Source organism: Astatotilapia calliptera, chromosome 15, assembly GCF_900246225.1.
Source record: "Astatotilapia calliptera chromosome 15, fAstCal1.2, whole genome shotgun sequence".
Taxonomy (NCBI): Eukaryota; Metazoa; Chordata; class Actinopteri; order Cichliformes; family Cichlidae; genus Astatotilapia; species Astatotilapia calliptera.
In genome coordinates, this window is record NC_039316.1 from 35,515,290 (window position 1) to 35,659,468 (window position 144,179).

At 41.9% G+C, this 144,179-nt stretch overlaps 1 protein-coding gene across 9 annotated transcripts; it reads right to left on the reverse strand.

Moving 5' to 3' along the window:
* Positions 1-35,699: 35,699 nt before the first annotated feature.
* ephb3b (eph receptor B3b) lies at positions 35,700-89,244 on the reverse strand. Of its 9 annotated transcripts, none has more exons than XM_026193982.1 (16): positions 88,524-89,244; positions 61,895-61,959; positions 56,702-57,374; positions 53,360-53,515; positions 52,108-52,443; positions 49,157-49,281; positions 48,508-48,670; positions 48,029-48,137; positions 46,466-46,518; positions 46,188-46,310; positions 43,680-43,927; positions 42,879-43,094; positions 41,732-41,881; positions 41,229-41,428; positions 38,136-38,291; positions 35,700-36,006 (listed from the first exon to the last, which is right to left on the reverse strand). In XM_026193982.1, the coding sequence occupies exons 1-16, from the start codon at positions 88,585-88,587 to the stop codon at positions 35,898-35,900; spliced, it is 2,946 nt and encodes a 981-aa protein (XP_026049767.1). In that variant the 5' UTR covers positions 88,588-89,244; the 3' UTR covers positions 35,700-35,897. The 9 variants fall into 9 exon arrangements, with proteins under 9 accessions (XP_026049767.1, XP_026049765.1, XP_026049761.1 ...); XM_026193980.1 differs by having other exon boundaries at positions 41,732-41,917; XM_026193976.1 differs by having other exon boundaries at positions 41,732-41,917; positions 46,104-46,310.
* Between the last annotated feature and the right edge of the window lie 54,935 nt (positions 89,245-144,179).

The window sequence follows — 144,179 nt, forward strand, 5'->3', positions numbered from 1 at the left end:
ATACACCTTCGTCTTTGTTGCAGCTTGGGACCGAGTGTTCATGCTTAACTGAAGTAATTAATGACACTTTGGTCATGAAGGCCCAGGTGATACGATGATTCCCTGCAAGTTAATTTAAGAAACACCTCAGAAAACAATTTAAAGAATTGCTGCATGAATACATAACAGCACTCAACAGCACAGAAAGGGGGAAGAGAATAACATCGACTTCCTTGTTACGTCCTGACTGACTTTGCTAGAAGAGCATTTTCAAATCAGGTCTTTGTGTGGTGTCCCCCCGGTGGGCAGTGGTGCTTAGTAAAAGTGATTAAATGAAGGATAATCACTGAATCAGGGTTACTGAACCTGGGAAAAGAGTTTAGGGTGGTCTAGCCCATTCTCATTCACAAAGTCAGACCATATGGCCATACTGGCCTGATCATCCCTGATCAGCAGAGATGGAAAGTAGCAAAGTAGAAATACTTTGTTACTGTTTTTACTTGTACTCCCTATGTCTTTAAACAAATATCTGTACTTTCTACTCCTCACATTTTAAAAAACATGCTTATTACTTTTGGTTTAACACATTTGAGGGGAGTTATTATTTTGTTTCTGCAGGCCTTCAAATATCGAACCGACTTGAGCTTAATCAGTAATGCATGAAAGGCAGTCCTGTCTGCATGTTAATCACCAGCGGATGTCACATAAAAAGCGATAAAAGAGGTAAAACCGTGTGCTGTAGTCAGGTTCTAATTCATGAAACATCTTCGGACACAAAGAGCAGTAAACCTCAGAGCAGGAGATCAGCTGATCACAGCCTGTACATTAGGAAAATCTACCGGAGCTCTGAATAGAAATTATTGTGAGTTGTGACTCTTTCCTCCCATGCTGAGCCATTACAATTGATTTAAGGGTTCCGGCTATTGTTTCAAATTTTCCTTCTTTTTATCTGCTCATGTCCTACTTGCCCGATTCAAGCTGAATACCTTTATTAGAATTCAAATTTAGACTGAAAATTATATGGGAAATTCTTTTGTTACACCAATTAAAATGATGATGAAAATAACAATATAATAAGAAGAATATATTATGCATCTCTGTCAGACAAATATATTCTAAAGGATAATAACATGTGGTATGAAAGGTTTCCTGCTTCTGTATTTGTGGCACTGAAGTTGAATCACTCTGTTAGAGATGCTGCTCTTCTTCCTGTTCGGTAAGTGGTGCAGAGGGTGGTCAGGATTATCCAAGATGGATTATGGTTTGTTCTGTGACCCTCCTCTCCACCACAGCTTGACAAAGAGTCCAGTTTAAAGCCAGTCGTGTCATAGAGACATCCTCGTCATTACTTTATTCAGTCCTCTGGTATCACCCAGCAGACTAGAGCAGTGCACACTGCGCTCGCCATGACTGAGTGAGAGAAAACCTCCTTCATTTTGCTGCACAGACTAAAGGATGTCAGTTTCCTTAGGAAATCAGTCCCTGCTCTCCTCATAATGTACAGCCTGTGTTTTGGTCTTCCAGTTCAGCATATTATCAATGAATATATGCCCAAGAACATGGAACACCAAGAACACCACATCAACATCCTACACATGGGTCACGTAGCCATTCTCGTCCCTTTGAAGTCGATCACCATCTCACTGGTGTAATTCACATTTAGAAGCAGATGGTTCGTCTCAGAAAACACCATCAAATCATCCACTATCAATAAAACGACCAACCACTGCAGAGCGGTCAGAGTAGGAGTTGTGTTGAAGATCTGAGGTGTACTAAGTGCACAGAAATGCCTTTCTTTAGTTCTTTTAATTTTTTAATTTTTTTTAATTGATTTTTAGGATTACATTTGTCCATAATCCATTTTAGGAAAGTATATATCACGGACATTTCAGTGGAGCCTGGCAAACTTGGCTCTCCAATGTTTTTAACGTAGAGCAACAGAACAAAATGGAAGACTGTGGAAACATAACAGTGGCTGTAAGCTGGACTTGATCCCACAACAATACAAACCCACTCTATTCACTCCCACTCACTGAACTGCACTGCTGTAGAGTCTGTACCATTTAAACTGAAAGTCTATCTCTGAGGAATGGTAGACGCTGCATAAAATTAACCCTTTAAAGCCTGTACCATGAAATAACTGCAAAAAATTGTAATTTTTTGAAAATGCAGTTTATTGAACCATCGGACAAATATGTTAATTATGACTTTTCATTTTTATTTCCTACATCTGGCATTTTTTAAAATGTCTTTAAAATTTATTCTGCAACTTATTGAAGTTTTTCAAAAATCTCATCGATGATGCCAAAGTCTCCAAAACTCATTAAAAAAAACATTAAAGCATGTCATCTAAAGGTATTACTGTCCTCAAACAGCTGACTTTTCTTGACTTCCCCTTATAGTGAAAACAAATCTCACATGTGCCAAGCTGCCTGGAAGTTTTATGTGGACGTCTACTTCTAGACACTTTGCTCCCCACACCTGTATAACCACACTCTCCCCTTTCAGAAAAATAGTCGAGTATGAGTTTGAAATATCTGATGAAATTCCCATGTGCACTCTTTTTCTTTGAACACAGCTACAGCTTTTCATTCTCATTGTTTTTTACCCCATTTTGCAGTCTTAGCAGCCTAACTTTTTAATGAATTACAATGCCAAGTGAACCAGAAGGTACATTTACTCACGATGATGAATAACAATACTTTTTTCCTTGACAAAAGCACGCATGATAAAATTAACTGCATGTATGACCAACTTCCCAAGAGGCTCTGAACCAACAACACCAACAACTAATTACTGCACAATAGTAACTGTTTCAAACAGGTGGTTGCTTTGCACGGAGTTATATGCACGCAGACACATGAACTACACATGCACACATAATTACTTTGAGTAACATGTACCAGGGTAGTAGTCACACTTTAGACAAATAGACCAAAAGATCCAACCAATAAAAAGAAGCATATTGAGGTTACCGGGCTTTAGGATGAATAGAATAGCAGAGAGGAACAGACTTGAGTTGGAGAAGCTGCTTTAGCTTAACTATTAAAAACAGAGAACATAATTTACCAAGTACTGTACACAGTATTGTGCAAAAGTATTGAGCCACTCATTATTTATTTATATTTTTCTTGTATTTAGTATTCCTTGTATTTAGCATACATGAAAATATAGCATATAGGCACAGAAAAAGGCAAAAAACTTCCAATACTACCTTTTTTCTTCAACATAGCCTGAACTCTCTTAGACAAGCTTCTTGTAATTTCTTTAAGTAGACTCCAAGAAAAGTTCTTCGGGCCTCTGGAAGGACGTTCATAGTTTTGTTCCATTTGCTGTCCAGATGATCCCACACTGATTCAATAATGTTGAAGTCCAGGCTCTGGGGGGAGCAAATCCATGACTGATAGTGTTCAGTTGTTTGCTTTTTCTGCATTGACAGTGTGTTTGGGATCATTGTCAAGCTGAAAAATGAAGCTATTGCCAATCAGATGCTTTCCAGATGGTGTGGCATGATGGATCAAAATCTGATGGTACTTTTCTGTGTTCATAATTCAGTCAGTTTTGACAAGATCCCAACACCACTGCACTGAAAAAAAGGGATTGGCCAGCTCTTGGATTTACGTAAGCATCTTGCGTGTATTTAACACAATTGCCTCGTGCTTTAAAGTTAAGTGTAACTACATGGTGTAGAAACTACATGATATGCAGAGAGGCTAGATTAAATTGTTCATATCATGTTCAAGTGAAGTAAGTCAATAATATATCAATGTTAAATCCCGCGACACTGCACGGGTTTCAGACTCGCGCTCTTTAGATCGTGGTTTCAGGAAGGCATCCATCTCAGTCAAGTCGAGCAGCCACCTCTACTTTTTTTAGTATACCAAAAAAAGTAAATTGGGTGGTTGTTACATTAAAAAAGTCTAACTTGTAATTTGAACACAATAATTTCATGTTTCTATGAACGTAATTAAATCATGAAGAATCTGTACGAAATTCAACAACTTAATTTTGTTCTTGTTGAGACGATATGATACAATCTAGTAAGAGTGGTTAGTTGCTGAACTCATGAAATTCACAAGATCGCACAAGATTTCAAACTGCAGGAAAATCGCTGGAGTTATAAGAGGCAGACAACTACACACGCACCACGTGCATGCTATTGCTATTTATTGTGTATTATTACAAAAACAAAAAAAATTCTGCATCAAATACAGGAAATCATAACTTTCCTAGATTGTTGGTATGGTGGTTAGTGCTGTTGCTTCACAGTAAGAAGGTCCTGTGTTCAAATCCACATTCTGGCTAGTTTGCAGGTTTCTCTCTGGGTATTCTGGTTTCCTCCCGCAGTTAAAAGTCATGCAGTTATTAGAGTTAGGGTTAACTGGTGATTCTAAATTACCTGTGAATGTAAGTGTAAATGGTTGTTTGTTTCTATGTGATAGACTGGTCAGCTGTCCAGGGTGTACCCTGCCTTGTAACCTATCACTTCAGGATTATTTCCCAGCCCTCCTGCAACCAGGATAAAGATAGAAGGATGGTAGTTGTTGAAGACCCATTCAATTTTTATGGTAACCAGGATCTAGACTTTGTTGAACATTATGTAATATGAAGACAGTGTGTAGTATTTAAGTGACCAAGTAGTATTGGGGTAAAAGTTATTGAATAGTGTTGTAATAAAATGACAAAATTGTGAAGGATAAAAATATTTCAAGAGCTCAACTTACTTCATCTGAACATGTTCCAATCGCGTTTTATGAACACAAAATGCACAGGTTTACTGAATATGAAAAAGTTGTGTTGATTTAACTCAGTTGTTTAAGTTTCTGCTAAAGCAAAACATTTGTGTGCAACCAATATCCACTATTGAATCAAGTGAATCCAACATGGCCTTTTTTTCAGTGTGGCTGAAATGTGTCCTGAAACCATGTAAGAGCCTTCCCAAGGTGTCTGTTAAGTATAAACACAATAGTGGTTCATCCCGTGATGTAGGTGCCTTTGTGTGCATGAATGACTCATTGGTTATTGTTAAGTGGCTGAAAATGTCAGGTACAAAGTAGGGCTGCCACAAACGATTATTTTGATAGTCGACTAGTCACCGATTATTTTTGCGATTAGTCGACTAATCAGATCATGCATCCATTGGACGTAAAACTACAGCTTATTGCACCAGCAGCATCTGCTCTTATATAACTATCATTAGCTTACAGCTTTAAGTGTGTAAGGTCTGTGCTAACTAAAAATAAAGACAAGATGATAGTTTATTAAATTTTAATGAAATTTGCAGATTGTTTCGGTGAAGTTTAATAAACTCCTTGCTATCTAAAATATAACAGGACACTGGAGTATATTCTGGAGCATCTCACACTTCTGATAATCAGTTGTCTGCTTGACGTTTATTCAGCTGTGTAAAAACTATAACTTTAATCTCAGACAAACCGATTTACTCAGGAACAAATAAAATACAAAAAAAAAAAGCCAAACAATAACATTTTAAGTTATCTAAGTGACTCATATATATTTAACCTGAGTAGCGAAAGACGGCGGTGGGTTTGAAAACGATTTGCGGGGAGTCTGGTGTTCTCACGGCGCTAGTGAGCCTAGCCCCCGGCTCGCTAACGAGCTAGTGGGTAACAGATGTCTCCGAAAACGTCGGAGCGCTTTTGAAAATATGTGGTGTCCTGATAAACTGAGCAGATATTTGAGGTTTACACAGCTACATTCTCGCCTGAAAATATGTTAAACGTTTATTTTGTGACCCAGAAAGAATATTAAGAGTAACATTAAAACTAACTAGCTGCCGCCATTGTTGGAAACTGCGCTGGGCCGCGCTATCAATTCTGGGACACAGCTGCTCCTTCTTCTTCTTCTTCTTCTTCTTCGGGGTTTAGCGGTAGCTGACATCCTTGTACATGCAATGCTGCCATCTTCTGTTTCAGTCCGTTATTACACTCTTAAATCCTGCCACTTATTCCTGCGTCTTTTGTGATCTTACAAAGCTTCAAACGACGAGTCGACTATTAAATCAGTCGTCGACGATTTTGATAGTCGACGTAATCGTGACTAGTCGACAAATCGTGGCAGCCCTAGTACAAAGACTGGACTGAATGAGTAAAAAATGAAAAAACTTCAGAAAGTCTGTCAAAGTCAAAAATTTAAAAGGGTGGCTCAAGACTTGCACAGTACTGTAAAACTTGTGAGTGTTGTCTTTAGGAATCTAGTCTCTAAATTTCCCAGGAAACACAGCACTCAGTGCTGGACGGGAAAAAGACAAAATCCATTTATGTTTGCTGTAATTCTTTATATTTAATCAAACGTATGATTTGTGACTTGAAGCTGAGAAAATTAATTTGACAGTTGGACTTGGAGTGTTCGGACCACCTGGATACAGTCAGAGAAACTCACGAAGCCTCTGGATATGGTGAATACAAGCAATCAAAGAGCTCTGCCTGCTTTTGTGAGTGTGTATGGAAGTGTATTTGTGAATGTGCATTCCTTTGTGTGATACGGGACTCTGAACACACCTGTGTATACACACTTCTTTTTCTGTTTGTTTGATTGATTATCCAGGAGCCAGTCAACACTTTCCTATCTATCACTCTCTTTTTTCTCTCCACACACACACCCACACACACATATGTACACAAGCCATATAAGAGGTGAAGGCTCATGGCATATTAGCCACCTGTGGGTAAGCCAAGTACTGTGTAAATACCAAGAGGACTAAAGAGATGAGCCATGGCGCCCTGTCAGCCCTAATCTAGGAGGACACCTAATCTCCACAATCCCCAGAAAGCCTCTTCCATCACTGCTAGTTGGAAAGGAATACTACCTGAAGGAACTCCATGAGAATATTGCTGGAGAGAGAATTCCAAAAAACTGTTTTGCTTATTTCCAACTGCCTTTATTGAAGACTCCACCAGAGTAACTTTTTATAAATCACAGTTCAACATAATCCTCATTAATGTTATATTGAGTGCAGCCTGGTGCAACACCTCAGCTGATGCACAGTCAGCTGAGGTGAGCTGAGAAGCACAGTCAGCTGAGAAGCAAGCAGTTTTATCTCCCATCCCAACCTTTTAAGACAGCTTTCTTCTAATTGGCTGTCCCTTGCAAACAAACGATTTGGCAGATGGCTGGGGCTTTTATACTCACAGCTAGAATTGTGTGTCTGAGATTACCATTTCATTGTCATCCTCTCTCACTGGCATTCAATATATTCAAGAGTAGAAAAAATGTGTGTATAAACTACTCTGCACAAGTCTTGTTTCATATCTAACCCAAGGGATGAAAAAAGGGGTAAGATGAAACATAACACAACTTAGCAAACAAACAATTTTAAATTGCATCTTTAGACACTTTGTTAATAGCAGACATTTAGAAGAACACATATTCAAAAATGTTTTGGGGATCTTGTCAGAATTGATGGAAATATGAATTATGAAGTATCAACAGATTTTCATCCACCATGCAATACCATCTGGAAAGTGTTTGACTTGCAACAGCATCACAAAAACATGTAATAACCTTTTCGCTGTTTAACAAAATCAACAAATTGATGATTTTCACCACTTCATATATAACAAGACACTTAGTGGTTATAATAGCAAATAGCAAATATTCCATTAGCTGTAGAACGTGCCCATGCCGCAGTTTTGTTTGGTCTGTCCGTGCTGTTGGCAAACTGATAATATAATCACACTGAGAAATACAGATGTTGCTTATATAAATAAACAGAAGACAAATATGGGACCCATTGCGCGTTTATACGCAGAGAATGCTTTTACATCTATGTATGATTGGTAAACCACGCATTGTCTAAATAATAAGTACAGCACACTATCCACCCCCATAAAGGGTATAGTTAAAAATCATTATACAAGATTGTCTTCTAACTAAATGAGCACCCATATAGCCAAATATGATGTCATGACTTTCACGATGATTGCATATTTCCATGTGTTATGGTTTACCTATACATGTCAATAATATGTACCTGATAAAATTATTATGTTTTTTTTTTAAATAAATTTACATCACTTGAAATCCCTTGAAGTTGAGACCTTAGTGAAGATAATACGGGACAGTTTCTCGTCGGTGACATTCCTAAATATCCTTGATGCATATGCTTATACTTTAGCTTATACTCGGAAGAGTGTAGAAGAAAGTGTAATAGAAATAGACAGATGTAGTGGAAGACAAATGTCCAATAATTTTATTGGATTCTTCTGAGGAACATCTGAATACATTCATCTGAACTGAGTATCTGTTGAAATAAATTCCCAGAATCACGGAACGAAGAGCTCCTTTTTTTCCCCTTTCCTGTATTTATTTATTTTTTTCACCGGAATAAGCGCTTTTCTGTGGAAGTGGATTTGAGCTGAACCTTCACCCTAAACCAGTTACTCACACCCAAATGTTACTAATAGCCTATCTGCACTTCAAACAGCACTTGAAAGGTTATTGGGGGAGGGGAGAAAAAACAACAACCAATTTGCATTTTTCAAGCTCTGCTCTGGCAGGTGGAGTGCTAATGAACAATTGTATGATCCATTAATCGGGATCTCGTTTGCACATGGGCGTCATCATAAAGTGCCACTTGAGTTTGCGTGGCTCCATCAGGAAGTCTAATCGAGACAATGGTGCTAATCAGTCCAAAGCAAACAGATCCCCTCCAGTTTAAAATGAACAGAAGCAAATCATGTAGTTAATGGCCTACTGGGGGGGAGGGGGCTGGTTTCATGGAGCCTAAGTGTCAAAAGAATGGGCTCATGTGCGGCGCTTAAAATGCAGGAGGGGAATAACAGTATACATGATCTATGATAATGGACAAATACCAGTGACTTTAAATACATTTTTTATGTATGCCCTCAATATGATATGATAATGTAATATTAAAATGATTGTGATTATGTCTTGATGCATGCTCAATCATCCAGGTAAGCAAATCCCGAAAGGTTTGGGATCTTGTGATTATGGCCATGATCGACTACACCTATGTGTCCTAACCACAGCTGCTGTATGGTTTGCTTTGTTACAATGAATTTAACTAGTTACTAATAATAATCTATATAGACAAAACTCTATTGCATTCTTATTTGTATACATATTCCATTCTTTTGTATATTTTAATACCCTTTAGATTTAGATTGTGCAGTCCAGCGCGTGTATGCTCAGAGTGACAATAAAGTGGTTATTCTAGTCTATTCTAGTTAGCTTCTGTTATCATGGTGTGGGTGGTATTTGATAGATTTATAATTTAAGAACATACGAACAGTAACAAATTAAAGCAAAACAACACCCAACCATAATTTATCCCGCTCTCAGTGAATAAAAAGCATCAACACTTTCTTCTGACAGGCTTTGCTGACCATGTAAAACAAATCAACAAACCCCAAAACTAAAGATTTTTCTCTTTTTTTGTGTATTTTTTTTCCTTTTGTTTTGGAATTACAGAAATACAATTTCTGCCTTTTTTTTCCCTCAAAGGTTAGTTATTGTTTTTTATTTCATGCTTTTACTCATTTGGCTTTTCTTTAGTGTAGTTTTAGTAGCTATAACATCCTCCTGCAGTCTTACATAATCTGCCAGTTCCTGTGCTTCTGTTACAGTCACACCAAAAAAAATCGATTATCGGCCTGCTATTTAGGCCAACATTTTCTGCAATTGAGAATGAAGATGTCAGGGACGATTACAAGGTGAGCTGACAATGGCACTTACAAAGCAAGACACACATACACACCTAGTTATCTTGTTGCTAAGCATAAAGGGAGAGTTCCAGCCCAACCAGCCTTGAACCTATTAAGTAATCTTCAGCTATAAGTAATTTTCTTATTAAGTAAATCCGATTTATTGAATTGAATGAAAATTATTTAACATGGCATCTTGAACAGCTAACACGACTTGAAAGAAATCTTGATATCATCAAGGAAAAAGGCTCCATTGGTGCAGACTGCGTGCATAAAAAACCATGAGGATATTTGAATAACTGTAAAAGATGAGATTTCAATGATCACCTTAATCAGGTACAGTAGGTTCAAATAGATCAAGCTTTTACTTTCGTTTCCATGACATGATGACATGTTGCATAACAAGCATTTTAATGAACCCAATTCAGATTATCATTGCAATTGTGCCACTGTTATTTCACACCGCATGCATTCACACTCCATACAGTGAGCCATACGTTTATATTGGTGTAAACACTCAACGGGAGCTGGGGAGGGGGTTGCATGCCCTAATGAGTCTGCACAGAGCTGTTTCCTGTGCAGTGATGAATGATTTACAGTCACTGTGACAAGTTAACTTATTATTATATTATCAGTTTTTCATCTTATTCTCTCAAAGTGTTTCAATTTCCCACTGGTGTGATGTTGCAGTAAACCCATACACAATTAATCTAAAAAGACAGTGATAAAAAAAAACAATGAATCAAGCAGGAAACAGGGCTCAGTAATCAATAATTAAATGACAGTGACAGAGAACGCACAGTGCGAGCTGCAAGGAATGTTCAGCCCCACTTTTGGGAAAGCGAGTGCTCATCAGATTTGCTTATATAGCTATAAAAGCAACGTAAACACCATATATGAAGACACTAGATGTTGTGCTTCTCTATCTCTCCTCTCTGTTCTGTGGAAAAGATACTTGAAAAAGGTTCGGGTGATAGCCATGTGTGTCCTTCAACTGAACTGCAGTGATATGCAAATAGGCACCGATCTACTCAGGAGACAAAAAAAAAAGGAGACAAAGCAAATGTCAAACTCTGCTCCCCTGAACTGGGGACCAGGGGTGCAGGAATGGGTGGGTAGGGACTGGTTGGTGGGGTGCACTGGGCTTATGTATTCAAGCAAATGTGCAAAAACACACATTAGTGCACTTATTCATGTGTGGATGTGTGCATGCGTGTTTATATATGCAATTATGAGCTTCTTCAGACATCACCATGTCACAGCTAGCTCATTCTGTCACCCAGCCATCCCGACAAATGCACACACAAGGCTCACAAGCCTTGATGCTTAATGCATGGAGGGGAAGAGGGTGTCTGGTGTTACTGTGAGGCCCTAAGCCTGTTAATGACGCCGGGCACCAGAAGCCCCACAGATGGCTAATCTAACCATTGTCTTCGGCACCCAGCCCCATTCGAGCAAACTCCTACTGCCCCCCCATGCAGCATGCTACTGTTTACCTCTCTTCCAACTAAATCTAATCCTGTTTAGCAACATTCTCAGAACTCTGAATGGCCTCCCCCCCGTACCCTCTCCTACCTCCAGTCCCTCTACCCTCTTCTTTTGTCTTTTCAAATGATAAAATGGGACGGCTGGGTGAGAAAGGGTCACGGCTATCCTCCCTTCTGTAAAAGGAGAGATAGGACCACTGGGGAAGTGCTGGGGGGGGGGGGGGGGGGGGGGGGGAGGGGAGCATAAAAGCAAAAGAGAGGGTGGGAAGACCTTGGAATGTTCTGGGTTTCTTTCAAGGCTAGTTCATGCCCCAGCTAATTAACAATTATTCTCCATAGTTCTTGCATTCACTAATATGTTGGGATGATGGATATGGTGCTGACATTTGCAGCCTCCTCATGCTACTCCCAGAGCCCCCACCCTCTCCCTTTCCTCACATCATCTGTCACTCCAAGTTGACTGTGTCAATCTGGGGCCCAGTCTGCCTGATAGACACTCCAGAATTCCTTTCCCTATATGTGGTGGGAGGTGTCCGAGTGTGAAGAGCTGAACGTAAAAGTCTGCCAGACACACACTGGCTGCCTGTAACCTCTGCCGGTGCAGGAATGTCACAAAGCAGCCCAGCTAGGATCAGTGCATTGGGCCTGTGTGCTCACTCTGCCCTCTCTGCTAGTCTTTTTCACTTTTGTTTCCACACATATCAAAGCATTTTTCAGTTCTTTTTCTCAGCTTGCTAATATGACACACTGCCGTTTATACTGATTTGAATAAGTGGATAAGGGGCCCAAAGTCCCACAGAGAATAGGGAATGACTTGAAGCTCTTTCATCGCCCGCTGAAAAGGACATTGTTACTGTCCGAGCTCACCGCCGAGTTCCAGAGGCATTTCAACAGCGAGCAGAGATTACAGGCGATGAAGGAATCCACTTAACATGTTTTGTTTTGTATTTCTATCTTTTCTTCCCCTCCTATTTGCTCAGCGGTGGGGATATGAAAAGGAGGAATTATATACAAATGGGATTGCTTTCTATCTGTTGCACCTAGGCATTGGCACGCTATGACTTCAAAGGCGACTGGAGTGCTTTGAAGTGTAGCTTGAAGAGAGACACATGCTTCTTTCTTGTCGTAATAATTGCTCAGTACATGATACTTAACACCACACCGAATGACAAGCTTGGATTCTAAGAACATGACAACTGAGCTGGGTCACTGTCTCCTTTGACGCCCAGTGTTCTGACAGAATCAGGGTCGCAGGGCGTAGCATGAAGATTTTAAAGGTGCTTTTGCAGTTACTCGGCTCCGTTTGAGCTCAGAGTTCGCTACATTTGTCAAAGCGAAAGATACAGTATTCGTATGCATTTGGAAGAGGCTTATTGTAATTTTTTCCCAATCAGGCGTACTTGGGTATTCTACACATGGTGTGTACAGTATATGCTAAGCTGACCCGAGATGCGGAAATGTTCCAGTGATTAGTACAGGACATCGGCATCAAAAGTTGTTCTCTGTAGCCGTAGTCTACACACAAAGAATTTGACCTTTGCGTCCCTTTCTGTTGACTACAACTGAGTTTGCAAGCACGCAAAATTGTGCCAAATGTTGTCCTTGCCTGTACCCCTAAAGCAGAGCAACACCAGAGAATTAATGATGCATGTAGGCAGCATATTAGTTGTATTTGGCAGCTACATTTTTACTGTGTTACTAGCGCTGGATAGATTAAAATGTAGTTGAGGTCTGATGGCAATCCCAGTGGTTACGTTCTGTTATCAGGTACTACATTCCCTAAAAACCTTTAAAGGAGTTCAGGTAATTTGGGGAAAAAAAACCTATCCAGAGCTAAGTTTATTGTTAAAGGGAATCTTTAGACCTTGGGCAAGACAGCCCCTTTTTGTCGTCTCTCTCCTCTCAATTGAAAGTGTCACATTCCTTCTACCGTCACATCGCTTCATCTTATCATACGCTGAATGCTTCATGCAGCAAATAGTTCACTATGTTTCAAACTTTTTAAACAAATTATTTATTTTTTTAAACTACAAAACCTAGATTTGTGACAACATTTTCCCATAAAATAGATAATCTATGAAATCGACCTTGGACGCTGTAACTCTGTAAAGTTTCTTTTTTTTTCATGGCAAATGGGCAAAGCCAGCTTATTCTTGCTTTCACAGCCTGCAGATGAAAAGCAGAATTGCATACAATTGGTGTTTTGGTCACTCGATGTATTAATTTGAGAAGCATTCATTCCTGGTAGAATAAAAAATGTTTTTTGTGTCTATTTAGTCATCTTTTGCTTGTGTTGCTGCCATGTTAGGATTATCCCAAACATTTTCTCTTAAGGAGGATAACAACAATTAGTGTGTTAAATGAAAATAAAGAATAAGTGACAATGGATTAAATTCTCCTGAATATTTTGCTGTTCATTGTTCCTGCTAGAAGCAGAAACTTGGAATTATGTTGCTGCGCACAAGGCTGAAGGTTAAGAAGTCCATGTTCTTGCATTCAAGTAGTCACATCAATCACCCATCCTCACCTCTGTGATACATTTTCTTTAGCATTTATTCAGCTCAGACGGGGTACACCCTGAACCGATCGCCAGCACTGTGGCATGATACTTCAGTCTAAATATATTCCTAGTTCCCCACAATACAGTATGTATACATTTTATATTTTAAACAGTTTTTGTTGTTTATCATGAGACCAATCTGTCAAATCTCAGGTATCCCATGCTGAGACTGAAAAAGAAAAAAAAGAAAGAAAGAAAGACTGGCAGACCAGCAGCATCAGCAGTGTGATTCAACAATGTGGTTTCCATGCTGAGCAATGGGGAGCCTCCAGCACAAAGAGAAGTTCTGTTCCCCCTCTGATGAGCCAGCACAAACTGCCAGCCTCCTCACTGAATCACTCCCCTAGTAAATGTCCTTCACCATCAGCTTTTATGCAGCGCAGCTCTCTCACCCAGACTTCAGGCACTGTAAACGGCAAGCAGGGTCAGAGTAATTGAAATCATTAATCGTGTTTTATTCCACTTTGGGGCAAAGTAAGCTTGAATTGGAAAGAGGTTGGTAATGGCTTTGGATAATGTGCCAGTCTTTGAGGGGAAGCGAATGAAACAATATTGAGTTGCACATGGAATTGAGGTTTAAAGGTAGAATATTTGTAGATTATGTATTACGCTGTCGTTATGAAAATCATTGATTTATTCTTTTGAATTACTTTTGCACTGTATTGATTTATCACCTTAAATTGCAACCACAAAAGCATAAAAAGGAACAAACCCTCTCAGATTATCAAATAAACCTGCTCACATGTGAGAAACTAACTGAGATGAGGCCTTTGTGGCTTTGATATTTAACCTCGGGTCATTTCTTGGAGTAATGCAGTAAAGTACTATTATCTGGACCAGATAGGGCTACAGTTCCACATAGCAGAACACCCAAGGGTGAAAGGGCATAACCTGTCCCCCATTCAGTGCTGACTTCTAGCAGTATGTGATTTGGCTATGACGTTGGGATTTCACCACCACTACCCCCAGCCCTCACTGGTTCTGTCAAGACAACAATCTGAGATAGGATAATTATTATCCTATCTCATAATTTCTCACCTGCCACAACCTTGCAGGCACACTGGGTGAGGATTTCTAAATATGGTAGCCTGCTCCATCTAATATTGGGATTCAGCAGTTTAAAATGTTATCCATCACATCTGTAATCATCCATCCATCCATTTTCTACTGCTTATTGAGGGCAGCAGTCTAAGGAGAGAATTCTAGACTTCCTTCTCCTCTGCCTCCTTCTCCAGCTCTTTTGAAGGCCTTCCCAAGATAGTCGAAATATGTAACTCTCCAACATATCCTGGGTCTTCCCTGGGGGCCTTCTCAGGGAAATACCTCAGCCAGGACGCATCCTAGTCAGATGCTCCAGCCAACTTAGCTGGCTCCTTCCATTGTGGAGGAGTGTTGACTCTACTTAGTCCCTCTTAAATGGCCCAGCATCTCACCTTATCACTAAGGCAAAGCCCAGCAATTCTTTGAAAGAAGCTAATTTCAAACACTTGTATTCTTGATCTAATTCTTTCAGGTAAATGTCCCGCTTTGTTCATCTTTCACTCATGAACAACAAGACCATCTCTTCCTCTACATGTGTTCTGTTGACTTGGAGACAAACTTTGACTGCATCCCTCTGGGGATCCGGTGAAGGGTGCTTTGGGAACACCCCACCCTGTTTGTCTGTATTCCTGGTAATAAGTCTCACTCGGTCCTGGTGGGTTATGCTGTGTTATGCTATGGTGGGTTATGCTGTGTGTCCCAAAGTGGGAGGCTATTTGAATAGCTGTTAATGACTGTTATTTCTACATCTAAAGTGAAGCAGGTCAGCCTCCTTTTTTAAAAATTTTTATGTACAATACTAAATAATATTTACATCTTTTACATTAATTTATAATCTGTAATCACACAATGACTATGTATTTTAATATTTAATGCAATAAGGCTTTAAACAACTTGTGCTAAGTTTTACGCCACTACAGTCAATGACAGGAATTCAGGAGTACATAGAAAGCTTTTTTTTTAACCTTTTCTTTTCTAATCACAAGTAGAAAGCACTACATTAACATTGCTGTACATCGTTATATCATATCCACATAATGCCTGTAAACGCATACAATAAATTTTCAAACTTTAAGAAAAGCTTTAAATTTCAACGAAATGATAAAGTGTTAAGTAATACAGAAATCCTTTTGTCTAAGGGCAGGAAAAAGCATATCACAGTGCTGACTCTGTGTAGTATAGTTGGACATGCATTAAGTGCTGGCTGCAGAAGGAGTGGGATTGCTTCCCTTGCAGTCCACCAGCAAGCATACCTGTCCTTGTCAGGATAACCGGCTTTGGACTGGTTTAACAGTGCTTCTTCCATAGCATGAAATGGACACTTACAGCAATAGCAAGAGCGTGACAGTGAATTCTGCCGTTTAGTTCCTCTTATCAAATCATGTGTTTGCTTTGATTTTTTTCCGTTTGTTTATTCTTGTATATTTTGGACTTTCTGGCTGTTTGACCGAATTAAATCAGCATCATACACATGAGTGACAATGTGGTGCAAGACCAAGAAAACACAAACACATTCTTGTCTATCTGGTTCATGGTGATCCAAACATAACTATGACCACATAGCTTTGTTTATATGCAAAAGACACTCAGAGACATCAGGAAACCTGACAGCTATTATAAGGGTTGGGAATCGAGACTCAGACTCCCAACTGGAGTTGTTAGCCTGCTTGTCAATTGATCCCAATTATTAGTTCCACTTGCACTTGCATTACAATCTGCTAATTTCAGTTTGTTTTCAGGAGGAAGTTGTGCAGTCTACAGCATGGATATGGACATAAATTTCATTTTTATAGGACAAAAAGATGAGAGATAGCAAAGCGGAAACTGCATCCAGGACAGAAACAGCTGCATTGTTCTGCTAACACAACTCCAGCTCTTAGCAAGCATCTGCATGCTAATGCTAAGCTAGCCAAGAACCTAGAGTGACTAAAGCTGAGTGAATGCTGACCCAGATGCCGACCCAGACCATGAACTTCATCAGGTAACAAACTGATAAGCAGTCAGGCTGCAGCCTCTGCTTCTACCTGTTCATATTTCTAAAGTACAATCACCGTGGCGATCACTTTGAAATCTCTTTGTGCTGGTTTTCATCTTTGCTTTGTGCTGTTGGCGAGTGACATACTGCAATACTTTTAAGGAAAGCATTTTGTGTAATATGTGCTATAATTACTTTTTGAGTAACGACCCCAACACTGATCACAACAAAGAGTGGAAATACCTTCAACCATTTGACCCACAGCTTGCAATTAATTTGCATCAATTTAATGTCTTTGATATGTTGCTTAGCAATGCCAGTCACTTTCGGAGTCAATGAAAACCCAATAAGAACCGATAAGAGAATCAAACCAATAAGTGATGTCTGCGTGGCTTGTTACCAGAAATCACAATCGCTAAATTCTTATCCCTATCTTATTCTCACAGTTCCCATCCCTAGCTGTTACAGATGTGTAACCTGCTACACACGTTTTTAACTCGAGCAAAATGAAAATGATGAAAAGCTATAAGTTGTGTCACAGAGATACTTTGCAGATCTGTTGCTGTTACCTTCCTTTTTGTGGTACTTGGACATTATAGAGTGCAGTCACCCATAACAGTAAAAGATACAAATGACTGGTATGTGATTTAAAGCTAGCAAAACCATCAATGCATAATGTACCAGTAAACCACTAACGTTGATATCTTTCTAAACTGCTGCTTATTTAATCCACTGTTGTCTGGCTAGAAAATAACAATCAAGAGTAAATGCAGTGTGATGTAATAAAATAAATGCTGATATAACTTCAGTCGACCACTTTTAAATTCTACAAATTGATGGCATTTCACCAAAGTGCTCATTCACCTCAACAACTTTCAAACACAAATGAAATTTAACTTTCATCTCAGGTGAATACAAATTACCTCAAAGACATATTTCAAGTGCCATTCCATCTCATCAGTTTGTAATGAATTTTACAATCCAAATACCCTTTCTTCTGAACAAGCCCTATCTGACTAAACTCTTTTCAACAGGTGTGCGAACCCATTTTTTTGTCTGATTGAAAGCCATTCATCACAGCTGGCAGTCTCTTCACTGCCAGTGTGATATATATATATATATATATACATATATATGTGTGTGTGTGTGTGTGTGTGTGTGTGTGTGTGTGTGTGTGTGTGTGTGTGTGTGTGTGTGTGTGTATGTGTGCCTCATCTCAGCCCTTCAAAAAAATATCCATGTAATACAGATACAGTAGTTGTATGCCTGTACTCACTACCTTAAGGCTAATGTAAGGTCTTTTAGCTGGTATTTTCTTTGGTCGTTGGTCATTTATTGTTCACTGCAACTCAGATGGCAGACCTGATTGAACATATTTGATTAGGTACAGTGGGGCAAAAAAGTATTTAGTCAGCCACCGATTGTGCAAGTTTCCCCACTTAAAATGATGACAGAGGTCAGTAATTTGCACCAGAGGTACACTTCAACTGTGAGAGACAGAATGTGAAAAAAAAAATCCATGAATCCACATGGTAGGATTTGTAAAGAATTTATTCGTAAATCAGGGTGGAAAATAAGTATTTGGTCAATAACAAAAATACAACTCAATACTTTGTAACATAACCTTTGTTGGCAATAACAGAGGTCAAACGTTTACTATAGGTCTTTACCAGGTTTGCACACACAGTAGCTGGTATTTTGGCCCATTCCTCCATGCAGATCTTCTCGAGAGCAGTGATGTTTTGGGGCTGTCGCCGAGCAACACGGACTTTCAACTCCCGCCACAGATTTTCTATGGGGTTGAGGTCTGGAGACTGGCTAGGCCACTCCAGGACTTTCAAATGCTTCTTACGGAGCCACTCCTTTGTTGCCCGGGCGGTGTGTTTTGGATCATTGTCATGTTGGAAGACCCAGCCTCGTTTCATCTTCAAAGTTCTCACTGATGGAAGGAGGTTTTGGCTCAAAATCTCACGATACATGGCCCCATTCATTCTGTCCTTAACACGGATCAGTCGTCCTGTCCCCTTGGCAGAAAAACAGCCCCATAGCATGATGTTTCCACCCCCATGCTTCACAGTAGGTATGGTGTTCTTGGGATGCAACTCAGTATTCTTCTTCCTCCAAACACGACGAGTTGAGTTTATACCAAAAAGTTCTACTTTGGTTTCATCTGACCACATGACATTCTCCCAATCCTCTGCTGTATCATCCATGTGCTCTCTGGCAAACTTCAGACGGGCCTGGACATGCACTGGCTTCAGCAGCGGAACACGTCTGGCACTGCGGGATTTGATTCCCTGCCGTTGTAGTGTGTTACTGATGGTGACCTTTGTTACTTTGGTCCCAGCTCTCTGCAGGTCATTCACCAGGTCCCTCCGTGTGGTTCTGGGATCTTTGCTCACCGTTCTCATGATCATTTTGACCCCACGGGATGAGATCCTGCGTGGAGCCCCAGATCGAGGGAGATTATCAGTGGTCTTGTATGTCTTCCATTTTCTGATGATTGCTCCCACAGCTGATTTTTTCACACCAAGCTGCTTGCCTATTGTAGATTCACTCTTCCCAGTCTGGTGCAGGTCTACAATACTTTTCCTGGTGTCCTTCGAAAGCTCTTTGGTCTTGGCCATGGCAGAGTTTGGAGTCTGACTGTTTGAGGCTGTGGACAGGTGTCTTTTATACAGATGATGAGTTCAAACAGGTGCCATTCATACAGGTAACGAGTGGGGGACAGAAAAGCTTCTTACAGAAGACGTTACAGGTCTGTGAGAGCCAGAGATTTTCCTTGTTTGAGGTGACCAAATACTTATTTTCCACCCTGATTTACGAATAAATTCTTTACAAATCCTACCATGTGGATTCATGGATTTTTTTTTCACATTCTGTCTCTCACAGTTGAAGTGTACCTCTGGTGCAAATTACTGACCTCTGTCAACATTTTAAGTGGGGGAACTTGCACAATCGGTGGCTGACTAAATACTTTTTTGCCCCACTGTATGTTAGATGGACTATGTTGAAATAACCTTCTGTTTTGTGCTTCAGCAAACCATCTAAACGCAAAGAGGGACATACAGGATATTACTTGGTAAATGTAGGAATCATGCTGTCATACTGCATTGAAGCGGTGGGTGGAACGAGAAGCACAGACAGCAGCGGGAGTAACGTGGCCAATGTGCTTCCCACGGGCTGAACTGTTCGCTCACATTGTATTAAACCTACAGTAGGTTCATACTTTCTCACTAGAACTGAACCTGATTTCATGAACATGACCTCTCTTTGACACTCGGAGCAGGCGGGCAGATGGTGACGAGGATTAAAAAGGAGCGCATCAGATGGATGATGGGAGCGAAGGCGTAGGAGATCAAAGACGACGCAACAAAAGGGAACAGTAGAGAGAAATTAACACCCCTCTTACAGTCCAGCTGTATTGTTTTTTCTTTCTTTCTTCTTTTCAGTATGCCATAACAAAGACATATAACCATAATCGCAGTTACTCCACCATCATCAAATTCGATTCATTTCTCCTCCAGTGTTCTCCAGGTGCTCTGGGAGAAACCTCAGTATCTTTGTGTTTAAGGTGAGCGATGTGTAGAGGAATGCTTGACACTGCATGCATGTAACATTTGTGTGTGTGTGTGTGTGTGTGTGTGTGTGTGTGTGTGTGTGTGTGTGTGTGTGTGTGTGTGTGTGTGTGAGTGAGTGAGTGAGTGAGAGAGAGAGAGAGAGAGGAAGGAGAATATGGACAGTGCTTGTGTGTGTATAGAGAGAAATGTTCTCTGGCAGAGGAAATTAAGTCTGGCAATAATCACTAGTCCAGTGAGAGCGTGTATGTCCGGAGGAAAAAATCGTCTCAGTCAGTAACTACAGCCACATTATCTCAACCACACATGGCAGCAAGTTAACAGCGGGAGCTTTTGACCAGAGCTGGCAGTTCAAACCAATTTAGAAACTGTAACAAGAAGGTGTGCAACATGTCGTTTTGCCTCTAAAAGTCTGAATCGAGTTAGCATTTCATTACATTATCATTACAGTAGCACAAAAATAGGGTTATCTTTCATCAGTTAATGGATTATAGATAAAATGACATCAGTGACCCAGGACCTCAGTCAGACTGGTCAATAACCTCCTGGCAGCTGTGTTTTAGCTAGCAATGTTGTACTATCACTGTCCATACATTTTCTTTGGTCCCTAGCAGGTTGCCATAATTGCCAGTAGTGTGCTTGCAAGACGTTGACTGGTCTGTAAAAACCCGCCATCTACTCGCCAAGCAGTCGTGAAAGTGTGAGAAAAGCGACGCAAGCCAGAAACAAAGTAAAAGTTGCTTCGTTTGAAATTTGTCGGCTGCAGCCAGCAGGCCACAAATTGTACCTTCCAGTTTGCATCACGCATTTTCAAGTTTCACTACTTTGAAGGCGGATATTTACCAAGAGTCTACATATAAGTCATCATCTTCCATGCAAACTACAGGTGACTGTGACAATCTGCTGCTGACCAAAGCAGCCACAGGAGGTCTTTGCTACAGAACCTTCTTTGTGACAGATTTCATTCACAGACAGACAGCAATCTGCAGCAAACACACCAAACTGTAGGGGACTACACATGGAGGATGGCAGGGGTCATTGACCATTCTCAAGGCCTGTGTTTTGGAGTAAAAAAAGGTACTGTTGACACTTACGTTGATAATGTAGTGACAGGATTGTGTCTATGAGGTGGGAGTTCATTTTTCAAGTCGTAAAATACAGTAAAGAGAATATTTAGATCAAATTTTATTTTCTACCCATGTCTACGTGGGTTCTCTTTGGGTACTCCAGCTCCAAAGATGTGCGGTTAGTGGGTTTAGATTAATTTGTGATTCTAAATTGCCCATAGGTGTGAATGTGAGTATGAATGGTTATGTTAGCACTGGGACAGACTGTTAACCTGTCCAGGGTCGACTTTGCCTGTCGCCCTATGGCAGCTAAGATAAGCATAAGAAAAGATGGCGTGCAAACATTAACATTAACATTTGCAACATGCAAAACAAGTCTTATTTTTTGCAATTGAAATTAACCAATTGCACCTGTTTTTAGAAAACAGCACAGCTTTTTAAAAAACTAACGACACCTTGGAGCGCTCACACACTATTCTGGCCCGTTTAGAAAATCTACCCTTTAACATCAAGAGAATTTTGTTATCAACTGATTTTCAATGCCCAAGAACAGAAAAACTGAGCCACTGATTCACTATCTAAAGTGGCACACTAAGAATATACAACAGTTTAAAAAAAGGAAACGGGTGCTACATGTAAGTAATGTTAGTGTGTAGAGTGGATGTTTATTTTTACGCACGGTACTACAAAGACAACTCTGTAAATATGATACAGTCAAATGTTACATGTGAGTGTAAGGCAGAAAATCAAATCAAAGTAAGTCATTTAATGTTACACTTTCTTAGCCGCCTTCCTTGGAAATAAAACAGATCGAATAATGTGTCACGTTAAATTTGTGTTTGTCGCGTTGAAGCCATTTTGTAAGGTGCAGGTGCGGCCTCGTCTCAACTCAGTGGTGCATAGTGCGCCGAGACAAGTGATATCTATTGGATTGTGCTGTGTCTGTGCATGTCTCCCAACTGTCTGCCATGCCTCTCAGCCTATGTGATGGTTTTTATCACATCACACGGGACTAGTGGAGCATGTGTGGTAGGAGGTATGCTTGTATTGTTGTTGTCAAGCATGTCTAGATTTTTTTTTTTAAACCTGCTGCTAATCCTTTTTTCTGCTCCCGTCAGGCAGGGATGGCGTTCATATGTCAACAACATAGCAAAGCCGCACATAGTCTTTCAGCTCAGTATGAAAACATGAAAGCAGTAATGAACAGCAGGCAACGGCGCTCAGTTTCAGTCACAGATTGATATGTACAGTAGTCACGAGTCAAGCACAGGTAGAACCATGTGAAAACACTCACATTACAGCTGATAGACTTCAGCTAAAATGCTCACAGAAGGAACCAATCATTTTCAAAATGCCAAATTTAACATTTACAGTAACATTTTACCAACTGAACCCGTTTATGCTATCACACGACGCCGCTGCGAAAGCTGTAAATCACTAGCTTTGTACTTAAAGCATGCTCTGTAATTGTACACCGATATATTGAGAGAATCGAGCATAGGATTAAGGGGAGAAGGATTAAGGGTAGAACAGATGTGCAGAACAAACAGGATGTCACTGCTGTTAAAAGTGCATCTGAAAAATTCTTCCCCTTCTCAAACACTTGCAACACAGTGCTCTAAAATGCAGCTTCACAAATCAGTTCATTTTAATCTTATTATGGAAGCTGAGTTTATGGGATGTCTTTGATGTGTGGAGTATAGCTTTTATTTCACATTTTCCATGTGTTTAATATGACGGCTCTAATGATCTAGAATGTAATGAGAGGTAATTGCCAACGCTAACTACGCCGCTATCGAAAGCCTTTATTGTTCTTTATTGGGCACCATTTGCACCCTGATAGTGCACTCTGCTAAATTAGGCTTGATGCAAATCTTGGTTAATGAGCGATATGTGAGTACTGTGTGTTTAGGCTTGTCTCAATACGGCTATTAAACACAGCGCTCGCTGGTGTGGCACGACGGCAACAACTATCCTCAGAGCATTAATGTCTGATTAGTTTATTTAAATCTGTGTCTAGTTTAACAGAATGACGGCCTCTCTGTTTGCCAGCTGTCCTACATTTTTACTTCCACAACTGCTCCTCCTCCTTCGTGGAAAAAGAGGGCACGCTTTTACCCAACATGCATCACGATCTGGCCTTTCCGTGACCCCCCGTCCACCGCGGTGACAGCGTCTGGCTGCGGGCGGAATCGCGTAACGTTCGTTTTTGACCAATCGGAATTCTCTGCTGCGACTGACTGGTGTGTGGAGCGGTGTCACCAAGCAACACCAATAAATATAGCAGGAAAAAAGCGGCAAGTCTCTTAATCTGTGAAATCTGTCAGTGTTTCACTTTTCGCAAGTCATATTATTTTACCGAACAGAGAAAACTTCGTCCCGCTGCGCTTGCCTTACATTTTCTAAACCCTCGCCTTTGTTCCGTGACAACTCATTGTAACTCGTACTGTTTACAGGTCACTGGCGAGCCAGAAAGATGAATCCAAGTTCCTAATGAGTTGACACTTTGTTCCTCATAGAAACAACTCGCAGCTGCGAGAATTATCCAACACCCCCCATTGGCTCACCTTTGTGTCCCTGCCACCTGACATTAGACTGGTCCACGCCGGCCTTGTTAGAGGTCATTAGTGAGGTCAAGGAGTAGGACCGGACACCTGATGGCAGACACAGTTTGTGTGTGAACGAGAAATTAATTTTATTCTGCTTGTTTGCAGTTTATTCTACCAGGGACTTTTTCGACTGCTAAAATGCTTTATTTGAAAAAAGCATTTCTGTCTTTTACCTTGCGCTGTCCCTTTATGTTGAAGCCACCTGTTGCATGGAAGGACTATTCTTCCCTCCACCTGTGATGCATTTGTTTGCCTCTGTCTCGGGTGAAATCTTTCCCCTATGAACGCCAATTTGGTGACCTCCCCAGTACCCTTAATGTACATACACATGTATAAAATATGGTTTTACCATCATTAGATTAATTTCTGGGATTTCCCAAGGGTAGCTGCATGTGCAACCAGTCATTTTGTTCTATAAGCAGGCCTGAAACAAGACAGAAAGCACTCAGGTGTTCAAGGGGTTAAAAAACACATTGTGTGACCCGACAAAGTTATATATCTTGAATGAATAAAAAAGAATTACGTGAATTATAAAAGGCAGTGTCAACCCGAGGTTTTCAATTCACTCTGTTCTCTTATTTAATCATTTTCTGATTTATTAGTATTGCTGTTTTCAGGTAAGAACATTTTCCCAGCTCCACATTGGAAATCAAGATTAAATATTGGTTGTTTCTGCGCTCAAGTTTCATTTGAAAATGCGAGTGGATTCTATAGATAACGCAAGACATGAAAAACAAAAAGGAAATATCACATACAAAATAAATGATCTGATGGGCAAAATGGTTGTTAAAGTTATTCTGAAAATACCTGTAAAAGATGGGCATGGTTATGTATTCAGCACACTGTGAGATGTGAAATCTTGGCTGTTCTATAAATCGTGGTTATTTATGTTGCAGACGCGCAAACAACAGGTTTTTTTCCCCCCGTGAAATTTTAAGAAAGAAAAACAAATAGTCTGTCATGGCTGCCAAGCCTGGATTCTGATATATTCCATCTTGCGCGGTGTATTTGCAAATAGAAGCGATAAGGCAGGAGGTGGGAAATATGCTCTTTTTTTTCAACTGCATCTTCTCTTGACGTAGTCCTTTCAGACTTCCTCGACCATGCCGGGCTGTTTTTTCCCTCCATAAATCAAGGACAGTGGGGAGGACGAGGTGTGATTGCTTTCACACCCAGGAAGTAATCACACCGGACCTGCCACAGCTCTGATTAAGACTGATAAATATCCACGAGCAGTTAATGAGATGTCAGGCAGGAACAAGGCCCTTTCCTTCATGCCTATGGAGACACCAATGGAGAGGAAAAATGACCTCGACTTTGCAATGTCACGACCGTCTTTCATAAAAGCAGCGCAACATATTAGTTGGTGCCAGATCATCAATAAAGCGGCTGCACTGTTTTGATTGTAAGAAGCGGCTGGCAGTTGTCGCATTTCTTGACTTTGTCAGCTAAAAAGATAACAATTAATATAATTTGTTTTTTTCAAAGGAGTGATTTTTTTTTAGATAATAAGTAGAGAGAGACAACAAAAGGCTCATTCAGGCAGGTTGCAATTAGCTGATGAAAAGCACGTCTTAAATGTTTGTCGCCGGCGCCCGTCATAAAAGTTGACTCCAGTAACCGAGCATACAGTTCTTTACTTTAAAATTCAAATCAATAAAAACTGTTTTGAGGGTTTTGTAAACACTGCACATTGGAATCACTGGAATTAAGCTCCTCCAAAGGCACACGAGTGCAATGCTGCCTGATAAAACTGTGATGATGACACAATGTTAGCTGGATTCTAGTGTCCAGTCATCTCTCAGTCTAAGCTTGCACTGCGTGGGGCTAGTATCATGATCTGTTTACAGTAAATTCAGGCTTTGCAGCCATGAGGACATCTTATCTCCATGCAACGGCCTTTTCATGCGATAGCTCAGTGGCGCTGGTGTACCTGAAGGCTGCCGTACCTCTCACATGTGACACATTCCCACAACTGTCCAGTCCTGTGACTGTGAACTTCAGGTCACCCCCTGGTCCCTGGGCGCAGTCCTGTTGAATATTGTTTCCCTGGCAGACATACTCATCCCATCAGACAGAAAGCCCATGCAGCTGCACCCAAACACCCAACAATAGGATGCTTGTTCTAGGGGAGAAGAGGATGGGTCCCCCCTTTTTTTTTCTTTTGGGGAAGGGGGCGATGTGAACGGGTGGTCAGATATTTCAGGGGTTTTGCAATGGGATAATCCTTTGTGATGTCTCTTTGAAAGGAAGCAATGGTCTGAAGGTTTTGGGAGCATTAAATAAAGTGAGAAGCTTACGGTTTTCTTTGTACAGTCGAGACGATGCATTCCTACTTTTTATGCAAAACAGCATGACACAATTTTTCAGAAAATGATCTGTTTCATCTTCCCCTTTTGTTTATGCACGGTAATATATCGATTCACTGTCAGGACACATGAAAGGAACAAAAATCTTACAATTCTGGATTTATTAAAATATCAGACTGGGTTAGCAGAAAACATGGAAGTGAGTGCATTTGTTGGAATGTTAAAATGGACTGACCTAATCTAACCAAACAGCAACGCATGTAATTAGCACTGTCATAACAGACAACAAGATAATACAGCAGCAACAAGGCATGTAATGTATGACAAAACATAAGTGACACTTTAAGGATAATCGCTGCATGACTCTTCAGTGACGCATCATGCATACTGCTTTTTAGTTTTTTTGTGCAGTTCTTTCTCATTTTATTCTGTTTCAAAGGCCCTTAATTCAAGAGAGGAAATGCCGGCTGCAGACAAACGCGTGCACAGAGGCATACACATATTCTTTTGTTGGGAGTATTTGCCAATTAGCAAGTTGTGGGACTGGAGTGGTAATTGGGCTTTCCAGTCGGCTGGTGTCTGTGTACAGCTTAGTTGAGACAGGTCTGAAGCTAAACGCCTCGCTATTTGTCCAGCAATTATGTCAGGTCCCCATGTCATAGTACAGACGTGACCAATTAGCTGTGCCAAGCTGAAGTGAAAGAGAAGGATTATGGGAGAGGATGAAAAAAGTAGACAGAGAATGGGCTGTGCGGGTGTTAGTGGGGAGCCCATGGGGGGGGTGATGGGAGGTAGTCTGCAGGGACTAGGCGAGAATAAAGGGACAGACAGACTCTGAGGGGAAGAGGGAGCGGATTTCTCCTTTTTTCCCTGCCGCTGTATGATCCATGTTTTCCATTGATTCTCTTCCTGACCGACATGTGCCTAAGACATGTTAATGCATAGCAATATTTATGCTAATGCTGCCTTACTGACCGAGCTGGGATAAGAAATTAATCTTTATTGACGTCTTAATAATTCTCCCCTGCAAAATGTGTCCCCCGTGACACATTTTGATGAAACTAGACTGCCGACAATCGATATTCTCCAGCTTGGAGTAACGTGACACAATGTCAATAGGCGTAGGAAAGTATACAGTGCTCTAGTTCATCTTGGCATTTGTCCATATTTTCTTCAGACTGACAGATTATACTACAGATCGAGTACTGATAGAGCACTAGCTTCGAGGGCTAGCTCAAAATCTATGCTAGCAGCTAGTCAGGTTTTTAGAGTTCTCTGCTAAGGTGGTTAAGTGTGTTAAGAAAACAAATAAAAAGGAGCAATAGAATGATACAGTGGGGCAAAAAAGTATTTAGTCAGCCACCGATTGTGCAAGTTCCCCCACTTAAAATGATGACAGAGGTCAGTAATTTGCACCAGAGGTACACTTCAACTGTGAGAGACAGAATGTGAAAAAAAAATCCATGAATCCACATGGTAGGATTTGTAAAGAATTTATTCGTAAATCAGGGTGGAAAATAAGTATTTGGTCAATAACAAAAATACAACTCAATACGTTGTAACATAACCTTTGTTGGCAATAACAGAGGTCAAACGTTTACTATAGGTCTTTACCAGGTTTGCACACACAGTAGCTGGTATTTTGGCCCATTCCTCCATGCAGATCTTCTCGAGAGCAGTGATGTTTTGGGGCTGTCGCCGAGCAACATGGACTTTCAACTCCCGCCACAGATTTTCTATGGGGTTGAGGTCTGGAGACTGGCTAGGCCACTCCAGGACTTTCAAATGCTTCTTACGGAGCCACTCCTTTGTTGCCCGGGCGGTGTGTTTTGGATCATTGTCATGTTGGAAGACCCAGCCTCGTTTCATCTTCAAAGTTCTCACTGATGGAAGGAGGTTTTGGCTCAAAATCTCACGATACATGGCCCCATTCATTCTGTCCTTAACACGGATCAGTCGTCCTGTCCCCTTGGCAGAAAAACAGCCCCATAGCATGATGTTTCCACCCCCATGCTTCACAGTAGGTATGGTGTTCTTGGGATGCAACTCAGTATTCTTCTTCCTCCAAACATGACGAGTTGAGTTTATACCAAAAAGTTCTACTTTGGTTTCATCTGACCACATGACATTCTCCCAATCCTCAGCTGTATCATCCATGTGCTCTCTGGCAAACTTCAGACGGGCCTGGACATGCACTGGCTTCAGCAGCGGAACACGTCTGGCACTGCGGGATTTGATTCCCTGCCGTTGTAGTGTGTTACTGATGGTGACCTTTGTTACTTTGGTCCCAGCTCTCTGCAGGTCATTCACCAGGTCCCCCCGTGTGGTTCTGGGATCTTTGCTCACCATTCTCATGATCATTTTGACCCCACGGGATGAGATCCTGCGTGGAGCCCCAGATCGAGGGAGATTATCAGTGGTCTTGTATGTCTTCCATTTTCTGATGATTGCTCCCACAGTTGATTTTTTCACACCAAGCTGCTTGCCTATTGTAGATTCACTCTTCCCAGTCTGGTGCAGGTCTACAATACTTTTCCTGGTGTCCTTCGAAAGCTCTTTGGTCTTGGCCATGGCAGAGTTTGGAGTCTGACTGTTTGAGGCTGTGGACAGGTGTCTTTTATACAGATGATGAGTTCAAACAGGTGCCATTCATACAGGTAACGAGTGGGGGACAGAAAAGCTTCTTACAGAAGACGTTACAGGTCTGTGAGAGCCAGAGATTTTCCTTGTTTGAGGTGACCAAATACTTATTTTCCACCCTAATTTACGAATAAATTCTTTACAAATCCTACCATGTGGATTCATGGATTTTTTTTCACATTCTGTCTCTCACAGTTGAAGTGTACCTCTGGTGCAAATTACTGACCTCTGTCATCATTTTAAGTGGGGGAACTTGCACAATCGGTGGCTGACTAAATACTTTTTTGCCCCACTGTATGTGTCTGATTAAAAATATCAAGAATTGTCCTGTGAATCTTTTACTTTATTTACAATAACTGAAATCAATCTGTAAGAAGGCTAAAAACATAATTTCGCTTCAACGCATTTCAAATATTTCTATGTTCAAACTTCTCTGAGCACATCTACTACAGGTGGAGCATTTGGAAAATATCTGATTTACCCAGACACCGAGGAGGACTGATCCAAGGCTCTGCGTTTAATTGGAAGAAGAAATGAAGGAGAGGGGAGCCAAGGGACGAGGTGAGGGGCAAATGAGGTAGAATCTATGATCTGAGCGTCTTTGCCTTTCTGCTGGAAAACAAAATTGTTGCTCAGTGCCTGCAGAGAGGAGTTGAGCTCATATTAATTAGTGAGCTTGAAAGAAAATATGGGGAGCTTTAAAGTTGTCGGTTATTGACATAACTTTTTGATTTGATTGTGACCAAGCTTATTATGGTTCGTTACAACCGATCTAAAAGCTGAAACTGAAAAAAAAGAAATACCAACCCATCCTCTAAAAAGAAAACTTACATAACCAAAATAGTTTAATGTCATTATTTTGTATATTTGGATAATCTATGCATTTGTAGAATTTTAAAAGAAAAGAAAAAATATCTTTAGAGGATATTTTACGGCTTACATCCAGTTATATGTTAGGTAAATAAAATCTAGATAAAAACATAACATCCTGTACACCCATGTTTTATAGAAAGGATTTTAAAATTGATCTAATAAGGATTCTAGCTGCTCAACAGTCCCAGGTCTCTGCTATATTTTTCTGTTCGTGCACGGTCAGATGTTTTCAGCTGGTGAAAGGTCTGGACTCCAGGCAGACCAGTTTAACCGCCCTTCTACTGTGAAGCCATGCTACTGTAATAGATGCAGGATGTGGTTTAGCATTGTCTTGTTTAAATATGCAAGGCCCTCCCTGAGAAACACCGTCTAGATGGGAGCATATGTTGCTCCAAAACCTGCGTTTACCTTTCAGTGTCTTTCCAGATGTGCGAGCTGCCAGTTCAACAGGTGCTGATGCACTCTCACACCATCAGCCCTCAGCTGAAACGTAGACTTTGAACTGAGGGCTGATAACAAGCCGGATGGTCTCTCTTCTCTTTAATCTGGTGGAAATGGCGTCCATGTTTTTGACAAAGAATTTCAAATTTCAACTCCGCTGACCACAGAACAGTTTTCCAATTTGTCTCAGTCCATTTTAAATGAGCTTTGGCCCTGAAAAGACAGCAGCATTTCTCGATCATGTTCACATATGGCTGCTTTGCATGATTGAGCTTTCAGCAAGCGTTGTGGATAGCACAGTGAACTGTGTTCCCAGACAGTGATTTCTATGACAGAATCATTTGATTCACTTTGATGCAGCTGTGTCTGAGGGAGTCGAGATTAAGGGCATTCAGTATTGATTTCCTGTGCACAGAGGTTTCTCCAGATTCTGTATTTTTAGAAACAATATTATGAACTGTAGATGAGGAGATATTCCTTTTATTCATTGGGTAGGTGCAGTTTTTTGCAAGACTGGTGAACCTCTGCCCATCTTTATTTCTGGAATCTCTGCCTCTCTAAGATGTTCCTTTTTTATACTCAGGCACATTACGGACCAACTGGCTTTGTAAATGCCATCATGGAACTACAGGTGCAGCAGAAACAGATGAACTCCAGGTAACGTCTTCCATAGATCAGTTTCTATTTATTAGTGTCTTAAAGATTTTGTTATCTTCAGGTTTGGTTTGTTTTTTTTTTTCTGTGGGAAGAGCAGTAATGCAGCTTAAGCCTGTCTGAAACATCCTTAAGCCTTATTGCTTCAGTTGGAGTTAAGAAGGCAGCACGCGGTATGATGAGTTACCTTGTTGCCCCACAGCGTGAAGGTCTTGAGTTCAATTCCACCACTTGGCCAAGGACTTTCTGTGCACGGTTTGCATACTCTCCTCATGTTTGCATGGGTTCTCTCTGAGCACTCTGGCTTGTCCCGCAGTCCCAAGACATGGAATTAGTGGGGTTAAGTTAACTGGTTATTCTAAATTGCCCACAGAGTGGGATCTTAGCTCAGGGGCAGCTCCAGGCCTCGAGTGCCAGTGTCCTGCAGGTTTTAGATATCACCCTGGGTCAGCACACCTGAATCAAATGATTAGTTCATTCCCAGGCCTCTGGAGAACCTCATGACATGTTGAGGAGGGAATTTAGCCATCTGAATCAGCTGCAAGGATCAAGGGCACATCTAAAACCTGCAGGACACCAGAACTCGAGGCCTGGAGTTGCCTACCCCTGGTTAAGCTAAACCTGATTTGTCTTTTATTTTTGTAATTTTTATTTATTAATATGTTTTTCTTTCTGTCCTGATGAAGGCTTTGATGTTGCTTTACCCAAGAAGACATGCTATTGCCATTACTTTAAAGCCCTGGGTTTGTCACAGTAACATTAAATGTTTGTAACGGGCAATAATTTGACTGCAAAACAAGTGAGTGATTACGAACTGGCATGGCATAAAATAAGAACATGATACACGTCCAAGTCCACAGGCATAAATTATCAATTCAAAACACAACACAAAGGCTTCATTTCTTAAATAATTTAATGCAAAAGGGTCTTTTAAAAATATTTCTACAAGAATGCATCATCACCTTTTAGTAATTTCTTGTTTATGTCTGCATCATTAAATACATCTCAATCCTTTTCAAAGAGGAATCAACAATTGAGTCTATCAGTTCTTCATTCACCCCCACCTACCCCCATTTCACTAAACATGTACAGTACTCTCTGAAACATGTCGCTTACTTTTACGAGGGTGTTTAAAAGTGGCGAGAAGACATATGCGTAGTGAGAAGAGAAGACAGAAGAAAAGACAGTACTGTAAATATTTATTTAAAACACAACTGAAGAAAAAAAAGCTAAAGATATATAAGTGAGGGGCGGGGGTAGGGGCGGGGTTGGGAGAGGGCGGGTGAATGTGCTGTGGTGGATGATGTAAAATGTAAAGAAAGGCAGGAATGTCTGGATAGTTTAAATCCATGTGGCACACAAGGAGATAGCGGACAAAGCCCGATCTCTGATGATGAAAACGGCAATACTTTTCTAACATATGGTCTCACACACAAACACACACACACATGCTCACACAGACTAAATGTACCAGTTTATCTCAATTTCAGCATCATAAAGTCTGATAAATGAACAAAGAACACAGGAGAGAAAGCTATTTCCTCTCAGCGATGTTAAATACGAAACACTCTCCCAAATGTGTGAAAAATACACTTAAAGATTAATTGTTTGCGTTGATGTGGTGACGGTTTAATCTTTTAAAAATGTGCAACGCTGCCATTTGAGCTCATCACTCATGGCCGGTTAACTTTGGTGAACCCAGCTCCAGGGTCCGGAACACCATGTGCACCTCATCAAGAGTTCATGCGAGCTCCAAAACTGTCATTTTTCATGATTAGGCATGTCTGCCTTCTGATTTCGTTGAGCCCCTTTATTCCCTGTTTTCCAGCTTTTTTTGCCCGTCAGCTGTGTCTCGTTTGGCACCGCATCCAAGTTGACAACAGTGGGGTTAAGCTGAGTGACTGAGCCCAGTGAAGGAAGTGTATGGTAAGAAACTTTGACAAATGAAAAAAGTGAGACTACGAGTCTGTTATTTCTGCTTCTGTCATATCTCAATGTCTATCGCTCTTTTCCAACAAAACAGTGTTTTGCATCATAAGAGGAAACAATATACTTGTGGAAAAAAATTAAAGCCTGCCAACAGATTCTACTCATGTTAGCAAATGTTGTCGCCGGGACTGACACGCCTGGTTGTGAGCCATCATGTCAAATATGCCTTGGCGACCTCAATGAAGTCTGACTTAACTGCAGAATTCCTATTTGAGTTTCTCCTACAACTGTTACATGTTAGTAAGCCCTTAATAGAGTGTACTAGCAGTAGTGACAACACATGTATGTGGAATGAGAACACGCAAAGGTGGGAACGCATTGTGTGCTTTGCATAACGTCCTCTTCATTTGAAAGAACTTATGAGGGGTTGGCACGCTCCACAGTCACTAACATCATGCTGTCCTTACATATCTACGGAATAATATTGTCATAATGTGCTGATCACCTCTGGAAGGTGACACCGGTGATGTACCTTGCGGATCCCTATTCAGCTAACTTGAAATACCTCTCCGTGAGGAGTGCAGATGGTGCAGTCTCAGAATTGTGGCTTTCAGCTACGATGAAAGGAGCTGCAGATTTTGACTGCGTGTCTGGGCTGTTGATCCTGCACTGTACTAATCGTGCACTAGCGGCATGAGCTGAAACAGGATGATTACAGGCCACAGAGGGAATGAAGAGCTCTAATGATGGGTCATCTTGCCCTGGATGTCTGTGTCAGCCGCATGCTTATATCCTTGTGAGACCCGATGGGCCACCTGCATTATTTTAACCAACAGTGACCAGCAGGGTTCTCCTCTGATGTCTCTCACGTGAGTATCGTTTTGTAGGAAAGTGCAGGTCACATGATGGAGTTCCACCTCTTGGGGTGGAAATGACTAGTCTGACACAACAATGCCTCTGGACCTGCTCCCTAATAATAACAGTCCTTGGTAAGATGTGTTGGTCTGCATTTAAGTGACTTTCAGGAGTGAAAATAATGTGCCTGGAAGACGATTAAGTACAGCTTCACAAACGCTCTTCATGTTGCGAATGAGAATGGATTCAGGGAAGCTTAATATCGAGTTTAAATGGCACACAAAAACTTTAACACACCTACAGTGAGTTGACCATTCAGAGGAAACCCAGACAAATGGTGTTCAACTCTTCTACCCTACTTCCTGACTTTCCCCACTTCTTCCTTTGTCCTTTTCTTCGCTCAAAATCAAACATTTCACAACAGCACGTCCGTTTTGTCAAAACACCATTTTTTTCTCTTGTTATTTATCTTATTTTTTGTTACAAAACATGTACAGGCTGTTTAGAACAACAACAAAAATACAATATCCAATTATTATGCAATTTCTCTTGTTTTAATAATCATCAATTCAATAGGTGAATCCTCTTGGGAGTTTCTCTTCCTTCTGATTGTTCCAAGTCCCCAAACGGCCTAAAGTCCTTCTGGGTGTTGGGGAGGGGTGTGTGGGTTGGTGGGTGAGGTACAAATAAATACATAGGGCAGGACGCCAAGAAATTAAAACAAGGATTCTGATTATTTCTAAAACCCACACAATAGAAAGTAGAAATTAAAGTGTCCATCATGGTTTGTCTTCAGTTTCTGCATGATGCATATATATATATATATATATATAATTTCATATATATATATGTTTACGTCCAAAGTCCATTTTTTTGGATTCAATAAAAAAAAGAATGTTTTTAACAGTTGTCCACAGAATATAGCATAAGTGTTTCAGATATATTTGCTCCTTATCACAGTTCAGTTCATGCGTAAATTCTCCATGGTGGCAAATAGCGGAAGCCGTATTGTACAGTATATTTGTGTGCAACTCGCCACACCCGCACATCCAGTCGCACTTGATCACACATACAAACCCACATGCACGCACGCTCACATACAAAAATGCACACAAAAGGCCAAAAGGGTCTTTCTATTTTGTTGCCACAGTCCTCGTCTCCCCCTCAGTCGTCACCGCGTATCCAGCGGGGGTACTTCAGTCTGACCAGTCGTTTTGAAACCACAAATCTCCCAAAATATGATCAAGAAAGAAAAACATTAAAATAAAAAAATCTGACAAACAGAAAATATGGTGCAGACAAAGGAAAGTAGAAAAGCAAAATACCAGTTGTAAAATGCAGTTGATGAGCAGGTGTTCCCACACTGGGAAACTATCCTGAGTCACTTCAGGTCAGAGTGAAGAGGTCGTCTCTGAGCTACCGAGGATCCAGCAACCAAAACAGGTGTCCAGAAATATGGCTGCCTCCCTTTGACCTTTATTGACCTCCGTCACTCCTTCGACCTTTAGACCGCAGCCCATCGTATTGCCCTCCTCCACCACCCCACCCTTTTCCAGCAAGTGCCCTTTTAGATAACACACCTTCAATATGAAGATGGAGAACAACACACATGCACAATAAAACAACTTCTAGCAAGGAAAAAACAAAACAAGGAAACTGTCCTCTCGCTCTCTCGTGGTCTGAAACACTTTTTTTTTTGCGTTGATTTTCGTTATATGTAAAAACGTTTTCACTTTTTTTTATACAAGGGTCTTCCTTCTTTCCTACATAGATCATCCAGCAGAGCTGGGAACAGGAATCAAGGGGAGGGGCTCTTGTGTGAGGATAAGAGTGTGACATTTAAGTGACAGGACTAAGGCCAACTCCACTACAATGCACATGCATGCAAACATCAACTCACTCCAGAGCTGGTGAGGCACGCGTAAGGATATACGGGGGTTTACTATTTCTCCTCTTTCAAAAACACACAAGCTCCGATTGGATGGGGGGAGAAAAAACAGAAAACTAACAAAAAATGCAGAAACAGGAAATGTAAGTGGTAATGAAATAAAGAAAGAAAAAATATTCAGAGGCACTGCAAGCCAGTTTCGTAGTGTCTAATTGGCAGAGATGGGTCAGGCAGCTAGGGTTTTCCAGTGGCAATCTCTGGCACAGTTTCTCCCCCTTTTTCCGTCTGGCTGTCCTTCGACTGCATCGGTTTGCGTGTCTTCTCACTCACACCTGGACAGGAAGTGTTTGGTTCATCTGTAGTCTCATGTCCTGAATGCTACCAAGAATTTTCTTCTGATGGCCAGCCAATGTAACCCCTATCCGCAGCAGGTCCCTGTGAGCGAAGAACAAAAAGGAAACAAAAAAAAAAAAGGAAAAATGAGAACAGGTGGCTCAGTCGTGAAAACAAAAGAAAAGAAAAGAAAAGAAATAAAAGAAGGAAAACATCACATGAAGCTGAAGTGCAAATTTCACTGTTCACCACAAGTGAACACATACTCGACCAGGTGGGAACGCAACATAGGCCTCACCTTGGCGATGGACCATAAAATGGATTCTGAGAGTGAGGTAACAAAATGGGAGCACTCATCTGAGTGTTAGTCTTAATGCAGGATACCTTTGTTACCCAGCAGGTGGGCATGAGGATGTGAGGCGAGCAGCAGTAATGACAGTTAATGATTAAAGTGCAAACTTCGCTACTGTCTGGCAGGTGGCAGACTTCACAGAGTCTATACCCGTCTGTCACTTGGCGAGAAAAAAAACACGGGAACACGGAAGCAAAAGGTTTTCTTCATCAACAACAGCCTTTCTCTGTATAACTACATGCTACTTTCAGCAGGTAGGTCCATCTTTCAACCACCCAATCACGTGGCAGCAACTCAATGCATTTAGACGTGTGCATATGGTCGAGTCAACCTGCTGCAGTTCAAACAGAGCGTCTCCATTGCAAAGCTCGGTTGTCAAGTGACTTTGAACGTGGCAAAGTCAGACGGGCTGGAAACTGCTGATCTGCTGAGATTTTCCCCGTACAGCCATCTTTAGGGTTTACAGAGGATGGTTTAAAAAAGAGAATTTTTCCAGCGAGTGGCTGTTCTCTGAGTTAAAAATGCCTCCTGCGAGTGCATTGAGCTGATGGGAAGGCATCAGTTACTCAAATACCTACTTGTTACAACAAAAGTATGCAGAAGAGCATCTCCAAATGCACAACAAGTTGAACCTTGAAACAGAAGACCACACTGGGTGTCACCCCTAAGAACAGGAAACAGGGGCTACAGTACGCAGAGGTTAAGTAAAACTGGACCATAGCAGGTGCCTGGGTAATGAGTGTCAGTTTCTGCTGCGACATTTCGAAGGGTCAGAACTTAAAACAACATGAAAACATGGATCCATCCGGCCTTATGTCGATGATTCAGACTGGTTGTGGTGTAATGGTGTGAAGGATATTTTCAATGTCAGTAATTTCATACTAGTATAAATATGTCTATACATACACTTAGTTGACTTCTCCAGATAATAGCTGAGGAGAGAGCAGACCATCAGCTGACCAGCTGACCACGAGTGCTCTGCCTCTGTACGCGTCCTGTCCCTTCTGATCTAATATAACCTACAGACAACACGCTTTCTCACTTTATGAGTTTCTCTGCTTCAAAAACAAAGGTATACAGTGAAGTCTATCACTTAACCAGATATGTACATAATCGCAGGTACACAATTTCGCAGCGCACATCTGTCCTCTCGTCACATTCGAGTCGCCACAACTTCACACAAACAAATTCTCCCCCACCCCCCATATTTTGCCAACCCCATCAGCACAGTGACGGAGGATGAAATGATAATAAATGGGCACCATTAGAGGAATTACTGGCCATTAAGGGCAACAGAGAGCCACAGTACACCACACCTGTCAGCCTAGCCAAATTGAAACAAATTACTCCCACCTCCACTGTCTATTATGCACCTAATGAGAATGATTTATTTATCATTATAATCCTAATTCATTTATTTAATCATCACTGGCCTGCAATTTCCATGGTTTCCATTGCATCATTTCCTGTTTGTAAACATGATCAAAGCTGAACCAAATTGCAGTAAAGGAAACAGCCGCAGGAGTTAGCTTAAAAATTGTAGGCTGCGGTGCTGTGCAATCGTGTAACGGTGATTTGTTTGCTTCTAAAACGGGCGACAAAGTATCAGTTTCTGAGCAAGCAACTTCTGATCAACCAAATATAATCACTTTGTTATCTCTGACATCTTCAATTATTAAACTAGTGTTCAGCATATATCAAAGTATGTGAGCATACCTACTGGAAAACAAATATAAATGTATTCTTTTTCTTATTCTGTGATATCTGAGTTGGTTCAGAGACCTGTTTTCCGCATCTCATCATCATATTTAAGTGTTTTTAATTTGACTCTGAATCTCAGTCCCGCTCAGGCGTTGTAGACCTGAGTAGCTCCACTCACTCTGCTGTCATCTGGGCCACCAGGTCAAAGGAAGCAAATCCTGCGTTGACAAAGTTGTCACGGTAGCGGCTCATCTTGATGGCATCCAGCCAGTCCCCCACAGTGGTGAAAGTGGTATAGTCTGGCACACAGCGGTCAAGCAAGGGCTGAGAAACCCTACATTAGGGGACAGGGGGGAAGGGAGGGAGGAGAGAAAGAGAAACAGAGAGAGAGAGAGGGTTAAGGTCGTCACTCTGTGTGCCTCTACCGGCCAACCTCACCCCCAAACGCCCCCCGCTGAGCGCCACCTCTCCATTTCTCTCCTCCTCTGTTCTCCCCCCCCTCCTCCTCTCCTCTCCTCTGTACTGAGTTGTGTGCAGGGGCAAGTGGAGGGGCGGGGCGAGGACCCAGGGAATGTACAGGGTGGGTGAGGAGCAAGTTGTGACTGTGGAGAGACTGGCTGGAGGCTTGGGTGGTGGATGTTGGCGCAACAGCTGGTGAGGGGAGGTCACGTGTATTCACACACAGAGCTTCAAATCTAGCTTAAACCAGCAACAAGTGTTAAAGAAACCAAGTGGAGATCGTTTTAGTCAGGAATGCATCTGCCTGGCAGCATCGGTGATGGTGATAATGTTAATAACAATGCAGAAAAGTGCCTTCTTTATGAAAACCTCAAGAAATGAAAACCTGGAAATATCTGAAAAGCTCTGTCTTTGTGTTTTGCGTCTCGTTCTTTTTGTTGCAAAGAGATGTCGGTGTATTGTTTGGGGACTGATGAAAGGAGGAAAAAAACAAAAGATCAACAACAACTTGAAATTCAATCTGTGTGGTTGTACTGATTGCACTATTAAACCATCTACAAACGTGCTTTAAATCTGATCTGGAAAGATTGGACTCTTTGCGGTTTTGCAGGTCAGTTCAAATCAAATTTCGTCCGGCTGTGAGAACACGAGCTTAAACGACGGGCTGGGAGCCATATGCCTTTCAGTGCATAATTACCAATGCATAAAATGATACACTGTGTGCAACACGAGTCCGCAAAGGTGGAAATATTTTTTAAAAATTGCTTTCAGGAAAAGAGGGAAAAACACTGAAATGTAAACACAGATGTCACTCACATGTGTGCGCGGTTTCGCATTAGCGCCGACTTGCAATGTTGGGGACTCTGGAAGAAATGACTCACAAACTCATAGTTCATGTGTGTTTGACAGCGCATGAATGTGATTAGTTGCGCAACGCTTCCCTCAAACGTCTTGAAAACGTGTCGGAGGGCGCTCTGCGTGTTGCTGCGCACCTGTTGACAGCCCCAAAAGGGCTTCTTTAGGGGAAAAAAAGAACCTAACCTCCTGCGCTGATCAACGCTGCAGATAGAGAGGCCACCTTGGGAGTTTTAATAAAACGGCGCAACAACTCAGAGCGAAGCGCAGCAGATGAACGACAGAGGAGGTGGAGGTGGAGAGAATGTCCTGGGATGTGAAGGGAAAAAACAAGAAAGAGCACCACTGTCTCCACTCCTTTCTGCTCCGTTGATCCCTGTCATCCTTTTTGATGGCATTAGATTCATTAACAATTAAAAGGAATGGAGAGAGAACGAGAGGGGAAGGAGAAAGCACACGGAGGAGGAGGAGGGGAGTTAATAACAGTGATACAGAGGCTCCATTGAGTGGTGTAGATGGAGTGATTTTTAATAAGGCCTGTGCTTGGGCATCCAAGCCCTCGGGCTGTCGTTAACGCACGACTCTGGCTTCTCTTAATGGAGTATTGTTGGTCCTCCCATAAAATTGGCTTCAAAAGGGGTCCAGACTTATGCTGGCCACATGTTAGCCACAAGCACAATGCAGCAGGAAGGCTGGATAGTGCTGTGAGCTAGCTAGTGAGTCCACTACGAGCCGAACTTGATGTCATAAAAAAATGGCTGCTGCATTAGTCAGTGGTTTGGCCTTTTATGCAGTCATTGTTTTAAAAAGTTTGATGTTTCTTTCTTTGCTTGTTCTGACCGATTGAGCTGCAGCAAAGGATAGAAATCACAGAAGCTCACGCGGGCAAATATTCAGTCAGGTCAGGCATGTGCAACTCCCGCAGTCAAAGTCTTTAATGTCAGACAGCGTTAGCTAACCTCCAGCCACCCTTCAGTGCCGACCAGGACGACTGTAACATCTTTTACTCCTCCCTTGTTAGGTCTATCGGCAGGAGGCCACCTCTCTGCTGGCCCATTTAAAATCTCGTTAGTGGCTAATTAAAAGGCACTCTCATCTCTTTTTTGCATCGCCTTAATCGGGCTAATTAACCGCAAGCTTAATCTTCTAAGAGCGTCGCTCCTGTGGCCAACCGAGACCCTGGTTTCCCCCTTGAGCACAACCCAGGATTGTCTCTGTCCCTCCCTCAAGACAGAAAGACCCCGATGCAGAGACAGATAGGTAGGTCAGCCCCATCAGCTTTGTGCCAACTCGTTCCTCCAAATTCTTTCCAAGAAACCAATTGGACGGAAAGATAGTTCAGCTAAATGTAGATGTGACACGTCGTGCTCCCAGCTGGCGATAAAGCTGCTTTAAGGCTCGAATTGAGCAATGGTAATTTGGATTTGTATAACAGCTTACCCTGAGCTTGTGCAAACTAAAGAGTTGAATGAGATGATATCGGAACAATAAAAAAGAAGCCTGTTGCAGATTATTCAGGAACATTCATATCCACTATTTAAACTTAGCAATACTTGCAGAGTTCTCTTCCCTTGGTGCTAATGAAATTGCCTGACCAGCACTCTCTTTACTGACTGAGTTTCTTAAATCAATAAACTTAACTGACTGAAGGTTCTTGTTATTATATTACACCGCAAAAGCCAAGCAAGCCTAATCCGCCATATGACTCAGGAAAGGTAGTCATTACTAATATCCATTTATGCTATGACCATAATTATGCATTATTAATACACAGAGCATTACACTTAACAAGAGCCCTCAGGGGCATTTAGAAAAACACCCTCACATTTAAAGTCCCCTTCTATGATAACACGTTCCTCAGCATAAACAAGCATTTACTGCAAATCTCCACTTGACATGGCCTTCATACTAATTTTGACTTTAACGTGACCAATGTGCTTTTTATATTAAGGCTTACCCCGAGGACTGTGTGCTGTTGGTGACTACTTTGAGACTGGCAGCATTGCGAATAAGCTTATCCAACGTGGCCACGATCTGGGTGAATTTAGGTCGTAGGTTCCTTTCTTTCACCCAGCAGTCCAACATGAGCTGGTGCAGAGCCGTCGGGCAGTCCATGGGTGGGGGCAGTCGATAGTCCTGCTCCACGGCATTTATCACCTGGGGAAGGACAACAGAGAAATCCCAATCACTTCTAATCACAGAGTGTAGCGCAGAGGGAGGGCGGACAATGCGAGAGAGGCGGTCGATGGAAAACAGCACGGCAGAAGAGAGTAAATGGTGGGAATTATAAAAACCGGGGATAAAGAAGGAAAAAATGGCTTTGGTTATTCACAGAAACAAGGGCAAGCAAAAGTTGGAGCTGTGGGTGGATGTGTGGTGAGAAAAAGAATGGCTCTTCCACATAAATGGAAGAAGAAGGTGGTTTCTTATATATAAGCATAAATTCTCTTGTGATCTTACATCTTGATTGCTCATGTCCCAGTACGGCCGCTCGCCATACGACATAACTTCCCACATGACGATGCCGTAGCTCCAGACGTCGCTGGCAGAGGTGAACTTCCTGTAGGCGATTGCCTCTGGAGCGGTCCAGCGAATGGGGATCTTCCCTCCCTGTGGATATGCGAATGAGTAGGTGAGCATGAAATACTGGAGAGATGGAGCGCAAACACAGAGTCACACACATACAAGAGGGAAAGAGAGGGTGAGAAAAAAACTATCCAAGGGAAACGTTGATGCACAACAGATGGGTGCATGCCATAGAACCCAAACACCGCATTCACACAGGGTTAGTCAGACGTTTACAGACAAATGACACGTGCAGAGAGGTGAAACTTTAAGGATATGAAATGTGCAGCACAGTGCATTTTTCAGTGTCATTGTTAATCCTTTTCATTCAACTATGTACCCGATAGACAGTTGCTGACTCATACTAGGAGTGTCTCTTGGAGTAAAGAGCACAAAAATGAACACAACTGCTTCCTGCCATAAGGAGAATTGACCTTCTGCACGCCTCCTGACATTGTTCTGTGCTTTATCTCCTTCTTTGCTTTACTATACATGGATGTAAAAAATGGTCAGCGTCTTTCATATCGGGCCGAATCAGAGCTGAGAAGAAAAAAACAAAGCTGTCTTTATACCATCGTTCATATTCATAAGTCTATTATCCTCAGTATACCCTTTCAGACATAAATCCCAAACTGCTTTGCCAGTTGAAGAATATTAGAGACTCCAGCAATTTGTCAACAACCGATTTTGTAACGTTTCTGGGACTCTAAAACAAATCATGTGTAACACCTGCGTGCGATTGGAGGTACTCTTGTGATCTTTAAATTTCACGTATTCATTAATGTCATTAACTGGATCATTCCACACCCTTTAATATAGACTTCTATACCCTTAACTGTTCTTAATTTGTCCACGTGTCTGTGCCACAGTGACAAGAAAAACCTCTGATCTTGTGGGAACAGACCGGGCATTTATTGGACACGATGATTAAAAGAAAACAACAATAATGGGTTGATGTTGGAACAACATATGTAGCCTTTTTAAACACAGGAATACAGACAAACACAAAAAGCAGTCAAATGTAATATATCCACTAACTCACCAGTGAGCTGGTGTAGGTTGGATCTGTGGGGTCATCCTCAAGGAAACGAGACAGGCCGAAGTCAGATACCTTACACACCAGATTACTGTTAACCAAGATGTTACGGGCAGCCAAGTCTCTGTGCACGTAGTTCATGTCTGACAGGTACTTCATGCCTGCTGCGATCCCACGGAGCATGCCTACCAGCTGGATCACTGTGAACTGCCCATCATTGAGCTAGCAAAGGAGGAGAGAGTGACACGTATGAACTGCATTGCAGATCAAGGATCCATTTTCAAAGGAGAAAACAGCCTGTGTGCCTCTTCTTTCATGGTTTAGCTCATGGTTATTTCATGGTTTAGCTCTCTATATTCAGTGTCTTCTACACTTTTTTATGTCCTCTTACCTATATCTTTAATCTCTCATCATCTCACGCCGTAATCTCCTTCTCTTTTCTACATGCCCATTCTATATTCTTCCATTCTCCATTATCTCTGTATCAGCCCCCCCTCTTTTCTCTGGCAGACAGTGTATGATGTGACTTTGAGGCAGAGATTCATTGGAGACTGAGCTCTGTAAATGTCACCAACTGCCAGAATACAGGATTTGTAAGATATCCATAGTGAGCTCTGCAGCTGCACTTAAGAAGACCTTTTAAGGTTGCAAAGACAGTGAGATAACTGCAAACAAAAATCCAGCGGCTTTGGATGGGCTTATTTACCCAGTAGTGTTGCATCACTCATAAAATCACATTTTATACAGAGTAACTAATTTTAAGGCTATTCTGGTGTGTGCTTGTTTTTTTAATTAGTTTTTTCTCACCCTCAGAAAAGAGTCCAGTGCTCCATTCTCCATAAACTCGGTCACAATCATCACCGGACGACTTTTGGTGACCACACCTTCCAGGCGGATAATGTTGGGGTGGTCGAACTGGCCCATGATGGAAGCTTCAGATAGGAAGTCTCGCCTCTGCCTGTCGGTGTAGCCCACCTTGAGAGTCTTGATGGCTACGATGATCTCCCGGCGCCCGGGCAGCTTTAGGCGACCGCGACACACCTCCCCAAACTCTCCTGCGAGAGCCCAGGTGAGACAGCCAGAAAAACAGCAAAAGAGGAGAGATGGAAAGACAGACAGAGAGAGAGAGAGGGAGGGAAGAGAGGCATGACGGAAGAGTGGAGGAGAGTGGGGGGAAAGAGGGAAGAGGGGACAGTTAACTGGTTAGAACCAAGGAGCCAGGGAAGGGTAGCTGGGGGCAGAGTGGGACAAGGGGGTGTGGGACTGCAAGAGAAGCCAAGACTCTAGGCCAGTCTTAAGGGATTGTGATATAAGGGGAGGCATACAGTGACTTTATACTGTTAACTTACATACTAAAAGAAAAACAAATGGTGAGTGAAAGGCATAATGGCACAATGTGAAATGACACAGGACTGGGAAAAAAAAGCATAACATTTTTAGGGTAAAGTTGGGTGACATTATAGGCCAGACTTAGGGTGATTACGGGGAAAGGGGGGTCAAGGGTTTGGGGGGGGGGGGGGGCTAAGCTTCAGAGGGGCCGGAGAAGTGAGCACAGGAGGAAGAGATGGGTGGAGACAGAAGCTTGGGGGTTGTGGACGCTTTATGTTTACACTCTACACCAAGCGTGTGCAAGAAGCCAAGAAAAATCAGGTGATGAAAGTGATGCGTGTCAACACAGGTGCAAAGGTAACAAAGAGGGGGAGGTCAGGGAAGGCGGGGGCAAAGGGTTGAGGGGCATGGAGGGATGGATTGAGGAAGGGGGAGAGGAGAGGAAGGGGACAGGGAAGACAGGGGTTGAGGGTTTGTCACTTTAAAGGCGAATGCTGGGGAGCGAGGGTTTCAAGAAGTTGTCTCAGCAGTAGAAGAGCTGTCGTAGTAGTAGTAGTAGTAGTAGTAGTAGTAGTAATGGTAGTAGCAGAAGCAAGCGATTCCCATCTCTGCCATCACAACGTCTTCCTTTTTTGGCTCAGAAACATATGCTAAAATATCTGAACCTCACATGGCACAGTCCTGTAGCTTTTAGGCAGAGATATAACTGTCAAATATATCAAAGACATAAAATATTTCACTGTCTACAACATCATGTGAGGGAGGGTTTCTAAAACAAGGGGGTTACAACCACATAGTGGATAGGGTGTGAGTACCAGGGAAAAAAAGGTCAAACATAACGATCCAGTAAAAATCCTCTTTTTAATTAAGAGGTTCTCCGGATATAAAAAAGTGGGCAGGGTTACAGGCAGCCAATCCTGGACTTGGAGCAATTTAATATATTTTACACCCCAACCAGACAGATTTAAACCTCTAGAAGAGTACAACAGATAAATATTAGCCATGGCTCTTAGAGACAGGAATTCCCCAAGCTTACACACACAAAACCAGACACAGAGCCAAAGAGCTGGACTTTAAGTCCTCTAAAGTACATATCCATTACAATCACGCCCTCGCAGGTTCACACAGTGCTCATTAAGGCAATCGCTGGCCAGTAAATCTCTCGATATTTCACAACATACACAAGTTTGTGAGCTACAGCAACTACAGTACATTTTCACATTACCTTCAGTCTTCCTTCTTTTAAAATTTCAATTTCCTTTGCATCAGTTTTGAAGTGCAGAGTAGTGCAATGAGGTATGAAAGAAGTAGAAAACAAGCCCACTTTAAGAGGTAGATAAGGTATCCTACAGCATTCCTGCCAGTAGCCAGATATAATTACCACTAGAATTACAACATCCTGCATTATTTCAATGATGGCAGCTGCTGAAACTCAAAACCTTAACGCTCAGTGTTTATCTGTGCACACGAAAGTTCAATAAGTGTGCAAAAAAACAGGTTTGTAGCTTATACTGGAAAATACATGCAATCAGATGGGATTAAACTCTCCCCTAGAGAAATCAATCCTGTCTGTATGGGGTTGTGCTTTTACAAAAATTTAATCAGTTATCAATAACTCTTGTGCCATATTTATTGCATTGCTCCCATTGCAGGATTGGGGTAATTTTTGCCTTTTAGGACATGGGTGAAAAAATAATCTACCATACAATGGGTATTAAAACTAGTTTAAACGCACACGGCGTGGTAAACGTGGGGGGTGCTAGAACTGTGAGTCACACTAACACAGTGCTGGACATCTGGAAGGCTAAAAAAACAAAAAACACAAAAACGTTCCTAAGAGGTGACGGTATGCGGTAGGGAGGCGAGCAAGAAGAGGGCTAGCGATGAATTGAGTGAAAGTACCGCTTGGTGTGAAGTCCTCTAATGGTATGGCCTGGAGGTGACTAGCAGTCTTCCCCCTGTAGCTCAGGAGCTTTGGTGGGTTACCTGCGCCAATGACCTCCTCGATCTTCACGCAGGACACATCGATCTCCTTGGCAAACTCGCGCACTGCCTCATTGGGGTCCTCGTAGGTGAAGGGGTCAATGTAGACCTTCATTCCCGGCGTTACTATTGGGGATTCAGTGGCAAGAACAGGAAAGTGAATCTCCGTTGCCAAGCAATAAATATTCAATGTGATATCTGTCTGATCACTTCTGACGACAGCGAGAAGCACAGACATGCTGCCGTTGGAACAGGCAAGCGAGCTTAGCGGAGAGACTTACTGTACTGCTGCAGTTTCTCTGTGTACTCTGACTCTGAACCGTTTCTCTGCTTTCTGTTGAGAAAGATGAAAACACAAACTGAGTCACGTGGTCCCTGCACAGTGGGACACAAACACTGCTGAGGAACAAAGGCACGGGGAGAAAACAGATCCCTAATAACGCCTAGTTGTAGCGTGAGATGCAGTCGCACTGTGATGTGGCATGGTAAATATGTGTAGTCTTTTTGTGCGCTGGAAGCAAGGGATACGCTGATAAAGATTGTATCAATGCCTAGTGGTAAAAATGATTCATACTCGGGGACTGTAGCGCAAGTGTAAACAAAAGGATATCATACTATTGTCTGAAGCGGCAAGTGAAAGCCATTCACTCTCAGTACCCCCCCCCCAAAAAAAAAAAAAAAATGAGCAGCCGTGACAAAAGCGGACTCAAACAGCAAGCTCAGCTGTCTCGCTTTCCTCGCCCCGCAGACATCACACTGCACATTTCAATTCAATCTTGCTCTCTGGTTGTCAGTCTCCCTTTTCTGTTTTTATGAACTTATTTACTCTTGTCCTCTTATAGCCACTCAGTTCCTCCAGCTTCACCTCCATGCATCTGTCCCTTTCGCACCCAGCGGGGATGGGGTGTAGGCTCGGATACGGAGCTGGGTTGTTGAAATCACATGTTAATGTGCTTCCTTTGTTGTCTAACCAGTAACCGGGGCAAAAAATACCCGATGGTAATTTGCATTTTATTTTAAATTCTAATTTTCTTCTGGTATATGCCGAAGCTGTGTATTTTGTATCATTTCTATTTTTCTCCCTTCTTCTGTAGCAGTCAGAGCAGTGGCTAAGCCAAGACCCTGAGAGAGAGAGAGACACAATGTAGCGGTGTGAAAATTAGGGAGAGCGAAGAGGCAGGAGGGAGAAAGAAAAGGAGGGGGATCCAGGGAGATTATTATTCAGTCTAGCATGACCGATGCCCACGCTTGTCAGCAGCTGCCTGAACTGGCTTGCAGAGAGAACCCAAGTGGGCACCAGTCAGCAGTGGGTGCCAGCCTCTCGCACATATAGACACCCTCGCACGGCATTTTCTGCTTGACAAATGAATGGTATAAAGGATAAACGAGTGCGGTTAGACCCAGCTGATGTAGTGTCAGACTTTCTGAAAGGTAAGAGCAGCCACTTGCAGCTTCCCAGTCAATTGGGCTCAGCAGACAGGGGCGCATCTGGGTTCTTTGTGGTCGGGCAAACGCACAGTTGATTCTGAGTGCTGGGCCGTGAGGGCAGGCCTATCAGGCCCAACAGCTGCTCCACCATGCTGTTTCCACTGAGCAAAGTAGCATTTTGGCCAAAGCTGTTTACTATTCACAGATTCAGAAGGCTAATCTGGCATTCAGTGGGCTCACAGGTGGCAAAGCAATCCGCTGAGACTGTTCCGGGGCAGTTTGGAGGACAAGCAAACAAAGCTGACATTTGAAGCTATCTCGGTGTTTTGTTTTGTTTTTTTCAAATTGACGGGAAAAACAACAGTTTGGCACCAATGCTTCTGTAAGCCTTGCTGTTTTAGTAGCAGGATTCTCACCTCAGGCAGACAATAGCGATGACCACAACTGCAATGATGAAGACTAAGGTGGCGGTGGCTGATCCAACGATGAGCGGCAGCTGTTCCTGCAGCGACTTTGGGGGGTCAGCTTTACAAGATTAAAGAGAGAAGGTGATCAGTTAGTTAGTCAGTTGCCGCAAGCATCGACCAAACTAGCTGCAATCCAGCTCAGTACAAAAGTACGAGGTTTATTAATCTGTATACAGAAGAATCTGCACATCCTTTATAAAGTAGAGGAAGGGTATGGCTGATACACAGACTGGCTGACCATAGGTACATTTTCATCAAATCATAAGTCCGTTACAAGAATTTCAGTTTTTTTCGTTTCTCGCATATTGGCTTCTTACACTATAAAGGCTTGAAAAAATCCAACACATCTATAAGCTTTGCATTGCACTATTTGTACAGACATATCCCAGTATATCCCCGGGTAGTAACGCAGGCGGGGTGTAACGTACTTTGGAGGTTGGTGCTGAAGTCGGCTGGGCTGCTGTAGCGACCGTAACCAGCGACTGTTCGAGCGCGGACCTGCACCACGTAAGGCGTACCAGCCTTAAGACCTTCAATGCGGGCGTTGCTCCGTTGGGCAGTCATGGTATGGGCAATGGCCTCACCCTGATCCTGCACATACAAATACAGGGATTAAACAACGCACCCCTTCTCCTCATTGTTCCTTCTCTAAAAGTTTTGATGTAGGTTGACAAAAAATATATAAAAAAGACAAGACCAAGAGAGAGAGAGAGAAAAGGAGTGCCATATCATAGCTGGTATGTTAATCTGACAGCAGAAGACAGCATATAGTGAGGACTGTGTTCTTTCCCCAAGGAAAACTCTAAACTTTCTGGGGTTTTAGAAACTTTTTAAGGCATGGATTGACAGAGGATGGGAGGGAAAAGAAGAAAAGGGAAGAGTACAACAGGGAAGGGATTGGAAGGATAGAAAGAGATGGAAAGAGTGGAATAAGAAGAAAAGGAAGCCTCACGGCCAACATGTGTTTATCAGCAGAGCCATTGTTTTCCACATTTACAGAAACACAGATGATACAGAAACCATGCGAGTCACTGAAATTGGATTGAATTACAGGCGTTCTCTAACATCGGCGCTTACCTTCTCATGGTACTTAATCTCATAATCCAGAATGATTCCGTTGGGCTTCTCTGGAGGCAGCCAGGACAGGCTCATGGTGCTCGCTGTGGCCGCCATCAGGTGAACTGTGGGCACTGCAGAGGGAGCTTCACAGGGGGAAAATAAATAAAGGGAAATCCGCTTTATTTATTGTTTTTCGTGTTATGTCTTTTGAAGTTCTGTGCCCTTTGTCTGTCCACAGAAGCCCAAATACAAAGTCTTAGCTGTGAGCTTTGTGAAAAGCTTTGGCCACTAGTTAGTATGCAGAGCCATTCCCGACTAATGCTCAAATTCTCCCTCCCAGAGTCCTAGGGGAACAAGAGGTTATGTCTAATTCTCCTGTAGCAAGAGAATCAAACTTTAGAAACTGATGGATAAGGTCCATGCAGTTCCCTCTGTCATATATTAACGGCGGGCGAGCTAAGGAACAGCCGCACATACAGAGTTTTGCACGTATGTGTCTGTGCACTTGCTTCACTGCTACTGAGCTGTTACTCCACAATCTCGTTGAAATGTTTGAGAGGAGCTGTGCTTTCCTTTTTTTTCTCGGCTGTAGAAAAAGATCTTGTTCTTTAAGTGCTGCGCATGAATATAATATACAAATACAAAAATGTGCACACACCATACAATCTAATTATTTTATGAAACATGTAATCACTGGAGTTTCCCATACTTAGTTTACACGTGCCGCATTAACAGTAAACCCATGCCGCTCTTTCCTTTACTCCCTCCTCCACTCGGTCTACCCTTTTAACTTTACTTCACACCTTCCACTGTCTATCTCCACTATTACCTTTACTTGAATATAAATAATACACTTCCTGCTTTTTCAGTGGACTTTTCAACTCTTTTGCTTATCTTTCACTGCTACGGCCCTCCATCCACCCCCCCTTCCTCCAGAGTTTTATGACTTCTTCACAAGATGTCCTGTCTAACCAAGACAGATGTGCTGATAATCACTTCTGGTCAATAAGGAAAGTGAAGTGAAGGAAGTCAAGTGTTGCACAATAATATTATTCGATACTGTACTGCACTCATTTTAGGAAAATCCCTGGATCAGTGTTTCTCATTCCCCCATACCACACACCAGTTTTCGCTGGCTTTGTTAAAAACTTTTACATCCCATTTCTACATTCTTTCATCGTCCCCATTCCATTTCCTTTCTAACCTCGCTGCTTGTCTTGGAGACCAGACAACCTTCTGTTGCTCTGTCTTTCTTTCTGGTGTCTGCACCTCCCCTTTCCTGAGTTTTCCCCTTCCTTGTAAGTCCCATCTATTCCATTTCTCCTTGTCTCTCTTATTCCCGCAGAAGACAATGCTTCCTAGGCAGATCCCCTGGTTACTCTAGCCAAGGGATTAGGGGCCCTCCTCCAGGAGGAGACGTTGGGAGTAACCATGGAGGTGGCCCCAGGGGCTTATCACCAACCCAGTATTTATTTTGATTCTTAAAAGGTGACTGCACATGCAGGGATGGTCTTGGGACTACACAAATGGATAATCTGATCACAGATGATGCACTCTTGCCCTGTTCTTTCTCTTCACTGCTCCCTCCGCACCCACCTGACCCCAAGCACCCAAGGGTGGACACTTGTCCCTGTCAGCCCAGCGCCAAACCTCCCCATGAAACAATGAGGCCCTCATGTGGGGCTGGTGGGGCCTTTGGGTTCCAGACTCAAAAAAAGAAGGCATTCCTAAAGAATCTTTTAGGAGTAGGCACACAAGGTCAAAGGTGAGGAGGACAAGGCCATGGAGAGAAGGAAAAAGGGTGGGGGAGGAGGAGCCAAGGAATAATCCTTGGTGTTTACTAGGCTAGCCGAAAGAGCAAACTTAACACAGCAGCAAAGAGTTCAATTTACAAGTAAAAAGAAAAACTGGAGTGAGTAAAAGTACATCACTGAGAATAGTGAGATTTCCTAGGTAACTGAAAAAATGATCATAATAGTCCCCCAGCTATAGTGTCAAACATAAGGCTCAGTGGCCAAAGACTCCAATCCAAGGAGGGCGTACATTCTGGACTTTAAATGTATTTGGAGTTTTTCCTTCTGATAAAGACCGTTCATATTGCACCAAAGTAGTTAAGTAATAAACAAACCATTTAAAAAAAGAAGAGTTCTTGTTTTTTACAGTATGTCCACAAAAAATGTGAATTAATGGAAACTTTCTAAACCTTTCGGATTTTTTTCTGTGATTTAAAACATTTATTCCTTATAATTTTAGCCCAAAGAATAATGCTGAAAGCTTTCTTTCATTTACTACAGCAGCTTTTCTTTATCATGTGGAAAAACTGAGACATACTGTTGAAACTGCACTTCTTTTTCTTATATTAAGGTATCTTAGGATACTTATCCTTTTTCACTGACAGGTGGAGTGTTACTGGTCCAATGCACGATATACAATTATTCTGACGTCCCTGGTCTACAGTCTCCCTCCATTTATTGATTTATTTTCATCACTTGGCTTATCAATAGCGGGTTCTATTACTCTGTATATCTATATATACCAGATGGGTTTAAAAAAAATCATCTCAGCTCTGATTGCTACATTGGCCTAGTTACTGTTTTTGCTGAGAGCTGAAGGATCGGTGGGTTGGAACCAGTGGGCAGCCAGAATACTAAAGGTTCCACACTTTGAATATACACTGCCTCGCTATTGCTATTTGCAGTGGTGTTAGCACAGAGCATGCTGTGGGCGTGTGAAAAAAAGGTCGCTTTCTAAGCTCATTCAGAAGAATGTCTTCCTTCTCAATCCCTGTTCAAAGGAAAAATATGTAGCACACTCCTACATACATACAAGAAATTGATCTCTGCTTTTTAGGCGCAGAGCGTATTCTCTGACATCCTTTTGTGTCTTTTCCCAGCCTTTGAAAGTTGGCATCGCCCGAAACATCAATGCTGATCTTTGCCAGGTAGCCACAGTGCTGAAGCTGCACCTACCGGCCTGATTTGTGGTGATGTTCACGGCGGAGAACTGGGGCGTATAGGGGCTCTTGTTGGATACGCCGTTGACCGCCTGGATCTCGAAGCTGTACTGTGTGTGGGCTTGCAGGTTCCGGACCGCCACACGCCGCTGGGTCAATCCCAGGTGGCGCGGTGAGATGTCCACGTTGTCGTCGCAGCGCGAACACATTCCCCGGTCGGGGAGGCACTTCTTACAGATGACGTTGTAGAGGACATCATCGCGGCCGCCCAGGTCACGAGGCTCGCTCCACTCCAGCACGAGCGAGGTTTCGTTGACGCTGGAGATGACGCTGCGTGGGGCAGACGGAACGGCTGCAAAAGGAAGGATGGGATGAAGAAAATAGGTCGCAATGAGAATGCATTCAATCTCCGTGCACAATGGGTGTAAAGAAATTTGTCCTGGTGACAGCACAGAGACATCAGGACAATAGACAAAAGATTCATACTGGAAAGCACAGTTTATATATCATTACACACACATGCATTCATTATTCCATAACTGCGCTGCGGTATTAGTACATTTCTTATGCATTAACTAGACCATTTTCTTTTCTTTCACTGTAACAAGAGACTGTTCCAGCAGTTCTTCATTAAAAAAAAGAAAAAAAGAGGACAGGAGTTCAAATTTGAATTGCATGCTTATTTCCACTGTGTGTCTGTGTGTACAGAGTGCTTGGGGGCAACGAGCAAGACAAACTATTGGCAGAGTCTTGGCAATTCTTATCCAATTACCGGAGCCTTATCTCTCACTGCACTGTGGGAGAATCAGCCCCACACCCCAGCAACAGAAAAAAGGATCTTCTTTCTTCACTTCTGAATAAATTCACCCCTCAGTGTCTGTTTGCTTTTAATAGAGCCAACAGTAAAAAAAAAAAAAAAGATAAAGCTCACAAAAAAACAAGTGGGTTTCACTTTCCGGCCGTAGTGGGGCAGAGACGTTGTGAGTGCAGGTTGGTGGGAAGGGGAGGGGTTGGATGATAAAGTTGTGGATAACGCTGGGAAAGCAAGCAGACTTGTTTGCTGTCTGTGTGGCGTGGCAGGAGCATTGTGCTAGGAGCTTTTATCAGCAGTTGATGGAAATATCCAAAGACGTTTAATACACAATAACTTTAACTTTATGATTACAACACATTTGGCCCAGTTCTGATGGGAAAAATAGACTAGATGTAAGGTTGTCAGCATTAAAACGTACTGAGTTATACAGATGGCTGAAGGAAGCATTACTTACTAGTGCAGGGGGAGTCGGGAGAATCTGTGTCTGCGCGGTAATAACCGTTTCGACAGGAGCAAACACTGGCTGCTCCCGAGCTGGCACGGCTGTTGGCTGGGCAGGGCAAGCACAAACTGTCCCCCTGTTTGGACTTGAAGGTGCCAGGGCTGCAAGCTGATGGCAAAAGAGGGAATGATGAAGAAAGCATGACCAACAGCTTAAAAAAAACACAAACAAACTGATTTTACCACTATCATTTTAGAAAGTGTCTTACTCTGGAATGAAAAGACAAATTTTACTTTTGCCAATCCATGCCAATAGCCTGTAATTCTACTCATTTTTAGTGGAAAAAGTACTATAGTATTTGTAGTAGTCTCGGATCAATACTAGCACAATAGGATTGATACTTTGTTTCTAATTTCAGTATGTAGCCCACTGAATTGTGTTACATAAATTATGTTTTTGGAAGTGAAGAAAAAACTATACATCAAACATGTCGGTTTGTGTTGACTGCCATGTTCATTTTATTTATAGCCTACAGCACACTTAAACAACAGAAGCAACAGAAGTGCTTTAGAGGTAACATTGGCATCCCAGGTCTCCTAAAAACGCAGTGTCAAAAACATGAAAATCTGACTGATGTGCTTATGTTATATTGATTAATTATTTTTGAATGTACAAATAACATTTACTTAGTGGACGATGTATTCAGAATTTGAAAAGTGACGAAATCAGGAAATGCAAACGTGCAAACATAAATCTTTGTATACAGACAGAGACCATGTCAAAGTTTCTTTTTTTTAAAAATTGTTTTTTCTCTGTATTTCTACTGAGACTACTTCTATACAGGAAACTACTTTCAGCATAACTTTACCTAAACTGGTTCTTGAAGGCAAGTCAGTAACATGAAAACACTGCTAGGATTTGAAAATGCCATATCTCCATTTATAGCTGCTGTTTGGACGTTTATAACTCGTGTGATAAGTTACAGACGTGCAGGGAAACTGTAACGGCAACATTGTGATTCAGGACGCTTGGGTAGGCTCCATATCTTTCATAAACTGTCTTGTTAAAAGATGAATGAGTTTGCCGCCATGCCTAATAAAAAAAGAGAGGCAGGAGCAGGTAAGAGAGGCAAAGTTTACAAGGGCCAGTTGATTAGCTGACCCACTAGCGCATTAGCTCGTCAACGTCAAGGACAAACTGCAATGTTTGTCCTCCCCCCCGAATGATAATTATCGTCACAGATTCCATGTTGGATTTATGCTCCCCTTTGAAAACGACTGAGGTCAGAGGTCAAATTTACAGCAGACCACTTACTGCTCCTGCTGTTTTCCTGCTTCTGAAAGTTCAATATTAGCTCAAAACCACCAGCTGGCTGCACCGTGTACATTAGCACTGAGTATATTTGTTCTCCCACCAATTTGTCAGAGTTATCCACACTGCTGGCTAACAGGAAGTTTGGTTTGATAAACAGATAAAGAACTGACCTTGAATTTAGGTGTCAGAACAGTTTCTTTAAACAAATTTGTTCATATTTTTTCACCTAACACAGAACAAATTGCAAGCTAATTCTGAGCTCACAGGGCAAGAAAAAAAATATTTTTAACTGTTAGCAAAGATGTTGAAGAAGCATTCCCGTTAAAGGAAGCCTCTTTTTTTACACCAAAAGGTTGAAAGCGCTGATCAATCACTTCCAGCGAGTAAAGGGGTCATCCTGTTCCTTTTATCTATTTTCCCTTAGAGGAACCATTAAAGAATGAGGAAGAAAGACAGACAAGGGGGTAGAGCGAAAAGGGAGGGAGAGGTGGAAGAGGTGGAGGCATAGAAAATGCTAATCCTGTAGGACCCCCACCTCCCCTCTTCCTCGCTCCCCTGTGTCTTATCCTCTCATGCAGAACATAGAGCTTAAGGAACTGATTAAAATGTATGCTGAAATTGGAAAGTCTGAGGCATGAAAAAGTAAAGAATATTGGGGGTAAAAAATGTGCAGCTAATGAGTGGGAAGGCAAAAAAGGCTCATCGATTAATATTAATACTGACATCCTTACTGTAACTCTAGTGGCTTATTAATGAGCACAACGGCCTTCAGATAAGGAAGGAATTGGAGAAGTAAAGACTGGCGCAGAGAGAAATGAAGAGCTGCAAGAGATACTGTATGCTAGGAGGACAGAAAAAGCACGGAAAAAGGGTGATGAGAAATGAGCATGGAATAATATAGAAGGAGAGGAAGGAAAAGGAGAGAGGACCTAACGAGAACAAGAAAGCGAGATTTATCCCTTGTGGTTTCTAGTGATTAGAGAGCATTTTATCAGCGGCCAGTCACCAGAGCTTCAACCTTGAGGTGCCAGAAACAAACAAATGAGTTTTTAACCACGTTCACTTTAGATATACTACACTCTCCCCTTTGTCTCGTGCAAACACTCTCCTTCTAAAGGTGAGCGCATATTCAGTATCCACCCACTCCTGGAGTGGAGTGGATACAAAATATAAGGCCTGTGCAGCGTCATCGCTTTCTTCTATTATAGGAAGAAGGACCCAGACAGGCAGGGATCACCGCCGAAGTCGAAGCCCAGCGAACACGCACGGGGCACCTTGCATTCACGTGATCAATAACCTCACCAGATCGCTCTTTCACTCTTCACACACTTTCTTCACGCCCAGGCCTAATTTTACACCCACGTACACACAAGCACAAATTTTTCCATTTATCCTTCATTATTCTCATGCTGTCACCTGCACTCCATTTCAGTCGGGACCTTGCTGTTTAAATTTACCTTTCTCTTTCACCTCTGTGAACCTGTCATGTTTTCCATCAGACCTGAAGCCATTAGCCACTCGCTTTCATAAAGAGACAACACACTGCGCATTCATTTTGCAACCAACCTCAAGGCAAAACTGAGGTCACGGGAGTGCGTAGCCCTGCTAGTCTGTATTATTATAGCTTGTAATCACTGGATTAACATGTCAAAAGAAAACAAGATAAAATAAATTATTCATTACGATGTGTTGAGTGAACAATCCAGCATAAAACAGTGTATCCTGTAGCCAAAATAATGTCCAATTAATCTCTCAGGCAATCAGTGTGTTTTTTTCCACAGCAGTTAAGTCTTTGTGAAGACTAGGACCACTAGTCTAATACCATTCCATGTTCCCAAAATGTAAACATAAATGTCTTCTCATATGATCTTCGTAAGAAGGCTCCATCCTGAAATCTGAGGACTGTAACATAAGATGAAGTAGCACACTATTCTGTTGTGGGTTTGAACCTTGAGCAACCTGTTGAAGAATGTCTAATCCACTTAATCCGCCACAACACGTCATAAACTGACCTAAATTATATATTGTGAAAACACTCACCTTGACACTGGGTGTCCTTCATGGCCGGTTCAAAACCAGCCATGCAGGTACAGGCTCCTACAGGAACCATCCACTCCCCATCTCCGTTGCAATAAAGCTTCAGCGGCACAGACACCTCCAAGGCATTGGGGACACAAGTTCCTGGGGCTATCACCAGCGATGTCGCTTCAGCCCCCGTTGCCGTTTCGGGAAATACGGCGAAGTTGGCGATTGTGGTGGAGCACTTCTTATAAAACACTCTGACTGAGATGAGCGACATGCAAGCACCGAGATCCTGGAAGGCCAAGTAGAAGCCAGCTTTGGACAGCGGGCCAAAACTTCTGACTTTCGTGTTTACCCGTCCAGACTCGAGCATGGAAAAACTCTCATCTGGGGCGATGGTGTCAACCTTCGCATAAGGGTTCTCCATCCAGAAAGGGCTGGTAGCCGTAGCTGAATCCGAGTCAGACTCATAGTAGAAGAGGTTAAATGTTTCTTTGCAGGAACCAGGGATGTTGGGAATGCTGTTGCAGTCACGCACTGTGAATTTCATCTCCACATATACGCGCAGTACATCTTTTCGCGGGATGAAGTCGCTACGTAGCCAGTTATTTTGGTTGAGCTCACGTACATTGCAGACTTGATACGTCCGGATGGGGTTCATGGCATCGTCGTAGCCACTGACCTCTTCCCACTGAAAAGAAATCAGATGAAGAACATGAAAAATTAGCAGCTGTAAATGTCTGATAGATATTGAGTTGCTGCGGGGCATCTTCCATCGAACCTAGATGAGCTACATTAAATCAAGTGGCATAAAAAGCAAGTGATTAAAGTACCAGGACACAAGTCATGAGGGAGCGAGAATTGGACTTTTTCAGTTTAGCTGTATTTCTTTTACTTCCATTCCCTTGCTTTTGCCATGATGCACCTTTCATTCCTGATTAGTGTGGCGAAAAGCCAGGCACAAGGACTGCAAATTCATCACAATTACAGGAACCTGTCACCTCCTCGCCACAGAGCCACCAAAGCATGTTTACCTCATATCTGTTTGGAAGAACCAGCCACACTGCTTCACAACCAATTACGCTTCAATTACCGAGCAATGACTGCAACGTCCTCTAATAAAAGCGGGGAAAAGGCGGCAGTTAACCTTCATGCTTTTCTGTTTTTACACTCTACATCTTTCAATGCTACTACAGTACCCAGGGGGTGAATTACTCGGGATAAAATGGGATTAAATTTTCTAAACTTTGATTACCAGCTTCATTAAATGAGTGCAAGCAAACCAGACTGTAAAAGCTTTGCTGTGAGACGCGTTAATGTTATGTCTTTTTTTCTTCTTCTTCTTTTTTTCAATCTCGAATGAGGACACCGCGATTAAATCATTTCACTTCAAACAGCAATTCCTGTGTGTATAATATATCTAAGTGTGTGCGTGTGTGTTTGCGTGCGTGTGTGTTTGCGTGCGTGTGTGCGCACGCTGAGGGATCTGCTCCCCTTTCTTTTATCAGACAAACATTTGAGTCAAAGTATTTTTAGACACGTTTAAATACAACAGTAGTTAACAGTGCTATGCAAAAGACGTGCCAGTGCTTTAGAGCATTAAATGTAGAGGGAACAGGGGAGGAAAATAATACTAGAGAAGGGAATAATGGGTGGCTGTAGCTTATGAGGTAGAGCGGGTCACCTACTAATCAGAAGGTTGGTGGTTTGATTGCCAGCTGCACCAGTCTGCATACCAAAGTATCCTTGGGCAAGATCCTGAATCCTAAGTTGCTCTGATGCATTCACTGGAGTGTGAATGTGTGAGAATGTGAGACATTGAAAAAAGTGATGTATGGATGGGGCAAGTTCTATAAAGTGCTTTGAGTGACTATATATAAACCATTTACCAATAAGTCACAGGGCAGTCAAAAGCTAACACACCACTTTGCATTTAGGTATTGATCATTATTAATCTCTGCTTCTACCAGACATTTTTTCCTGCCAAAAGCTAGTTTTTCCTTCCTACTGTTGCCAAGTGCTTGCTCAGAATTTGTTTGATTTTGGGGGTTTTCTCTGTATTACTGTAGGGTCGTTACCTTGCAATATCCTCAAGCGCCTTGAGATGACTGCTAAAACTATACACCAAATGCATAGTGCATATTTAGCGTAACTGGTGGTGAACTCGCTACCTGAACCTGAGACATTGCTATATGAGATATCTATAGTAAAATTAAATCTCTACAGTTATGTTCTTGGGGCTGGATTGTACCTCAAAGCATTTGCCTTCCTCAACACTCGAGTAAATAGATACCGCTTTTCCTCTTCAGAGCCAGTCGTTTCCTTCTGAGCTTGAAGCATCTTAATTAAGGCTGTGATATGGATGTGGTGGAGACAAGGCTATTCATCCAAGACCGTGGAGGCCATAAGGGACACAGGGGGAAGAATGGGTGTAGTTTGGCTGTGGCATTAAAATGATGGCCTCACAAGAGCGGGAGAGAAGGAGGAAGCGACCAGAGGGAATCGATAATCACCAGCCAGGTCAATGGAATGGCTAAAAGCATGAAGTGTCAATGGGTATTTAGTTTAGTGTAATAAATCACCCTGCGCAAAAGAGCAATGCGGCCAAGTGTTTTGTGGCTGTGCGTTTGTATAAATTTGCTCATGCGAGCTTGTCTGGCCAAGTTTGTGCTCACTCTGTGTGTTTGTTTGAGAGTATATATATATGTATAGGTGTGGGTCTGTTTGTGTATGCGTGCAGTTAGAAAGGGGTCAACCAACCCCCCGTCAGACATGCACCAGTGGGCAAACAATCTGAGAGCCTGCTTACCAAGCCTGAATGAATTAAGCATGTTGTGCAAAAAAGGGTCAAGTTTCTTGGCGTCGATTTTCAACAAGATGAATTGTTATGCAAGATTGGCGAGCCTCTCTGTTTTCTCTTTGTCCTTTCCAATCAAAGCTTTAACTTTCACCTCCAGACGGCAACGCACGGGCCTTAAACATTGCACATTTTGGTGCAACAATAATTCTCAAAATCATCATTTAAAGCTGTTTTTTTTGCCAGTTTTATCATGTTTTTTCATCCTTCGACCTTGGATGAATTAAAAGAGAACATTTACTCTAAGAAACCTTCATGGCAACATGGATAAACTATTATTATTAGCTTTAGGCATTGCCTGAAATGCTGAAAGTTCCAACAAGCTCAATGCAACCAATTAGTGTGTTTTTATTTTGTTGTTTGTTTAGCCGGTTCAATAATCCCACTAAGGCTAATTTAATACTGTTCCAGCTTGTTTATGACACGTTTTGTGCAGGGAAGGTGGTCTTGTGAAGGAGACAGTCATATACCGACAATACTTATTATCTCTGTAGGCTCGCTAACTTCATATATTGTTGTCAACGTATGCTTAGGGAAAGCCCTGTGGGTATCATTCCGGGTCTGAGGAGAGCTACTCAGCGGAATTCCCCCTTCTTCGCCCATCTGGTTTGGAACATAAACGGCATGATTTATAGACAAATATTCACACGTCACACATGGAGGCATAATGAATGCTGGAAATCCAAACGCATCAACCAAACTGGTGCTGAGCTGCATGCATCCATGCCTCATACAGAGATGCTACAGTCTATAAAGACAGATGCAGACAGACTGAGAAATGCACATACCATAGCAAACAGAGACGTGAAAGAATATACTAAAAGAATGTGTGTAAAACACAACAACCTAGTGTTGGAGCATGTAAAGACACTTCCTTACGATTATCAGCGCTTACAAACACAGCTTCTGTGTAGCTTTATGTTTGTAGCTTCATTTGCATGTGTTTTGCAATGTTATTTAAAAAGATGGAGACGATATGATTCGTGTTTGGCATGAATGAGAGAATGTGTAGTGTTAGATTTGCTTTTTGAGGAACTGATTTTCTTGTCTCATACACTCTTTCCTTCTTGACGCACGGACATTGCTCTGGATTTTCCTGAAACCCTGTCTCTCTCTCTCTCTCTCTTTCTCTCTCGTCCCTTTCCCCGCAGGCTGCTTTGTTTGTCCTCTTATCCATGGCATCGGTTTCTCTTAAACACTCGTCACACACAACAAAAACAGGTTGGGTCGTTCCCACCGCAAGACTGCGAGAGCAAACAAACACGTATACAATAAAAGTCTGCGTGAAGAAAGGAACAAGGCAACACGGACGATTGATTTTGCGAGAGCGAGGGACTGAGAGTGAAAGTGAGGGAGGGAGGGAAAAAATAAAAGGAGGGAAAACGCGCACACAAACACACAAAGGGTGGAAAAATAACTCAGGGACAACAAATGCTGTCTGTGGCACATTCTGCTGCAAACACACACCCACCCAAAAAAAAAAAGGGCCAAGGGGACAAATTCATCTCCACCCTTTTGGCAGGTAATGTGGGAAATCTGGATTGCAAAAGGGCAGCTACTGTATGTACATCTACTGAGAAGGAGCATCTGTTGTAGGATTGTTGGAACAGAAACAGAGAGGCATGTTTTTTAGGTTCCTAAACCATGTCTGCCTGGACCTCGTGGGAGCATCACCGCTGCATTGTAGCGTAACAGGATGAAGAGGTGTGTGTGTGTTTGGAGGGAAGGGGGAACAGAAATGGGACATGCCAGGCTGTGAGAGGGTTTGTCCTCCTGATTGTTTACAGCTGAGGTGGCTAGTGTGTGTCTGGCACAGTGAATGTTTAATGGCTAGGCGAAAAAGAGCATAAGGAGGGTGGGTGACTTTGAACAGCTGGGGAAGAATCCTCTGACAAGTGTGTTGTGGTAAGAGCAAAAATATACTAAAAAAAAGGGGGCCCATCGTTCAAAAGACAAGGGCCAAGTCAGAGGACCACACAAAGGCAAGGGAGGAGTGCTGGCAGTCTTTGAAGTATATCCGAGGAGGGGTCGAGGCTCTTTTTGCCTCATTGTGGAGACCACATGGGAAAGCCATGTGAGGCTGTCATGGACACTTTGTGTAAGGTAGATTTGGGTGCTGAGACATTTATCAGCGTTTAAAAGGGAACTTCATGACAACACCAATGCTTTTTTTTTTTTGCATTTTTCAAGAGGAGGCAAGAGGGAGTCAATCAGGTCAGTCAGGTGAATTAGATGTCAGTGCATCATTTGTTTTGCTGCCTAAAATATTTTAATTTCATCAAATGGTAAAACATAGCCTGGAGTATTGCTCATTATTAACACAACACAATGCACACTATGCCCAGTAAACTCACCCCAGTCTCAGGATGTGCAGTCCAAGCCAGTTCTGTCGTGGCCCACTTTGTGTCCATCAACGTCTCTGAAAAATGGAAGCAGAAAGAAAACAACACAATCAAACAAGGAAGAAAAAAAGAGATCAGTAGAACTTTCAGTTGTTTTACAACAATCTCATAAAACTTGCAAAATGATCCAAGGAACAGATACGAGGCTCTGACCAAAGCTGCTTTCAGAAAACTGTGTGAATAAAGGACACACAAGCTCACAACTAACTGAATTGATTTAGACAAAGGAGTACTTTATGTGCAAGTGAGTATGTGTGGGTGTGTGTGAGTGAATGTATTATAGATGAAACACGAGACAGACAAAGGTCCCGATAGGTGATCAGTGAGGTATTGTGTGATATTTTACTGTTGCTCCTCATTAAGCTAATTAGTCCCAATTAGGTGTTTCCCTTAAACAAAGCTCTCACTGCGAAACAGTTCCGCTTCCCACAGAACACGTGACACACAGACACACACTTGATAAGATATAGACACAGTTGTAAAACTCAAGATATACAACCCAACAGAATACTTGAATGGAGAGCAGGGGCAATAAATTTCGGTGTCACAAAAGAGGAGCTCTCGAGTGGAACACAGGTCGGTAAACTTCAATAGGATTCGTTTTGCGTCAATACTTGAAGGCACTTCAGTTTAGAACATTCTTACACGTATCTATATGCCACACACGGGGGATTTCACACACAAAAACATCAACAAATGGCTCGCGCAAGTTGAAGTGGACAGAGATCTCCCCTGCAAAACCGTTTTTGCTCTCCACTTTCCACTTTCTTGTTTCTACTGGCAGAGATGGGAGCTTTGCGAGAGCGGGGAAGGAAGACTATAAATGTCGAGTCTTTTACTACCTGGCGCTCAAGGCATGATGTGCAGCCACCGTTATTATCTCAACCGCTGTGCTGTTCTACAAGATAGTGAAAGATGATGAAACGGTGCAGCCAGTGAGTGCTTGGTCATCAAATGAAGTTTGAGATTTTCCAAGTCTTTGCAGACTTCTTTTTTTTGGCTTGCTAACTAATTGTAAATAGGTCCTAGGTATAAGTACAATACTATAACTCAAGGATTTTTACCACACATCAAGCAACTGCTACATTCAGGCAAACAAAAAGAACTTCAAGCCCCTTGTGAATTATATCTAACTTTGTCCAAGTGTTATGCTCTTACAACGGGGAAGTCCCACTCATTTTCACCCCTGCAGACTTTGACTGAAAAAGGTCTAAAACTGTCACCATGAGCCAAATCAAAGCCTTTATCATAAGTGATTCCTTTTGCTTAGCGGGTTTGCAATATTCTCAATGTGTTTCCAGTGTTAAAGCAGGGAACTCATGAACGTGGTGTTTGCTAAGAGCTCCCTTTGTAACCAGATGTAGCCACATGTGAGCAACTGAGGGCCTGCTTGTGTTTTCTCAGAGAATGGGCCAGCACTCACTAGCTGCAGGACTTCCTGTGACTCATACTGTGACAGTGTGTGATTTGGGACCTGTTACTGACAGCCGTGCAGGTAGGTAAGCCGGTGAGGTGAAAATTATATATGTTTGCCGCCTGGTACTTATTATTACAAGTCGGCCTTGTGTTTGATGCGCTCGCTTGTCATTAGAGCTGGCCTCGCTGAAAATGACAGCACGGCAAAACGCAAAGATGAACGGGGAGGGAAGGAATGGGATGCGGGGATGAAGCAGAAGGGACGTGACGTGAAAGAGAGATAGATATGCAAAGTGCAAACAGACACACCTGTCCAGCCTGACTCAGTGGTTGGGACAGCAGATGATTCGAGACCGCACACTCATCGCTGAAACCCTCCTTTCTCGCTGCATCTGCATTGTTTGATCTGGCCGGGGTTGTGTTTTGTGTGCGTGCATAACTGTGTGCTTGCAAGTCTGTGTCAGAGGACAATTGTATGTGTGTGTATTTGGTGCAAAGTCCTGCATTGTGCCCAAAGTGGAGCACCAATCCTGAGTCAATGGGCCAGAGCAAAAGTGGTGAATGACCCTGACCTAACCCGGCCGCTCCCTCTCTGTCAGTGTATGTGTGTCAGGATGTGTGTGTGTGTGTGTGTGTGTGTGTGTATGGGTGCCTGCCATGCTCTGTCCACTATATTGCTGTGATTTTAAATAACACACCTGGCATTACAAGCACATTGTAAGAATAAAGCCTGGACTGAAAGTCCAAGCATCTTAAAATTATCTAATACACGGACAAAAAAAATCTAATAAAGTGTGCAAAGCAGACTCGTACAGATAATAAAGGACAAGAAGGAGGCAGAAGGAACTAGATTATAGAGCGAAAGGTATTCTGTAAAGGAAACAAGCCCTGAAAGCTTAGAAGACTATAATGGCAGCACGACTTAAGGGCCCGAGTGAGACAAAAGAAAAATAAATGGAAAGAAAACCAGAAGGACAAGTCGGTTAAGAAAAAAAACAAATCTCAATTAGACTCTGAGATGATTTCTAAACACACTGAGTGCACTGGTTTGCCTTCTATGCATTTCATTTTACTCTTTCAAATCTTGTAAATTGAGATAGAGGAAAATTGAAGGGAGCAAACAAAGGAAATCAGGCAAACGAACATGCAAATTGGCTGCTGTAAATCACACACGTGGTGAGAGCGAGGCATCGATGGGTCACAAACAGAGAGGCACAAGGCTTCACTTTTCTCACACTTTCTCCTTTTTTCAATCTCTTTCTCAACCAACTCTCCCAGTTTGTTATGTTTCTTCTACTTGTCCCACTTTTCTCTCCTACTTCAACTAAAAAAAATTGTTTTTTTAAAATCTCCTTCTCTTTTCTCTGCCTTCGACGCCAATATCTGCAGCCGTGCTCCTGTGTTCTTGCTGCACAGTGATGTGACATGCGCTGTTCAGGGGGGTGTTTTTCAACCCCCTGTTGCTCACAAAGACTTTTCAATTAGCGAGTCACTGTTTGAGTAACCTAAGGATTGCTTTAGTAAAGTGTTATTTATGGTAGAGGTCAAATGCACCGGGGATTATCATAAAAACCATGGGGGGAAAAAAACGGCTGTGACATTTGTTTTCTCTGTGTCCTCTGACTGTGTGAGAAAAATTGTAGGAATACAAACAGGCTTGGAGAGATCGCACTCTGGCAAATAAATGCACACACACACACACACACACACACACACACACACACACACACACACACAAACACACACACACACGCACACACACATGCGTACAGACACGCATGCAAAGCCAAACCCCTACACTCTAATCCTGTAATGACAGGGCAGGCCTAATAACAGGGGAGGGCACTGAAGCGTTCGTCCTTATGGCCGCATCCAACGTACGAGCACGCACACGCGCACACGCATACACAGAGTTACAAGCCTCTTAAAATATTTCTTTGTTCAAACAAGCAGACTTCTTAAAAGAAAGAAAAAAGAGAAGGAGAAGAGCAGGAAAAGAGAAGAAAGGCTATTATTGAGAGGGAGGAATGCGCAGTCGTTTTCAGGGTGAAGGCTGCAGGTCACAGGGAGCACACAGGTGAGTGATTTAGCTCAGGTCTTGCTTTGAGCTTCTGAGTGTGGATGTCTTTGGTATGTGTGATTCTTCAAAATTCAGACAGCAGTCACCAAACTAATATTTTTAATGAAATGTTCTTTTCCCACCTTGACAATCAAGCCGACTAAGTTCTCTGCTATTAGTGCAAAACAAAACGGCTTCACCTTAGAAATTACCACTAACTTGTGTGTTAATGAAACGTGACAAAAGCAAGATTTTGCGTCCAGGAAAACCCATAATAACATAAAAATAAACTCAACTCCAAACCCTAATGACTCCCTTCCCATAATCCTTTGCTCGGGGCTTCTTCAGTAGTTAATTATCTTCTCCCCACCTCTCCTCTGAGTTGCTTTTGTTGTTGTTTTTTTGTATCTTTTTTTTTTGCAGTCGAAGAGACCAAGCACATGGCAACCTGGCATGGGGTAGCCACTCCATTAAAATACTATGCCGTCTGGTTGCCAAACACTTGAGCCTCTGTTTAGCCACTGAAACAGTGGAAAGTGTCAACACTGAGAGCGAGGACCCCACACTCAACTTATTAGCGCTATTAGCCTGATTGATTTGTGCGCTATCTTTGTTGGCTCCACTTTTGTCATCCAGTGCGAGGCTGAGGCAGAGAAAGAGGAAGCGGGGCAGGAAAAAAAGGAAAGCGGGAGGAGAGATGCTATTCAAATTCAAATCGTCCGAGCAGTCTTTTTTGCCTTTGTGCGAGGCCAGAGGGTGATGATTAGGAGAAGTCCCCTCCATTTTATAGCTAGACCTCCCCTTCAGCATCCCCACACCCCCACTCCCCCTGTGTGCACGCACACACACACACACACACACACACACACACACACACACACACACACACACACACACAGTCACGGTAATTGGTTGCTGCAACATGGACAAGCCAAGGAGTTGATTCCTCTGTGGAATTCCTGAAGGGACTCGCCTCCCATGACAACAACCCCCCCACCTCCCATTAGCACAAATACACACACAGACACACACACATACTTCATCCTACTACTGCAGTCAGTCATCACACAATGGCTGTCACAAAAGAGGTGTGTCCTGCCTGTATGCTAACAGGGAATGCTGCTGGAGCTTCATGAGTAAGTTGTCTTTACCTCTCTGTCGTTTTCTCTTATTTATTTATTAAATATAGTTTTTTCATCACTGGAAACGTCAAATTAAATTAAATCTTTGCTCTATGAATACGTGGCTGCGACCTTGCCCTCGGTTACCTTCCCTTCATCAAGGGATATCTCAAGGCTGAATACCTTTTTGTGCATTGGGAGGAGGGGGGGTTGAACGTCTGTCTGCTTATCCCACCTTGTCTCTGGAGGCAATGTCTGTCAAGCATCTCTTACCTGTCGACACTTTTGTGATAAATAAACAAAAAACAAACAGCTTTTTTTTTCTTTTTGCTGGGAGATGCTTTTAGAGAGCAGAGCTGAGCAAAGTGGTTGAAATGGAAAAAGAAAGGGCTTTGATCGCAGCAAGGAGGATGCAAGCTAGCGAAGCTGAGCCAATACATAGGCCTATATGTGTGTGTGTGTGTGTGTGTGTGTGTGTGTGTGTGTGTGTGTGTGTGTGTGTGTGCGTGTGTGTGCCTGCTTCAAACTGAGGAGGGGTATAGCCTCATTCAGAAGTCTCATCTAGTTCCTGTCCTGTCAGTGGAACCGGCTTCTTTGTCTTAACCCACCCCCACCCCTCCTTCGCTGTCTTTCTCTCTCTCACTCACTCATTCCTTCTGTCCTTCTCTCATCTGTCTCCTTCCCTCTCTTCACCCCTCCCTCCCCCCTTTTACTTCTAATTACTAACCGCAGAGGATCTGACGAACAGGTAGCCCTCAGGGCAGCTGTCTACAAAACCAGGTGTGCCTTTACGGGTGGGAACACATGTTTGTCAGTACGTGTGCGTGTTTGAGTGAATAAGTGCATGTGTGTACGTCGGGCCTTAGTTTGACTCACAGAATTTCTGTTTAGCTTACTGCATAGTTGTGTGGCATTCTGACTGAGTTAATTACTACACAACCCAGTTAACTGTTAATATAACTGGTTTTCTGGGAATGCTTGAAATCCCCCTCTCCTCACCTTAACCAACCCGAGCCTGAGACCCAGCACTCGCAGGAGCCGACACTGTGCCGTGGTTTTATTGGACGGCTCTGTGTTTTGCCTGCTTTTGAATAAGTCGCAGCACCTTCATCAGCAGTACTGACAACATAATACGTACCCACTCAAACACGCACATTCACAGTTGGGGGTGAGTCATTAGCGCTTGTTTTATTGGCTGACACAAGCACTTCGGATTGCCTTCAAAATCCAATGCTGCTAAGATTTAATGGAGGTCCTTCATAGTGAGTGTATCAGCATTTCATTAGGAGAGCGACCTCGGCTTTGTTACGGCGCCTCGACCTGATCAGTTATTCTTTTTATTGTTCTGAAAATATGAGTAGTCACAATAAGATCACATATCACATTACTTGGCTTTGTAGCTTATGCTTACAACTTCCATTTCCCATACTGCTTTTGTTTCATAACATCCGCTTATTGCTTTCTTCCTCTCGCTCTGCCTTACCACTGAATATAAACACTGCCTAGTCATATTCATATACTACTGTATGGAGCAGTATATGAGCAGATACAAGCTTCCACAACACTGCAGAGGCAATAGCGCAGTTTTCAGGGTGTTTTCACAGTGATGCATCCTGTGTGACACAAAACTTACTCGAATTCATCCCCTACTGAAATATTCCCGCGGAGGAGTCATTCCAGCCACTGTGGATTTACCACACGGAGATGTCTGGCCTTGTCTTTTGAAATCTGAATATAGCTCTCTGTGATTTTTCTTACTCATTATTGAAAAAAAAGCATTACATCATGTACCATGCTCAGATCAGCTGAAACAGAACAGCACTTTTTACATTTACAGTTAAACTATCACGTACTTTGGCAAAAATGTCAAGAGGCAAATAGATAATTAAGGCTTCAGTAATGTTTTGTTGTAATCATCATTTTTAAGGTTTGGTGTAATATTTATCATTTACAACCTGCTCTGGAAAGGGCGTGTGCTTCGTTTGCAAATGATTACTTTAAGGGCATCAGGTCTGGCTTTGTTTAAAAACCAGCAGGAAATGGGCGCAAAACCAGATTTCTGTAGAAATGATTGGTGTTTACATCACCCAACATGGAAACTATTGCCTCAAACTTTGCCATAGATGAAGTATTTTTTTTGCTTACAGCCCTTCCTGGAAATTAATCGCCCCACTCTCCTTCTAGATTTTACAACATTTTAAATTTAACTCTAAGACTTTAAAAAAAATGCTGACAATTAACAGTGTTTAAGCAGAGCCCTCTAGTCCTGAATTAGATGGCTGAATTAATGCGAGCACTGGGTGAACTGCGCAGCGTGTGCCTCTGCGTGAGACGCTTAGATGCCATCATCAGATTTCCTGGCAAATGACTCAGCCGGCTGCAACTTAAAAATACAAGTTAGCGAGTAGCAGGTTTGCTTTTACCTCAAAGGCGTGCATATGGAAATGTGGCTCTCCTTATCAAACTCTGTGGGCATTTGGATGTGCGCTTTTCGTTGTTTTTATGCGAGTGAGGCCGCTGGAGCGGAGTAATTTGTCTTTTTGCATCTGCGTGGTTGTGTATGATGGAGTGTGTGTGCGTCGCTACAGCTGTTGATTTCATTTAGTATTTACCCCACACTCCCTCTGAGGGGGCAGCAATACCTGGTATACGATTCATATTCAAAACGCTATATAGCACAACTGCAACCCGAATTAGATTGATTTACTAGACTGTAAAACAAATACACTGCATACTCATGTGCATGAACACGAGCAGCAACGCATGTCAAACTTCTATAAAAAGACTTCTTTTGATACAGATACAGATCTTCTAGCATGTGCACCTCAATTATTTTTCACTTCAACTTCTACTGTGTAATACACAGATTTTTTTCACCAAGGCTTCCTTTTTGCAAAAGGGTTCAAAGCCTTGCTCAAGGGCACCTCGGCAGCTGTTGTGCAGTTCTGCAAACAGTACAGACTAAAATCATTATTTTACAAATAATTTACCACAATATTTTGAATTGTATAAAGTAAACAGCAGATTATATATATATATATATATATATATATATATATATATATATATATATATATATATATACACATAAATAAAGCTTCTTTTTTTTGGTTTAGGTATAAAAATCAGACATTCATCTTTTTGCACTACCTGCCTATGAGTGTCTATCTGTGAGCTGAAGCTCTGGTGGATTTTGGGCATTAGTGGTCTAGGCTAATTGTGACAGGCGAGAGTCAGGGCTCTCTGCTACTTCCACTTAGCATAGCATATCTGGGGCTTTCTCAGCCATCAGTTCAGTCTTATATTTGATCTAATCAATCCCTCAGCACCACAACATTTGTTCAAAAACTGTAATTCACCCCAGATCAAAGCAAAAAGTAGTAGTTTTTGCAGCAATACTGAAATGTTGGAACATATATGCCAGATACAAAAGGGAGCAAAGGAGGGATGATCAGTGGAAAATTAAAGAGAAAAAAAGATGTGTATTGAATTCTTAGCACCTCCCAGTCCTCCACACAAAGTACAAAGAAAAGAACTACTGAACACTGTTTTATGTGAGATATGCAAAGGAGAATTAGGTGAAGTGAGGAAGCAGAATCGGAGGGAACACGGTTTGCTGCTTTGGGTGTGGCCGTTTTTGATTACAAAAAAATAACTCAATGCACATTCATTCATACTGGCATTGCTTAAAAGTCTTAATAGAATTCAGCAAAAATCAGACAGAGAGAATGAGGAAAGGAGGGAGGCAGGAGTCAGGGAAAACTGGGGGAGGGAAGGAGGGGGGAGAGAGGGATGGGAATGCAGAGAAAGGAAGAGATATTCAACGTACAGACAAAGCGAGGGGGTGCAAAGAGGAAAAAGATGGGAATGAAAGGCAAAGAGGGGCCAGTAAGGTAACAAAGGGGGTGGGGGGCGGACGGAGAGGAGAGGATGGAGAGCTGCTGCACGCTCTCTTGTATTCCCCACAGCCCCGGCACGTCTTTCTTTGCCACTGTGTCGCTGGCATGCTAACACGCTGTCGCCTTCAGAGACAGTATGTGACTGTGTGCATGTACACAACTGCAGTGTCTTCTGTATGTTTGTGTGCCTGCCTTGAGTGTCTGTGTTTAACATGCAGCCTGATGGGCTCATTGCCCTACTGCTGCCCAGGGAGCCATTGTCTAGTACTTTGCTGCTGTACTTCTCTGTTCTGCTCTCTCCTCCCTGGCCTTCCTCTGCTCCGCTGCCCTTTGCTAACCAAGGCATTCATTCATAACAGCTTGATAGCTGCCCTGGTATCAGTCTGTACAGATGATAGCAGCCCGGTTTCCGAAGCCAAATACCAAACAGCGATAGCAGCAACGTGCCCTTGGGGAATCTATGTGTGGATTTGAGGGGAAGCATTTCATTGGTGCAGAGCAGAGTGTTTGAAATACACCTGTATGAATGAATGTGCATTTGCTTGTATAGGTGGAAGCTGTTGATTATCTGACTGTCACGGGGGTGCTGGAAGCATAAACATACACAAGAGCGTGCACACATGCACACACCTTTTGTTCAATAGGAGATGGGCTATTGTGCTGCCTGTGCAGTCGGATTGTGTGCGAGCAGTTCCCTCACAGCTCTTAATAGCAGTTTTCAGGCAATTTTGTGTGTCAGCAGTGGCTGACTCAACAAACTCAAACACAGGGGAACACAAACCATACACTTACATAATACTAATGCATACACATTATCGGCAACACATACAAACAGAAAATGAGACATGTTATTAAGACTTATACACATGCACACAAATGCACACATACACACACACAAATCCTGTTTGTTCACTGGGGGTGTAGCCTAGAAAGAGCTGGAACCGGGCTTTGAATAAAAGCCGTGGCTTTTTGAATGGCTGAGCACCACAAGAAAAGGGCTTAGCAGCCAGCTTTGCCATTCTGTATCAACAGCCACTGAGTCTCTCTCACAAATACATGGCCTCTCTCTCTCTCACTAACTCTCTGACAGACACACAAGCACACACACACTGTGTCCCTCTATCGTTGTTTCTGTTAATACAGTCATTGCTAATGCAGTCATCTGCCAACGTATCAGGTCACCTTACACTGCACTTTCCTGCGCAGCATGTAGTGATTGTGTTGAATCTAATTAAAGATGGCTACTTCCTGTTACACCCGGAACAGCTGCCTGTGTGTCTGCAGTAAGGGGCAAAGCCCCAAAGCGGTTCGCATTTTCCACATGCCAGTGGCTTCCAATTACTTTAAAACAGTTTAAAAAACACTGCGGCGGTCGAAACCAACCGGCTTTTGAGGTTTGCTTGTTTCTTTTCTGCTTCTCCTCGGAAACTTTCGCAGACAGGATAAACAAAATAACAAAACCAAAATAGAGCCGGGGACTACCCTATTAGCAGGGATTTCCAGCTAGTCTACCCAAAGGCTGTCTTTCGGCTCATCGAGCACCCGCTGATGATTTATGAAGATGTTGCTAGATAATTATCAAGTCAGTTATCACCGCCAGTCATGTTAATTTGCCAGGTATGCCCTCATTTACCTGTGAATAAAAATGAAAATGGAAAAGATGAATAATGGCGAATGGGGAATTTTAAGAGATGAGTAATTATACCCTTTCATCCCTCACCACAACTTTTTTTTTGAAGGATGACGGAACCAGGTGACATGAAGACACTGGCTTGTGGGAGACTCTGTCATCAGTATGCGTACGTTTTGTTAAAGTTTACCAGGTAGCCCAGTCATTAGCCATTCAGGTCGAAGATACCAGAAACAAAAGAGAGGTTAGGGCAGTTAATGCCAGGAATGCAACCTGCCGGGTAAGGTCTCTGGAGACCAGTGACTGGCACAATCTCACACACACACCCTTTCTGTAACAACCACACAAATTCATAAACACAAAGATCGCACAAAAGTATGCGCTTTTTCTTCTCTCTTTTTCTTTGTACCCTCAAACACTAGCTCGGGAGTGGTTCCTTACGACAAAAAAAAACAAAAAATCAGGAAGCTCTAATGTATCACGCAGCACTGGAAATAAAAACAGAAACAATGACCCACATGCACTCACGCAAAGGATATACAACACTGGGCAAGGTAAACTGGGTAGGTCAGCTGCATTGTTTTGTCCCTTTTCTCCCCCTCACAAATCCTTTCTCTTCTTCCAGCTTTGTCTTTTTTTCCCATCACCATTCCCTCGTCTTTACACGTATCGCTGCCACTCTCTTTCTTTCTCATTCTTCCCTCCTGCTCCACCTGGTCTTGCAAAAATACACACAAGTGGCCAAAAACACCTCGAAATCTCTTATGTTACAGTCAGTAGATATTACAATCAAATAAAATGCTGGTAGCACAGAAGGCAGCGACTTCTTTGTAATTTGACCATTTTTTCAAGATAAGGCGGGCAGTCATTTTACGCACTTCTGCGAGACAGGCTTGGTTTGATAGATATCACAAACTAGCCAGTGTGAGAGCAATTCATGCTTCACCTTTGCAAAGCCGGGACGACGGCATTGCTCTCCTGCGTGAGACAACTGCATTCTGGACAATCTTTATCATATCACAACTGTTACTGATCTCTGATGGCAAACAACAGCAGACTTTTTGCTGAAAAGGCTTTACACATTTATTTCAGAATCCAGACTTTATGTCACTTTGGGAAGCTTGTGATAGTGGATATACATGTGTTTGTTTGTTTCTTGGCACCTATAACTTAGCATAAAAGGTAAAGGAGAGGGCGATTGTTATTATTTAAGGACATTCTTACAAATAGCTATCTGTGAGATTAGTCACATTCATATGTTTTGGGGTGGAAAGCTCTCTCTCTGTCTCTGTCTCCGTCTCACTCCCTCCCACCTTGCTGCCACTGAGATTCTTTCTGGCCCCTTATTCTTAATCGCCACTAAGTTAATTAATCTCACACTTGGCCACTGTAATAACTTGACTTGTTAGACCTCTTCCGCGCAAATGGACTTTGCCTCTTTAGCAGCTAAAAGCACCAGTAATGAGCCATCTGAAAAAACACGGCCGTGTTAGTGTTAATATCCGCTCAACCTTTCATAATGTTACAATTACATATTAGCCAAGCGTCCTCCTGTAAATATAGCAACAGAAAAAAAAGTTATATAACTGTAACTAACTAACTATATATCAAAGTCTGATGCCATGGAAATTTGCAGAAGGCTCAGAGTAGGAGAGCTGGTTTGACTCATACATGAAATATAATGACTTTTAATAATTTTATTTCATGTATGAGTCAAAGTATAATCAATAATCAAAGTATACGAAAATCTGTGACTTTAACTTTAAAACTAGTACAGACAAAGAACCTTAACATTTATATTGCAAGTAGTGTAAAATGTTGTTCTACTTCCACCACGATGTATTTGATTCAGATTCATATGTTTACTACTAGCAGCATTGTTTTATGACAAATCATAAAAGCGTATGTCCGATTATCTATAATACTAATAATCAAAAAGGATAGCTTAAGTTGAGTTAATAGGGTAGGAAAAGTTAAAGCCAGACTAAAACTTTTAGTATTTGCACTCCTTGTCCTCAGCCCCGCTCAGCATTATCTGGTCAATCTCATGGTCTGGGATTGTCGAGGTCCCAAACCTTATTACATATTAATGTATTTAACCTATTGAGGAACCACTCAATAGACAGTCAAAGCACAGAATCCTGGCGCTGGGCAATTAAAAGAAATTGAGGGATGGACAGACAGACTGCCATCCAAGGCTGTTGGGGTCCATATGGCGGGGGGCTTTCAGAGGCGCTCTTCAATTACATAAAGACCTGTGTGTATTGGCATGACACACAGAGGAGCCCAGACAGCAACACCAGAGAAAGAAGGAATAAATCATATTGCACTTAGTAACACACACACACACACACATTTATATGCATATACACTAGCGCAGAAAGAGACAGAATGGCAAATACAGAAGTCCCAAATTGCAGACACACAGAGCAGGTCAACAAAGGCACAACAAGATTTTGGATTCACTGTAACATGACAACAGAACCACTTGCATCAACACTCAAGCACCGTGACACACTACAAGCAAGCCCGACTGATCCCAAGCTTGCTTACGGCTCGTCTCCTCTTTCTTCTGAAAGCAGCTCCAATGCAAAAGAAAAAGACTGACTGTACATCAGGACAAGGAAGGTAAGGACACTAGCTAAAATAGGTATGTTCAAGGCAAGCTGAGCTTAAATGGTCTGGCTGAAGATGTGTAGATGACAAATGAGATATGTCAGGGGATGGAGAGCTTAGGGTTAAATACCTTTTCTAGCTTTTTTTCACCCCAATTTAAGATATTTTTCATTTTGTCATCTGCCTACCTTGCCCCCACCCCCTCTTCTCTTGGGATGTGTAGGAGGGACATGCACTACCCTAGCTAATGTATTATTCACCCTTCATTGATGTGTAACTAAGCCTGGCAGTTTGGAGGGAGCACGGTGTCACCAATTACCCCACACTACCACCACCTACACATACACACAGAAGCTCTAGTCACAAGGCCACCAGGAACCCATTTATTAATGTGCTGACACACAGCACACAGAGCTAGCACACACTGTTTTTCCTGTATCGAAAACATGGGTTTCAGTGTAACGTGCGTGTGCGTCACTGTGGTTTACTCATATTTTGGGAATGTGTCGCTGTTATGCGGCCTAAAATCAAAGTCGTTATAACTGACGTTGTTAACATTGAGGTGAGGACGTCTTTTGAGGTTAGGGTAAAGTTAGGGTAGCGGTATGGGTTCTTGTTAAGGTTATTGTTAATTACCACATAATAAGGAGAGCAACAGATTAAATGAAATTATTACTTTTCCCTGTGCTTCTTTAAACACACAAATTTGTGAATGTAATTGCTTTCAAATGCACACGAACAACAGAAAGCTTGTTTCTCACCTGGGCTGTCCAAGTCAAGCAACAGTTAACTTTTTTCATAACTAACCCAAAAGTTTCCCTCACATTCCCACCTGCATTATTGTTATACTTATAACACAGCCTGTGGCAAAGTTAGCTAGTTAAAAAAATAACAATCCCACTGTTTATGCCTAAGCTCACCCATTAGCGCATGTGTTCGGCTGGGTTCAGTTCTGTTGTGGCCTTTGGCGATAAAATCTGAAGGGAATAAACAAGAACGAGGTAAAAGTTTGTTTTTCTCCACAACTGGAGACATGGGAAATGAGATGCACCAAAAATATCAGCTCGTTTCCATCCAGCTTGTGTGTGTTCCCTCTACCTTCAGCACAAATACACTTGGTGGTCCAAGTGAGCTAGGTGGGGTTGGTAGTGCTCCGACCGCAGGGTGTGGATCAGTCCTGACCTGATTAGTCATCATGCCTGACCCTGAACCAGCCAAAGAGGGAAGAATGCAAATGAATCTCCAGGACTGCTCGCCAGTAAATTTGACTTGGGACCAGTGTTTATGTGATGCAAACCACACCACACAAGGCCACAGTGGATGAGCCTGCTGACCCTGAACAGTGACTGTGCCATTAAAACCAAAGGGAAAAATGCTCGGGTGTTCGCCGAGTTAAAAGTAAGTAGTTAAAGTAATTGCACGATGGTGTTTAGAGAAGTGATGTCATGCCGTTGGCTTACTTTGATCAATAAAGCGATATAAAGTCAGCAGCGTGCTGTTTGCAACAACCCAAGACAATAATAATTAATAATGACAATTAATCATGCCAGAGTTAAGCCCCTCTTTCCCTGAGCGTACTGGGAAAGTGTTACTATTTCACCAGCATGAAGCTTCTTGTTTTCTTTCGTCGGGTTCTCTTCTTGTCAAGGCTCAACACATCCAGAGTACTCTATTCTTGGGTTAATGAACAGGTGAGGAATTACTTAGACAGATGGAGAAGGAAATTGATTTTTTTAAGTGTCGCCTCATTATCCCATGTGGGGCACTTTATTCAGCACCACAGAAACACAACACCAGAAAACATGGGTTGTGTAACGTCAAGGTCGTATGGTTTGGTGTGTGCATAAACAAAATGGGGGTCAGCGGTTTGAAATTGTCTGGAAGCCTGGCCATTAGTGAGAGACTAATTAGGGGAGACCAAGTGGTTTCCAGTACCGGTCGAAGCCAAGATTCATAAATAAGTAAGTGCAGGGGCAGCTTGGGCGCTTAATTAACAAAGCGTGAAAAAAGGGCGTGAATCCCAAGAGGCACAAACCCAATCTGGTTGCAAGGACGGGCTATCGGCAGCAATCCTGTCTATCTTGGTGGCATTGATTGATAGCAAGCCAAATTGAATCCCCAATCATCACCACCCTTTTAGTTCCTGCACCCTGGGGGATTTACAGAGGCCAAATTTGGCACACAGGGTCATGCTTTTGAGTCCCCTTTTCTGACATCGGTGCCATAAACAGCGCAACCCCCCACCCGACAACCTTTCTCCTGTGTTCACTTGACCATACCCATCTGGCCAGAGGTTATCTGACCCCTGTGTGTGTGTTCTTGCTTACACTTTCATGTCTTTGCCAATTGTTTTCACACTCTTAAGCTGTTTGCCTTGGTATTTAAACCCCAGACACCTCCTGCAACTCACACTTAGAAACCCTCTGCCACCTAAAGCAACATATTAAGTTACAGCCAAGTGAGATGCTATTGTCTTTCTTTTTTCCTTTTTTTTGCAGTCGTTCTTTCTGTCCTAATCTTTTATATTGTTAAAGCTGACAGGCGAAGAACGTGTTTTGTGGAAGAAGGAAAAAAAGCAGTGTGTCACGAAAAGCGACAAGCTGTCATGTAAGCGTTAGGCTTTGAACCTTTTTTTTGTTTCTATTTTCTGTATATGGAACACCATTTGGTTTTTGTGACATACAGGACTGTTTCAGTCGGTGGAATGAGCAGAGGTGGTGTACATTCACCACACCTTTCCACTGTATCTTTCTCTCCCTACAGACAATGGGGGAAGTCATCTTGACAATCAAGACCTTATCACACAGTAGGCAACAACAATAGGTCTCCAAGTAGTAAATAGCAACTGTCTCCCAGCTGCTTACTGTCGCTGTTGGGATTTTGATATCACAAGGCCGTGAGATAACAGGCGGAGGAAAATAATACTGTAATTAGGGCCTACTGCAAGTGTGATAAGCTGCAGTCACAGAAGAGGTAACTGAAAAGGGGCAGAGGGAAGAACCACAGAAAAAAAAGCATGAAATAAAGAAAAAAGGGCTAAATAACAGTGTAACTCAGAGATCATGCCTTAAAACTTATGGTTTTATTCTCTAAATTGCTTAGAAGAAAGAAGACAAGGTGTATGGTAGGATAACAATGAACATGGAACAATCTAGAATATAAGTAAGGCTAAATAAAGTGTACAGGCCATCAATGCCAGTTTCAACCAGATGTTTAGAAACCTTCTATGGAGTTGTCGCCTTTTGCCCAGTGACAGCTGGGATAGGCATAAGCTCAACTGTGACCCTGAACTGGATAAGGGGAAGAAAATAGATGGATGGATGGATGGATGAATGGATGGATGGATGGGTGGATGGAGCTTCTTCCCTTACATATTATTGACCTAATTTTTTTCATGTGTTTTTGACCCCCATTCTGATAATTTCAGTGAATGCATTTCGAAATTGTCGTACAATGCTTCGGTTGATTACTACTGGTCGTTTGCAACATTCATTAAAAAAATCACGAGCACGCCTGTTAAAGGCTGGTTCCTTCAAGTGGGACTATGTGCATGTGTTCAAGGTGCAGAGTTATTGAAAGGCACTAATGGGAAGCAGTGGATCTTCCCTGGTGTAATCTTCTACCTGAGAGGAAATACCATCGTGTAGTGAAAGCTTTGATGATAGGTTAGTGGCAGAATTCCAAATGATGGGATGATCTTTGTTGTGCTCAAATGGATCTCTCAGATACTACTCCTCCTCTGAAGCTCAGCTCGTCACACTCCTTCCTCCCGGTCTTCTGCTACCTACCTGTCCACTACCATCCTCGGCCATCCTCCCCCTCCCCAAACTCAGTTGAGGCGACCTTGGCTCCCAACAACCTCTGGTCTGCATAGTTGCTTCGCTCAACACCTTTTGAAATGAACTGGCAGCCCAATAAACAGAACTAAGTGGGTTTTGAAAATGAAAACCCTCTGAACCCTCTCTTCTGGCCTGCCTCTCCTTTCTCTGCATGGCCTTGTACACACACACACAAACTGCTTAAACTTTGAGGGGCTTGGAAAAAAAATTATAACCTTTCTGACTTTGACTCAGTGGGGGAGTGGAGCGTGGCGAGAGTTGGACTCATCAAACACATTGCTCCCCTAGCCAAGTTAGAGGCTCAAACTCCAGAGGAGTGTGGGCTAGTTTATGCATCATTGCTACCTTCTATCTGCTATTCCATTTCAGCATCAACAGAATCCACTGTGCTAAACTGTGATTCCCGCTAACGGTAAGATGAACGCTGAATATCGTGTATAATTTTTAGCTTAATTCTTTTTAATCCCTTCTCTTTAATTTAGTTCACATACATAAAGTACATACACAGCTGAACGCTCTCAAACTACATTTCTAGGAAACGAAAGAGAAAAAGAAATGAGGAGTCTTTCAACTGTCTGGATGTTTCAAGCAGACCCTTTTTTTTACTCCCCTCAATCTCTGAGGTCCCCCGCTGCTCTGTTAGGACAGGAAGAAAGAGGCTGATTGATTGGGTCTGACAGAAATGAAATGAATGGAGCCACTCGATTGATTCATTAGCACAGGAGTGAATGAATGTAGATGTGGGCTCTGACCCTAAGAAGCAGGCGTAAGGATCAAGATTTTGTGGGATTTATGTGCACATGTGTGTCCAGCCGCGTGATTAAGAAACTGTCACCGCTCGTGTTTTCAATGTGTGTGTGTGTGTGTGTGTGTGTGAGAGAGAGAGAGAAAGGTCACAAGGGATTTCCATAAGGTGTAAGAGGGGAAGGGGAAGCTGTTTATGGCCTGACTTGGCACAGAGGGAGGGGGTCAGCCTATATTGTGTGGTGCTTTCATCTGGCTCATTGCAATTAGTGTTTCACAGCACTTGTCAAATCCCTTTTAAAGTCACAGTCGGCAAGCACCATGACAAACAGGCACGGTGGTACAAAGACACAGAAAAGTGTTTAAAATTGTCCCAAATTAGCAAACTTAGAAATAAACTTTCTTCTAACAGTGAAACACCAGCTTTGTGAGATGAGTGAAGCTGATATCAAAGCCACAGGGTGGCCTCTGTTTCCTTCTTATGCCACATCCACAGCAACAAGCATCGTTTATAGCTCTATGTCATCTACACTTCTACCAAGTGCAGAGGTGTTAGGACAATCTCAGTAACAACATGGCAGCAGCGACACCTCCACATTTGCAAGATTGCCCTGAAATGTTTATTTTTATAACAGTCACTGAGGCTTGTTTGTTCGTTTGATTCTTTTATTTATTTATTTATTTTACATTTGCTTCAGCATCCTCTATATGTTGTACTCATTGTATGGCATATTTCAACTTTCATCTCCATTTGATTTTGCAGTGATATCAGTTTGCAGGACTTACTCACAGATAATACGTGGATGCAATGAAATCAGTTCCTGTGTGCAATACAAGATTAAACCAATTAAGCTCGTCTTACTGTGAGAAAAAAAGAAACCGGAATAAACAAGTTTCTTTAACAGTGAAACACCAACTTTGTGAGATGACTGAAGCTGATATCAAAACCACAGGGTGGCCTCTGGTTCAGCAACAAACATCACTTTATAGCCATATGTGATCTACACTTCTACCAAATGGGCAGGTGTTAGGGCAATCTGAGTAACAACACGCCAAAAGTGACGCCTCTACATTTGTAAGATTGCCCTCATGAAACGTTTACTTTTATAACAGTCGTTGTGGCTTTTTTTTTTTACCTTTTCTTCAGCGTCCTCTAAATATTGCACTCACTTGGAACATAAAAGTCACGGTGTCACTGAAACTCTGTTTCACTGTGAGCCGAGGTTAAGTAAATGCTCCCCACAGCCGGCAGTGTCTGAAGGGAAGCTGCAGTGTGGAAGTGTGGAGATTACGGTATGTAAAAATATGGACATCGGGTCACATGTTATTGCTGCTTCTGTCACCCAAATGTGTTGGTTTCACCCACCCTGTGCGAGCCGTGCTGGAGAGCGTGTTTAAGATGTTCAGAGTGAATTGGATGAGCTGTTGATAAGAGAGCAGGGGTCTAGTTAAACCCGCCGCCATTCTCCAGAAGACGAGAGAAAAAAAGGGGAGAAATATTTAATAGAGGTGGGGAGTCTTCCTGGGTCTTCTGAAGTGTAGATGAAGTGTGGGCGGTTAGTGTTTTTGACACCCAGGATGAGAAGTGGGGCACAATAAGTTGTAATAGAGTTCTACTGCAACACTGTACTCAGTGTGAGCAGGAGCACTCCTGCGCAGACCTCTTACCAAGTAAAATATACACTCCTGTTCTCACACATGCATTATGGTTAATTACAGTGGACATTTGAGCCCATCACATCAGTTCTGACTACAGCTGTTCCTTTGAAGCAGTGCCTATCATCACACATAGGCTTGCTCAGGATGGCTATTTGAAAATTAGCAAAAGCTGTTTCCCTGCTCTTGAAAAGGAATAAGGGCCTGGAGCTAGGCTGTCTGCCACAAAATGTCTTACCATTAACCACCCAGCTATGGTTAAACTCAACAAAGAAATCTCCCTCCCCGCTTCCTGCATCTCTGTTTCCTTCTTACATTTAACAAGGCCAGCAAAGGCTGAAACCAGGTAATGTGGCCTTTATTCCCCCTGAAGGCACGCTGTTTTACAGCTGTGTCCACTCTCCCGACAGATGTAACTAGCCATTTTCAAAGACAAATATCAAAGATCTCTTTTCTGCTCCATTGGCAAAAATTTGTTACAAGAGCCTGTAGCTCGTAAAGAAATGGTAGGAGGATGCCCTGAGGTGGATCAAACTGCTGCGAGGAGAAGTCCGCTCCTTTAAACTCCACCTTTCAAACCTCCCGCTGACCCGGTCTTTTTCGACTCTCTGAGAGGCAAGAGGCACGTTAGCTTTTCATGTTTACTATTTGTCGTCTCTCATAAGCAGACTGAGTCTTAAATGCAAACACCACTAATCTACAGATTAGCCATATGGGACAAAATGGAGTCATACACACATCAGTCACCCACTGTGCCCTAAATCTGCTCTGCTTGTGAGTTTTTACATGTGAGCCTTAGAAAAGTTGCCAAAGTTTCTTTACAAATATGCACATCCTCTTTTATGATATACTTTGTTTTCCCCACTGGAATAGGACAAGCTCTGGGCTTTGATTGTTCAGCTACTGAACAAGACTAGCCTTAGGCAGAGAGCCCCACATCAAAATCATACAAAAAGACCCCTTCATGACCTCTCGATAGGGATCACACAATGTGGGCTGAGCGTGGGTGGAAAGCACAGCAGATACTAACTCACCTATAATATGAACATTCTGACACATGGTCATTTGAGTAGCAGACAGAGCCTATAAAATGTCATCTCAGAAAGCCATTATTATTATTAAGTTAACGTTTTTCTAACAGTATTCAAGTCATTATCATAAGTCAGTTAAACACAGCGGGGGGAATATCCCACTCATGTGCTTCCTCATCTGATTTATAGGGTTTTCTCTGTACTGCTGCAGAGTCAAAGCACCTTGAGAAAACTGTTGTTGTGATTTGGTGCTTTAGTTTTATATATTTAAAACTGAACCAATGAATCAACCATCAGCTTACACATTAAAGGGTTAATATGCAGGGAGTTTGCAGGACAAAAGTCATCAGGTTATATAAACGTTTGAAATAATATAAATATAGTAGAGATCTTATTTTTAATGTTTGACAGTTGTTTTTAAAAACTAGGTTCTCATTCAAAAAAATATCAGCATTGCTGGACGTTGAGCTTGAGTGCCTCCATCTCTCAATGCAGTCAAAACATTTCTTAAAAAACAAAAAAGTTAGTTGAGACTGCACACATGGACAAACTGTACCTCCAGCAGTGCACACACAGACCCTCCCCAACCCCTGTAATCTCCCAAATACACTCCTCTCGCTTAGATCAACAGCCCATCTTGCCCCTCGCCCATAAGTGAAAAATCTCTCCTTGCTCTCCTTTTCGTTCCCTGTGTCTGTGTGTGTCTCTTTTCCTTTCTCTCGTGTTCTGCTTGGCTAAATATAGACAGCAGCAGTGTGTCTGTGTGGTGGGCTGGCCCAGACACATTCACCCTCCCCTGCTTGCTCTCCACACTGAGTGTCAAAGACCTGCCATCCCACAAGGCCACTCTGTTGGAGACCAGGAAAGACTGCGCACACAGTGCCATATGCAAGGAAATCCATACACAAAAACTGTGCGCACACATTTTGTTTGGCATAAAAAAAAGATCTGGAACAACCTCTTGTAAAACTACCATCAATTCTGAATACTTACAAGTGCTTGTTTACATTAACGTAACAACAAGTCCTCACGGCAGTAATGTGAGAAGGATAAACCCAGTTAAACATCATACACGCCGTTTATTCGTGTGATTATATTCGTCATGGTTTCTGTGCGGTAAAATATTTTACGTGCTTTACTTCACTTAATAGTGCATGTGTCTATATAACATTCTTGTAATCACAAGAATGTTATATAAACTCGACTAATGGCACTGTCATTCATTAACAGTGCCGTGTACATGTCCACTATAAATATTTGGTGAATCTGAGGTGGATATAAACATAGTCGCTGATATGATAAACACTGCTTAGTGGGATTATTGTAACTATATTTTAAGGCAAAGTAGTCACAACCTAGAGAAACTATTATATTTCTGTAATTGTTTTACTTATATGTCTGAAATGGTAAAGTTTTGTTGAAGCTGAAGCTAAGCTGCTGCCTGCCTCCATGTTCTAAAGCCCTAAGCAAACATAGGAAAATTTACTTGGTCACACTCTGATGTGTCACATTGAGGTTCATATTCATTAATTGTTCTTCACTGTAGTTCCTCAGAAAAAAATATCCTGTTTTGACTATATCCCTATTTGCATCCTTGCTGCCTTATTTTGACTAGTAATCCTCGTTCATTCACTTCCTGGTGTATGAAGGCTCATGCAGGCCTGACATGGCTGCCGCTTGTCTGCATGTGAAATTCCAGCTCGGTGAATCTTTCCATGCCGCCGCCAGAGCCATGAACCGTCCTTCGGTGTGCATGAGTGCTCCTGCAGGCCCGCTGCATCTGTAAAGTCTGTCAGCTCTGTTGCCCTCTGGGTTGCTGATCCAAATCCAACCCCACACCCTGAAAACCACCAGACTGCTCCCCTGTACCATCATATCCCAACTCCCTACATGTCGTCATCCACGCGCCATTTCTTCCCAAGCGCCTGAACCTATGTCAGAATGCATCTGTTCAACGCGGCTCCAGCCTAGCATACGACCTGCAGACGGTCTGGGATCCCTGTTGGCTGATTGACTGGCACAACTGCCTCTTATGACTTTATCATTTCTTTTGTTTGTTGTTCAAAACATTAAAAAAATGTAAATAGGATGAGATCATCATGCCGTGCAGCATGCAATTCTGAAGAGAACATTACCAATGAGAGACAGAGCCCCAAAATAATAGATAGATAGATAGATAGATAGATAGATAGATAGATAGATAGATAGATAGATAGATAGATAGATAGATAGATAGATAGATAGATAGATAGATAGATAGATAGATTACAATAACAATAATAATAAATTATATATTTAATGTATACTTATATATAATAAATTATAATTATTATTATTAGTACTAATAGTAGTAGCAATAGCACTGCTACTATTTGAATTGCATTTTGGAGTATATTTCACAACATACAGTCTTCCTTCATCGGGCCAATTGATTCAGGACATATCGACAATTATCCTTATGCGTTGTTTATTACCTTTAGCCAGTGTTCCGAATCAAATCTGAATCTGTGGTTTTGAAAGGCTGAGCAAGGGCGAATGGCTAGATCAATAAGACCGCATTAATGGAGACTTTACACATTCCCTGTGTTGAGGGTGTCCATCTGTGCGTCTGTGTTTTATTCATCTTATATATCTTTCATAATCGCATTAAGATAGATAGATCGTGTCCCCTTGTAGAATGATTGATTAGCAGAACTGACGCTTTTATTTTGCAAATTCACTTTCACGCCTCTTTAGCGCCACATCCACTTAGCCCTTCAATGGTCTCTGTGATAGGCACCATAGGGTCACTAATATATCCTTTTGTTACTTCAATAGTGACCTTAAACAGATTTGTTCAGTAAATTTGCTTTTGAATGTTATGTAGACGAGCTCCGGAGGAAAGGTTTGACTTAGCTGCTTCACTGGGAGTCCCGCTCAGGCCACACAGACTGACCCTGCGCCCTTAAATAAAGCCCGGTGTATGTAGGCCTTGGGACAGCTGGTCCCGGCCAGAATGGCCCAATTACTCTCTTTATTACGAAGGTTAGTTGCGTTTCAGCAAGATGTGGTCACCTGAAATCTGTACACGGGTAAAGTGAGAAATATCAATCAAGCAGTCACATGACCAAAGGAGGAGAAAGAAATCAAGTTCGATAAGACTCGAGCGTTTACAGTGTGGACAGAGTTTACGCATATTTTTTATGCATGCGTTGTTAATATATTAATCACCACCTGGAAATGATAATTAAATATATATATACATAAAAAATGTTTATGAGGACTAGGGGGACTCCCCTGCTGGAAAAAAAGAGCGAGAATAAATCACGGGAGAGAGTTTGATGAGAAATGTGCCAACTGCAAACAGCCACAGGAAAGCTCCCGTGGAGGTGTGATCTCACCCACATAAAAACATAAACATGTGCGCTACAAAGCCCTTGCTTGTGCGTAATCAGTCGTCGAAACACACAGCCATAAATAGGAAAAAAAAGACTGGGGAACTCTCTGTCGCTGTTTATGTGGCTTCAGCTAACAATACAAAACGGTTTAAATTGAGTAAAAATTTAGTTCCAGTGGGTCCAGTGTTTGAGTTTAGAGAAAAATATAATAAGAAAGAATAAGAAAAAATCTGGCCTGCTCTTAAGACACTTGTACAGTATTAGCGGGGTGTTTTGCCTGTCCCGAATATCACCAGGAAGCCCGTTCATACTTTTTTGTGCCTTCGTTCTCCCAAAACATCTGCGCACTAAATAGCACAATTATCGACGCAATTTGTCTCCTCAGCACACTGCTAAGCACCCCAAAGTTCAAGGCCACGGTAGCATCCGCCGAGGACGACCCAAAACGCCAGGGCATCAATCAACCCCGACATAAACACAGGTTAATGGTTTCATCTCTTATTTAACTGAGATACAATTAAGACACTTAACCCATCTGAGTAGTCCAACCCATAACAAAGATTACATAAAATTCAATAGCATAAACAACTCTTATGTTAAGGTTTCGTGTACAGCCACATTAAGAAAATTACCAAAAGTATCAAATCCAGCAAGAAAACAACCGTCATGCTTTTACGTGCCTGATGTGCGCCACATCAAACACCCAATCAGTTAAATGAGGTATGCTGAATGAGGAGTCAAATTAATGTTTTGCGCTGATGTTGCCACGGAGAACTCAGAAACCCTGGGTTTAACTGTCCCATAATTACACGATTACAAATAAACTGAATTTATACTGTTGAAGACCTTGGGAGTGACTTTTATCCTACATGGCTTTTTAAAATATCAAATGTAAAACCAAAGGGTCAAAAAGAAAACATGAAATAATTAACAGCCTTTTCCGCGGGCAGTGTGACCCCGGGACCGGAGAGGTGCACAGTGAGCCTGGGCAAACGTCCCCCCACCGGGCCGCTTGTTGCTCCCTAACTCGCCATAAACCCATATATCCCAGAAAGAAGTCCTAGCAGCAGCCATAAATCATCCGGCTGTATTACAAGCTTAGGTAAACCCCCAGCCAGGTCAGTAGAGCAGAGTTTATGGCATCACTTAGGTAGGGAATAGATTGTTCTAACAAAATACATCAACTTCAAGCAGTGCGAAGGAAAACTTTCTGCTTTTGTTAAGGCCAAGCCCTCTCTCACTCTGTCTCCCTTTCCCGGCTCACTCCCGGTGTCTACCTCTTTACCCCACAACTTTTGCACGACAGGAATCCACCCATCCATTCAAAGCCATATGTTTTAAGTCAGTGGTTCCTCACTGGGGTCCGGTGAGGTACAGGGGCCACTAAGTGGCATTCAAGGTTCCTTAGAAGAAGAAAAAAAAGATATTTGGGACTTTTTTAAAGATTTGGAAATAGATATTAGAATTTGATTATTCTAATAAAAGATTTTCATTGAAAATATTTCTTTTTTAAAAAAAAATCACAGCCTACTTTGGTCTTCTTTTGTGTAGAATTAATTAAATAAATGAATAAAACCAAACAAAATACATCTTAACCGGTAACCATAGTGTTACTAAAGTCACTCTTATTAACTGAGTTTTGACTCTAGGTCCTGACCGAGCAAATATTACTACGTGGAAATCAGAATAATTGGTTGTGAAGAGTTTAAGAAAGTGTGGGATATAAGAATTTCTTAAATTGCGGACAACATGGATTGAGAGCCATCTCAGAGGCTGTAAAACAATCTTCATTTAGAGTAATTTGTGTTTGTATTAGCTTAGCAGACAAAGCGACTTTCCACTGCAGTTAAATAAAAAAATAAAAAAAATTAAACTCTTTTTTCCGTGCAGCCTGCTGTCAGTTTTTTTTAAATCAAAGGCCCTGTGTATCTACAGCAGGCTAGTTTATTCATAGTGTAAATCTGGTGCGCCACTTGTATTTCAAACAATCGGTGACAAATCGGCAGAAAGTAAAATGTACCTTGGGGAAAAAATATCCATCAGCAACAACCTTTTCTCAGTTTCTGAGAGTGAAAAAACAAAAACTTCAGACGTTATGTGGACAGGTGGAGAAATAAGCTGAGATCGAGACGCGTTTGCTGAGCCAGTGGCCCACTGTCCTACTTTCCTACTGGCATCACAAGCCAACCGGGAGCCTCGCCTGGGCTCCGACATTCATACTCTCAAGCTTTAGGCCTCTTTCAACCTTATTTCGACTAGTCCATTTTTTTAAATTCCCAAACATCGCAGAGTGAAACAAAGTACGGGGAAGACGTAATAGAAGAGCGGGGCAGTCGTTTACATCGCTGGGAAAAACGACAGATGGAATTTCTCATTGATTTTACGCACTGCAAACATCCACACAGAGCTAAGACAGATGAGCTGTCAGAGGAAACTGATAAAAATATATAACTGAGGATTACCAAATTCATATCACGTTAATAAAAAACAATAAATAAAATAAAAACATCTGATAAAACTAAAATAATAATTACTGTACAGATGAGAGAAGAGACAACTCATCAGTTATAAAAATGACTTTACCAAATCACACGTCGCGTTTCAGATATTTCAGATTAATAAAAAAAAATATTCAAAATGTGGGTTATGATTCAATCCCCTCGCCTTCTTTTGAAGGGCACATAAATATACGCATAGTCTAGATGTCAGAAGGCCACACACCGAAGCAATCCCTTAAAATGCACGCAGTTGACCTGGGGAAAGTGCTGTGTGTGTGTGCGTGGGGGGAAAGCCGCGACTCCCCAGTGAGATACAGTGTGGAGCTAATGTCCTTAAATGACAAAGAAAGCACTGGCAGCCCTCACAATCTTGTGCTCCAAAAAAGAATACACAACGATCATTGAAATGGATGAGCTTTCGTGGACGCACAACAATTGAATCCTGTAAAGTCAGTAATTTCATTAGAGATGCTTAAAAAAGAAAGAACGAAATCAGCCACGGCTGGTCACTTCCAAAATGAAATTAATTCGGGGGGTAGAAATGGAATCATCATTTTTTGGGTACGGCTACATGAGCTTTAGGGTGCAGTGCCCAGCCTTTAAGAGGCACGGGTGCGGACTCGCTTGGTGTGGAGAAATATTAGGCTTCAGGAAAGCTGCAACATGAAACCTCTAGAACAGTTAAAATTTCTTACCTTCCACGGCAGACACCACAGGCAGCAAGAGGCTGCATAAAAGCAGAAAGTAATCCATTGTCATAAAGCGGTCAGGTCGGACATGTAAATAGACCCACGGCAGAGAGAGTGAGGAAGGAATACAATCCTGGGTGATCCGACGCTCCACGCACCCAGTCCCGTCCCGGTCCCCGCTGTGTCAAACCTCCAGGACCAGAGTTACCTCCATTCACCAAAACACATAGAGGTGAGAGTTCAAATCAAATATCGCCTTTGATATAAAATATTTCAACCCTTCTCCCCTTTTCAGTGATTTCCAAAGTGCCTTATTAAACCAGGGAAAAGACAACAGGCGCAAGTCTCACGGTCCCTTCCCCTCGCATTGAGCGAATGCACTGAAAACAGGTAGTCCAGCCCGTGGTCACCATCCGGAGAATATTTCCAGCAGCGTTTGGATGATACTCGGTAACAAAAAAGAAAGAAAAAATGGAAATGCCAACCTTCTCCGAGAGATCCAAGCACTTTCTCTATAGTCAGAGCAGAGGCAGAGATAGCGGCAGTGCTGTCAGGATCATGCTGTATAGTCCCATACGTGCACGCTCACGTGCGTCAAGTGGTATTCCTATAAGGAGAGAGCCGCGGTTTATAGATATTTATTCCCTGAGCGAATTTATCGGCTTTGGCTGCCGCGTAAACCGTCTTGTTTCGCTCGGCTTGTGCACTGGAATGAAGCACAAGGCGGTGGATGAATAAGGAGAGGAGAGAGAGCGAGCGAGCGAGCGAGAGAGACCTGGGGGGGGGGGGGGGGGGGGGGACCAAGAGGAGGGGTTACGGCTGAAGCAGCTGCACTGAAAAACTGTACCATGACAATCATTTACTTTCCACATTTATTCTAAAATAAAAATCTGTGTCTGCTCCAAATAAGAATGCATCGCTGCATTTTTCTGCACTTATCTCCGGAGCAGCCTTTGTTTGTGCCACATCCACAATAAAGCAAACACAGGAGACGGTTTCTCTGCTTCTCTGCCAGATGTTTAACTGTGTAGTGACTACCTATAAGAAGCTTCAACAGTCCTATACAATGGCAGCTTTGTTAACTTGATGGGGTTTTTTTTAATTCTAGTTTACTTTTTTCTGCAGCGGGTCACTGACTTGGCTTAGAGCGCATGTAAAAGCATGGACACACAGCGCCCCCTTGCGGGTCGCTTCCGTTTCGATGAATAGGGTCTGATTAAAACTTCTTTCTCCTCAATTATTTGACTCCAGAGCACTTAAGCATTCCGGGGAATTTCCGTCGGACTTTAACTGTTTTTTTCTCAGATATATTAAAAAGGACCTCGCCTGTTTTCAAATTCGGTGCCTTGGACATTACATCTTGGTTTTTATTCGAAAGAGTACACACATAAATAAAAAGCGATTTAGTGATTATATTCAAGTCGGAAAGGTGATAAAAGTTTTTCTCCAATTTTCGATTTAGGAAACGTCGGACTTTTCTTTGAGATTTAAAATAATAACAAAAATGGAAAAACTTATAAAGAAACGAAGCCCTTAACTTGAGCTGAACATTGAACAGCCCCCGTATGTAAATCGCTTTTCTGTGTTTATAATTCAATGAGACATTTAAGTCAATTGGTCGGGCAAAATGTTGCCAGCAGCGGTTTGTTTCCTTCGGGACCACGGAGCTACTATTTACTTTTCCTCTCCCCTGGATAAGTTAAGCAGAGGGCATCTGTCACGAGCGGGCTTTTCCAGCCTTTCTCCTCAACCTCCCTGAATCTACAGCCGTTCTGTCATGCTGCTACCATGTTGTTTTATTTTCAAACACCAGTAAACAGAGGGGTTTGAAATAAGTTTACGTTCCACTCGGAAGTGAGATCGCTTTTTATCTCACAGGGAAATGATTTCCTTTATGCCCCATTTGTCAGTTTTAGGGGTCATTACAGCACTTTGAATTAACGGAAATAGCCATTTGGTCATTTGCACAAAAACTGTGATTTATTGATTAATTATAGGAAACTGGTACTTACTTTAGAGGTGAGTAAAACTGTGTCTTGTTTGTTATTTTATGCTTAGTAATAATTATATGATGCCAGAGATGTTAGAGAATGTTCTCCACTGAACAGTTATGTAGTGGGCGATTAAATAGCGTAACTACAGTGTTGTTACCACGCTGTTTTCTCTCGTGTCTTTGGAGATAAGAGAGTGATCTTGCTTACACTGGTTTATTCTACTCGGAACTAATAGCGCTTTTGCTGCTACACAATGAAGCCAAAGTGAAGCTAAATGAGGGGTTTGTCATCATTAGTGTAGAGTTGTAAAGCGATTGTCTGCCATATCCTAAGAACTGCAGTCAGACAGATGAGACAATGTTTTCCTGCGTGTGTTAGGTCGCCAGCGTCGATGGGATTGTTGCTATTTATTTGTATATTTATTTATTTAAAGACTTAATTTTCCACATATTTTGGAATTTGTGGAATTTAAGTTTGCTGTTGTCATCAACAAGCAGTTGAATACATTAAAAGCTAATACATTTTATTTTAATTATTTGGTAATTAAGCATTTATCATTATGCAATATTCTGTGAAATTAGAAGTTAGACATTTTCTCAAAATTTAACTTTAGCTTGTAAACCTAAACAACAGCAGTTTACACCACTGTTAGCATAGCACTCTTTTACTTTTGTTGTTTAATGTAATTTTGTTTTTAATGTATAATTTATTCAATGAATTGTTCTAACATGTAAAACTGAATTAAAGTTTAACTTTTTTAATTTTGATTTTCAGTTTTTCAGGGTTTTTTTTCAGGAATTATGAGGAAAAACGTTGTTTATATGAGAATACAAAAAGTTCACAAAGGGGTTGGATTTATGTATGAATACTCTCTTACATTTACTCCGTGTAAGACAGTAATAAAACTCTATATGAGACTTTTGCAATATTTCCTTCAGATAGTTATTAATAATTTTTTGTTTCTCCTCTTTTGGTAACACAGCAACTCAGCATATAGGGATCCACACATCCACACAACGCAAAATAAATGCTCTTCATGCTCTCTATATGAAAGTTAATTTTAAACCAGCATGTACTGTCAGACTTACTTTTGCAAGAAAATATTCCATATTTCTGTGCAGTAAAATTTCTTTGGCATTTAAAGTTCCCTATGTTATGGGTTAGGGCTCACTGACACAAAATTTGTCCATTTCCAATAAGAATTCCTGTATACCTCACAATGACATAGTCCATTTGAAAGGAAAATCATTTTACAAGTTTAGCAACGTGGGTAGAAGGATCTGCGGTGGCTTCAAAGAAGACTTTTCATTACCAAAAGCCACTGAAGCCCAGACTCTCCTGCCTGCTCGCTATTAATGGGCAACTTGAAGCACACAAGTTCATGACTACCACCTTTGTTACTTTTATGTGCTTCTAACTTCTCTTTGCAGGAAATGAGGATCAACTTTGTAAAGGAAAGAAAAACATAACTATAACTTCAAAATTATGAATGTTTAGCTGCATTTATTTTTAAAGAATTTTACAAGTACTACTTTTCACTGTTGATTTTCTCTCTTTCTGAAGATCACAGAGCACAAATCGTGGTCTACGATAAGCAAAAGAGTGCCAGGGCAAGTATTAGAGAACCCTCGTGTTTGGCAATGTAAAAAGATAAAGATAAATGTGTCAAACCATAAATATAGTCTTGATATAAACCAACAGACTTTGGAGGAGGGGGTGTTTTTTTCCACATTAATATATGTATATATATATACACTTCACCCGTTGCCTACTGGTGGTGGTCAGAGGGCCCGGTGGCGCCAGTGTCCGGCAGCCTCGCCTCTGTCAGTGCGCCCCAGGGCAGCTGTGGCTACAATGTAGCTTGCCATCACCAGTGTGTGAATGGGTGGATGACTGAATGTAGTGTAAAGCGCTTTGGGGTCCATAGGGACTAAGTAAAGCGCTATATAAATACTGGCCATTTACCATATTATTATTATGATATGTATATATATATATGTATATATATACTGAGGACAGGATAATAGCAGGATACTTCGCAGTTTTTCCAATGTTGCCTCTTTGAAATGAAATTGTTAAGATAAGATAAGATAAGATACCTTTATTAGTCCCACGAGTGGGAAATTTCATGTCCATTATCTTCCCAAATATAACCTCAAACAAATACATATACAGACATACTCTCCACAAACAAAGAAGGAAACAGTCCACTAAGTCCTGGGAGCGTCACAACAGCACCTGGCACACATTAGAAACTCAGTAAGTAAAGTGGCAGACATTTTACTGCCATATGGAAATTTCTCAAGCTTACACCTACTGAGCCCTCGCCAGACCCTCACTAACCTCATCCATCCTTCCTCCCACTCATCTTGTGCCAGGGTAACAGTGTCTCTACTTTCTCTTTTAAAGCAGCTCTGCACAGATGCACATAAGCATTGCAAAAAAGACCTTTTATTATACACAATGAACTTCCTTCACAAATCACACGCATGGGTGCAAGCACAAACACGCACGGTCACCCCTCTAGCATGTATAAAACTAATGCAGACACACACTACACACACACACACACACTGTAGCTCTTATGTCTGGGTCTGGTCTAATAGCAGCACTAATGCGATGTGAGTGTGAGAGGATCGCTTTACTCCGGCAATATTAGGGGAATGGTGAGCTGTTGGTTATGTTAGAGTGTCTTTTGATGTATGTGTGTGTGAACAGCCAAAGTGTACTGGTAGTACTGGTGGAGGAGGAGGACTTGGTAGTGTTGGTGGCTCTGGAGAATCTCACAAAAGCTCAAAGCTGGAATCCAGGAAGAGAGGAGTTATGTGTGTGTGTGTGTGTGTGTGTGTGTGTGTGTGTAGGAGACTGTAGGGCTGTTCACAAGAGTTTTGAGGGTGGGGGTCTAATCCTCCAGGCCTTCACCACTGACCCAGCACTTAACACAGGATCACAAACATAGTCCCAACTGAACTCCCCGAAGACCACCATCATCCACACTCTTCTGCACACACCAGGAGCAAACACACATTCGATACCAGTTCCAGATCCTTGTGTCTGTAAATCGGCACCTTTTTGCTACCTTCTCTCCTCTTTCCTTACCATGACTGAGAGCCCAATCTCAGCCACAATCAGCTACTGTCTGTCTCTGGTGATCTATCGCCTTTCGGCACTTTCTTTACCTAACTGAGAAAAGATATGCTTCACTGTCTCAGCTGACTGCAGATTTATGACTCAAACTGCCATCATCCTGATTTTGCTGTTTGTACGCTGACAGAGACACTGACAGGAAGGCATTTAGATAGAGGGAGAGTCTCTTTAGATGGGCACAGTCAAATACACGTATGGGGATCATGACGCCATGCAGGCGCACGCATACACGGCTGACAAACTGCCTGAGCATGCTAATTATACGCTGTGCAGAGAAAAAGCAAAAGAAATAACCCTTCAGCACTATGGCAGCAATGCACAGAGAACACAAACTTGTTTGACATGGTTCGAAAAATTGATAATAAAATTTAACTGTTAATCAAGACACTCTGCCCTAAAAACACCTATCCCAATCTCAGCTGTAAAAGCAGCTAATAAAGCGTAGTTGTGTTTACAATCACAAAAACTGTGTGTGAGTTTGTATATATGAAGCCTGTGACATGACTACCTTAATCGTCTGCTGTAGCTTAAAAAACTTTATTATTGCTTAACATTACTTCATGTGGGTCAGGGATCTGTTTTTGGCTTTTTTAAAAATGGAAATTGTGTTTATATAGCACATTTTATTACATGCAAACTTCATGTTCACCCAGAGAAAACCTATGTGTACATATGGAGTGTAAGCCAACTGCACTTAGAAAGACCCCGATGACCAGCAGATTCAAATCCCCAAACTATAGAATAAATGTAGAAAACTGGGTAACCAAGACAACACACAGCAATAAACATAATAGTGGTGAATTCGAGAAGTGTGCCTTTGATTAGCTGAACACATTACTCTAAAACTATTCTTTTTTTTAAATTCATACTCCCACACGTGTGTTTTCTCTGTGTTACAGTATTTTCTCTAGCCAGAGTATCCAGAGCAGGTGGAGGAGGTCAAGGCAGGTACACTGGCCAGGAGAAACAGCTTCAAAGCTTTTCCATTAAGACAGTGGAACAATTCCAACACATGTCTTCTGGATGTTGCTACTATCACTGACAATGTAAATGCTTATTCTTCTCAAAGTGCGTTCTATTCCCTCTCTGCTTCCGAGGCATGTCTGTCTGTGTATTACAGATTAATATGCTGTCTTCTTACATCCTTGGCTGAGCTTGAACTGTCTTGAGTGGAACTTGTGCCAACACAATCATTTTAGATGAATAAATATTCTGGACCTTTCCAACGTAGCTGTGGATTACGCTCACGTTGGGCTGAAAATGAACACCCGATTCACTTTAATACCTAAATGTTCTGAGGAAATACAGCCGTGACAAATTCCCAAGGACAAAGTCCAGACAGTGAGCGAGTAAAGGAAGCTCGTGAGGGATCAGTTTGACATCGACTGATATCAAAGGTCCAGGATGAATAATCACCAGAGCCGGTCCAATAACAGAATGATTGATTGGCCCATAGCCCCGTACTGTCTGAGATAACAATGTTCAAAGTGTCCAAACACAATGTCAACACAGCGTCTCCCCCAGCGGTCTCCATTTTTCCTCCATACCCACAGTCCTCGCTTTGACCCTTGACACTTTAGCATGTCCAGCTGCAAAACGCAATCATCCATCGTGCCCATGACCTGAAAGGTTGGCAACAGTGGCACATGCTGTGTGATGTTCTCTTACTGTATGTCATCGGAGGCCACAATCAAAATTCCTCTGAAATAAAGCCTGAAAATGAAGTCATTAAACGGGCCTGGAGGAAATTTCCGCTATTTGAAAGCGCATCAAAGCCCGTGATAGCATAGGAACTGCTGCAGCCCTCTCTTTTAGCGAATACTTTAGCTTGTTGACTGAAGCAGAGGTCAGTAGCTTTTGGTGTCAACTTTTTATGAGCAGCAAATCACAATAAATCGTCCCTGTCTAGTTACCGTCAGTCATATGAAAAAGGTTTTTTTTTTCCCCTCTGTGTCCAGCTTTGTGTCTGCTCTCCCAGAGGTAGTTAGTCATGACAAAACTTCTAACCACAAAAGCACATGGTTTCAGTTTAGCTCTCGCTACCATTCAATGTGGCTCCCATCCGGTTGCACTCGCTCTCTCTGCATGATCACACCACTTGTATATGACATACCATAACCCAAAGGATGCATAATGGGAAGCAGAGAGCCTTAACCGCCACTGCTAAATGTGGGCACCCGATAGGAAATGTCAGCCGTATCCCTGAGTAAATTGCGAAGACTTTGCTCGTATGTGTAAGAGAGCTCTGGTGAATCATCTGAAAGCAGGGTAAAGATGTCTAAATGAGAGCGAATTGCTTTGTAAGGGTGGTAGTGCGAGCCTAAAGGGAGTCAGATGGTCAACTGGCTTGGTCTGCTGGCTCTTAGGCATGTAGTAAAAGAGCACCTGGCGAGATGGTGGAATACTGTAGCGTCTGTGTGAATGTTTGTAAGTCAAGCCCTCATTACGTCAGTTTGGGAGGGTGTGTGGTGGTCTGTGCATTCATGCTCAGACCTTAATACCTTTGCATATACACTGACATGGCATTAAGTGTCTAATGTTTATAGTGTATGTGTGTATTTGCTTCTTCCTCCTCACTAGATGATATACCACTACCGAGCACGCACAGAAAGCACAGCGGTAACTCTTTCATGACCGCCATAAACACTGGGAACAAGGAAAAATTGCAGGTTAATAGCCTTAATTATTATCGTCACATGGAAGCAAACAGCTGTATATGGAAATGGCTTCATTTAGTGGGAGGAAATACTCAGTCCCAGTGCATTTGGGAGCTGTGAAATTTATTCAGTGCCTTCACAACACGGAAAATTTGTATTTAGCATATTGAACTGTAGTCTTTTCATTAAAAAGAAGTAGTTATGCAAAGCCAGAGTAAAATTTAAAAGGAAAAAAAAGCTGAGGGGGAGGCAGAATTGTTTAGAAATGTAAAAAAATTCCCAAAAGGGTTCTAAAGTCATTCATAGCTTGGCTGGTCCCAAAAAAGGCATCATTTTCAGCACGTAGTGGATGTGAATATCAGGTTGTCTCTGTTAAACAATACACATATTATCCACAACAGCTCTCTGTATTTTAAAGATAAAAACCCCCACTGATTCAGAGCTCAGAGATGCACAGGTAACTCGAGTTTTTTTTCTCTCTCTCTGCAAAGACAATAAAGTTACATGTTCTTCGAACTAAGCTACAGCTTTTGCGTAAATACCGCCTCAAAGAGGATGTTATGACACGGAAAAACCCAACCAGTTGTTTTGCAGTTGTCCCGGCCTCCATCGGCTCCATCGTTGGCCTCAGGGTAAAGGCTTGTCCGTGCACTTACACTTGATTACATCATGCTAGTGTTAATATTTGGGAAAACTAGCATTACTCAGCTGGAGTTCATAACATCTCACCTATGAGTCACAACACGTTTTGCTGTTATAGAAACAGATGGATCGGTTTCACTCTATAGTATTTTGTCTGGTATCACTATAATAACCCCTAATTTTAGAGTGACTGGTGATGACTCTGACTGAATGTTCTTATATTTTAAAAGGTATACACCACAAACTCCCAAGAATCTAAAGTCAGCTCTAAAGCTCTATGCTCTTAGTTGCTTTGCTTCTGCAAGATAAATGGGACATAAATCCAAAGCTAAAAGCTGAATGCAAACTGCTGTGAATATGATGCTTGGAATAATGCTGTAGCGTCTTACTCTCACGTTCTGTATTCATGCTGTGGCAACCAATGGGGCAGACCGAGGAGTAAAGCAAGATGCCTGGCAGAGAAAGTAATTTGGTAATGCGGATATGTAATTCAAGAACATGCACCCATGTACAAGCAAGCCTGTGCAGTATGCACATGGCACATGGCAATAGGGATGAATGCATGCAGTTGTGCCTGCACACACACACACACACACACACACACACACACACACACACACACACACACACACACACACACACACACACACACACACACACACACACACACACACACGACTGTACCCAGCAAGCATTTGACAGACAGCAACACACAGGAGGTGGCCAAGTTCAACCACTTTCCAATCCCCAGTGACATTTACATGACACACAGGTTGACATTAACCCAAACAAGCACACTTTCTTTCTCCACAATATGATAGTATGACTCTCCAAGAAAACATTTTACCAGGTATGGAAAATGTTTGAAGCTGACTGCATAAAGGTATTTAGTTTCACATTGCACAGAGTAATTAATTTAGAAGGAATATAATTGATGTAATATATCATAACTTCCGCTTCTTTTATGTGTGGAAATACACATGCGTGCAGACAGAGCCTTTTCTTTCTCCACATTTCCAATCCCACCAGTCTTTATAGCCCAGATACATGTATGAAAAACCAGTCACTGGCAGCACTTACCCGCACAACAACCACCATTCAGCGGCCTTATGCCTGCCATTGATACAAACAGACAACACAAAATGCTCTGCCAAGAAGCAATCAGTCAGAAGGAGAGCCTCGGTGATTTGTTATGAGCAGGTGCTGTGAAGAAAATTGACAGGCAATGTTTTATCAAGACAGAGTAAATTTACTGCCAGTAAATTGATAGTAGGCATAATGAAACAATAAAAGTGTGTGCAGCACCAGCCAGGGCAAGACGGTCTGTAGCCGGATGTTTGTGTGCGCACATATTTGCACGTGCACGTGCTGCGCGTGGCGGACGAGATTCATTGCCTTGCAATTCACCGGATCCCAGCATTACATGCTCGCTTTTTGATGTCCCATTGTTTCCTTTTTAACTGATAAGGAAGTACTTGAGCTATTTGCAAACAGTGCTTCAACAGCAACAGAGGACAATAGAGCCATTCAAGAGCCAGAGAGAATAAAAGCAGGGTAACAGGAGGGGAAAAAGAAACAGTCCGAAGAACAGCCACGTGTGTAGGGGATGTGGATGTGCACGTGTTTTGCAAGGCCAGTGAATGGGTGTTCAAACAAACAAACTTCTCCAGAGTGGCCAATTTTCAGCATTGTTGCATTATTTTATGTCTCTCTGCTGCAGGTCGTCATATGGTGCTTAATGACTTTGCACATTGCTCTCTCTATACCCTTTCTCCTTCCGTGACTCACACACACACACACGCAGAGGTCTGTCACCCACGGTGAGGTGAGTGATGCCTCTATGGACGCTGCTGCTGAGCTGCTCAAGGGGGGCATCTGGTCTTTTTCCCCTCTCAGTCGCTGAAATGTAAACACCCCAGTTGCCTGGATTTGCCAAATGAGCACCTGGTATTTCAAAGTGGCCTCCTGGCTGTGACTTTTTTTTTGTTTCAAGTTGGAGTGGGAGGCAAGGCTGTTCTGCATTATGTTCTGCGAGCAGGCTCTCACACACATCCAATGTTGTTCACCACAAACGTGTAGTGTTGGAGACACAGGCTGAGCTGGCCAAGCAGGCCCACACATGCACATGTGGATGTACACACACTGACATCACACACACGAACACAAGAAAGAACGCTCTGGCACACAAACATGCATGCTATGAACTCACATGCACACACCACTCTGTCATTCTCTCACCTGGTTTTGTGTTTAGTCTATGTGCAGTGTAATGGTATACGGTAGGATTACTGCATCCCTCAGAGGTGCTGCGGTACAGCGGTGTGGTGTGTGTCAAGTAGTCGTCCCGTTAGGCTGCGAGGACTTGTCATCTGAACAGTTCGCCACACGGAGCTAAGCCAGATCCCAGAGCTTCACTGTTAATCTGAGGAAAAATTGGGGTCATCACACTGAATATCCATTGTAAAAATAAAGAGTAGTAAAAAACCCAAAGGATTTGCAGTGTTTCATCTTCTCATTTGAAAGAAAAAAAGTTTTATTTTACACAGACAAAGTAAAGATGACTTTTTTTTCATCCAATTTAAGTTTTCTCGCTAAGAAGCCCAAAGAAAAGAATGCAGGCCGGGCTTTCAAGCAGATAACTGCTCACTGGAGGATAAGGACGCCTATCCAAACATTCACACCCAAAGCAAAATAGGAAGGACCAAAGTGAGCTCAAGATGTGTAAAAAAGAGAAACCTTTATTTTCCTTGTTAATTTAAAGAATAAAAACCAAACTAATATTGTTTACAAGAAACTGTACCGAATGTATTTTCATCTTCATCATCATTAGCGTGTAAGAGAGGAAACCAAAACTACAGCAGCTAAAGTGGAAATTCAAACACCAGCTAATTATCACATAAGCTTGAGATGATAGAGAAGAAGAAGAAAGAGAAAAGTCAGAATAAGCATTTCTTCATCCATGATTATGATGCTTCAGTTTTTGGACATTTCCAATAAAAGTTTGATTTTTTTTCCCTAAATATTGCTAACAAGCTTACACCCCTCCCACTCCTCCTGCTTTCTTCCCTCGTCAAAAGGATTGGAGAGAAGAAAAAAAGAGAAGTTGCTTCTTTTTTATTTTTAGTTTTTTTTGGGTGTATTTCGTTCCCAGCAACACAAAGGAGAGTGTAGTCGTCTGTGTAGTGGCACTTGCCAAGCTGGATTTAAATTTGAAATAAAGAGCATGTTTCAAAACACGTTGTTGTGGTCCTTTTGCCAAAACCAACTGAAGAAGAAGAGTCCCGTGATAATAGCTTAAAACACTGTTTAAAAAAAAGAATAATGAAAAGCCGGCCCGTGATATCATTTTGCATAAACTACAGTCGCTCTCATGACAAACCTTCAGCCTGTCACAAAAAAATAGATATACAGACAAAATCTCCATTTGGCCCTGGGGGCCTTTTACTCATCCCGCTGCCCTCCTCCTAAAATGAAAAATGTTGCCTTGTTGATTTGTAGTCTGTTGCTTTTGGGGCTGATTCACATTCATGTGATAACAGACTATATCGTGCTGCTGCATGCCTCATCTTTGACAGCAGTCAGTGTTGATAGCCAACACTGTCTGGCGCACAATGACACATCCAGGCCTACACCTACTCAGACCAGAATGAAGCATCAAGGATACAACCTCATCTGCCTCTTTTTCCACTTCCCAAACACATTCCAACACACTAAATCACCAAAACAACAGTCTGGAGTATGAGTTGTGCATATTGATCATGTGTATACACAAATACGGTGACAGTAGTACAGTATGAGATTACATGACTGGATAAATTAGAGGGAAAAAAGTGGTTTGTGGGAGGAGTGTAATAATAAAAGCATGCTTTAAAGTATGTTTGCATGTGTCGGGAATATGTGAGCATTCTTACATGTGCCAGTGAACAAATCAAGCACACATCTCCTCTCATGCTTTCAGGAAAAAAAAACTTTTCACATGGGACCGTGATACCCTCTTTTACCCACTCCAGCAAAAAAGTGATGCTCTGTCTTTGTAGCAAATCCCTGTTTTCTCAGCTGGCTGCGTCCACCGGGGAAAGAGAACACATTCTACAGACAAGCATGAGAAACACCCTGACAAAACAGACTACAAACACTGTGCGCCGATACAGAAATGCTGATAACGTCAGTCTTTTCTGTTCCCCCCTCCCGTCTCAGTCTTCTACTATCTGTCATTATTTGTCATTTTGTCTTGGGCATTATCTGCTGTTCTATTTGAATGTTCAAATGTTTCCCATGGGTGGTGACGGGGAAAGAAAAATCCTGTCAACATTTCTTGTAGACTCTCTCCAAGGTTACAGGACCTTGAGTCTTCCTCCCTCCATAACACAGGCCCACCTTTGCCTTTCATTGTCACTTTTTGACTTCCTCTATTTCTCCTTTTGCCCTTCTTCTTCCTTTCATCAAAACTTTACCAAACGGGAGCTTTGTGGTCTCCTATGCGCTGGGGGCAAAGGTGCTCTAGATTAAAAAGAACGTTGCAAATTGAATTCACACTTGATGAAACAAACAGATTTGCATGTGTCTATCCGCCTGAGACGAGGTGGCCAGCTCCAGGCAAAGAACTGTCCCACCTCTGAACAGTGTAATGTGCTCAACTAATTAATGGGCTGTTATTGGAGAATTGTGTCACTGAGTCTGAGGTGAGACGATGTAGAGTGGTGTGACCCCAGTCCAATAAAGGTCGAGGTCCCTGATAATAGGATGTAACCGTGTCATTTCTTCTGCTAATGAAAGTTTCAAGGTGTTCCGCGATAAGTTTTATATCAGCCTGTTATATACACGTCTCACAGAGCAAAAAAAAAAAAACCCTGATTCCTTGGTCTCTCTTGTTAAAAGGCCCAGATTGTCACATCTTTGTAATATGGTGACAATATGCAATGTATTCAGGCTGCTTTGAAGCCATATTGTGGTGACAGCTGTGGATTTGTGTTGACAGCTGAGTCTATTATGCCCAACTTTTTTTTCAATTTTTTTTTTCATCAAAAGACATATTTCTTCACATTACATCATCTCTGAAATAACACTGATGTGCTGAGGCAAAAACACTCCTGGAATTCTTTGCGCTGTATGCTCATTCACACAATGCATTTTTTTCTTCATTTGTTGCCCTTTGGTCCCAGGCAGCGATATTACTGATATTTCTGTAAGACCACACACCTTTACAGCAGGACCTCCTCAGCTAGAGCTTTATTGGCCTTTATGGCAGTTTCCCTGCCGGCTGCCAACAGAGGTCAGTGGGGAGATAGGTTGGGCATCAGTGACCACAGATAAACCGTCCTCTCTCTGTGGGCATGATGGGAAGGATCAGGGGAACAGTGTGGGCAGACAGGCTGACGCGTTTCCTCCCCTCTTTGTCCCCGCAGCTATGTACCAGACGGAGGTCCCATCTAAGCAGGAATTTCACACCCTATTGACAATGTGGCTTCTCTCAGCTGCCGCTCCAGCACTCATCAACAGGAGCTCATCCTTCCATCTCTTCCTTGTTTCCTTCTCTGTCACTTCCTGCCTTTCCTAACCCTTTGAGTTCTGCTTTCTCGGGTGTGTAAAGAAAAGACAGGATCTGGACTTTGTAATCACGGATTGATGCCTGGTGAGAGATGTGTGGCTCCAGGGTGTGGCTTTGCTTTTAAGGCGCTGTGCTGGAGGAAGTTTGTTCAGAGTCAGTGTTAAAGAAAGAGGGATGTGTGACCAGCCTAGCACCCACTTTCTAATTCATCTTAGTTAAACTGCCAGAACCCACTCACGGCTTGCAGTCATGTGGAGGCGTGAAGCTTTGTCTTTATTCTCGTCAAGATGTTTTGATCTCCTAGAAGCACCTCAGAAGGAACCAGCAGAATTCTCTTATTTAGCAAGAGAGGTAAAGAGAGGTCAGACTGTTCATAATGTTGAACCATTCAGTCAGATCCATTTAGGTTAAAACATAAAAACAGAAACATAAAATAATGCAAGAAAAATGGCAGAGGGAAAGCCGATTTGCTGGGGTCGGATGGCAAAATAGATTTGACTAGCATTAAGTCGACTTGCTAATCTCAACCTTTTCACTTTGCATTAACTCCATTATGTTCTCCTTGTGGTTGTTTATATGATATCTTGTTTGCAGTGTGGCTGGGCCCTTCCTGAGCACAGTATTATTAAAGAAATTAGTGTGAAATGTTGCTCTGGTATGGACAGGTTTTCAAAGGCTGATAAAATATGATTTTCAGTACAAATACCAGCACGCTCTCAGTGAATGTAGGTTGCCCATTACCACCTGCGGTGAAATCCAGGCAGCATGAAAAATTTCAGCCACGTTAAAGCCAATCATTTGTAAGGAGCACCATTCGCTAGAAGTTTATTTCTTTACAAATTGCTGGCTTTCTTGACTGAAGGCTGGCAATGTGAAAACAACAACAACGACAAAAAGATATGTTATTCTGAAGGAAGGTGCTCTGGGTTCCCTTGACTAGCACTGTCATAAAATGTCTCTCATCACACTAAAGTGTTCCTTCCTGAAAGCAAAAGGTCGCATCCTTTCCTACAGAGAGGTGTGTGCTTCGAGGAAGGGGAATTTTGGTTGCCGGTCTCTGTTTATGTGTTGGTGTAAACATCACGACCGAGAAGATTAAAGTTGGACCACATATGTTTATTATAAATTTCACTTCGGAGCCCACGGTATGTGTTGTGATTGATAGACTTGTCAAAGTAAGCCTAATTCAAGATGTTTATGATTTATTTATGGTGGAAATATGATAACGCTTCAAACAGCCAAGCAGAAGGGTAGTAATAATTTGGCTTGGATAAAATACACAGAGAGCAGCACATTTCAAGATGAATATTCTTCTCTAAGATCTACATGTGTAGTTTGTAAATTTTATTGATACAGCATCTGACTGGAAAGAGTGCATTATTTCAGTTCTGAACTGGCATACCTGTACGAATTAAACCAGTTATCACAGGAAATATTTAAAACCACTTGTGTGAAAAAATAACTAAATCAAATTTAAGCAACAAATAATTTTGTTACCATTTGTATGGGTAACAAATATATTGTTTAAAAAGTACTTGTTGTTTGGTGCTTCTGTTAAATCTAGAAGTAATTTTGTTGGCCCATGTTTTATTTTTTGCACTAAAACAATGCATCAATACAGCTGAAATATTCACACATATTAACATGATCAGCCAACTACAAGTTAACAGTTGAGAAATAGAAATTTGAGGGGAAAAAAAATAAATAAATGGATTTTGTATAAAAAAATGTTCAGCCTGTAGTACCTGCTGCTAGTTTCCTTGCTTGAGGAAAAGTCCAGCCTAAGACACTCATATGGTATGCTACTTGAAGCTTGACTAAGTCCATATTGCCATGGAAACTGAATATTTTTGGTCTCCTTTTCAGGAGATACAGTTTGAACAAACACATTCTTAATAGCAAGCTCTTCTCTGTCACTCACATGATGCCTGAGAGCAAGCAAGCCTGGTAGAGGTGCATTAAATTTACCTTAAACGTGATTAAAGATGGGGTCGGGGGTAGCAGAAGAAACTAAATGAGATGGAATAATATTGGTGGAGGGGGAAAGAGTTAATTAGTTTAATAAGATTGGGGAGACGGGGGGTTGGTCGGAGCAACAGAGGTGAGAAGTGGGGGTAGCACTGGTGTTTTTCAAGGGCTGTGCCGTTGCTTGTCTCTGGGACATGCCAGAGGTACAACAGTGGTGCTAATCTGGCAAATTGAAAGGTGCTCTTGGGGAGGGGTGTGTGTACGGGAGAGGGGCTTGGGATCCCATCCCTGGAATAGCAAAAACAAATTAAATTTTTGTAGCCTAAGAATAGCCCCCCCCCCCCCCCCCTTTCACTTCACACTTGGTTTCTTGATTGAATTTGTGCCTGGTGCATGAGCCTGGATACAGTTTTACAAAGGAGAGAGGGCTGTAAAGGGGAAGTGTGTCCATAATTTTGCAAAGGTGACTTTATGCCCACTTTGGTCGCTGACATTTTATTGAAATAACAATGTTGTTTTTGTCTGGTCTTGCTAATGAAATATCATATTTGGTTTGACTTGCAGCTGAGTGACTTTGTGTTGTCACAAACAAACCTCAAAGCCAACAATGAAGACACAAAAAAACTGCAGATCCTCAAATAGTTTGCAAGGTAAAGACTGAACATGTATGTTTACAGCTCTCTACTTCAAATCATTGGGTTTCTATAGCAAATGCCTTCTTTGTGTGTCTGTGTTTATTCAATTTAATGTAATTTGTAACAAGGTTAAACATGTACAGACTGAGAAACAGGTAATTTTGTGTTAGCATAGATTTTATTTAGTTACTTCTTTGCAGATTGCTGACCAAATTAGCTAGCACTACTATCAGCGTACAACTCTACAGGCCTATTTTCTCATATAAGTAATCTTGAGAACTCGAGAGAGGATCTGGTATTCAAATGTCTTTGTCGATGGTTGAACAGCACCATTGAAGCTGCAAAACAACTATACTGACAATTATCTATAACAATTAAAATAATAATAATAATAATAATAATATAATGTATATTTTATTGATCCCTGTGGGGAAATTCCTCTCTGCATTTAACCCATTCACTCAGTGAAGCGCCCGGGGAGCAAATCAACAGTCTATATTTAAAATATCTATTTTTCATCCCTGGAAATTTGATTCAGTAAATGCAGTTTATCCAACTGAAACCAATCTGAACAGTTTCACCATTTGTTAGCATGAATCAGAATGTTTTCCCCTTATTAGAGAGACGAGTAAGAGGCCTGTAATTTAATTGGGTAATAGGTCGGTTGTTCTTTATATTTTAAGAATGTTTTGTTTCTTATTTTTGCAATGATCACCATGATACCCTGATGACACTTACACAAAAACATTGGGTACAAATTTGGTTTGGACTAACTGCTAACTGTGACTAATCCTTTCATTGGATAGTGCATTTTGACAAATACAAATTAAAATATGTCCTGTCAACCAGGAAACTGTCTATCTAATGTGTTAATGGTAAATGTCTAACATTAATTAACTGCTTGGTAAAAATGACAAGACATGTTTCAGAATAATGAGTCAGAAAAATGGCAGCGGTTACAAATCATTTTCTTTGGTTATCTTTAGTCTAGGAGCCCAGATTCCCAATAACGAGACTGAATGTCACCACTTCATGTAAACTTCTTTTTCAACCAGTCAATCAGAACTAGGGGGGAGTCCTACAGTTAAAAAAAACATAATAAACTCAAGTCTGCTGGTTGGAAGTCAATTTTAACACACTTTGAATCATGAATTTGTCGTGCAGTGTTGAGCGGTTGTGCTCTTTTCTTGGACTTCTATGAGCTCAGACCTTCTAATAAACAGTAATATAATACTTAAGACAGGTATGTATTTTTTCTTAGTCTTTGGCATTATTAAAATAATTTTAATTAGACACAGTGTACCTTAAGTGACAATTTATATGAGTATTTAACATTGATGGCCTATATCTATAACGTTTTACAGTTATAAAGATAGATAGATATATTGTATGAACATGGACAGATTGTCACTACCCAAAATTTTAGAAAAATAAACTATTTCAGGAATTCTTTTCCTCTTCTGAGACTGTTCTTATTAGCCTGACTGCATCTTCCTATCTCACATTCTCTGTCTACATCAGCGACTCTACAGTATGTTGCCCTAGAAAAATGCAGATAAATAATGCATGGCTGATTAAATTACAATTTCCATTGTAAATGCACTGATGTAAATGCAAAAAGTAACTTCCTGGCAAAGAATTTAGAAAAGGTTCATCTCATTATGTAAAGAAGTGCTCTCTGGAGTCAAGAAAAAGAAGTTGGCAGTGACCTGTTATTGGAAGCGTGGACCTGGCTCATTACACTGTGTTTTACTGAGCCTCCTGTCCCAACATATTGATGAAGTCTTATGGGAAAAAGCAGTGTATCATACAATATAGGTTTTCTCTATATTTTCTTTATGCATCAGTTAAAGTTAAACATTACAACAGTGATGTTGTCTCTAAACATATCTTTATTGTAACCATCATTTGGCCCTGGTCTTACATTCACTCATGCTCTTTTCTCAGCAGCAGCGTTTTACACTGGTCTGCGTGTCTTTCTAATGGCTTTTTTTGCTACAATGCCATGTTGAAAATAAACAGCTTTCACTTCCATTATGTGGTTGTCAGGGAAATCCACATTTATCCCACTAAATGGAACACAGACACTAACTGGGTGTCAATCAGAGAGTAAGATGCCAGCAAGATGGGGGAGATGAAGGAACCTGAAATGAAAATTTTCTAATTGAAATTCCAACTTTGGATTTAAATGTCTGAGTGGAGGTTCAGTGTGGATTTTGTCATTGAAATGCAAACCATTTCGCTTGCAGTCTTGTATACTGAGGGATGAAAAATTTACATATTTTGATTTTCAACACATAAACCTGCTACTTTTTAGTCAAAATGTGAGGATTGGAAATGCATTTATTCAGCAAGCAGGCATTCATTATTCGTGTTTATATATGTTCATAGGCTTGATTGGGTTGGTGTTGTTTTGATATAGGGGCTTTCGGTGGTTTACGCCTCAGCTTACTGAAATTGAGCAGTTTTGGTGTCTTTTCAATGGACACACGCTCACCAAGTCTAAAGAAGCTTAGTCACCACCTTTGAAAACAAGTCACACAGGACATCCTGGTGGCCAAGTGGCTCGAACTTCCTGCTGAATGTGTCAAATCGTGTTTTAGGGTGGCTGTTAGTCTATTAAGACTGTCTGGTTCAAAGCACAAAGCTGTCTGGTATTATAAAACCACTAACCCCTCACCATTTGTTCCTAGTAGTGTCCCCAAAACCAAACATACCAGACACATTTTGTATGGTCAGAAATAAGGTCTTTTGTACCATGGCAATTGCCATTTTTGCTTTAACCAGGCTGTCAAAAGTGACCTGGTTCACATGTAATTAAAGAAAAAAAATGATTCAAGCTTAAGTGGGCTGAAGGATTATTCCACTCGATCCCCCTGTGTTCTTTATTCGTTCTTTTTTTCTGGATGACTACATTCCTTTAATATGATGAATGGGAATGCAACAGCCCAGTAATTTCATTCTCCAACTATGGCCGTTTCATAATTTCTTGGGGCAGAAAAAAAGAGAAAAGACTGGAACAAAACCACTTCAAAGTCACACCAGACCTCAGGGTTATCGAGACTGTGAGCAAACAGTCTCCAAAATTGAAATGACACAGAGCGAGCATGAATTTAATCCTTGATAAAATTCTGACCAACATTCTCCTGGTAAAAAAAGAGGGCAACATCACGGTTATCAAGTCCCGTTTATGTTCACTTTGCATTTCAAAGGTGTGGTCTCCCCTCATTGTAATACCCTAGTTAAACGTTTACAACACACCAGCCGGACAGCCCGTGAGGAGCAATGGCACCATCAGCTTGACCAGTGATAATATGGATCCCAGAATTCCTCCTTAACTCTCATGCTCGACACAACCACCCCAGGAAATTTGTGCACACAAAACACTTTCCTTCTGATAAGTTTACCAGGAAAGGACTGCTCTGTCAAAATGATGACGTATAATCCGATAGCTTTAGCCATAGCAGACCTTAAAAAAGTCTTCTGATAGCAGTTAAATAAGAGGGGAAGGTAAATGGAGATGTGCTACATGGTGCTTTATCTGCCAGAAGCCACACTAAGTGATTGGCATCAGTAAGCCAAAGAGATTAGTGAGTGGGTGTTAAGTGGGTGGACAGGGGGACTAAAGTAAAACATCAGAGACTGCTGGAAGTCAGGAGGTGAGAAAAGAATGTGTGAACATGTATGTGTGGCTGCATTTTTAAATAAGTCTTGCTTAGAATATGCCTTCAACTCAGTTGTGCATAGCCAAGTTTTAATTTCTTATCATCAATTCATTTCACACAATTGGTAAAGTGTAACGTAACAACACTGAATAATGTTTGTTCGTACCAGCACTGCACTTCTGACAAAGTAAGTGGTTCCATCATCTTATGAGAATGCAGTGATTTTCACTATATTCCAACAGAAAACACAAGTATACGTATTATGCTGATGATGCTTAAAAGGAAACCCATTGTTAACACATCCAAGAGGTCGTGGAGGTCTATGTGTTGTAAATTACACCATTTACCCATTTCACCATATCTGCAAAACTTTGTGACCGATTTCACTGTGAAGAAACAACAAAGTGGAACAATTGTTTTGGGAGAAATCAGTCTCCTTGCAGCCCCTGAAAATTCCTGGTTTTCACAGAATAAGCAACAACAAAAAGTCTGGGGGGGGGGGGGGGGGGGGGGGGGGAATGCATTCATTGGTTTTAGTTATTATGAGTTAAACAGTTAATGTGTAAAAATGAAGACATTGATCATGACCTGTTACCTGCGTTCTACACACTTTAGATGTTTTCCAGCTAAACCTCTAACCCAACCATTACAGAGCATGCAGGGTTATCCTTGTAACCGAAAATGAAGATGGTGGTCCGTTTGAGGGGATACAGTTTATTCTTATGTAAGTAAACAGACATGCAATCTTGCTTTGGCTGTTATTGTTGTTTTAAGGGCAGAGACAAAATGGCTAGAGACAGCCAAATCCTTATTTGAAAAGAATTCAAACTGATACACAAATATTTGCACTCTAGCTTTTGTTAAGTGGCACAAAAAAAGGTAGCTTCAAAGTAAAACCATACCCTTTCAGTTCTGATGGAAAAAAATCTGAATGCCTGCTGTCAGGGATGTTGCAACTGCAATGACTGTAATACTTTAATCGCATCAAAGTAAAGTGTGCTCTCAAACTTTAAATCCATCAGCTCACTTCGTAGTTTTTAGTCTCCAAAGTATCTATGAAATTCAGGATGAGTGAGCAGGAAATGTATAACTAATTAAATAGCAGACATCAGGAAATAAAGCCACGTGGCATGTTGTGCGAGTGACGAGAGGAAGTGAGACTGATTGTGTATCTGGGTTTGTTGTGTCTGCGAAATAGGTGGAGGAAAAAGTGATTTGGAAAAAACCAGAGGACTGAGAAGTTGATCAAAGAAGAAAAGAGACAGAAAAATTCATGTGTGCCTATTGACACACTTACAAAGGTTCTTGTGTGAGTTTATGTGCATGCTTGCCAGTAATTGTCTTTGAAGTCAGAGGAAAAGAGACTTGAATTTCAGAGGCTATGCTTTATTAAGCAGGACACACACGTGCACGGGCCTAAACATATTCATAATGAACCATGACTCCAATGCTGGGGTAAAAGAAAGGAGACACATTTTATTTAAGAGTCTACTTTTAAAAGTAGCACTGAACAAACTTATGCTCCCTGTTTGTGAAGCAACACAAAAGCTTGACTATAACCAGCACCTCCTCGCCCCTATCCTCTGCCCTCTCTGGAAGTGGACTTGATCTTCTGACCTCTCTCCAAGACCTTTCCCGGTCACATGGTTAGCTTTGCTTTGACCCATTATGACCTCACTGGTTAAGGGGGACCCAGCTGTGTTAAGGAGGTCAGGAGGAGCAACTGCTAATAACACTTTACTCACCTTTAAGATGAGGAGCTGCTGGCTGAAGCCACTTAAACACTTCTAATGTGGAGAGACTGTCAATGTTGACGTCTGCCGTAGGTAAAGCTCGATGTGTACGAGGGATAAGATACAGTGAAAACTATCCGAGCTATGTTGGGTCCCAGTGTGTTATCTCATGCAGACTTCACTGGAAATGCAGAGGGGTAGTTTTTTTTCTTCATATTTACGTATGAACACAGAACCGACAACACGAAGCAAAGAAAATTCAAAGTGGTCGCCATGGTGATAGTTTATAACATAAACAGGTAGAAACGGAGGATGCCTGACTGCTCATCACTGCTTTTGTCACCTGTTGAAGATCAGGCTCTGGCTGCTGAACTGGTGTCAGCATACACTCTGCTTTACCATCGTTCTGGGTTCTTAGCTAGCCAAGGGTAACAGTACTGTAGCAGTATAATGCAGTTGTTTCTCTACTGAACACAGTTTGATTTGTTTTCTTTCTATTCATAACAGATAACTGAAGAACCATTGTATTGCAAGTAACAATATAATTGCAGTAAAATGTGACATACTTTCTGTGCGAAGACTCCCTCCAGGTACTTCCTCTGCAGTCAGAGTACCCAGAGAGAGTAATAGTGGGGTTAAATTAACTGGTTTTTATATTTGAATGTGAGTGTGAATGGTAGTCTGTCTCTCTGTGTTAGCCTTGTGACAAACTAAGCTCACTGTCCAGGGTAACTGTGCCTGTCACCTCATGGCAGCTGGGAAAGGCTCCAGCGCCCCCGTGACCCTGAATTGGTAAAAATGATGGAGCGCGTAACATTACTGTGTTACCAAAAAATGTAATGTGATTACAGTGGGTAATAATCATGACATCGTCCAATATATTTGAAATGTTCAAGGTATTTGAAAACAAAGCACAAACCTGTTTGTTGAAACAGTGATGACTCTGATCTTATCTTTGATCTCCCAGTCAAACTGCTATATACTGTATACAGTATGTCTTTGTAGCATGAGCTGAGATGACAGTTCCTCGCTCTGGCGATTTCCAAGAAAAAAAGGTCTAACATGGTTTTGGCTGTAATTATAAACCACATGTTTGAGAGTGTGAGCATTTTTTTCCTTCAATGCACTTTTTCAGATTCATATTAATGCTTTCGAGGTCAGAGAATTTTTGAACTCTGCACTGATCTGCAAACCTAAATAAATCCCAAGCATGAAGTGTTTTAAGAAGTAAGCTTGACATTTATTGAATCAAAGTGAAATTTAAAAAGAAAAAATGGTGAACTATAAGCCAGCCCTCCGTAACCTACTCTTGGTCTCATTTCAAAGATTTAAGCTGTTAGAGGGCTATTCCTTTTTTTTCCCCACAGACATCTCCCCACTCCCCCCCCACACACACACATGCTAAAACTGATACACTCTAGCACAATGTGCTGCACTGTACAAATAGTTACATATTGGCACAGTTACTAGCTACAGCAAAAAGGGATTTCACAGAGCACTTACAGAAAATCCTTTCTTATTCCCCATAATCTCCGATAGACCTGATGTTAAAGGGTCTTCGTGGCGTTTTCTTCCTGGGCAAGTTCACTTCCATCCAGCTTATGTGCAGGCCGGGACTTTAACCACTTTATATGGCCGTTTTTGTCTTTAGAGCTGAGCTGGCCTAGTTTCACCTGTGTCTAATCATAGGGACAGTCCATTCTTTAAAGAATACAGAACTGTTTGTTTCAGCTCATTAGTTTGGCTTGGCAAAACTTAAAAACAGCAGTGCGATACATACAAACTCTAGTGGCATAAAATCAGCGCCGTGGTGCTGGTTTCTGTCAGAAGAATAAATACGGTGTGATATTGGGGTCAGTGCCACTGGCTGTGTGCTTCAGTCCAACGTTCAAAAAAACAAGACTGCTTTAGTTTCTCAGTGTACGTTTTCTGAGCTATGTAATTAGCCTTGTCATCTCTATTGCACAGCCACTGCAGCAGTGCCAACACAAATGTACAAAAGCAATTTGGAATCGGGTTAAAAAAATGAAATATCTTGGCTCATAAAATTCTGCTAGGAGGGGTTTCCAGTCTGCTGTCTTTGTTCAAAGTGTTTGCTGCAGAAAACTGTGGATTGCCCCAAGGGTTTAATTCTTCCTTTGCTGTCAGTGGAAGAGATGGGTGGGTGGCCCAGGGAATGCTGCACAAATAACATGCTTGTTTACACTGCTTGGATGCAAATGATAGACTGAGGTCACAAACTTGGAGAGTTTATGAGACAAAAGGCGTCTTACATGCGGCCACGCTTTGTGGAAGAGATTTGAGGTTTCGCTTGGAGATTCAGCGTCGCTCCCCGAGGTGCGCGTTTGATCTGGCCCCTCGTCGCCTCGGTCTGATGTGCGCTGCTCTGTTACGGCTGCATCTTCTCTGCTTCATATCGTTACAAATTCTGATTCTAAAAGTTCAAACAAGAAGTCCCCGAGGAGGACGGCTGGTTCTACTGCAGAGCAGAGAATGTGAGCACCCCGCTGATACTCACTTTTTTGAAAAACTGGGAAAGATGAGGTTGGAATGGGTGGGGAGGGGAACTAGAGAAGGAGAAACGGTTTGAGAAGCTGGCCATCTTCTCAGCAGCTGTGCAGCAGGATGGGCCGGAGTTTACAAGCTCCGAGTGTCAAACACATGGAGAATATGGTTGCGAAGAATGTGGAGTGACAACACATCACAGAACTTGAAAGCTAAGTTGAGTCTTGTACTGGGGTTTTGTTTTCATTTTTCAGTCACAGAGTGGCACACATACTAACAAACCGGGCACTCTAATCTATATTAGGGAGGGGGGAACACATGGAACTATTGAAGGTAACAAAAATAGCAGAGGACGGAGTTTAGTGGAGAGTCCACCTCGGTCTTCTGTGATCATTGCTAAGGTCAGACTGAAAATGCCACATTGCAAACAGACCTGACACGCATGTCAAGTGCATCAGTTTAAATAGGTGAAAGGATGATGAGAGACAGACAGGAGGACCGGAGGCAGACAGATACAGGGGAGGGGAGAGCAGACCACTGTGTCAAGTACAGAGCACAGGCAGAAGGAAGAGAGGCAGAGATAGTGATGGGGTACAAAGAGAAAAGAAAAAAAAGACCCAGAGAGAGAGACAAGCCTCCAAGTAATCAGCGTCAGCTGGGGGCAGAGAAGTTTTGATGACAGGAGCGGCTAGTGCCGGACAAACGCATGTGTGTAGATGGATTTCACTCCCCGGTACCTTATTGCAAAGTTTCTATGCTTTTAACTCGGAGGGTGAGCATTAGATTGATTTTCCCTGCAGAAATATCTGGGTGCCTGCAAGACAAATTCCAACCTAATTGTGACTTTAAAATGACAGCCAGCTGCATGTTTACGTTCTCCAACATGTCAGCCTGAGCGATACGAAGTCATCTAGGAGGGAATAATGAGCACATCGATAGTGGCTCCTGCATTCGTCTTCAAAGCGATCCCCCTGAAAATAGCAAAATACCGACAATTTAGCAACTAAACAAAATAATTATCTGTATGACATTTAGAGTGATTCTGCTGTTAAATCTTTGGTTTGCAAGGGACATGCCATTGTTGGCTGAGAGAGGGTGATGAGAAGGGAGGAGGAAGGAGGTGGAAGAAAAAATCGGTAAGGAAGAGAGAAATGTTAGGGGGGGGGGGGGGGGGGGGGGGTCCCAGTCCCCTGGAGAGCCTGGCCAGGCATTAATCTTCTCCCTTGACAGCTCTCTGAAAGTTTCTCAAGAAGGGCCATTTCCTTGAGCTATTATAATGCTTCACTCAAGCACAACCCCAATGCTGAGCATTTCAGGCAAGGAGGGAGGGCCGGATGGATGGATGGATGGGGAGAAGAGCGGATAAGTTTGTCGAACCTCAGGAGCACAATATAAAGGATCATTTGATGGATCAGCAGCCATCTGTCAGGAGGCACTAAAACTATTGCTAATTTTGCATTTCATTATGAAGCCCCAATAAAAACCCCAATAAACCCCCCAAAACTCAGACTAGGGTACACCCTGAAGAGGTATCCAGACCAAATTAAACAATTTACAAACAGACAAATGCTGTTTGGAAGATTATATACTTACAGGCATCAGAATCAGGTTTTCATAAGTTAACAAAACAACACTATCTATCCAAAGATCTAACTTTAAAGATTAAATTTGACAAGCTCCCCCAGTACCCTTAATGACCAGTTTCAACACCTCGGTATTCATTAAATAATGACGTGGTTTTATGACCATTAGTATAGTTTCAGCTTTTTTCCAACGGTAGCTGCATAGACACCTAAATTCTAAAAGCACACCCCGCCTATTTGTTCAATAAGTAGGCCTGAAATATGACAGTTAAAAAATGAGCTTCATGGGTCTCAGTAGGAGTTAAGGTGTTTTGGAAAAAGTGCACTTAAAATCAGAATATGACATTTGTCTTTTTTTTCTGCTATAAAACACTTTTCAAATTCAGTGTAACACAATACTGATAAACACAAATTCATCAACAGGTGAGTTATACTGTTAGTGATGCTGACAGCAGATTCTAACAGAGAGGGACGTAAGAAAGACCATGTGTTATTCTTCAGGACTGATTTTTATATTTTCATTAAATAACATCTACAATGATTTCAGTACTGTTGTAGAAGTTAAATACTAAATGGACAAAACAGCCTAATAGGTGGGATGAGCACAGTGTGATAAGAACATTTAACTGAGCCAAGTTCTTTTTTCAGATTTCCGACTCCCAACTTTGAGAAACGCACATTGATTCCCAAACGCTGCTTAGGAAATATCCATGGTTCTGCAAACATGGGCTATCACACACTAATATCTATTAATCAGTACATGAAGTGACACAGACAGTCTATCATTAATGTCAGTTTGCACCATATTGCGCATCATGCCATGTGACTCTCAGCTGAAGCTACTAACAGATGAATTAGAATCCAACTCACCACACCCAAGCATGATTATTTGTTGCAGCCAGGACTGGCAGCGCAGGCAGCGAGGCTATCGCAGATTACTCTTCAGGTAAGGTGCAAACGGGCACTAATAACCAACTATACCTTCACCTGTGATTAAAATTCACCAAGAATCTAATAGGGTCAGAGCCACAGACTGGGCTGGGTGGCTTCTAAATCATACAACAAATTAGTTTCTTGACCCTTCTCCTGCTCAAGGACAGCAGTGGCCTCCATCGGAAGACCTGGGACTTTAAAAAAGTGGAGAGAATGGAGATGGCATAAAGCAAGAGGGTGGCCTTACAGAAAATCAGGAACAAAAGGAGGTAATGAAAACGGATGAAATGTGGAAGATGACAAGAGACCTTAATTTTCTTAGTTTGAGTGCTGAATCTCCGAGCGAAACCTCCAATCTCATCCACAAAGCGTGGCCGCAAGTAAGACGCCTTTTGTCTCATAAACTCTCCAAGTTTGTGACCTCAGTCTATCATTTTGCATCCAAGCAGTGTAAACAAGCGAGGAAAAGTTAGATTATAAAAACAAAGAGGACTGGAAAAATGCAAAAGAATAGTTAATGTATAACTGTTGAGAGATCCCGAGTCTGTGCCTCTGCTTGCCAAAAAACCTGAAAAGCAGACAAGGCACATTGTTGGCATAATCAAATGAGTGAATGTGGGGAAGTGTGATGAATCACCTTGGAACAGGTGAAAATTAGATGCTCTGTTGAATTACAATGCAGCAGGGAACTAAATTATTCAACCAGTGACAGAACAGACATGTACATGGTGCTCTGTAGCTTTCAGGATGGTAGTGAACTGAAGTTTAACATTTAGATTGTAATTAGATTTTAGCCCACTGCATGCTTAATTTTCTGTAGTTATGAAAACTTTTCCAAGCCAGGAATGCTAATGTTTTCCGGCTGTCTTGTAAGCAGTTTGTTGTTTACAATCAATTCATTGTGTTAAACATACATATAATAAGTTTACGCTACTTTTTCAAATGCCAAATACGCTTCTCAGTCCATGAGTCACGTGCCATCCACGGCCATGATTCCCTTAATATGATTTTATTGGTTTTTCACTCAGTATTTTCACTCTTTTACGTATTCAGTGATTTGTTCAGTAGGACATTCTGTGGTTACTGTTAAAATACTGCTTCGAGGTTACTCATTCAGTCTTTCACGCACATCTTTTGTGGATCCTGATCAACAGGAACGTGTCCTAAGAATGTCCTTGAAGAGCGGATTTTTTTCAGCAGTGGGGAAAGCATTTCCTTTCTTTTTGCCTTTAGTGATGGTATGTCTGTGTAAACTAGTGCTTGATTTCCAGTTCTAAAAAACATCAAAGGTTTTTATGTGTACAAAGGAAATTACTGTACTTTTTACACTCATAGCTACATGGTGGAGGAAAAAAATCACTTAAAAACAAGACAAATTCACAGTATTAAGCAAGAGTCTCATTTCTTTATATTCTGCTTGGAAAATTTGAAGTAGATACAGAAATTTATTGACACATGTATAAACATACATGGAAATACAGTACATAAGACAAAGAAAGAGTTTGTACAATTCTAACGAGCTTGAAAGTCAGTATTTGGTGCGACTTCCTTCTATTCTTCATCACAAGCTAAACTCTCTTAAACTGTGTTGTAATTTCTTCAAGTTGTCGTCGGGAACAGGTCTGCAGGCTTCTTGAAGGATATTCAAAGCTCTTCTGTGGATGTTGGCTGCCTTTTGTTCTGTACTCTGTCAGGATGATCCAACACTGCTTCAGTAATTTTGAGGTCAATTTTGTGTTTTTCCACCTATGCTGTCCTTTTACTGCGTTGGTGCTATGTTTGGGATCATATTCATGATGAAAAATGACACAGCAATCAAGACACTTTGCAGATAGTATTCGATGATGGATCAAAATCTGAAAGTACTTTCCTGCGTTCATGAGGCCATCGATTTTGACAAGATCCCCAACACCACTGACTGAAAAGCCGCCTGAACCATGACAGAGCCTCTACGGTATTTTACAGAAGGCTGTAGACCCTCACTGTCGTACGTGTCTCCAGACCTAATTTGCACATGTTGATGATGAGAAAGACCCTGTTGCCGCTGACTGTTACTCCAGATCTTGTGCAATTTGGAACAACTTCGAGTTTTCTCTGTTTCTCTTTCATAATAGTGCGCATGCGCCAACCAGCGTGCAGCCTGTTACAGTCGCTCCTGCTTTTCTCTTAGTTTAGCTCTTTTTTCTTACGTATTCTTTTTTTTTTTCTGACTTGTATTTTCCTCCGTTTTCTATCTCTTACTCAATCATGTGGATTGAGAGAGTTTTTGTTCTTCTGGTGGCCGTGGAACTGTTACTTTTATCATGGAACGGGACCGCGGCACATCTCCTACACGCACGGACTGTTTACTCCAGAGATCAGCTGATCGCCCTGATGCCGGCCGGCTCGCTGGCCAGGCCCGCAGAAGTGCCCGCAGAAGTACCAGCTGAAATTTGGAGGAAAACACATCGGGGATGCAGAGGTCAAGGACAGAAGAGAAGAAAAAAGGTGACGGTGAGACAGCGGAGGCTCGAAGCGAGGAGGAGGTTTAAACCGTGTCTGCCGTCTATCGTGATGGGAAATGTGCGATCGTTGGCAATTAAAATCGACGAGCTCTCAGCACTGGTACGGAGTCAGAGGGAATACCGAGAGTGTAGCCTGATGTGTTTCACCGAATCATGGCTGCACCAGGACATTCCCGATGAGAATGCTTCCGTGGAAGGCTTCCACACTGTTCGGGCGGACAGGGACAGCATCGCTAGCGGTAAGCGTAAAGGAGGTGGGCTTGCTGTTTTAGTTAACAACCGGTGGTGTAACCCTGCCAACATAACAATCAAAGAAAGGATTTGTTGCCCGGACACTGAACTGTGTGCTGTTGGACTCAGGCCGTATTATTTACCCAGGGAATTCTCTCACGTCATCTTGGTGGCTGTCTATGTTCCCCCCTCTGCTAACCCCACAGCTGCATGTGACACTATCCACTCTGCCATAGCTCGGCTACAGACTCAGCACCCGAGTGCCTTTATTGTGATCTCGGGTGACTTCAACCATGTATCACTGGACAATACACTACCAACATTCAAACAATATGTGGACTGTCCCACCAGGGGAGAGAAAACTTTAGACTTACTGTATGCTAACGTCAAGGATGCATACAGCTCCTCCTCCCTCCCCCCACTTGGTAGGTCAGATCATAACCTGATTCACCTCACCCCCCGCTATGTGCCAATTGTGAGGAGGGAACCTGTGACCACCAGGACTGTTAGGAGGTGGTCAGAGGAGGCAATAGCGGAACTACAGGGCTGTTTCGAGGTGACCGACTGGGAAACACTCTGTGAGCCTCATGCCGAGGACATCAATGGGCTTACTGAGTGTATCACAGACTACATAACTTTCTGCACCGACTCCATTGTTCCAGCTCAGACTGTTCATTGTTACCCAAATAACAAGCCGTGGGTGACTAAGGACATCAAAGCCCTCCTCAACAACAAGAAGAGGGCTTTCAGAGGGGGCAACAAAGAGGAGGTGAGGAAGGTCCAGGTGTTACTAAAGGACAAGATCAGAGAGGCTAAGGACAATTACAGGAGGAAGCTGGAGTGGAAACTCCAGCAGAACAGCATGAGAGAGGTGTGGAGGGGCATGAAGACCATCACTGGATTCAGGCCAACCAACAGCAGGGGAGCTGAGGGAGGTGAGAATAGAGCCGACGAGTTGAATCTGTTTTTCAATAGATTCGACACCACAGTGTCTGCTCCCACCTCCACAACCTCACCTGCAGTCAGCCTGGAATCCAGAGCCACACCACTGTGCCAGCCTCTCTCTTTACATGTTGCCTCCTGTGAGATTCCTGACACCCCTCCCCCACCCATCACCTTCACTCAATACCAGGTTGAGATGCAAATGAGGAGACTTCACTCAGGCAAGTCTGCTGGACCAGACGGAGTGAGTCCCCTTGTCCTCAAGACCTGTGCCCCCCAGCTGTGTGGAGTCTTTCATAAACTGTTTATGCTGAGTCTGAGTCTGCAGAGGGTCCCGGTGATGTGGAAGACATCATGCCTCGTCCCTGTACCAAAGACGCCTCGTCCCAGTGGCCCCCAGGATTACAGGCCCGTGGCACTGACCTCCCACGTCATGAAGACCCTGGAAAGGCTCATCCTGGACCAGCTGCGACCCATAGTAAGACCACATCTGGATCCCCTTCAGTTCGCTTATCAGCCTCGTCTCGGAACAGAGGACGCCATCATCTACCTGCTCAATCGTGTCTACACCCATCTGGACCAGCCGGCGAGCACTGTGAGGGTCATGTTTTTTTACTTTTCCAGTGCTTTCAACACCATCAGGCCGACCCTCCTGGGTGATAAGTTAGCAGCGATGCAGGTGGATGCTTCTCTGGTGTCCTGGATTGTTGATTACCTGACAGGAAGACCACAATATGTACGTCTCCCACAGTGTGTGTCTGACAAGGTGATTAGCAACACAGGGGCACCACAGGGGACTGTCCTCTCCCCCTTCCTCTTCACCCTCTACACCACAGACTTCAGCCACTGCACAGAGACCTGCCATCTTCAGAAGTTTTCTGATGACTCTGCGGTGGTTGGATGCATCAGCAGGGATGATGAGACAGAGTACCGGGCTGTGGTCGACTCCTTTGTCACGTGGTGTGAGCAGAATCATCTGCAGCTCAATGTGGCAAAGACCAAGGAACTGATCGTGGACTTCAGGAAGACCAGGAAACACTTGACCCCTGTTTCAATCCAGGGGGTCAGTGTTGACATTGTGGAGGACTATAAATACCTTGGAGTACACATTGACAATAAACTGGACTGGGCTAAAAACACCACAGCACTTTACAGGAAGGGCCAGAGTCGTCTCTATTTTTTGAGGCGACTGAGGTCCTTCAACATCTGCCAGAAAATGCTGAGGATTTTCTATGAGTCTGTTGTGGCCAGTGCGATCCTCTATGCTGTTGCATGCTGGGGGAGCAGGCTGAGGGTCGCAGATGCCAACAGACTTAATAAACTAATCCGTAAGGCCAGCAATGTTGTGGGGATGGAGCTGGACTCCCTCAAGGTGGTGTCGGAGAGGCGGATGCTGTCCAAGATAAAGACAATGTTGGATAACACCTCCCACCCACTCCATGACATGTTGGTCAGTCACAGGAGCTCGTTCAGTGAGAGACTGAGATTACCGAAAAGCACCACTGAACGACACAGGAAATTATTCCTGCCTGTGGCTCCCTGTACAACGCATCCACTTAACACACTGTTTGCTGCTACAGCTACACATGTTTCTTTTCCAAATATTTATTTATAAGTGACTTATGTATGTATGTATGTATATATATATGTATATATTGTACTATTCTTAGTTAGCGTATTGTCTGTCTTGTCTTAATGTTGGTTTAAAATGGAGCACTGTAACAAAAAATAATTTCCCCCAGGGATCAATAAAGTATTCTGATTCTGATTCTGATTCTGATAAAAATGGCTTCTTGATAGCCACCCTTCCAACGATTTCTGATGAAGGGCCAGAGAGAGCTTTAGGTCCTGTGTCAGGTCTTTGCTTTTACTAGGGCAGAGACCATCAAGATTTCTGTTATGTGTAGACATAACATGGCTTCATCTCTTCAGGTAAGTGCCTTTTTATGCTTGAAAGAAAATGGTCAGTTACAAAAACTCAACTGAAAAGGACAATAAAAAGGTGTGGCTCAAGACTTTTGCACAATAGTGTGGGCATATCTAAACATTTTCAGAAGACTCATGTCTTGTGTCTTGTCATCATGCTTAAAAGTGTGCGTTTTGAGTCACATACGAGCATGTTAGTGCTTATATAGTGACGTTTTTTAATAGATAAACTAGAAGAGGCAGCAGTGTGACCTACAAAGAAATTCAAAGCAAAATTTCACAGTGGAATAACACAGTGAGACAGATAACCTGCAGCTGATGCATGACCGGCTGGGAAATTGATATTTAAGTATCAGACTTCACATTGCATGGTATGCGATGGCATTCCCGTACCATCGATCAACACGTGGAGTTGAAGACAAGATTTTTGTCTAAAGATCAAAACACAAGTTTTCCATGGTGGAGTGGTAAAGAAGGCATCTCAAATGACCTTGTGGTGCTCTGCTCACCAATCATCTGTAGGTCATCAAATAGACAAGGACAGTGAAGAGCAAGACAATTGGATTCACTAGTTGTGATGGATCCAATCTTGGTGGCTAGATAGGCGTTTTTTCTGGAAGGTGATGGGAACAGTGGGATAGAGAACATGTTTGGTTTCAGTAGTTATGGAAGCAGAGGTATGTGGTTATGTGGCTTTAGTAAAAAAAGAAATAAATGTGTTTCTGTTTTACATTATATAACAAACACATGCATACTCTCAAAGAGGCCAAACTGTGTGAGTGTGTGCACACTCACACAGTTTAGCCTTTAAACAAGGTCATGACTGTAGCTAGGTAACAATCGTAACTCATTAACATCCGGGAAGATCCACCGCCCTTGATATTGGGCTGGACAGTCCCTCTGAAGCAGACTGTCTTTGGACATTTCAAGCCTGTCAGTTCTATCTCATACAGCCCGTAGCAGAGGGACATCTGCAGCCCAGAAAATCTGTCTTTTCTACTTTCACTATTCCAATATTTCCACTCCTCACAGTGCTACGATTAAAGACCAAGCAGTTAAAGCTCCTGTTATAGGCACTTACACTGGCAATTATGCAGAGGCTTTCCCCACTGACTGGTGCACCACAAAAGGCAGAATTGTGACTGAACTTTCAAAGCATTTGCTATGATGTTAAGATTTTTTATGTTGTGGTGCAAACCAGTAACAATGGCAGTAATGAGTAGGCTTGCAATAGGTGAAAAAGAGATCATCAGTTAAGAATTACCAAGAAAGAGGCAGTTTTACTCATTGCACACACTTCAGTGCCATCACTGTCTATTAACATTTACTAATGGAAGCAAAGTGGCACTAAGGTACTTAAGTGCAACATTAAATAATCTAGCCTTATTAACTTACTTCTTCCATATTTTGAAGCAATATAGCTCCATAACGTTTGTAGTAACTGGTTATCGCTGCATATATTTGAGCGCAGAGCTGCCTAAAAATACAGTTCTTCAAGTTATGATGACTTATCATGACCCCAGTTTATGGCGTGCATTTTGCACATGTGCCGGCTGCATTAAAAAGGACACAGCTACTGAACCACCCAAAAAAAGATCAGCTGATAACCTTCTACATAACCAGCTGGTGAATCTTATAGAGGACACATCATTTAACTTCCTTCAGCCTGCCAACAACTGGCCCATTTGGAAGCTGCGATTCAATCCATGTCCACCTGTCACAAACTGGCTCAAAGTAGGTGACAAGGAGGCAGGTCACACAAGAAGTTTACTTAAATATTAAATCATTTATTAAACATACCCTATCCAAGACAGCACCAAAGCTCCTGCTTTCAACAAAAACTCAATTTTACAGTTTTTTAAAGGTATTTTTTATAGCAGATTCTTCATATTCCAAATGTAAAAATAAAATAAAATAAAACTAACGAGAAAAAGACAGCATTGTTTAAAAAAAGAAGAAGAAAGGGGCACATAAGTGCGAGTAAAAATTAAAAATCCAGATAACAAAATTCTCCATCAAATGAAAGAATATTCCACTTACTCTGACTTGTGTGTTCACCTGCACACGCTGGGCTGTGTTGCATTCGCTGCTATTTGAGATCAGAGCGAGGCGGCAGTTCAGGTGGTCGGCAGATTGGCTTAACGCTGGAAGACTGTGGCTGCTGGCAAAGTCAGCTCTTCAGTTCCCACAATTACCAGGGACAACGCTGTGCTCGGCTTTTCGAGACATTTTAATGATTTGGATTTGATTTTTTGGTCACATCGGTCTGCACATTCATGTGGGCAAGCAATTTTGCTGATTACTACAAGGGTATTGGAAATTGTTGTGAATACGAGGATGGTTGTTTTGTACAGCTGGATTCCTTAATAACCTGACTTAACTGATTAATTCTCAAGCTTTGACCCAATGGCATGCCAGTTATGCGAGTTAGTGCACAAATATGAATCACGGTTAGGACGTTTCTAAAAAGCGCATCTTTAGTCCTTGGTTTGTATATTACATCCCTTCAAGCAGGAATTATGGAATCAGGAAATTTAGGACTAAACTGTTGATTAGCAGGAAGGTTTAAATGGTAAATGGCCTGTATTTATATAGCGCTTTACTTAGTCCCTAAGGACCCCAAAGCGCTTTACATATCCAGTCATCCACCCATTCACGCACACATTCACACACTGGTGATGGCAAGCTACATTGTAGCCACAGCCACCCTGGGGCGCACTGACAGAGGCGAGGCTGCCGGACACTGGTGCCACCGGGCCCTCTGACCACCACCAGTAGGCAACGGGTGAAGTGTCTTGCCCAAGGACACAAGCCGGGGGCTCGAACCGGCAACCTTCCGATTACAAAGGGTTACAAAGTTTAAAAGGGTCATAAGAAATGAACATCGTAAAATCATGTTGACATGCTGTCAAAGTCAGCTATGGGAAGAGGTTATGTGTGAACGTGCTGTGGTGGCGGAGATGACTGCTGTGAGTAATGGCTCCTGTGTGACAGGGCCTTGGGAAATGGAGTCGAAGCGATCAATATGTTATAATGTTAACAACGATCCCTCCTTCCATTGTGCTGCCAGAGACAACCTATTACAGATCCATCCCATCCCATCATCACCGTCCGCTGCTGACACAATGTGAAGACAAGAAAGGAAAAAAAGCGTAGAGAGAAAGTACGAGGGTTTGAATGCCAAAGCACAAAGCAAGACTTTTTAAATTTTAGGTTTTCATGCACTTGTTGGTAGTTTGCTTTGTTCAATTTGCAGCTCAATGGAAGGCGCCTTGCAGTGAAGCGATCTCCTTGCCACTGGATTGATTACCTATTAATGAAAAAATATTGACAAAAGTATTTGACATCTCTGAAATAATTCCTGAAAAGACTGCATCTCACAAATATCAAAGACGTGTTTGTGAATGCAAAGCCTTAGGATGCAAAACACTTTTATTTCAGAATGAGCACATGATAGCAATATAAACCATTTTTTGGTGACTTTTAGTTATTGAAAGTGAGTTGTACCATGAAAAACTACCGTTGTCTTAAAGTGGTTTGAAACCGCCGGCTTAATCGAGTTCGTCCTGTCACTATATCACTATATCCATCCATTTGTTGTGTTTTTCCTCCAGGGGATTTGTGTATGTCTGTACTGGTGAATGTGCGCCTGTCAGACCAGGATGAGCAGTGAGCAGTGAAGACAGATAACATCAAGCATGTCTTATGTGCTACATGTGGAATTTTCATTACATAGGAAAGTCAAATAGTCACACATGCCTGCAATGCCATCCGCATGACAAGGATGAATGGGGGGACATGGTCAGCTGACACTGGGCAAAGTCTCAGCTTCTGACCTCCTGTCTACACCGCCACACATACATCGCCACACATACCCACACACATCTCTCTCTCTCTCTATATATAACTATTTTTCTAAATTTGCCATTATCTGGGCTGCTAACGCTTATGCAGCAATACTTGTACCAGAAACATGTGACGCAAACATGCACACAAATATGTTGACACAGCATTGGATACAAACAGTTCTCGTCTCCACCGGGGGGCCTCGACCTGGGGGCCCTGCAACCTCTCCAACTGTACATTCTAAGGTTTTATGATCTTGACCTCATATGCAAGTGCCACAGGGGCACGTAGGGGGGATCAGCTTAAGTGAAAAGGCCATTACTCGTTCTTCCTGCTGTGACCCCCCAAGCTGTGGACACAGATCAAGTTGCCCTCCCTCCAGATGTGAGACATGCGGGCATCTTCAGGCTCCGGCAATGTGCGTGTGTGGGCACACTCTAGTGTCGGTATTGTTACACTACCTGGCACTTGATGCCGGTGACCTGTCAGGGAGATGGATAGGTTTGGGATGCTAATGTAACGTCAGGGTGGATCCTTTTGCACTTTTTGATGCCTTGCTTTGCCATAACAAGCACCTTGTGCGTAGCTTGCCCTGCAAAATCGAGTCTGGAGACAGGACTCCTGCGTTGACTGCTCACTTTCAACTCAACCTTGGTGATCTATCACCTCTGATGTCTTTATTAACAGCTTTATTTTAAGCCCTGCGACCAGACAGGGTTGTTTGTGTCAGCATCCCTGTGCATTTACAAAAGTCACTGCGAGTCATGAATCTCCCCGCCTGTTCCTAAATAGACAGGCAGTGCGTGCAGATCAAAAGAAATCTGGATTTTATGACAGCATGACTGTCAGTTCACCCGTGCCGTTTATAACTTAATCAACATCTGTTTTCTTTATCGATCCCCCAGCTCAAATTTTTATGGTGGTCAAATGCAGAGAAGAGATTGCATTTCTTGTTCTGAGTGGCCAGCTTATCAGATTTTCCCTTCACACTAACGTTGTCAAACACCAGGCATAGATTTGAGCATTAAGCAGGCAATAAGTCAATATGAAGACCAAAGCGGTAACACTTAAAAACCTTTCATCCCACTGCTGCCACTTGAAAATTTAATACATTGCCGTCTGGTGTTATGAATCGCAAGATGGCTGCTGAGGACCTGTCATTACTTAGGATGTGCCAAGTCCCTCCTAATGCAGAGCACAGGTTTGCACGTCAGCAGGTGTTAATTTATGTTCAAGCCACAGAGTCGCAGTCAAATTCCAATCAATGAAGTATCACCAGGAGGTTGGGGGACTGACCTGGCCCTGGAATCAATTTCCTTATCCATAACCAACTGAGACGCTCTTTTTTTTCCACAGTTCCCTCAACTGCTTCAAGTATTTGCAATTTGAATTTCAGATTAACCTGATGTGTTACTTATTTATTTATTCTGCAAATGTGGAGAAGTAGCCTGAAATGTTATTAAATGTTTGCCACAATGGTTTAACCCTGAACCACGACAAATGGAGTGTTTACTTTACTTTATGGCTATTAAAAAAAACAATATATATGAATATCCATGTTTCTACATCCAGTATTTTTGTGCAATTTATTACTTTAAAATTTATTGTGCAATTTTTTCTTTGGGTTTTTCGAGGAGGGTGGGGGGGATCACAGTGATGATATAGAAGTCTAAAAAAAACACATGTATCAAATATGATACAGTAGGTGTTAAGGGGTTAAGCAGCATGATTTGTATTTATTCTATTATTCCTTGTAGCATGTCAGTTGACATGAATGGATACTGAGTCTGTGCTGTGGTCTTTGACACTCCGTATGGAAAAATTGCCTGTTAATCTTTTTTTTCTTCCATAAAACAAATTATTCCGACGAGTTTAGGGTGCATTCCTCGCTGCACTGAGGCAAAACCCTCCCTTCACCAGGAAGGCGAGACATCCCACAAGTTGCTTCTTCACTCACGCATGTTTCCACACATGCAAGGAGATACTCAGACAGACAAATGCTCTCAGACAGATAGATTTGCACAAGCTGAGCCAAGAACATTTTCAGCCAACTCCAACACACAGACAGCCACACTCACACACCCTCTCAGTGGATATAACCTAACCCCTATCCTTTTACATTGCTCCTCAGATGGCAGCGCAGGACTAATGAGTGTGTATACACACTGTATACCATGTACATATTAATGTTGCTGGGGTTTGTGGGAAGCATTGTTACGCTTGGGAATCTACACGAATGCTCGCCCATTCACCCAAATCATTTCCAACAGCAAGAAGACGCGCTAACGCAAACAAATGTGCCCATGGACAGACAAATATACCCACTCACAGCACATTCCTATAGATGCACTAATTCCCATGGGATAAGTTTTCTCCTGGGATGATTTTGCTGAAAGAGATATACAAATATCAGAGACACTATTCACATGATGATTCTGACATATTTCTAAGTAACATGGCACGCTGAGAAATGTGGTCATGTAGGCTCCTAACACGACAGGCGTGGCTGTTCCACAGATGTTTTCTTTCTCACAGTGGGGTGGAATATCAGAGCTTAGATTCAAAGTAAGGGCTTACAATTATCTCCTAATTTACTGTGTTCAGTTTGTGTCAGTTTCTCAAGACACGAGGGCGGATAGGAGGATGTTAGCAAAACTAGCAAAACAGATTTTTGACCAAAACTTTTAAAAAAAAAAGTGCAATTCTGTGTACAGTGGTCCCTCGCAATAACGTGGTTTACCTTTTGCGGTCTCAGTGTTTTGCGACCTCAGTCTTTTTCTTTTCCTCTTTTTTTTTTTTTTACAGTGCATTGTGTTCTATGTCCTGATTGGCTGTAGATCATTGTCAATCAATCTCGTGCCGTGTTTCCTGTACAGTACAGAATGTGCTCAGCTTGTCAAATTTACGTAAATCTTCGATTGCTAGCAGTGTGACTCTGAAGTGCTGTACTGTATGTTTGTGAGTTTTCTCCCCAACAAACACAACAATGTTGACAAAACGTTTTGCACCATCAAAGGCACCTGTGGTAGCACCCAAAAGGCAGATGAAGATGCTAACCATCGCACAAAAAAGTTGGACTTCTGGACATGCTAAAGGAAGGTAGGAGTTAGCGTATTTTTTGGACCATAAGGCGCACTGGATTATAAGGCACATTAAGTGAAACAAAACAGTCAGATAAGCCAAACTTTACTCAACTCATTCTTCTTGCTTCCTCCATTTCCGTACCATTGATTCATTAATGTTGAATTCTCTCGCAGCTGCTCTATTCCCTTGTTCTGGACCTGAAAACAGGGTTTGATCTTTGGTTTCATTCTATAATACTTGACTTGTTTTTCTATGAAGGTTTGAACTTTGAGAGTGTTTAAACAAGAGAAAAAAGTGTGAAAATTGTCATGCCTGTAGTGTGTAGTGTGTAGTGAGGGGTTTTACAGCCTTAAAACATCTATATTAATTGTAAAAAATAAAGCTGTGTACTTCGCGGGTTTCACTTATCGCAGGTTATTTTTAGAACATAACTCCCGCGATAAACAAGGGACCACTGTACACACAAACACACATGCATACACAAAGCGGAGTCTTTAAAATGCATCTTTGCACCCATGGTAAACAAGGACACATGCACTCAAGCAGATATTGTGACACGCATATCGAAATTAAATTAGCCAATGCTATCGTCTTTCTCCCATGAGTGGCAGAGCCCGTCTGAAACATCAGACAAACTCTCTACAAAGGACCCGTAGGATGTCATTGTTTGTAGCCAGTTCCAGCCTCCCAAACCCCAACTCAATAAGCATTCCTGTGTTTATGCTGAACGTATTTTCATTAGCTGTAACAAATTACATTTTAATCCATGAAATGCATTTCACAGAAGAAACTGTCTGACTGGTTCGAGTTTGGCACGAGTTACCGCAGTGGAAAAACAAAAGTGAGAGATGATGAAAGCAGTTGTTTGTTTTTGTTTTTCCTCTGTCATGTTGGTGGAAATTAGCTGCGATACAGGAATCTCAGTGGTGGCTCTGAGCTGTAAAATTCTGTCGACTGGATTCCGTTCAACCTTTCTTTCTTTCTCTTTTTAACATCTCATCTTTAACAAGTTGAAAGACCAACTTGTGAATTTCCATTTGTTGTAGAAGTTTGTCTACATCCCGACAACTTTGCTTTGATGCTTAGACAGCATCTAGCCCATTTTAAAAACAATGCTCTTTTTGTTTCACTTGGAAATTACGAAGAAATTACAGAGAACAAAATGCATGAACCAATGCGTTTTCATTGTTCTGATTCCTATTAAGCCAGACTATAGCTGCTTTATCAAACTGCTTAGCCTTCAAGAGTGGCTTTTGCTCCAGTACCTTGCTTTGATCTCTCTGATGTTTCAGTGCTTTAATTGCCTCTTAATTTGTGTGACCAGCAGACCCTGATGATGCAGGCTGATAAAGGGGCAAAGTGGAGCTGGGTAAAAACATTGACCCATTACGTGTTGACTATGTGACATAGTCAACATGCTCCATTGCCCAACATAGTTCTTAGGTGCACCCCTGATGGTCAGAGAGCCTGGGGGCCCTGTGGTAGAGTGAAGAAGCACTAGCGCTGGAGCTGGGATCACAGCTTTCTTGCACTTAATTAGCATTGTTAGTTGGGTAACTGGAAGTTGGATCAGTTCACCAGAACAGAAATCCTCTCCCTCTGGCGTGTTCTGCTTGGAGTACTTATAATGAAGGAGCACTCTTTCCGAAGTCAGCAAACACATAACTAACACAGTTCTTCAATCTCACAAAAACACTTGGAAGCACAGCACTAAAATTCACATCTCTGCACTGAAGCATTAACACTAGCTATATGTGTAGACAATGTAGACACAGAAGGTCTGGTCCGCTGCAGAAAAGGAAATAGTTCATGACTGTAATCCATATATCTTAGCTTTGTGACAAAAATAAATAGCATTCAACAAGAATGAATGGAATCTTGCTCCTGTGATCTGGGAGATTTTCCCAATGCAAAGCAGTGCACTCCCTTTCCTCAACAAATCATGTCATCATATCTGTGTGTGAAGCAGTCAACCACAGTTGCTGCACTGGCTTTCCGTGTCCAATGTGAATATTTACTGTCCGACATGCGCTGCAGTTTTTTGTGCTTAATGAATAAAGGCTTAACAATAACAGGCTGCAAGTCAAAAAATTGCCACAGATAGTAATTTAAATATAAGCAACATTTCTGCTGTATTTGCTGTAGTTCAAACCTACTGAAGTTATTCTTATACCAATTATTTTATTGTTAATATGCTGATTGGACTAGCAGCACAATGATGCACTGAGGGTTCTGGGCAGCATGGTTTCTGCCTATGTTTTAGGTTTCCTTCCACAGTCCAAACACAGCATTTTAGCTTAACTATTGATTCTAAATGCCACATAGATAAGGATGTGAATGAGTCCATTCCTCTATGTTAGCCATAGGATGGATTTTCAGCCTGTATAGGAAGTACCCTGTCTCCTGCTTTGGTACTCGGGATAAGCTTAAGCTTCCCCATTAGACTAGTTTGTTAAACAGTCATAAAATGCATACAGGATGAGGCTGTCGTATAATTGATCTGGTAAAACATTAATTGTAACTTTGGGTCAGTTTATATACCTGTAAAAAATGGCCCTGGTGGTATATTTTCCGGCGTAGTCAAAGTGCTAACTAACAACAGCTAAACTTTTCTGTCTCACAAACAGAAAAGTTCAGTGTTAGTATCGCTGTCATTGGTCAGGAGTGAGCTTCTCTGACTCAGTGAGACTCCTTTCACAAAGTTTTCAGCCTCTTCTAGTGTAAATAAAGGTGGACACTTCTCATTCAGCATTAACAGCTGGATCTGACAGCTTTCCACAGGTAGGGAAACGCTCTTGGGCCAATCTGGGTCCAGTCCAAAATAGTAGTAGACATATGCCAGCAGGCCGCAGCCATTATGGGATACACTTTAAATGCAATGTCTCTTGGCCAACTAAAACATGTTTGTCCTACAGCGCTCTCCATAGTTACAGTAGTTGAATTGGGAGGGGGATGAAAGCAGAACTGAAATCTACTGACATCTTGCTGTTACACACCGTAACTTTAAAGTAGTAGTATTAAATGGTGATTTTGAGACTAAACCATGTTAATAAATTTAAAGACAAAGGGACTTTGTTAAAAACGTCAATCAATTTTGTTCATACATGTCAACAAAAATGGAAAATCGATGCTACTACACAAAGAGAAACCTAAATACTCTCTCCTCTTTTCCTTTTTTCTCACTTTCTTTTACAGCTTTAAAACCCACTTTTACTCCTATTTTGTCGTCATATTTTCAATGGAGCTTGTTACTGTTCTGTCCACTGAAGCAAGGACAACAACTCTAGAAGTGAAAACCATGTTCTGAGCTGTTGACAGTCACTGCTGAAAGATCATGCCATTAAAGTGGAAAATAATATGCCTTCACGTCTAAAAAGCAAAATAGAAACTGACAGGTAAAGGGATATGGAAGAGGTAGAGTATTTCAGAATTGGAAGCTATTCAACATGATGTTGCCAAGAGTGTAGATGTAGCAAAATTCACACTGTTTTTCTCTCACTTTGGGGTTGAGGAGTAAGAGGATAAGATGTGAACTGCTGACATCAAATTGTTGGATTCTTCCCAAGTCTGAGATTTTTTGCGGCTGTCCGTGGCAAGGACCTCGAGGCACAATCATGGGGACTCACCAACGAGGGAAGATACAAGTTTGAGAGGAGTTTATTTTTGACCTTGTTATTTTAGACCATCCTGCTAAAGAGGTCATCACAGAGTGTCTTGACACTGATGTAATAGGTGGAAAGTTGTCCTCTTGCCACATCATCATTTGGTCCTCCAGCTTGCTAAGCCCAGAGCCAAATCTGAGCTGTAGAAAATCCCTCACTAATAGCTGTTTATGAGTGGCTGAGTCACCTTAATAAATCCTTACTTCTGACCAATGAGAAAATACCCAGCACCACCTGCTTGTTTTGACAGCACGCGGGCCTGTGACAGTGATCTGGGGATTTATCTCCACATGTCACGAGAAACAAAAAGGTCCGGTTCCTCTCCGAAATTATTTCCACTGCTTCTCGTCGTCCCCGGCTCTTTACCTTGTCCCCATCAGGCTCCAGCGTCTTGGACATACCAGGGTGCCCCGCCAAGAGGCCACCCCAGTTGCTTTGGAGATGTGCAGACATAGGGAAAAAGAGATCCGAACACACAACTGGTGCACATTTATAGCATACTGGCGCCAAATGACTATGAGGCATTTAGTCATACTTAGTCTGAAAAATGTAATAATACAAACAAAGCACTCTGGTTTGAATTCTCTGCTCTGAATGGGTTCATTTGCAATTTTCCTGCATAATCTCACTGAAACTGGTCACATACTAGAGCATGTGGCTAGAGCATCTATCTGCACATGCACATAGAGATATGCCCCGAAAAGGTGTTCATTTTTCATGAGACATAACTGTTGAGACTGAATATGAATGATGCTTTAAATTCAATTGCCCTTGACGATTGATGCCCAGCAGGAAACTGATACCTCAACTGGCAGTCCCGTGGCAGTGTGGAAAAAAAACATTATCAGGCAAAAAAATAACTTTTTGTTTCTGCTCAGCATCTCTCGAATACTTAGTGACCCTTCAAAGTCACATCTACTCGCGACATAATCTGCACGTAAGCCTATAAATGCCACCGATCTCCTCATCTTGTTTACCATCTTTCGTCTAAACCCGAGATAGCACAGCTGTTGTCTCCTCTCAATAAATGCCATTTAATAAAACATCATTAACTTTGATTGGGGTTATGCTTATTATTGCCTAACACTTGTGAAGGGGACTGTTTATTTTTATCTCTGCTATAATATCGTCAGCTAAGCCTGGACCCACTTCATCCCACACATCCATCTCTCTCTCCCACCCCGGCCACTGCATGAGACACATCTCATACATCACAATGCCAAGGTCCATTATCCTGACACAGAAATACAGGTACTTAAATGTAACTAGTCTATAGAATGGTACATAATATCTTCTCACAGAACAGCTGAGTGGCTTTATTGGCTTGAAGAGGAGGAAGGGGGATGAGGGGAAATGAAACCTTTCATATGGTTCTTGGTGTGTCTAACCAAGGCAATTACACTCAATCTAATGGGTTTTATTTCTTTACTGGTCCTTGTGAACAGGCAGAATTCTCTTACATTTCATACTGACTCAATTAATTGGGGACATTTGCAACCTCTGGGTTGCTCGATCACGAGCAGGAGAGTAAGTAGAAGCAAAGAGTAAATGCTCTGTAATGGAGCATATGATCCACATTGAGCACAACTGTTCTTTCTGTAACAAAATCTTTATTAAACCGCTTTCTGAACAAATTGACTGCACGTGTCAGATGCTTGAATCATTTCTTTTTCCTACCGGGACCAACATATTCTCATGCCGATGGTCTGTGGTGCCAGTGTAAAAAAAGAAAAAAGAAATGCAGGGCAGCAAAACTACACCAACATCAGCTGCTGGTGCTTTGGGCTGGAATTAAAAGCAGAAACCCATCCGCAGCATGCTTCATGTGAGTCATGATCAATGCCACAGAGAAATGCAATCAAGTGCAGGAACTTGTTCAAAGTCAACCTAGGTCAAAAAAAAAGAAGAATGAAGTCAATATTATTGTCATTCTTCCAGGGTGGTCAGTTTCTATTCTTAAACATCATATCCAGAAGGATATGGGGATTTTTGTTGTTTTTTTGTTTTAAATAATCATTCTGAATCAGAACCAGAGCAATCATTTCAGTGTTTCATTCTTTCATCAGTGTTGACCAGGAAGGACGACTTAAGAAGGAAATTATTATTAATCAGAATTATCTGCCTGAGACTCATTACGAGTTCTAATGACTTTACACTGGAAACAATTGGCCCTACTTTCTCTGGTGGCTGCTCCAGCACGGCTCTTTTAATAGACGGGATATGAGAGATTATCCAGGGGTATGTTTTTAATAAGACTTGAAAAACAGAGCAAGAACTTGCCGGTTCATTTTCTCTTTCTTATCACTTCTCAAAAAGTGAAATTCTTCCCTGTGTTTCTTATAATTTTTGGGTGATCTCCTGTTATTTTCTATACTTTTGCTCTCCCTTTCCTAAAATCTCGTTCTGTTTTAATACTAAAAAAAAAAAACACAGTCTGCTACGTCTGGAACACAGACGTAGCAGACCACACAAAAAATAAATACCCCCCTCCTTGTTCCTTTTCCACACTGAGAAAGCAATTGCAATCCAGTGTAAACAGATAGCACTGATAGTAATTCAATTGAGCTGAACTGACACGGACCGTGACTGGACGTGTTTCCCAGCGGTGGCACCGAGCCTAACGCTCCCTCCCCGCTTTCACTGCTACATCTCTGGCTCTTTGGCATATCAGGAAAGGTGCAGCAGAAGAGTAAAGCCTGTGTGATGTGAGGTAAGGCAAACAGGGTGGGAAGCGGCGTACTAGCACAGCATAGTGAGAAAAGTGACAGGCGGTGCTGAGAGTGAAGAAAAGGAGAAGCCGAGGGAAAAGGTTTGAAGTTCAATTCACCGTTAAAAATTGTTCATCCGAACTTTTAATCTACTCTGCATGTCAAAGTGTCCTGAACCCTTTATTTGTCCAGCATGCATCATCTATGTATGCATGTGCCTCGGTGTTTTCTCTATATAAAAGCATTAAAAGCTGCTTCAGTGCTAAATGTAGCATGTCAGTGAGACTAAAAATGCATATCCATTTAACAACAACTGCTATATGAATTTATAAATCTGATCACGTGTGTCATGTTTATCATGTCATAGCATATATGTCATCCTGAGACATTTGACTGATTCAGTGTTTAATAACACAACAATTAGAACATGTTTGGTAGAACTTTTAAAGAAAATAATGCATCTTTTTCTCTTTTAGTTAATATTTCAATCAGATTTGGTTTGACTGCTTGTCCACACGAGTTACACACGAGAATGACATAAGCACACAAACATACAAGCGAGTTACAGCAAAAGATTTGCAATCTAGATACAGATAGAAAAAGAAAGACAAAGATAAATGGGCAAAGTAGAGTGTCAAAGAGTAAGAAAGATGTGAGAAAATGGGAAACAAAGATGGGTGGGAGAAAGGAGAGAGGGAATTAGCTGGATACTCAGGAGTGAGAATGGGGGGGAATGCAGACCGAGTATGAGCCAGTGTTGGGAAAGACACAGAGAGAGAGCGGGAAAGGGACAGACTTAAGGGGAAGGAGGGGGGAAATTGAGAGGCTGCGTAGCACTTTCCTCTGCAAGCTGACAGGGCTTGACGCTCAGCTAACAGGGCTGTTTTGACAGGTGTCAGATGGTCCATATTACTATTTCACCGCCGAGCCCTTGGGACCTTGCATCACGGGCCACAACAGGACTGGCCAAGCTGGTAAAAAAAGAGAAATAATAAGAAAAGTGGCATGGAAGGGAAGCAAAAAAAATATCTACACTTGACTTCCTTTCTGTGCAGCTCACTGGCTCTGCACTCTCCCACAGTCTGGGCATCTTTTGCATGTATGTACAGTGGGGCAAAAAAGTATTTAGTCAGCCACCGATTGTGCAAGTTCCCCCACCTAAAATGATGACAGAGGTCAGTAATTTGCACCAGAGGTACACTTCAACTGTGAGAGACAGAATGTGAAAAAAAATCCATGAATCCACATGGTAGGATTTGCAAAGAATTTATTCGTAAATCAGGGTGGAAAATAAGTATTTGGTCAATAACAAAAATACAACTCAATACCTTGTAACATAACCTTTGTTGGCAATAACAGAGGTCAAACGTTTACTATAGGTCTTTACCAGGTTTGCACACACAGTAGCTGGTATTTTGGCCCATTCCTCCATGCAGATCTTCTCGAGAGCAGTGATGTTTTGGGGCTGTCGCCGAGCAACACGGACTTTCAACTCCCGCCACAGATTTCCTATGGGGTTGAGGTCTGGAGACTGGCTAGGCCACTCCAGGACTTTCAAATGCTTCTTACGGAGCCACTCCTTTGTTGCCCGGGCGGTGTGTTTTGGATCATTGTCATGTTGGAAGACCCAGCCTCGTTTCATCTTCAAAGTTCTCACTGATGGAAGGAGGTTTTGGCTCAAAATCTCACGATACATGGCCCCATTCATTCTGTCCTTAACACGGATCAGTCGTCCTGTCCCCTTGGCAGAAAAACAGCCCCATAGCATGATGTTTCCACCCCCATGCTTCACAGTAGGTATGGTGTTCTTGGGATGCAACTTAGTATTCTTCTTCCTCCAAACACGACGAGTTGAGTTTATACCAAAAAGTTCTACTTTGGTTTCATCTGACCACATGACATTCTCCCAATCCTCTGCTGTATCATCCATGTGCTCTCTGGCAAACTTCAGATGGGCCTGGACATGCACTGGCTTCAGCAGCGGAACACGTCTGGCACTGCGGGATTTGATTCCCTGCCGTTGTAGTGTGTTACTGATGGTGACCTTTGTTACTTTGGTCCCAGCTCTCTGCAGGTCATTCACCAGGTCCCCCCGTGTGGTTCTGGGATCTTTGCTCACCGTTCTCATGATCATTGTGACCCCACGGGATGAGATCTTGCGTGGAGCCCCAGATCGAGGGAGATTATCAGTGGTCTTGTATGTCTTCCATTTTCTGATGATTGCTCCCACAGTTGATTTTTTCACACCAAGCTGCTTGCCTATTGTAGATTCACTCTTCCCAGTCTGGTGCAGGTCTACAATACTTTTCCTGGTGTCCTTCGAAAGCTCTTTGGTCTTGGCCATGGCGGAGTTTGGAGTCTGACTGTTTGAGGCTGTGGACAGGTGTCTTTTATACAGATGATGAGTTCAAACAGGTGCCATTCATACAGGTAACGAGTGGGTGACAGAAAAGCTTCTTACAGAAGACGTTACAGGTCTGTGAGAGCCAGAGATTTTCCTTGTTTGAGGTGACCAAATACTTATTTTCCACCCTGATTTACGAATAAATTCTTTACAAATCCTACCATGTGGATTCATGGATTTTTTTTTCACATTCTGTCTCTCACAGTTGAAGTGTACCTCTGGTGCAAATTACTGACCTCTGTCATCATTTTAAGTGGGGGAACTTGCACAATCGGTGGCTGACTAAATACTTTTTTGCCCCACTGTATGTGTGCCATGTGTGCACTAGTGCAGGTATGCATAAGAGTGAACACATGGAAAAAAAGGATACTGATTATTTTAACTTTTTTTTTAAAGATTCTTTGAAAATAATTTGGATAAAAGGAGATCAGAGCCCAAATTTTATCCCCTAATATATCAATGCTACACCTTTTATTCACAACGGACTAAGCAGAACAACTATGACCACTGTCAGATTGTTTGCACGTGGAACAAATAAAATCATCCCTTTTAGGGGTGAGGTTTTTGGAAATACTGAGTTTCTTTAATGTGGTTAAAAAATCGCAACAGCCACTAAAAGAATATCGATCACATTCCTTTTATGCTGGAATCGGTTATCTGCACCTGACAAGCTTGCCAAAAATGTGATAAGTGAGTGAAAGGTTGCTTGATTTGATTATTCCCTGTGTCTTTGTGATTTAGGCTCAGCTTTAAAGAGAATACAGTTTCTAGTAAGTGCAGATTATATATTTATCAACATTTAATGCCAGCCAGCTTTTGTATTGTTAAAAAAAGAAGACACTGTCTTTGACAGTGATTGCATTATTCCTGAGCACACATTCTACAGTAATGCTGCCTAGACAAATAGTAAGATGATGTTAGAGAACTCCTTTGGGTTTAAAAGTTTTGAAGTTGACTTAAGTCACATGATAGCTCCCACATTTGCATGTTGATAATTTGCAACAAGGCTATGTTGCAGTGAAAGATGTGATAAAATAAGAAACAAAGATGGGAGGGAGAAAGGACAGAGGGAACTAGCTGGAGACTCAGGAGTGAGAATGTTTTGAGGGGGGTTGGGAGGTTGTGGCTGCGGCTTAGTTGCAAGTACTTGGGGCATGTTTTATGGTTACCACATGAAACGAGATTCCCAACTTGTCTGATGCACTGGGACTCAGAGGGTGGATCTGATGCTGCTTCTCCCAGTTGATCAAAGTTCTGAGGTGACCAAAGGAATGGTGCAGTTAGGGATGTCATTTAAAAAGAAATGCATGTAGAAGATGTCTGCATTGGATTAACCATGGGAAATCCTAAAACAATAAAGTGAGTTCCAATGGTGTTGCATTTTGTTAAGTTCTTCTTCAAGTATGCAAAAATTTGTTTGACTATGTGTTTTATGGAGCACATTTGGAACAAACTAAAACCAAAAGTTAGCATGATTTTATAAAATGTTTTTCTCTTTTCTTAAGATGAGATGTCCATATATCCATCCATCTTTTTAACCACTTATCCAAGATAACTTGGATCTCTTCGGGAGGCCTGGAATACATATACTAGAGCTGGGCGATATATCGAGTTTATAAAACATATCGATATATTTTTATACGAGATATAAGATGTGACAATCTCCTTTATATCGATATAGTCTATGTTACGTTATAATTATAGTTGTGGAGCCGCAAGTTTGCCTCTCTTTCGTCCACTTTTGTCTCTACGCAACGTTACTCCGCCTCTCCTTCACTGAAGACAACTCCCCCTCCTCCCCCATCGCTTCACGTGCAGGCAGCGACAAGATGGACACAGCAAATCTCCGTTAACGAGTTACTGCGCATCGCCCCATGCGTGGGGCTGGACGGCGTCAACGTGTTAACGAGCTAACCATGCTAACGAGCTAACCGCGCTAACCCTAAAATCCTTTCATTTTCTCAAAAGTTGACAGCGCGCCTTATGTATGAATTCTGGTTGTGCTTGATGGCCGCGAACCGATTTTATGTGGTACACGGCGCTCAGCAATCTGTCAAAAATGTTTGAGTACGACTTTCGTAAGCTACGGAGCTGCACCGCTTGATAGTTTGTCGGCGCATTACGGCTACCGAGGAGCTTCGCGGAGTGATACGTACTGTGCTTCAACGTAATATTACCGTATTGTGTGTGTATAAGGACCATAAATGGCACCTGTAAGAGACGTGGTTATGAAGCGGATTTCAAACTCCAGGCTGTCAGTCATGCAGTAGAACTTGGGAACAGAGCAGCTGTGAAATCTGTCTGTCTTTGTTATTACGCTCAGCGTCTTTTAGTTTACATTTTGACTGCACAATTGTGAGCTCTTTGTTTAGCACAAAAACAACATTGTTTTCTTTTATTTATGGAGCATTATTATTTAATGAATGCTCATAATTTAATTTTGAGTAATTTTTCATGTACATCTGTGCTGTATGTTAATAAAAGTGCCTGTGTGACATCTGGGACACAGCTTTGACTAAGAACTCTCTTTTTGTTCTTACTTTATGGCTTAAAAAAATATCGAGATATATATCTTATATTGCCATCCAGCTAAAAAATATCGAGATATGAATTTTGGGTCATATCGCCCAGCCCTAACATATACAACCTAGCTACCTAAAAAAAATCAAAAATTGCAATTTGGATTAAAAGACAGCGACACCTGCAGCACAGGTAGCAAAAAGATGAGTGTCTGTGTGAAGTAGTGGTGGGAGTGTGAATGAGATTTTATGATACTCCTCTTTTTTAGCTTGTAGAGCTGTGAAAAACTGCAGCAAACCAGTGAGACTTTACATAGTAAATAGATAACCAATTGAAGCTCAGCTTAAATTTCCTCATAATGTTCCTCCATCCCTGTTAACTCCTTCCAGAGTCAGTGAGAAGTGGAGTCATGCTGTTAGCAAGGATGTTAAGACAAACATGCTGTTGCTAATTGTTAGCTTTGATTTTACTCACATGGTTCTGAGCTGTGGGGAAAATGTAATACTGAGGCACAACCATCAATAACAGTGGAAACTTCAAGAGCTGATTTACAACCAGTAGACATGTATTGGTGTGTACAAGTCTGTGTTAAAGCCACTTTATGTTCTTCATTTCAGCTAAACATAGCTCGCTTTGCTAAACACAAGGTTAGTGTGTTAGCTGTTCACATCTGTTCACTTCTTCCCTGCTCTTTAGACTTATTATTGGGCTGAAACTTGAAAAATACATTCTGGGGACATGAAAAACTCACCAAAAATGTGGCAGATTAAAGGGACTTTTGGGAAATCTTGCAAGCTATTGTTTGACGGCTAAACGCAAGTTAAACACAAGCAGCAGCAAGCTGGTGTGAAATGACAGTGTGGGTTGGTATTCCTTCTACCTTCCCCAGTGTTTTCACTCAGTGCCACTTCTTTAGTGTCACCTACCTAACAACTTTTACAGTACACGGGACGCTAAATAACACCTCAAATTTACATAAAACTAAAAGAAAATATTCAGACACTTAAGTAACACTTAAAAAATTTGTGCAAGATCATAGCTTATCTAGCAAAGCAAAACTGTTTTCAGACTTCAAATGATAAAAGGGGAAGTACAGTTGAAAATTACAGTACAAGTATTTAGACATGCTGCGGTGGTTTCACTGAAGATCACAGTATAGTGTTTTACTATTTAGATTGCAGTATTTGCTGTAAGTGCTTGACAGCATGAAATTTAACAGTTTCTTTAACAGCTGCGGTGTAAGCTTCCTCCATATTTCACCTTAACTAAGTACCATAGCATCCCATATGGCTCTCTGGGAGAGCTACTCTAAGACATTTTTCTCTGGGGAAAGTATTATTCAACAGCTTACTGGTATGTTTTGGAGCAGTATCATGGTGACAGATGAACTTCTGTCAACTCAGTATTTTCTATTGACAGATCTCTTCTTCTACAACCATCAGAGTTTCTGATTCTATCTATAAATATGTTATCTACACTACCTTTAAAAAAGATGTGAAAAGAAATATCCCAAACTCTACACCCTTACTACAGAAACCCTCTATCATCAAATGTAATCTAAAAATAATATCCACAAAGGCTACTGTCTTTGTGCAGATGGTTTTTGTTTTTAAATTTTATCCTCGCTGTGTTATTCTCTGAGCTCATAAAGGATTCTCACATTATCCTGCCCGGCTGTACCACTACTTATATTTGAAGAACCCCGTTGCTGCTGTTTCTTACCAGTTTCTTTGATTTTAGTCCATTGCTTTTAGACTTTCTTAGTCAGCCAGCACCACATGTTCACAATAATATTATCTAACATTTTGTCACACTTTTCTACTGTTTTATTTATGTTTTTATTTTACTGAGCTGACAATTGATGGCTTTCCATGTTCATATGGGTTATTCATGACCCTTTCCTTGATTTTAATAGATGCTCTTACTTAAATAGTTTCAATTCAGAGTAGATACAAAACTTGATTCAAATTAAGTTTCTCATGCTAGAATCAGAAAGCAGTGGTTGGAGATTGCAGCACGATGCAAATTATTACAACACTTGCAGTTTTTGTTGCCCTTGAAATGGTTGCTTCAGAGAAGGGACCAGGTCTATGACCACTCGCAGCCAGTTGCAATTTGCAAAGCAACTTTGGTATCTCAAGATGGTGATAGAATGACAATAAGAAAGAGTGAAACTGCTGTCAGTCTGCTATTAATTTGAGATTGAATGAGGTCGGACTGATAATTACATGCAATCTGTTAGCAATAAAATGGCAATTAACTGTGATAAATTGGCAAAAATAACAAATCTGTTACACAGAAACTCACATTAAACAGAATTTCACATTACCTACAGAGTCCAGCCACATCCTCATCTGGAACAGAAATGCCTTCACATATAATGATTTTGTTTCTGCAGGACAGCAATTTAACAGCCAAATTATGCTGCACTCAGCAGACTTGCTTTTATATTGGAAAAGTAATAAGAATACAAGCAACTGGCAACCAGTCTCCCATTCCCAAGAAACATGACATTGATAATTTGCACTCGAACATGTTGTCAGTTGCCTCCCACCAGTCGACTGATGCACCTGCCTTGCAATTGAAAGCGGTTGCTGAGATATTGAGGCTGCTGTGCCCTCAGGGTCAGGGTGACCAGTTAGTTGCTGTGAATACTCGCAATTGGTTGCAGAATGTAAAAAACAAAAATCACTGTAATCACTGGACAACCATTGATTTTTCCTTGTCCCAAGGAGGTTGGCATCCTATTTTTACTCTAGTGTACCAGATTAATTCATCTCAATAAGAGTGGGAGAACTTCAAAATATGACAAGCAAAACTTGTTAAAATCCATTTTCATTGCCATTTATTGTTCAGGTAAGAATCCTTTAATTTATTTTAGTAGGAAATGGATTTGTTGTTACAATGTGCTGTGCTTATTGCATTTTTCTATAGATCGAGAACATGTTTATCTTATTAAATATTTCTTAACTTCATAGACAAAATGATTTTTAGGGACAGTGTATCAGAAAATAAACAAACAAACAAAAGTTCTAGGAATAGGAATACAAGGATGATAAATCATTTTTGTTCACATTGGAATGATGTTTTGTTAGCAGTAGCAATTTTACATTTCAGCTCTAAACACAACACGGGAAGGCAGTCTCATACAAACAGCATGCATATGTTTCAAATTCCAGTATGCTGTCATGAAGTAATCTGCTAAATCTCTAAAGCACTTTATATGATTGACATACCAATGAAATACCCTTAACCTGCATGATGTCATATTTACTGTACTAATGTACTTTTATGGGTTTTTTTTGTCTTGTCGTCGTCCTCCCTGCTTCCTCTAATAAGCCTTAACCAGATAAAAAAAGGGCACAGGTTTGTAAATGTCAATCAGCAAAACTGAAGGCTAATCTAAAGCTTTCACATGCTCTTATAGACCCTCATCCCAGTTTTAACCTCAGAACAGCAGCCAAATAACATTGAAAACACTGCGTCATACTCTGAAATAACAGGCAACTGCAGCTTGCTTATGTTTTGTCTCAGAACACAGTTCACTGTTTATGTACCCCTGAATATACCGACCAAAACGGTCGAAGTAAGTTAAAGCACAATCACAATAAAATGCTGCTGAACTTTGCCTTTCACATTTCATTGTCCTTCAGTCCAGCACAAGTGCTCTTTTCACAAAGAGTCTGATTCAGGCACCCCCCCCCCCCCCCCCCCCCCCCCGAGTATGTTAAAACAAGAGGCCTTTTTCAGGCTTTTATGGGGTGTCCTGTTTTTGCAGCATACCTCCAGTGATTTAGGTAATATGCCTGAAATAAAGAGTTCTGAAGGGTAAGAGGCAACTCAAGTTTTACTGTGGCCTCACTTAAATGAAAATAAAAAAAGTGAAATGAACAAATGGCAGACATGAGCACAACGTTCTCAGGAGCAGACTTTAGCATAATAGCTGCTGCCTACGGCCCTATTTTCATTCCTTTGACCTGTTAGTTGGTGTCGCATGCTGCACTTAGGTGTAACATTTGCGCACCTTTCCAATTAAACGGCACCTCGGTACCAAGAATATCATCCCCACCGAAATGTGGAAAATGGATAAGAATTTACTGCATTTAAAGGGACTGAAGAGGGTGAGAATTTATGGTAGGATGGGTGAGGTGAGCTTGTTAGCTGAGCGCTCCGGCAGTCTCATAGCACCTCAGCCTTCCAAGCCAAATACTCTGCCTGAGTTTCCCGAGTGCGCATATCTGTCTATGGTCCAATCACATCAGTTAAAAGTGCATACAAAAAGGCAATTTATTTATGTCGACTGGAAATACAACTTTCTCCACACCGTGTTTGTCAACACTAGGATGGATAAAATGCAGGATTTTTTTTTATAAAGTGTCAAATGATTTTGTTTTTTTAGGTTTAAATGTAGGTTATTGCCATCTTTACTGCAGAGACACGTCCAGAAAATTTGAATAGTTTGAACAGAATTCTGCTTTTAGAAAGCAAAGAGAACAGGAGAGTCATAAAACCCTATAATCACAAGCTGAGAGTCTCTTCTTTTATTCATGTTTTTCGTGTCAAATCTGTTTAACATTCATGGCTCAGAGCTGGAATGGACTAACATTAACTCACTGTCCAAATATTTAACTTTAATCAGTAATACTGTATTTCAACTGATCTCTGCTTGTTTGTTGGCTTTTATACTTAAGTTTCCATTAAATTAGTATTCCGTTCATTTGTTCATTTACTTTAACTCTGTGTTTTTTATCTCTATTTTACATTCTCCTTGTGTCACAGCTTGATAACATAAAGAGAATAGAATTGCTAATCTGTCAGGTATTAT

Excerpts from the sequence above, each read along its gene's own strand:
- ephb3b (XM_026193975.1), bottom strand. The coding sequence starts at position 88,587 with ATGACAATGGATTACTTTCTGCTTTTATGCAGCCTCTTGCTGCCTGTG. Across the intron at positions 46,519-48,028 it reads ATCGCTATTGTCTGCCTGAG|AAAGCAGAGAAACGGTTCAG; the intron begins GTGAGAATCCTG and ends CTTTCTCAACAG. Across the intron at positions 41,918-42,878 it reads CAACCTACACCAGCTCACTG|TATTTCATGCTCACCTACTC; the intron begins GTGAGTTAGTGG and ends CCATCTCTCCAG.